Source organism: Physcomitrium patens, chromosome 5, assembly GCF_059467195.1.
Source record: "Physcomitrium patens ecotype Gransden chromosome 5, ASM5946719v1, whole genome shotgun sequence".
Lineage (NCBI taxonomy): Eukaryota > Viridiplantae > Streptophyta > Bryopsida > Funariales > Funariaceae > Physcomitrium > Physcomitrium patens.
This window is the reverse complement of record NC_143414.1, coordinates 15,723,563-15,867,741: the sequence shown is the minus strand read 5'-3', so window position 1 is coordinate 15,867,741 and position 144,179 is coordinate 15,723,563. Positions and strand designations below refer to the sequence as shown.

The following is a 144,179-nucleotide window of genomic DNA, read 5'->3' as shown; positions in this document are numbered from 1 at the left end:
CTTATCACCCACGTTGAATTGTGGTTGCTCCTTACGAAATTGATTTGCGTTTATCTTTTATCGTTCTTGAGCTTCCTTCAATTCCGTCTTCATTATTGCATGTAACTCTGACAACCGATTTGCCATATCTTCTGCTGCAGGATTATCAACTTTTGAAAAATCAAAAGTATCAAGTCATGGATGATAGCCATAATTGGCAAAGAAAGGTGTTTGTTGCATAGAAGAATGTATCGTATTATTATAAGCAAACTCTACCAATGGCAGAAGGGTTGTCCAATCATCTTGTTGATAGTTGATAGTACACCTTAAATATTGCTCCAAGACTTAGTTTACGCACTCTGTTTGTCCATCAGTTTGAGGATGGAAAGCCGAAGATAGTTTTATGTCTACTTTTAAAATCTTGAAAAGGGTCCTCCAAAATCTTGACACAAATTGATTTCCCTTATCCGATATGATATCTTTCGGTAATCCATGATAGCGATAGATATTATCAATGAAAAGCTTAGCAGTTTTTTCACCTGTGATAGATTTTGTACATGGCACAAAATGTGCCATCTTGGTGAAATGATCTACTATCACAAATATAGAATCATAAGATCTTGAGCTTGGAAGATCTGTGATGAAATCCATAGAAACAGAAGACCATGGTTGTTCTGGTATAGGTAATGGCTGAAGAAGTCCGTAAGGTCGATGTCGAGGAAGTTTTGATCTTGAATAAATATCACATGATTGTACAAAGTCTTTGACTGACTTCCACATTTGTGGCCACCAAAAATCTCTTGATATGAGTTCCAAAGTCTTATTATATCCAAAGTGCCCTGTTGCTGGAAAGTCATGACGTGCTTGAAGAACACGTGAACGTGCTTCTCCTTCTGGAACATATAGGCGTCCTTCAAAATATAATAGATTATTTTTGAACTCGAACTTAGAAGGATCATGAGACTTGGAAGAATTATTCTCGATATCATAAACAAGAGGGTCTGAGGACATACTGGACTGGATTTGCTTGAGAAAAGTTGAATCAACAGTCAATGTTGATTTCATTGCTCGGAGATGAAATTGCTCCGGTTTCAAGAGGACCATTCTTTGTTGCTCAAAAGCTGCATCTCCTTCTTTTGGTGCAAAATAAGAACGTCTAGATAGGGCATCAGATAAACCTTGTTGTTTTTCTGGCCGATAAGTGATAATGAACTCGAATCTTGACAAAGACATACTCCAACGAGCTTGACGACCATTCAATACGCGTGCTGACATGAAATACTCGAGGTTCTTGTCATCTATATACACAGTGACTGAACTAGAAGCGCCTTCTAGATAATAACGCCATTCTTGAAAGGAATCCACGATCGCAAGAAGTTCTTTATCGTGGATCTCATAATTGATCTCGGCTGTTGAGAATTTTCTTGAATGAAAAGCTATCGGATGGAGTTCGTCATCTGTTCCCATTTGTGATAAAACTGCACCCAAGGCAAAATCTGATGCATCTGTTTCCATAAAAAATGCCTTGGAAAAGTCAACACGATATAAGACTGGTGCAGAGACAAACGATGTCTTCAAGGCTTCAAATGCTGCTTCCGCTTCTTGATTCCATTGAAATTTATCTTTACTAGTCAAGCGTGTAAGTGGAGCTGCAACTCGTGAGAAATCTTTGATGAAGATTCGATAGTAATTGGCAAATCCTAAGAAACATTGGACATCTCTTACTGTCCTTGGAATCTTCCAATCCATGATTGTTTGGACTTTCTTAGAATCCATCATGAGACCATCATTTGAAATGATGTATCCTAAAAAGTCAACTTGAATAGTGTGAAATACACACTTTTCCATCTTGGCGTACAATCATGCATCTCTAAGTTTTTGTAATACTTGACGAACATGTATTTCATGTTCTTCGACGTTCTTAGAATAGATCAGGATATCGTCTAGATAGCAGACGACAAAATTGTCTAAGAATTCACGAAATACATCATTCATGAGATGTTAAAAAGCAGCTGGTGCATTCGTGAGTCCAAAGGGCATGACATTATATTTGAAATGTCCATACCTGGTTCGAAACGCAGTCTTCCATTCATCTCCTTCTTTGATCCGTACTAGATTATATGCTCCTCTTAGATCTATTTTTGTATAGATCTTAGCTTGATTCAACTGGTCAAGGAGTCCTGATATCAAAGGTAATGGATACATGTTCTTGATTGTGATCTTATTGAGTCCTCGATAATCAACACACATTCGTAAAGATCCATCTTTTTTCTTTACGAATAGAATTGGAGCTCCTGCTGGAGATTTTGAATGGCGTATGAAATTCTTCACTAAATTCTCGTCAATATATGTCTTGAGTTCAGCCATCTCATCTTGCGATAAACTGTAAATTGGTCCAAATGGTGGCTGAGTTTCTTCCTTGAGGTTGATTGAACAATCATATGGACAATGCTTAGGAAAAATATCTGCATTCTTTTTCTCAAAAACGTCTTGATACTCCTGATATTGACTTGGAATGCCACTTGAAGTCTTTACATTTTCAGAAATAGGTGTAGCATAAATAGCAAAAGTTGATCCTTCTTTTGCTGCGTGTATAAATGCTTTTGCACCTATCAGTACGGGTTTTACTATACTAGACTTATAATTTTTTACTTGGTTGGTAGAACTATTAATAACGCTCTGGAAAAAGTCAAGTTTACACGAATTCCAATCTATTCGAGGGTTATATTTTTCTAGCTAGGATAAACCTAAAATAACTAGATTGGATGGAGATTTAATTATGTTAAAAGCTATGTAGCTATTATGACCGTCTATTGTTACTTTTATAGGATGAGTTTCATGAGTGACATCTCCAGAAGACAAGGGACGACCATCTATGACTTCTACATGTACTGGTTTAGGTTTCTGTACAAAGGGTATTTTACGACTTTTAACAAATTGTTCATCTAAAAAACATGCCGAGGCTCCCGAATCTAATAAAGCAGAGGCTTTGTAATTCTTAGGTCCTAAATATAGGTCTATTATAAAACAAGGAGAGGGTTCTGAGGAGAGGATAGGACCTTCATTAGGAATTGTACAAGGTTCCAGCTGCATGGTTCCTATTGTAGCTGGACGAATCTGTTTTCCGACATGTTGTTTTCTTTGACCATCGTACCCCTCATTTTATAGTTGCGTCGTTTCTTTGGACAATGTTGAGCAGTGTGCTTAGGTTCTCTGCAATATAAACATAATCCTTCTTGACGACGACAAATCTTTTCTTGCTCAGTTAGGGGTTTAAAACATACCGCGTCAATTTGCATGTCTTCTATTTCTGAATGTACGTTTGGCAAAGATGTTGATGTTGCCATTGAGTAATAACGTTGAGGTTCCCGTGAATGATTCTCGGATCAAAATTTGAAAATTTGATTATCACATTTTATCGCAAAATCGATTGCTTGACTCAAAGTTTGAGGATCAGGTAAGTTGAGCATCAATTTCTTTACTTCGTATTACAATCCATAAAAAAATTGACTGATGAGTGAAGCATCATCCCACTTGATGTCAATTACAAGTTGTTAAAATTGTGAAGCATACACTGTTACTGAGTAATTTTCTTGTCGCAGAATTCGGATCTTATTTGTTGCAACACGAGTTGCATCGTGTTCACCATATATAGATCGAAACTCCACCAAAAAAGCTTTCAAATTATTCAATATTGGATTTTGTTGTTCAAGAAAAGACGAAAACCACGATAATGCAGAACCAGAAAGTAGAGTGCCAATAAACCTGACTTGTGATCCTGGAGTTGGATAGCTTTGCGGTTGAAGTTCAATTGCCAATTGTACTTGATTGATGAACCCTCGAAACTTTCATCTCGTACCATCAAATTTCTCGGGTAAGGCAATTCTTGGTTCTCTAGTGCTTATAGGGTGTTGTACAATTGGAGAAGGAACGTGATTTGTTGTAGATGTTGAAGCAGCTCCGATCAACTCTATATCTCCACTTTCTGCTATTCTTATTCTTTCCTGTGTTGGTGAATTGAGTTGATGCATCGCAAGCATTAACTCCCTCATTTGCTCTTACATTTGTGCCATTGCACTCTTCATTTCAACAAGCTCTGCCATAATGACACTAAGAAGAAAGAATTTTTTGATACTGCTCAAGACAAATGAAAAGAAAGGCTTGATAACAAAGAAGATACTAAGAACAATATTAGTTTAGAAGTGGGTAATCCGCAAACTTCTAATACGCTTATGTCTTGTCAAGAGAAAGGGATAATCCACTCTTACTCAAGAAAAACAAAGCTCTGATATTGTAAGTGTACTCTTGTCAATATGTCACGGACAAGAACTCGATGAAAAAACAATTCAAACAAGTGAGCATTCACTCAAAGAGAGGTAACAAAGTATATATATTGAAAGAGAAACTAGAATGGCTATTACCAAAAGACAAGAAAACTAGAGACCCTTGAAACTAGACTAGAAGCAAGAAAGGAGTTGACAAGAGTGAAGAAGCCCTTCACTCTTGTCTCTATATATACTATCTAACTAGGGGCTACATGGCGACGTTCTATAGGACCTCCAATATGTGTTGACTTTGTAGGACACATGCCTTGACTTACAAGGCAAGTTTTTCTATGTGTGGGCCACATAGTTAGCTTGATCTTCAAGCTAACAGCATGTGTGGCACATGGCCAACTTGTTGACCACGTTTCTAATCCAAAAAGTCAATTAAAGACACCTATAAAGTCAAAGCAGCGTCTAAGAAGTTTCTAGGAAGCTTCTATATTAAATATTATAGAATTAACTTACTTTTATCTATTTTTACTTACTTCTACCTATTTCTATATGTAATTATTAGCTTACATGATTATGGCCGTGAAAGCGTTAGACTTGGCGACGTTACAATATGCAATTATTGCACTTCACAGCTTGGCTAATGGCTTCGTTGAGCATTTGTGGATCAAAAAGAGATAATAACAAATCCTTCACGTCATCTCTCAAGCCTCAATAAAATTGACTCATCAATGCTTCCTCATCCAAGTTGATGTCGCATGCTAATTATCTAAAATCTGATGCGTAGATTGGCGCGGAGCATGTCCCTTGTCATAGTGACTGGATTTTTGTTGTAGCCCATTGCACCTTGTCATGTTTACCAAATGCTTTCACCAACTCCTCCAAATTTTTTTTGAAGTTGTTCAAAATTGATAATTCTTTCTCAAACAAAGGAGCAAACCATGATAGAGCTTGCCCCATGAGCAAAGTTCCAACCAGTCCAATACGTGACTCCTCCGTCGGATAGCGTTTGGATTGCAAAGTTGTTATGAATCTAATTTGATTGAAAAAACCTCAAAACTTGGAATACGTACCATCGAACTTATTTGGAAGGCTAATTCGGAGTTCCTTTCATTGTAAGACCAACGGTCTTTGTTGAACTAGAGGCAAAGCTATTTCTCTTGGTACTGAAGCTTGAGACTGGTGAATCTTCGATTGTGCCATCTCGATTGCTCCATCATTATGAAGACTTACAATGATTCCTTCAATTTCTACAATTCTCTGTGATAACGTAGTAAGAGCATTCATAATGGCGTCCAACTTGAACTTTGAGCTTTCAGTCATATTAATATCTTGACCTCCGGCCATTCTAAGAAAAAGAAAGAAATGACTCTACAAGTAGGTAATTATAAAATCAACTTCAAAAATCACTATCAAAAGAAAATAAAATTATATAAATTCTAATAATAGTCTTTTAAATTACCTCTTTTTAAGGTAGTAATCTAATCCCATTCTACAACCAACTAAAATTTATTAACATGGCTCTTACCATGTTGCTTAATATATATATATATATATATATATATATATATATATACATTATTTTCATATGGTAGACAAACTACAATACAACAACATGAAAAGACTTTAGAACAAAAGTCAAAGACATGATTTTAGGTAGATATAGACTATGATATTTGAGCTTTTGTGCGCTTTTGTGAGTCATGTCAATGTATCAAAGCATGTAATGCAACATCTCTTAGATTATTGTAGCCAATTCTACTACCTATGGCATATTGAAAGCAAGTAATTATGGACCTCATTATGTTTTTACTGCAAACATCTGTTACAAATATACGCATGTAAGCTAATAGTTACTTGTATAAATAAGTAGAAATAAGTAGAAGTAGGTAAAAATAAGTTAATTCTATTATATCTTCTATAGAAGATTCTTAGAAGCTTTATAGATACTGCTTTGACTTTATAGATGTCTTTAATTGACTTTTTGGATTACAAATATAGTCAACAAATTGGCCATGTGCTATACATATTGTTAGCTTGAAGACTAAGCTAACTATGTAGCCTACACATAGACTTACACATCATCTTTTAGTTCATGTTCTTAACAGATTGACAAGATTACACTTACAATATTAGAGCTTTGTCCTATCTTGATTAAGAGTGGATTGCTCATTTTTCATGATAAGACATAAGCATATTAGAAGTTGCAGATTACCCTCTTCTAAACTAATATTATTCTTAGTATTTTCTTTGTTGTCAAGTCCTTTCTTCTACTTGTCTTGATTAGTATTAGATATTCTTTTGAATGTTATTATGACAAAGCTTGTTGAAATGAAGACTGCAATGGTACAAATACAAGAGCAGTTGAGAGAATTGATGCTTGCGATGCATCAACTTAGCTTACTACCACAAGGATCAACAAAAATAGAAAGAAGTGAGAATATAGAGATGATTAGAGATGCTTTGACATCTGTACCAAATCATGTCTCTCCACCCACAGTGGAACATCCTTTAAGTATTAGAAAATCAAGAATTGCCATGCTCGAGAAGTTTGATGGTATAAGTTTTAAATTTTGAAGATTTATCAATCAAGTATAACTTGGGATTGAACTTCAACCTCAAAGCTATCCAATTCTAAGATCATAAGTTAGATTTATTGGCACACTTTTTTCAGGTTTAGTACTATCGTGGTTTTTTTATCTTTTTTTGAACGAAAAGATCCAATGTTGGATAATCTGGAGGCATTTTTGGCGGAATTCCGATCCATGTATGGAGAACATGATGCAACTCAAGTTGCGACCAACAAGATCTTTATTTTGTAACAAGACAATTGATCTGTAACATTATATGCTTCATAGTTTTAACAACTTGTAATTGATATCAAGTGGGATGATGTTGCACTTATTAGCTAATTTCTCTATGGATTACAATATGAAGTAAAGAAATTGATGCTCAACTTACATAATTGTCAAACCTTGAATCAAACAATTGACTTGGCTATGAAATGTGACAATCAACTTTTTGAATTTTGATCTAAGAGTCATACAAATGGATCTCAATATTACTATAATTTGATGGCAACACCAAAATCTCCTCAACACATATACTCAAAAATAGAGGATATGCAAATTGATGTGGTATGTTTTAAACCTCTTACCAAATAAAAAAAGACTTGTTGTGGTCAAGAAGGATTGTGCTTATATTATGGAGAACCTAAATACACTGCTTAATATTGTGCAAAGAAGTGACAAAATCACAAAATGAGGAGTTTATCTGTCAAAGAAGCCAATATGCCAAAAAATAAATTTGTCCAAATACAATAGGAATCGTGCGGTTGGAATCTCATACAATTCCTAATGAAGGTCCTATCTTCAAAACCCTCTCCTTATTTTATAATAGATGTATATTTAGGACCTAATAATTATAAAGCCTTTGCCTTGATAGATTCAGGTGCCTCAGTTTGTTTCTTAGATATAAAATTTATTAAAAGGCATAAAATAACGTTAGTATAAAAAATCAAATCTGTTCCTATAGAAGTCATACATGGTCGCCTGTTGTCTTCTAGAGATGTTATCTATGAAACACTTCCTATAGATGTATCAATAAATAGTCATAGTAGTTGCGTAATCTTTAATATAATTAAATCTCCCTTTAATCCAGTCATTTTAGGTTTATCATGGTTAAAAAGATATAATCTTTGCATAGAGTAGATTTCTTGTACCCTTGTCTTCTCTAAAAGCATAATTAAGAGTGAAATTAATCTAGTAGAAAGTCGTAAGTCTAGTACAATTCAACCTATGTTGGTAGATGTAAGAGCTTTCTTGCATGCTGCAAAAGAAAGATCACCTTATGTCATTTATCCCATACCTATTTCTAATAATGTGAAGACTTCAAGTGGTATTTCCAACCAATACCAAGAATTTCAAGATATATTTGAGAAGAAAAATGCAGATACTCTTCCAAAACATCGCCTCTATGACTACTCAATTGACCTTTAAGATGGAGCACAACCACCATTTGGACCAATCTATAGCTTATCACAAAATGAATTGACTAAAGTCAAGGAATATATTGAAGAAAATCTGGCCAAAAATTTCATATTCCATTTTAAATTACCAATAGGAGTTCCAATCTTATTTATGAAGAAGAAAGATGGATTATTGCGGATGTGTATTGATTGTCGAGGACTCAACAAGATCACCATCATGAATAGATACCCTCTACCTTTGATATCCGGACTTCTCGATCAATTGAATCAAGCTAAGATCTATACAAAAATAAATCTATGAGGAGCATACAATCTAGTACGTATTAAAAAAAGGAGATGAATGGAAGATTGCATTTCGAACTAGATATGGATATTTTGAATACAATATCATGCCTTTTGGACTTATAAATACATTGACAACTTTCCAACATCTAATGAATAATATTTTTGAGAGTTTTTAGATAATTTTTTTATCTGTTATTTATACGACAACTTGATCTATTCTTAGGACACATATGAACATGAACTTCATATTTTTCATGTGTTACAAAAATTAAGAGATGTGAGACTCTATGCCAAGATGAAAAAGTGTGTATTCTATACTTCTCAAGTGGACTTCTTAGGATACATCATTTCAAATGATAGATTTATGATAGATCCTAAGAAAGTTCAAACAATTATGGATTGGAAGATTTCAAAAATGATAAGAGATGTCTAATGCTTTTTGGGCTTTGTTGACTATTATCAGATCTCCATCAAAGACTTCTCTCAAGTTGCAGCTTCGCTTACACGTTTGAGTTGCAAAGACAAACTTCAGTGGAGTAAAGAAGCTAAAGTATCTTTTGAAACTTTGAAGTCAACCTTTATTTCTGTACCAATCTTGTATCGCATCAACTTTTCTAAGGTATTTTTTTATGAAAATAGATGCATCAAACTTTGTTTTGGGTATTTTATTATCAGAAATGGAAGCAGATGATAAACTTCACTTAGTAGCTTTTCATTCCAAAAATTTTTCAGCAGTCGAGATTAACTATGAAATCCATGACAAAGAGCTTCTTACAATTGTGGATTCATTTTAAGAATGGCATCATCATCTAGAAGGCGCTTGTAATCCAGTCACCATATATATAGATCATAAGAATCTCGAGTATTTCATGTTAGCATATATTTTAAATTTTTGCCAAGCTCGTTGGAGCATGTCCTTATCAAGATTTAATTTTAAGATCACATATCAACCTAAAAAATAACAAGTTTTGTCAATTGCCCTTTCTAGATGTTTTTATCTTGCACCAAAAGAAAGAGATGCATCTTTTGATCAACAAAAAATAATTCTCTTGAAACTAGAGTATTTTCATCTTTGAATAATGAAATCAATGTTGATTCTTGATTTGATCCTTGTGAAACAAATCCAATCAAGTATGTCTTCTGATCTTCTTGTTTGGAATATCAAGAATCCTTCTTCTAAGTTCTAAGATACTTTTAAGTTTGAGTTCAAAAACAATCTATTCTATTTTGAAGGTTGATTATATGTTCCAAAAGGAAAAGCACAATTACGTGTTCTTCAAGCATGTCACGACTTTCCAAGAGTAGGATATTTTGGATACAACAAGACTTTAGAGCTTGTATTCAGAGGTTTTTTGTGGCCACAAATGTGGAAGGATGTGAAAGACTTTGTTCAATCATACGACATTTGTTCAAGATCAAAAACTCCTTGTCATCAATCTTACGGACTTCTTCAACCATTACCTATTCCAAAACAATTATGGTCTTCTGTTTCTATGGATTTCATCATAAATCTTTCAATCTCAGGTCCTTATAACTCTATATTCGTGATAGTAGATTGTTTTACCAAGATGGCACATTTTGTACCATGTACAAAATCTACCACAAGTGAAGAAACAAATAAGCTCTTTCTTGACAACATCTATCACTATCATAGATTATCTAAAGATATTATATTAGATAGGGGAACTCAGTTTGTATTAAGATTTTGGCGGAGTCTTTTCAAGATTCTAAAAGTAGATGTAAAACTATCTTCAACATTTCATCCTCAAACTGATAGACAAACGGAGTGTGTTAATCAAATTTTGGAACAATATTTAAGATGTACCATCAACTACTAATAAGATGATTGGACAACTCTTTTACCATTGGTAGAGTTTGTTTATAATAATACAGTATATTTTTCTACAAAAAAAATACCTTTCTTTGCCAATTATGGTTATCATCCACGACTTGATATTTTTGACTTTTCAAAAGCTAATAATCCTATGACGGAAGATTTGGCAAATCATTTGTCAAAGCTACATGCAACAATAAAGGCACAACTAAAAGAAGCTCAAGAACAATAAAAGATCAATGCAGATGTCTATCGAAAGGAACAACCACTATTTCAAATAAGTGACAAGATATGGTTACTTCGTCACAATATCAAGACCACTCGTCCTTGTGATAAGTTGGACTATCAAAGGCTTAGACCATTTTCTATTTCTGTATAAATGAATCGAGTTGCATATCGTTTACACCTATCGGAGTCAATAAAAATCTATCCAGTATTCCATGTATATCTTCTTAAACTATACAAGACAATAGACATACCAAGAAGAAGAAAAATTCCACCTCCTCCTATAGAAGTAGAAAATAATAAAGAATTCTAAATGGAAGAAATCCTAAATTCAAGGTGACACCAAAATAAATTAGAATATCTTGTTCATTGGCGTAGATATGATATTAATGAACGCATATGGGAGCTAGTAAAGAATCTTGCAAATGCAGCAAAGGTGGTGGAGGCTTTTCATCGACGACATCCATCAAAATCAAGATAAAATCTTTCTTATCAAAGAAACAAGATCTAGGCAAGATAACATTCTACTTTCAATCCTTGTTTGTAGTTTTTTTGTAGTTATGACATTAAGGAGATGGAGAACCAACAATCAGCGGATTTGACTGAAGAGCCTTCATTTGCTAACCTACTAGATGAGACATTGTAATTGTCACAACCTTCAAGATGACGCAATCAAGTTGAAGATTCTCAAGAATGACATATTTTTCCTTGAATAGATGGTAAGATACAATGCATTTGATATCACGACCTTGGAAGAGACTTCCAATGTTTGGTAATTTTATTAGAAGTATGAACAACTTCTGATGGTGTTTCAAGTATTTTATTTGAAAGAAGTTATGAAGGCCTCAATAATCATCAAATAATAGGGTGGTCTTTACGCTCTGGTATGAGATACTATCAATAGTTGAGAGGCCCTATCAACTATCTTCAAAGAGAACAAAGATTTAAGTATGTAACAAATACAATTTGTTGCATTATAGATTTTTTCAACATATGATGACTGCTCTTCGTGAAACTCATTCCTAGAAAGGAGGGTAATGTCATGAATATATGCATGTAAGCTAGTAGTTACTTATATAAATAGGTAGAAGTAAGTAGAAGTAGATAGAAGTAAGTTAATTCTATAATATCTTATATGGAAGCTTCTTAGAAGCTTTATAGATATTGCTTTGACTTTATTAGTATCTTTAATTGACTTTTTGGATTAGAAATATAGTCAAAAAGTTGGCCATAAGCCAAACATGTTGTCAACTTAAAGATCAAGCTAACTATGTCGCCCACACGTAAAAAAACTTGTCTTGTAAGTCAAGGCATGTGTTCTACAAAGTCAAAAAATATAGGAGGTTCTATAGAACATCACCACATAGTCTTTAGTTAGATAGTATATATAGAGACAAGAGTGAAGCCTTCTTCACTCTTATCAATTCCTTTCTTGTTTCTAGTCTAGTTTCAAGAGTCTCAAGTTTTCTTATCTTTTGGCAATAAGCCTTTTTAAGTTTTTTTAATATATATATATATATATATATATATATATATATTTTTATTTTTATTTTTATTTTTTAATTTTTTTAATTTTGTCACTTTTTCTTTGATATGGATTTCATTGGTTTACGCATCATCTTTTAGTTCATGCCCTTGACAATGTTTCATAATCACACCACAATTGCTTTCTTTGTCGATTGACTCTTGAAGCAACTTTATTTGGTTGTCATGTGATCTGATATTCATGCCATAACACTTGTACAGGTCTTCTTTGACACTATCTTTTGTAAATATGGATTGCCTTATATCATTGTTTTAGATCAAGATTCGTGCTTTATAGTGAGTTTTTGTCAAGCCTTATTTAAGCCATTAGATACTCAACTTGCTATATCTATAGTCTTCTATCCTCAAATGGATGGATAAACAGAGCGTACAAATCAGACCTTGGAAGATATGCTATGCGCATTTGTAGCGATTCACTATAATAATTGAAATAAATATTTGATGCTCTTAGAATTTATTTACAATAATAATATTTAAGCAAGTATCGATCATTCACCATTCTTCTTTAACATTGGTCAGCATTCTATTATGCCAACAACTCTTCATTGTATCATCAATACCAACAATCCAATAATGAAAGAGTTTATAAAATGGCTTATAAGTACCTTGTAGGAAGCACAACATTACCTCCTTTTTATATAGCTTCAAAAGAAGTAGTATACAGATAACCACTGGCAACATAAGACCTTTTGAAAAGGTGATCAAGTAATATTCTCTAATGCCAACTTTCTACTTACTACATCAATCTAAGTTCATAAGCTAGTACCCACATTGTTTGAACCTTTTTGCATTTCTGCAATGATTTTTGATGTTGCATACCATCTTGAGCTTCTACCATATATTTGGATCTATCTATTCTTTCATGTTTTGCAGCTTAAGGAGTTTTATACTAAATCAAGGTGCTTCTTGGACTAACACCAATTACCACCACTATCGATTGTGATTTATGACCAATAAGAATATGAAGTAGATTATATTTTAGAATATTACTATCTTTGTCATGGCAATGGATGTCTGTAACTACAATACAAGGTTCTTTAGAAAGGCTATCCCACAATGGAATGTGAGAACTTGTACAAAATCTCATCCATTATCAAGAAATAATTTAGAGGTACCATTGAAAGAAAAATAAGGACATTCCATATTATTAGAAGGAGATTAATTGTAATAAAGCATGGATAAGATAATCATATTATTGACTCATAGACGTAGATAATTAAGGCCATTTTTTTAAGAAGTTTCCAAAAGTTTTTAGAATTGTGGTTGCGTTGGTAGTCCATTTGGAGCCTACCATAGAACATTTTAAAAGAACTAAAGGTAGTTATCTAAATAGAGTCCACTATTAAGAACATACTAGAAAGTTTTAGAATAATTAGAAAAAATATAAATAAGATTGATCAAGGCCATTAAGGACATTTGGTTAGGTATGGCTTGAGGTTCTTTCTCTCAATAAAATTTGAATGGCATTTTCTATTCTATTTTGTTCTATGCTATTTTCTTTTGATTTTTTTTGTCTTTCATATTTTTTTTTTTGTTTAGCTTTATTTAGTTTTTTTCTTATCCATTTTGTCTTACTTTTTGATGGGATTATGTTGCTATAAATTAAAAGAGTTTTAGATCTTTAAGAGAATTCACTCATGTTTCATATTATCTTTATTATTAATGCTAATGTTGATATTTGTGATAAGATATTAGAGAAAAAGTATGAAATAAATGACCTATGAGAGTTTTATTATTATATTGATTTTATATTTATTCAAGATTGTATAGAATGTACTATAACAATGAGTCAAAATAAATATATTAAAGAAGTATTAAAACACTTCAAAAATGAAAGAGTGCAAGACTATTGGTACTTTACTTCAAGCCAAATTATAGTTAATAAATCTATCTAAAGAAGAATTTACATAAGTTGAAGATGAAATGGAAGGTGTTCTATTTAAGAGTGTAATTGGCTCAATTATATACTTAATGTTAACAATAAGAGTAGATCTTGCACATGTAGTAAATACTGTGAGTCAATACCTATTTAAAGCTTTTTCTACACATTGAATGGTTGTAAATAAAATAAAGAAGTATTTAAAAGGTAGATGAGACCTCAAATTATATTTTGGTAGTAAAAAAATATTTTACAAGATTATTATAATGTGTATTAGACTAAAAATACAAATGATAAAAGATGAAGCATTGGATATGTATTTTGTATTGGAATAGAAATTATTTTTTGGAATTATAAAAAGAAACCAATCATTAGAAGATCAACCATGGTAGGAAGTTATTCTACAATGTAAATTTATTTAATAAGATAATTCACAAAAGACATTAAATTTATATAATTGAAGACAACTCAAATAAAGTGTAACAACTAAGAATACCTTCTATTTACAAAGAATCTAAAGCACTATTTTTATACAAAATATATTGATATTTAAGACCACTTTAAAATAGAAAAAATTAAAGAAGAAATAATAAGTATGATGTATTGTACAATAGAAGTCAATGTAACAATTTTTCTTACAAAAATACTTATAAAAAATAAGAATGTAAGATTGATAAATATAATACACTTAAAAGCCTTAGACCACTTACAAAATTGAAGTATTAAAGTAAATAGATAGAAGAAATAAATGTAAAAGAATGAATAGTCTCTATTATAATAAGTTATTAGTTATTAAAGGCTAAATAAATATATTTTAGATAATGTGGTAACTTAAATTGTGTAGTATATAAGAATATTGAATTTTGAGATGTGGATAAAAAATCATCTTGTTATTATGTATAGATTTGAAGTATAAGATAAAGATAAGAAAATATCTTATTTTAATATATAAAGTTTATATATTTTATTATTAATAAGCCAATTAAAAACAACCAATGGTTGGTAAATAGGATCTGGTATGAAATTATTACAAGATAATAGATTTATTAAGTTAAGAACTTGCAATGGCCAATTGTAATGCATCTCAAGTTGAATCTACTACATATAAATAATAAGATATAGAACTGACAAACATCTTACTTTATATATTCTATTATGTATATATTCTTATATTTTTTGTAGAATTTATACTTTTAACTTGTGTATTCTTTAATATTTAGGATTGTAATAGTCTTTTTGATAATATCAAATTTTATTTTTTATATTATTTTATAATATAATAATACATAATATTTAATATATATATATATATATATATATATCTTCGATTGTATGTATAATTATTATTTTAAATGTATTCAAATCAAATTAGAGTATTTTTCATTTTAAACTAGAACCTTATATGTTTTATTATAAAAACATATAATATATTCATTTTATAGAAATTTATAGGATAGTTTTTAATTTAAAAATTACTAATTTAAACATGATCCTTCTAATAAATATTAAATTTTTCTATTAAATATGAAATTTAACAAAGGACATTTTTTTATACATAAAATTGAATAAATATGTTACATTTATAAATTTTGCATCATTAAACTAATAAAACATGTGCGTGCCAATTAATGTGTCCTTTATTTCTATAGTGAAATATATTCATCAATTTTTTTCACCTCATATTATATGCTTATATTCTACAAAACATGTTTTGAGTGGTAAATAATTGTATGGTTTATAATTAGAATAAATTTTATGCTTTTCTTTGATAAATCAAAATTGGTTATGGTATAATTATATTTTGGTAAAAAATATAAATATAAATTTAAATTACATATTTATTTCAATTTATATTTGTATGTATATTAATACACATATAACTCTACCATCATTTTAAAATAGTTGATCCTGCTATGCTGATTTTTTTATTTTTTTATTTTTTTGCAAGTATTTCATTTCTTAAGTATCACTCTGTCTTGTAAAAGACCACACAAAATTGAATGCAATTGCAATAGGTAAGTACCATTTACCTTAGTTTTTTTAAACAAGCAGCAACATGGACAAATAATAAGAATAAGAGGACCAATAACTATAACTCTTTATAATAACTCTCTATGTATGTATGTATGTATGTATATATGTGTGTGTGCGTGTTTCATGTTTATCCTCTAATAACAGGTTCTCACACAGAATGCGATGCTTTAGAACGTGGAGATCCTAGATAAGAAGAATAAAGTCCTCACACTTCGAGCCAGGCCCTTGTGAGCACAATCCATCGAGTCTTGTGACTCGCCAGCCCATGAGAAACGACATCCGAAACGCACATGAATCTCATGTCCCCTACGAGGACAACGAACGAAACAACAAAGTTGACGATACGGCAACGATGAAGGACATAACAACGACATCAGAACGATAAGGAGACGACGACGACGAAGCGTCGACGATGGCGGTAACGAAAGAGGGACGTCCTTCGCGGCCGCCGGGCCATTTGTCTCGCTTCAAGGAGTGATGGTAGCGTCGCTGCTGTTGCGCCTGCCACTTTCCAGTTGCTCGCATCCACGCTACTCCCGCTTCAGCTGCACGATTCCTGTCTCAGGTCCATCGCTTCTCACCCCTGGGAGAGTTGGTGAGCGGATCAGAGCCTTGGTTGTGCAATTTGGCGACATGGGTCTTCACGCCGGCGTTGATGTGCCCAGGCGTGGGCTATTCATTGATGGCGAGTGGGTGGACCCTGTCCTCGGCAAGCGCATCCCGATCGTAAACCCTACCACGGAAGAGACCGTGGGTATGTGTGGATCTCCCCCTCCCCGATGCTAGGTTGAAGCTTGGGTGAAATATCCTCGATCCTGTTTTGAGAGTTGGGTGCTGCGGTTAATGGATGTTTTTTTTTTTTTTTTTTTTTTTTTTTTTTTTGTGTTGGGATGGGCTTGAGTCTCAGCGCATTGTGTGGAGTGGAGTGGAGTGAGCATGCTGTGCAATTTCTGATTGTAGAATTGGGTAGCGGGGAGGCTGGGAGAAACTTTGAAGCATTAGGCGGATCGGAGGGTGTTGGACTGAGGATAGGGTCGGACTTGGTTGATTGTAGCTTGGATCTGGTCCAATTGGGACGGTTATGTTGGATTTAAGGATGGATACAGTATCTTGAGAGTGTTAATGGGTGTCATGTGCTGTGTATTGTATGTTAGGATTTGGCTAATTGGGGTTGTAACGCAGGGGATATTCCGGCTGCGACGTCGGAAGATGTCGATGCAGCAGTTAAGGCGGCGAAGGAAGCTTTTTATCGCAACAAGGGGAAGGATTGGGCTAAAGCTGGTGGGAAACACCGGGCTACATTCCTTCGAGCGATTGCCAAAAGGGTAGGACTTGAGACTTTGTGAGCCTCCGGATGTATGGAGATCGAATCTATTTATCTGACGGTCATTGTTACCTTTAACGTGTAAGTTAGCGACGTGATTCTCATAGAGATTGTTTTTTGTTCTGATAGGTGGCTGAGAGGAAGTCAGAGCTTGCAAAGCTTGAGTCCATCGATTGTGGCAAGCCCATCGATGAAGCTGAATGGGATATGGTATGTTTTCACAGCTCTCAATTTTTCCCCCTTTGACGCCTCTATATTTGAAAGAGGTACGAACAATAATTATTCTCTTTCTTGCTGCGTGATAAATTCAAGTTTGAATACAAGGTTGTTAAGTGAAAGAATTGTTGAGTATGATGATTATAGGGCCGAATTATCTAGTTGGACCGCGTGCTTGACATTGAATTAAAAAAACCTGAATATAAATATCGACCATGCGCTTATACACGCAAGATACCTGTTTCCGGCTCTTGATTCCCTGGATACGTCGATAGGTTTCTCGATAATATGAGAACACTTGTCTAAACGGAAAATCGCAAGAGAAGGGATTTAGTTCTCAAGTACTGATTGGTGCAGCTTTGGTGCTGTTTGAATGATTCCAGGATGATGTTTCAGGTTGTTTTGAATACTATGCAGACCTGGCGGAGAAATTAGACGAGAGACAGTATGCCCCTCTCGAACTCCCCATGGAACAGTTCAAGTGCAACATCTTGCGAGAGGCCATAGGAGTTGTTGGTCTCATCACTCCCTGGTACCGACTTGCATGACATTTGCCATAACCACTCCAAATGTTTGACTTGGAGAGGTTATCTTTACCGGAATAATTTAATTTTCATCGTAATGGTTTTCAGGAATTACCCTATGCTTATGGCTACATGGAAAGTTGCTGCCGCGCTTGCAGCTGGGTGTACTGCAATATTGAAACCATCCGAGCTTGCCTCTGTGTAAGTCAAGTATACCAGCATACTTTGTCTTGTAGGAACTAAATATACCTTGTCAAGCTTGTGTAATACGCTCAATCTTTTCTCTTCAACGGTCCACCTGTATGATGTGAATGAAGACATAGTCTATTAGTCAACTGTTGTAGGGTTAATCGGTGGTTTTAAGTGTGAGCGAGTGTACCATGCCGATCCTTTTGGCCAAGATTTTTTTTTTCACCCAATGGACATGGGGTGGATATTTGGTTTCAAATCCTATGCGCTTTACAGTGTGAATTACTATCCTGAAGTCTCATTTCAAGATGAGAGTGACAGTTATTATATGTGGTGATGAACGTTTATTGCAGCACCTGCTTGGAGTTAGCAGGTATAGCGAAGGATGTTGGACTTCCACGAGGTGTCTTGAATGTGGTCACTGGATATGGACATGAGGCTGGAGCACCCTTGGCCTCACATTCAGGTGTAGATAAGGTGCGTTAGTGATAAACCCTCAGGCCACGTTCTCTTGTGTTCTAGATTAGCAATTCTTTATAAGAACCGTTAGAATTTAACTGCTGTGATGTTTTTGGAGCAAACTCTCACCTACCACCTGGTCTTATGAGCACAGATAGCCTTCACTGGAAGTACGGCCACTGGCAGGTCAGTCATGAGCGCGGCATCACAGCTCATCAAGGTTGTTTTCTCGGCTTGTGCTGCTTGTTTCCACTTGATCAAGTGAAATGCAATTCATGATATCTGGGTTTTATGTTATCGAATTATGAAGGAAGCACTGTACTATAGCGGATCGCTCATTGTAAATATCAAATGACTAGATGCATTTTACAGTGTGGGAGATTGAAGCTTTTAGAATAGTTGTAGAGTTTTAATTGATTTATTGTGCTTATTGAAAATATGCCAACCCTATCATAATGCTTAATCAATTTCAATTTTGATCTTGCTCATTGTGCAGCCGGTTACTTTGGAATTGGGTGGAAAGAGCCCCATCATAGTTTTTGATGATGCTGATGTTGAAAAAGGTGCCGACAAATTCCACCGTTTTTTACTTTTTCTGTTAATGACTACTGTAAGATTTTAAATCGCCTCGAGTGTTGTTTAAGACCTTTCATATTGTACTTATAGCTCATTTCGGTGGAATGCGCAGCTGTTGAATGGGCTATGTTTGGAGCGTTCTGGACAAACGGCCAGATCTGCAGTGCAACGTCACGACTGTTACTGCAGGTGGATTTTATGACATGAAATTACTTTTCGTTATTAGTTGTAGGAGGTGCATCGTTTGCGTGTCTATTTCTAAATATTATTTTATTTCTTCATGTTGAAATTTATTTTTATCTTTATTCGGTTTTATCGCCTTGCTTTGGCGCTGGGTTGTAGACATGTTTTGGCCGTTGTTTTGGCCGTAGCAGTGTTTTACCGAATAGGAATTTAGGTCATATCTGTTTAGAATCTACTTCACACCTCTATTTGAAGTCAAGTTTATTCTTACTGAAGACATTTTCTTCTTATGACAGGAGGGTATTGCAGATGAATTTCTAAAGAAGCTAGGCATTTGGGCTTCAAGCATCAAGGTGTCTGATCCTTTGGAAAAAGACTGCCGATTGGGACCACTTGTTAGTGAGGGTCAGGTATGACATAGAGCACCTTCTGATGCTGGTTCATTCATGTTTCCACGTGTTTCCGGATTACAGAAGAAAACTGCCGATTTAAGCCTGAAATGTGTGGAATTGGCACGAGTGGAGGGGTTTTGACTAATCTGCAACGTTGTGATATTTATGATCAGTATGAAAAGGTGCAGAAATTTGTGAAAGTGGCTCTGGATGAGGGAGCCACTCTTGTCTGTGGTGGCAAGCGACCAGATGTGAGTCTTTTGGCGTCCTGAACACATACACACCCACATTAACGTATAAATAGTCGTAGAATGCTAGGCCGTCTCGCATTAATCGCATTGATCTTCTTCTCAATTTTCATGCATCTCTACACTCTATGCGTATGATTTTTCATTGTGTGCATGACCTATGGGCTATCTGTATGTTGTTTGCAGCATTTGACCACAGGATACTTTCTAGCACCTACCGTTCTTTCAAATGTCAAACCTCACATGCAAATCTGGACGGATGAGGTGTTTGGACCAGTCTTGGCTGTGTCCACTTTTAAAACGGAAGAGGAAGCTCTCGCATTGGCAAATGACACCCAGTAAGCTCTCTGTCTCATTAGCTGTGGTGGACTTGTTGCAATTGTCTATCTGTTATTTAAGTCGTTCTTATAGTGCTTGCTGTGAGTATAAGTTGATTATGATGCTTCGTTTATTTTGCAAGCAACATATTTGATTGCAATGTGAGGGTGTCGTTAGAGACATTATTTGTGAATTTGGCAGTGTGCTGCGTGAGATTTTAGTATCATTGAACTTTAAGAATCTCTATGTACTCATTATGAGTTACTTTCATTGCTAGGTATGGGCTAGCCGGTGCTGTCATTTCTAAGGATGACGACAGATGCAAGCGTGTTTCAGAGGTGCATTTCTTCACATATCGCTAGAATTACGTGTTACGGTTGCTATTGCTTGATGTTTTACCGTTTTTTCTGCACTCTAGTATTTATATGTTATTTTGTCCTAATGAGTTCAATTGATCCCACATTTGTAGCGTTTTGGAAGTTGATTTAGAGTTCACACGACTGTAACCTGCTTTAGTATGTTCTAATTCCAACAAGGGGTATGGTTTGAAGTAAGGATATTTTGTGTGATCTACATTATGTTATTTGTTAACGTTGCAACATTGTCATTATCAGGCCTTGGAAGTAGGTATCGTATGGATAAATTGTTCGCAACCCTGTTTCTGTCAAGCTCCTTGGGGTGGCAACAAGCGTAGTGGTTTTGGCCGTGAGTTGGGAGAATGGTAAGGACTTCTATGTTTATGTTTGATCAGAAAAGTTGATCCAGTTTGGGTTCGACGCTTCACTCGATTTGTGTACACAAGCTTTCAGTCGACCATTTTTGGCATTTCGCTTTATTGATAGCAGTCAGATATTCTTATCCAACAGACTATTTCTATCATTTTGTTTATTTTTAACTATGGTGATATATTAAACCTATGTTTTGTGATATAGGGGTCTGGAGAACTATTTATCCGTGAAGCAATTGACGCGGTATATCTCGACTGATGACTGGGGCTGGTATCCCAAGCCTTCCAAGTTGTAAGAGCAGTATATTTACAGACATACATATGTTAAAAGGTTCCGTGGCTATAAACTCTTTGAAGAATTCAGTGATCATAGTCAGGAATCAGTGTTAAATCACTTGTAGTGAGTATCGTGGGTTTATGTATCCTGTGAAAAGCTAAGCCTTAAGCTTTTTCAGTGTACTCCATACGTTTTGGCTTGAAGCTAAAATCAACTATTGGACTCTCGATTATGTAATGCATTGGCTGGTGTGACTTAAATTTGCACTCAATAATCATCCAAAAATAACTTCGACAGAAACTATCCAAGTGTGGGTTGCATGCCAGTGGATAAGATGGTGTTAATGCTTTCATCTGAGAATGGTGCTACCTAAAGGGACGTTTTTCCAAGGTTAAAAATGGTTTGGAGTGCACAAGATTTTCTTAAACCCCGAAAATGGGAATAGGTGAATTTAAAACTGAAAAATAAAAAAGTTAGAAAAATTGGAAAGTCATGTAGCTTTTAACTCAAAATTAAAGTCATATTCTGTAAATGTAGATTTTTTTAAATACATTTCAATTTCACCACAAGAATACTAAAAATCAATTGTCAAATAATTTAAACAAGGAAAAATATCATAAATATTATTTAAATTTGCTGAAATATCAAGAATACACTTGTATTCTTGTTCATATCAAATCTATCCCTCTTTCGTGATAATTGCAAATCTGCCCTTCAACATGATAAGTTAATAACTTTCTTGTTTTTTTTTTTAGTTGCAATTGGAGCCCAAAGTATGTGTTGCACAAATTTTGGTGCAACATATTGCCTCACATTTTGGGCACCTCATGAAATGGATGTTAGAAAGAAGTCAACTGAAATGCTCTACTTGAAATCGAAAGAAAGAATTCAACTGCTAAAACCTCAATGTCATCAAAAATGATTGTCTACTAAGGTCCATTGACAAATAGAACGACCTTCTTGACAACATTAAAGTATATTACCAAGAACAATATAAAGCGTCATAAATACAAAGCATCTTAAAAATTGCAATGAATTCTTTACTTTCATATGTCAATACTATGTTCTTATATTCATTTTTTTTTTTTTTTTTTTTTTTGGCCAAATGTACTCTTTAAAATATTTCCTTTACATACTTCATGATCTTATAGTGAGCACTTGTTTTTGCTCATCTTTGGTTTCGCTTTTGCAATAAGTGATTAAAGTCTTAGTTTTGATTTTGCATGTAATTCAAAATCTTTGTAACTTCTCTAGCTTTTAATGAGAATTTTCATCTTTGGCATTTCCATCATTGTTTATTCCAAGTTGTGTGTTGAATGTGCACATGTTGTAAAATATTGTGCTTTTGCAGAGACAAAATGCCAATATAGTTTCATCCCTATAATGTGTATATTGGCAGTATAGATCCACTTCTTTGATGTCTTGATTTTCACTTTCTATTCCATTTGCAGCTTCAAATGTATGATGATAGTGACTAAGTAAGTACATTGATTATTTAATCATGTATGCACACAAACATATCGAGAGTGACAAGCAACAATAAATTAGAAACCTTTAATATACTTTCCTATTACAAACAATATAAGCAATCAATTACTAAAAAGAGCGTATTATGGATATACATATTTATTTCAATAATTACATATACAATTAGATAGAAGTAGGTAAAAGTAGATTAATTTCATAATATCTTCTAGTATAGCTTCCTAAAAGCTTCATAGAGGCAACTTTGACCTTATACATGTTTGTAATTGATTGATAGATTAGAAATTTGGTCAATAAATTAGCCACATGTCACACGTGTTGGTAGCTTGTAGAACAAGTTAATTATGTGGCACACATATAAAAAACTTGCCTTCAAAGTTAAGACATGTATCTTGCAAAGTTAACACATGTTAAAGGTCTTATAAAATATTGTCAAATAATTTCTAATTAGATCATATATATAGTAATAAGAATGAAGCCTTCTTCATTCTTTTCAACTATCAAGGATATGAATCTTGAAGAAAGAAAATCTTTAATACACTCTTGTGTTACTAAAAAGAATTAAAAAATCACTCAAAGATGACATAATATTGAACTAGAATGGCTATTGTCAAAAACAAAAAGACTAGAAAGTCTTCAAACAAGACTAAGAACTAAAAAGGCATTAATAAGAGTGAAGTTGGCTTCACTCTTGCCTTCATATATATTCTTAACAAGGAACTATATGGTGATGTCCTATATGACCTCCAAAATATGTTGACTTTACAAGACACGTATCTTAACTTACAAGGCAAGTTTTTTATATGTATGCCATATAGTTAGCTTATTCTCTAAGCTATCAACACGTGGTTAATTTGTTGACCAAGTTTCTAACATACTAATCAACTACAAACACATGTAAAGTCAAAACAACATCTGTGCAGCTTCTAAGAAGCTTTTTAAGAAGATATTATAGAATTAATCTATTTTTATCTATTTTTATCTAATCATATAGATATTTACTAGAATATATATGTATATTTGTGATATTACCTTCCTTTCTTGGAACAAGTTCCACAAGGAGTAGTTATCATGTGTTGATGAATTCCAAGATGCAACAAATTGTATTTGCCACGTACTCTGAACTTTATTCTATTCGAAGATGGTTGATTGGTCTTTTCAACCATTAATAATATTCCATACCAAGGCGGAAGACCACCGTGTTATGTTATCATTATTGAGGCCTTTGTAACTTCTTTCAAATAAAAAATTTGAAATATTGTCAAGTATTGTTCATATTTCTAATAAAATCACCAAATATCATTTTTTTTTTTTAAGGTCGTAATACCAAATATGTTGTATTTTACCATCTATTCGAGGAAGGACATGTCATTCTTGAAGATTTTCATCTTGATAACATTGACTTGAAGGTTGTGACAATCGTAATGTCTTATTTAATAAATCAGTAAGTAAAAGCTCTTAAATTGAATCTATTGGTTGTTGAGTCTCCATCTCCTCAATATCACAAATACAAAAAAGCTATAAAGAAGGATAGAAGATAGAATGTTATCTTCTTTGGATCTTGTTTCTTTTATAATAAAGATTTGCTATTCTTCATCTTAGTTTTCATGGATGTCGTTGATGAGAAGCCTCAATTCTCTTTGTTGTATTTGCAAGATTTTTTTTGGCTTCCATGTGCATTAACTAATATCATATCTATGACAATGAACCAAATATTTCAACCTATTTTAGTGCCGCCTTCAACCTACGACTTATTCCACCTTGAATTCTTAATTATTATCCACTTCTGTAGGAGGAGGTGGCATTTATCTTCTTCTTGAGATATTCACTATCTTATATGGCTCAAAAAGAGACATGTCAAATACGCGGTAGATCTTCATAGATTCCAATAGATATAATTGATAAGGAACAAAATTGAGTTATTCACTAACAAAAAAAGTTTCAAGCCTATCATAGTCCAACTTGTCACAAGGACAAATATTCTTGATAATGTAATAAAGTAATCATATCTTATCACATTTATTAAATTTTAGTTATTCTTTGCAACAGGCATTTGCATTAAACTTTTGTCATTCTTGAGTTCTCTTTAACTATGCCTTTATTGTTGCATGCAGCTCTAATAAATAATTTGCCAAATCTTTCGTTATAAGATTATTAACTTTTTAAAAGTCAAAAGTATCAAGTCATAGATGAAAACCATAATTGATAAAAAAATGTGTTTGTTGAGCAAAAGAATATATCAAATTATTGTATACAAACTCTACTAATGATAAAAGAATTACCCAATCATCTTGATGATAGTTGATGGTACACCTCAAGTATTGCTCTAAAACTTGATTCACTTATTCCATTTCTCCATCAATTTAAAGATGAAAAACCAAAGAGAAATTTATATCCACTTTTAAGATTTTGAAAAGGATTTTTCAAAATCTTAATATAAATTAAGTCCTTCTATTCAATATAACATCTTTAGGTAATCCGTAATAGCAATAAATGTTATTAAAAAAATATTTAGTCATTTTTTTTTACTTGTGATAGGTTTTGTACATGGTACAAAATGTATCATCTTAGTAAAATAATCTACTACCACAAATATAAAATCTTATAAACTTGAGACTAGAAGATCTATGATAAAATCTATGAAAATGGAAGACCATGGTTGTTTTGGAATAAATAATGACTGAAGAAGTTCATAAAATTGATGGCGAGGAATTTTGGTTCTTGAAAAAATATTACATAATAATATAAAATCTTTAATTGCTTTCCATATTTGAAGCCACCAAAAATCTCTCGATATTAGCTCCCAAGTCTTGTTGTGTCCAAAATATTTGACTGGTAAAAAGTCATGACGAATTTAAAAAACATGTAATCATGTCTTACCTTTTGAAATGTATAATTTTTCTTTAAAATAGAGTAAATTGTTCTTAAACTCAAACTTAGAAATATCATGAAACTTAGAAGAATTATTCTTGATATTATGGATAAGAAGATTAGATGACATATTTGTTTGAATTTGCTTGACAAAAGTTGAATCAATAGTAAATGTTGATTCTATTGCTCGAAGGTAAAAGTACTTTGGCTTCAAGAAAATCATTATTTATTAATCAAAAGATGCATTTCTTTCTTTTGATATAAGATAAGAACGTCTATAAAGGATTTTCAACAAACCTTATTATTTTTTGGGTTGATAAGTGATCTTGAAATCAAATCTTATTAAAGACATGCTCCAATGAGCTTAGAAATGATTCAAAATTTTTCTCAATATGAAGTATTTGAGGTTTTTGTGATTTATATACATAATGATTAGATTTGAGGCGCCTTCTAAATAATGACGCTATTCTTGAAATGAATCCATGATTACAAGGAGTTCTTTGTTGTAAGTCTCATAATTAATCTTAATTGCTAAAAAAAATTTGGAATAGAAAGCTATTGGATAGAATTTATTATTTGCATCCATTTTTGATAATATTGCATTTAAGGCAAAATCTAATGCATTTATTTTCATAAAAATATCTTAAAGAAGTCAACACAATATAAGATTGGTACAAAAGTAAATTCTTTTTTTAAAACATAAATGAGGTTTTGGCTTTTTTATTCCGCTCAAGTTTGACTTTATAAGTCAAATGTATAAGTGAAGCTCCAACTTGAAGAAAATTCTTGATGAAGATCTAATAGTATTTAACAAAATTCAAAAAATATTGTATATCTCTTACTATTCTTGAAATCTTTCAAATTCATGATAGTCTGGACTTTCTTCAAATCCATTATTAGCTCTTTGTTAGAAATGATGTATCCTAAGAAGTCAACTTGAGTAATGTAGAATAGATACTTTTCTATCTTGGTATATAATCCTACATCTTTAAGTTTTTGTAACACATGATAAACATGAACTTCATGTTTTTTTGTGTTCTTAGAATAGATTAATATATCATTCAAATAACAAATGACAAAATCATCAAAAAATTCATAAAAGATATTATTCATTAAATGATGAAAAGTAGCTAGTGCATTTGTTAGTCCAAAAGGCATGATATTATATTCAAAATGTCCATACTTGATTCAAAACATAGTTTTCTATTCATCTCCTTTTTTAATATGTACCAAATTATATGCTCTTCATAGATCTATTTGTGTATAAATCTTTACTTGATTGAGTTGATGAAAAAGTCCTGAAATCAAAGATAGAGGATACCTACTCTTAATGGTGATCTTGTTGAGTCCTCCATAGTCCATACACATCCGCAAAGATTCATCTTTTTTCTTCTCAAATAAGATAGGAGCCTTAGCCAAAGATTTAGAATGGCATATAAAATTCTTAGTCAAGTTTTCATCAATATATTCCTTCAATGCAACCAACTTGTTTTGTGATAAGCTATAAATTGGTCGAAATGGTAGTTGAGCTCTTTTCTAAAGATCGATGGAACAATCATAAAGACTATGCTTTGAAAGAATATCTATATTTTTTTTTTCAAAGACATCTTGAAAATCTTGATATTGGTTGAAAATACTATTTGACGTCTTCTCACCATTAGAAATGGATGTGGCATAAATAGCTAAAGATAATTTTTTTTTTTATGACATGCATGAAAGTTCTCACACCCACCAGTAAGGATTTGGATGTATTAGACTTATGTCTTTTTACTTTATTAATAAGATTTTGAATTAAACCATTAAAAAAAATTAAGATTAGAAGAAATCTAATCTATTTGAAGATTATACTTTTTTAGCAAAGATAATTCTAAAATAATTAAATTAAATAGAAATCTTATTACATTAAATATTATTATGTTATTATGATCTTTAATTGCAATATCTAAAGGAACAATCTCATGCGTAACATCTCTAAAAGATAGCAAACAACCATCTATGACTTCTATATATATATATATATATATATATATATATATAAGTTTAATTTTCTTGACTAATAATATCTATTATTTTTTTACAAAATTGTTATCTATAAAAACATGTTTAGGCTCTTGAATCTAATAAAGCTAAGACTTTGTGATTTTTTAGTCCTAAATAAACTTCTATTGTAAAATTAGGTAAGAGATTTGCAAAGAGAATATGACCTTTATTAAAAATTATGCAAGATTCTAGCCGCACGATCTCTATTATAGTTGGAGAAATTTGTTTTTTGACACATCAACTTTTTTGGAAATTATGCTTCTCAATTTTTAGTTACGTTATTTTTTTGGATAATATTAAGTAATGTATTTAGCTTCTCTACAATATAAGTATAAGCCTTCTTAACGTCATCAAATTTTTTCTAATTCCATGAGAGATTTAAAATATACTGTATCAATTTACATTGATTTTGGCATTGATGAATAAGTTTCTAAAAACTTGAAAGTTTCCATCATTATTTGACTTATTCTTCTTCATTCAAGTCTTTGTTCTTGACGTCTTTCAAATAATTAATTCTTAGATGCAATGACTTGAGTAATAAATTGTTCTAAAGGTTTTGCCTTTGGCATTATCAATAAAAAATCTTTGATATTATCCTTCAATCTATATCAAAATTAATTAATAAAGGCTTTGTCATTCTAGTCCTCGTCGCAAGAAAAGATTTGGAATTCAGAAGCATATATGGTAGCTGATTGTAATCCTTGTCATGAAAATAAGAGGTTGGTCTCTACTACTCTTTCTTAATCACTTTCTTCGAATGTGGCAATAAAGACTTCTAGGAATGAATTCAAATCATAATGGAGTTGCAAATTTCTTTCAATTAAAGATGCAAACCAAAAGAAAGCACTTCCTAATAGAAGTGCACCTATGAATTCAACTTGAATAAATCCATCAAGGTATTGGAAGGGATCCAATCTTAGATAGAGCTTGACTTATTGCAAAAATCTTCAAAATTTTAATCCTATCCTATCATACTTCTCAAGCATATTAGTTCTTGTTTCTATTATACTTGTAAAAGCAAAACTTTCTAGATTTGGTTGTGAGGTCAATTTACTTTCTTCCTTCAACTATAGAACTTCTTGCCACACACTTTGAACTTCTTCCATAGGCATAGGAATATTACTTCCATGATTCATGTTAGAAATATATAAAAATTTTATTCTTAAAGTATTGACAAGTTTATGAAAATCTGCAATAGTTGCAAATCTATTTTCACTTCCATTGAGAGTAGCATCCATAATCTTTTCTTCCATAAAAAACTCAAACAAATTCAAAAAATTAAATTAGAAGAAGATAATCTACAACTTCTAATATTGAATGAAAGTTTTTATAAAAAAACAATAATCTACTCTTTTTTAGGAAAATATTAATATTAAAAAATAAGATTGTTTATTTACACGTAGGTAGTTTGCAATCTTCAAAATATAATAATAAAAGTAGAGTAATTCACTCACTTCCAAAATAATATAGAAATAGTAAGTTAGCAATCTTGTCAAATTATTAAAGAGATAAATCTTGAAGAAAGAAAATTCTCAATTCACTATTGTATTATTGAAAAGAATTAGAAAGTCACTCAAAGATGACATAATATAGAACTAATATAGCTATTGCCAAAAACAATAAGACTAGAAATTTTTGATATAAGTCTAAAGACTAAAGAGGCATTGACAAAAATGAAGAAGGCTTTAATCTTACTTTCATATTTACTCTTAATTAAGAATTATATTGCAATGTCCTATATGACTTCCAAAACATGTTAATTTTGCAAGATACATATCGTAACTTGCAAAGCAAGTTTTCTATATGTACCCAACATAATTAACTTAGTCCGAAAGCTACTAATAGAAGGTTAATTAATTACCAAATCTCTAATATATCAATCAATTACAAACTCATATAAAGTCTAAACAACATCCATGTAGCTTCTAAAAAGCTTCTGTAAAAGATATAAAACAATTATTCTATTTTATCTATTTTATTTACTTGTACATAATCATATAAGTGTTTACTAAAATACATATGTATATCCGTGACAACAATATTTTTCTTACCTTTTATCTAATTTGAAGATTCCATAATAAAGATTAAAATTATGTTTAGTTTGTTCATTCAAACCACACTGTATTTGAATAGTCTAAATACAATAAATATTTCACCAAATTTTACCTACTCACGTGAATTGCAATTTTCACAAAATTGTAGCTGCTCTCACACCAATTTAGCATTATACAGGTCCCATTCACTTCTCAGTAATCTCACAGCAATATTGCACAAGAAGAGACAATAGTGGACAGAACTGAGACAACAGTGGAAAGAGTTGTTCTTGACAAAGTTAAGATTTTTGGATGTTGAATTTTTTCTGATGTTTCACGGCAGAATACAACCAAAAGTGATACATCAAAATGTACATAAAACATGCTTTGGACCGTAGTTATAGATTAACATTAAAGAATAAATTTGCAATTACCACATAGTAGAGGTAGACTTGATATTATCAAGAATATATGGCTAGTATTGATATTTTGGAAAATTTTAACGGCATTTGTGATATTTTCTTTAGATATCAAGTCAAAAATAAAAATAAAAACAGAATACCTCAAAACTTCCACATATCGGCAAACGGTAAATGTTTAGATCTGTAACATTGCAACAAGGGAAGAATAGGACAACTTGAAATGAAAAACAAAGCAACGTACAATTGCTTGTTTTGCCTAGCAACCGCTGTGCTTACAAATTATTAGAGAGTTTGGATCCAGAGCAGCTTGATTAGAGTACAATTATTGGTCCATATTTCCACCTAGGATTGAAATGCAGTCACATGCTTTGTCGAGTAATTGCTAAATATGATTCCAGTCTAGAACCAGACGTATTTAGTTGTTTTTGTGTTCGACCCAAATACATAAACAACAAAAAAAAAATTGATATTTGTAAACTACGTCATGTATCAGCCGTGCCATGTTTACATAGAGCACAAGCATCTTGAATTGGTAGAGCCAATCCAAAAAGTAGTGTGAACTGTGAGTCAATCCCAGATCCAGACCCTTTCCGAAGGGTTCACTCGGTCAGAGATAGTGCTTATCCCAACAGCCAGAGGTAAAATGGTAAAATTCTCCCTCGCTGCAAGGGAGAAGTATCAGCTAACATTTCAGCCCCTAGCATCAGAGATAGACCTCCGCTGCTAACTGACTGCACACCATGTCCACTACCTCGACGACGATAACAATTGGAATCACCCTCTACGCTCCGCCAAAGCCCTCAGGGTCTACTATTTGTCAACAGTGCCTTACGGCAATCAGGTCTCAAAGATTATAGACTACATCATCAGGCTCCGTTCCTACAAATACCATTTCACTTCTGTAACAACTGACTCCGCTCTCACGCATCACGGCGACCAGCAAGCCGGCTATTACCAAGCTGCAGCAGGTTCACACATTTGTACGAATTCACGTGCCACACCCAATGCGATTTCCCTCAGGTCTTTACCTTCGATTCGTCAAGCAAAGGACCACAGGAAACAATCACGGACTCATCCACCCTTCCCAAGCCCTCCACTCTTGATGTACCACAAAAACCACTCCCACACAAATCCAAGGATACAGTCCTACCTTACCATCACTACTGCCACATGACCTGCCAACCCTACCTACTGTACACCAAAAGTGTATCAGCGCATTTAGACGCTTGCAGCATGGGAAATAGCATAAGTAACACGAGACAGACCCAGCATCACGTGTCACCGGCTTCGCAACCGGCGCCAGTTTCACAAATGGTCCTCTGGCACATGCTTAAGGCTGCTTCCTCCTCTAACATCAGAGCTGCCCGGGGTGCATTAAGCATCTGTCCTACGTCTATCAAGGATACATAGCTACACCGCTCGAAATACTACGCCGAGACAGCACCGCCCCAGAGAGATTTCCAACAGCTACATCTCAATCCAAATCCAGGTGCTTGTACTCTCTCAAACCAAACTAACTCGTCATCAGAAGATCGTTCTGACTGACCAACCAACTACACACATTCCGCCCTCGCAGACAAGGCCTCATCGAACTTAGTGGTATTGTGTTTAATCAGCTGGCCGAGACCATCAAGAGTAGCAAATACGCTTATAATCATCAGCCAAAGCTTCCCCATCCGACACTCATCACACACAACCTTCAATCCAACAGAAACCACATCCCATACAGAACCATTCCAGCCATCGCTGGAGATGGATTCAAAAACGACAGCACCATGGACGGAAAGATATCTTGGAACTCGTAGCGCTCACTCACTCACTCACTCCACTACAACCAACTACACAGAGCTGGACCTACTTAAGAGGTCAGAATGAAGTCCTGCCGTTTATACAAGCTTCAAATTAGGGCTTAGCGTCAACCAGCGACTTGAAACCTAATTTTACTCTTCCTGTTCGACGCATTAGTGAGTTTCGAAGCTAGGGGTTAGAAGAGGGTGAATTCACCTGGCTCCATATCATGCAGGTGAAGTTTATTTAACTTTGATGCCCTTGTGGAGGAGTTAGGGTGGAAAAGCATATTGTGAATTGATTGTGTTGAGATAGTTAAATGTAGCCGGTGCTCTCCATAATATTTATTGTAGACTACAGTAAATACCATAGCTACAATATTTAGAGTCTAATGGAGAAGTATTGTTTATCCTTTCCCCTTTTCTCTTCTTGTATATGAGACACAACTAGATCAATAGGTTTTTATGTGTGAAGCTCTCTCTCCTTAAAAACCCTCTTGTAAGTATGACTTACTACTACTCTTGTGTGTGTGTATGACTTACTATTATTCTTGTGTCTTTCTAAATATTCTCAACACGTTATCAGCACGACTTTCTTCTATATACTATCACAATTTTTTTTGCTCTAGTCTTGACTCTTCAAACCTGTTGTTATTCTTGCTTAGTGTCTGCCTCATGATCTTGTTGCTCTTCTTGCTGACCCCTCACATATTAGCTGCTTGCTTAGAGCACTTGTTCCACTTTTTGCCCTGCTTGCTTAGAATACTTATTTAGAATACTTGATCCAGCCCAGCTCCACCCCAGCTTGCTCCTTGCTATGCCCCGAACTGCTACCAAACAGCCGCCAAATTGCCGCCAAGTTGTTGCCAAATTGCCGTCAAACCCACCATTGCCGCCATCGCCCTATTGCCACTGTCCCTGCTGCCCGTCGTTGCTGCTGTTGCACGCCACTGCCACCCCACCGCCCTACTACTGCCACCCTATCGCTGCCTGCTCCCACCATCTTATTACTGTTCTGTTGCCTTAATCCACAACCTCCTTAAAATATATATATATTTTTTCAAGTTCAAGTTTATCATTTTATTTGACTTTATATTTTAAGGTACATTTTACTCAACTTTTCTACTTGATCTTATATTTTCTTTATAGATTTACTTATAATGAGTGCTTCAACATCTTCAACTGCTTCTACTATTGTTCCAACTATTACCAGTGCATCTCAACATTTTTAAGCTCATTTATTTCTACCATTGATTGTGGATGGAAATAATTATCTATTATGGGCAAAAATGGCAAAAGCAAATTTATTTGCAGAACAATTCTCGGATGCCATTATATTTGAACAATCTCCTAAAATAAGTATTTCTATACCTCCTGCTATTCATTGGAAAGCACTTCTTCTCCTTCGTCGTTATCTTGTACCTACATTACAACATCAATATTTGGAAATTAAAGATCGTGCAGAACTTTGAAAGAATCTTAAATCCAGGTTTGATCATCAAAAGACCATTTTTCTTCCACGTGCACATCATAATTGGACACATTTATGTGTCTTGGATTTTTCAAATTTATATGCTTTCAATAATAAAATGTATAGTATTGTCTCACAATTATGTTTATGTGGACAAAGCATTTCTGAAGAAGAAATGATTGAGAAAACTCTCTCTACATTTCCTCTTGTATCTGCTGTGCTTGCACAACAATACAGGAATATGAAATTTCAAAGTCATTCTGATCTCATGTCCTATCTACTTCTTGTGGAGAAGCAAAATGAGCTACTCTTGCGCAATGTGGAAGCTCGTCTTATTGGAACTACAATTCCAAAATCTCATGCATATTATATTTCAAAGTCTAAGAAGAAATTATATAAACATGGGAAATGTACTCATAAGTATCAGGGTAGTCATAGTCATGACCATTTCTACTCATATAAAAAGAATAAATATTCTACTATTAATTATAGTAAAAAAAAAGAATCAGAGATGCATTCTTATCATAAGTGTGGAATGATTGGACATTTAGCACATGCGTGCCATACTTCAAAATATTTTATTAAAATGTTCCAAGAAAATAAAAAACTATGAGCTGAGGCTCGTGAAGTTCATACTATGGATGCGTCCATGGATTCAATTGGTATTGATGACTTAGAAGCTTATATGAATGACAAAATTTCTAACGATGAATCAAATGATGCGCTCATTGATTCTACAACAACACAGACTATCTTGTAAGATAGACGATTTTTTATTGAAAAATCTTCAACTAAGCAAACTAAAAATATGATGACCATGGCAGGAGCAAATGCGTTTTATTTCTAAGATGGCACAATGATGGTAAAATTACTTACAGATTCTATCATAAAATATAAACATGCAATGTTTGCACCCTCAGTACTTCGAAGTCTGATCAACTACCAAGATGTGCATATTAATGGTTATCACCTCTCGACAACCACTTTAAATAGAAAAGAGGTTTTGGTTCTTGCGAAGAACCATAAAGTTTTTAAAAAAGCTTTTGCTACAAAAAATGGTTTATACCGAATTAAAATTCGGCCTCCCATTATATTTAATTTTGCATCATCTATCACAAAGAATCATGTTTCTCTCTGGCATGGACGATTGGGACATCCAGGATCCACATTATTTAGAAAGATCATTCTATGTATAACTCGACACAATTTAAAGCCTACGAATGTAGATTCTATGGAATTATGTCGTGCATGCTTATAAGGTAAAATGATTACTCGGCCTTCAATTTGGAAACTTCCATAAGAATTATCACCAATGCTTGAAAGATTACATGGTGATATTTGTAGTTCTATTAATCCAATATGAGGACTATTTCGTTATTTTTTGGTCCTTGTTGATGCATCACATAAACAATCACATGTTTCATTATTATCAATTTGAAACATGGTGTTTGCAAATCTTATATCTATGCTTATTCATTTTTGGACACATTTTCTTGATTACCCTTTAAAAATATTACATATGGATAATGCAAAAGAATTCGCATCAAAGTCTTTTGAAGACTATTGTATTGCAATAAGAATTGAGTTGACATATTGTGTTCCATATGAACATACTCAAAATGGGCTTGCAGAGTCATTTATAAAGTGTATACAACTCATTACTCAACCACTCCTCTTTCATGCAAATTTACCTGCATCTATGTGGGGTCATACAGTTTTACATGCTGCAACATTAATACGCCTCCGTCCTTCTTCTCTTGAAATTATTTCATACGTTCATTTCGAGTCGTATTCCAAACATATCTCATTTACGAGTATTTGATTGCAGTACTTGGATTCTAGTACCAGAACCTCAACGGCATACCATTGGAGCTCATTGACAAGAAGGCATATATGTTGGTTTTGATTCACCGCATTATTCATATTGTTGATCCATTAACTGGCACATTATTATGTGCAGATTTGTAAAATTGCCGTTTTGAAGAAAATATATTTTCATCTCTTCAATGAGGAGTATCCAATCAACAAAGAAATAAAGTACTCATATTTGAAGCACCAAAATTATTTACAAAGAATCCCGATCCTATAACATCTTTGGTTGAAACTGAAGTTGCTAAGATTTTGTATCTAAAACGGATCGCAGATGAAATACTTGGTAGCTTCAATGATGCACCTAGAATTATAAGAGTTCCTATTAATGAGGCTCAGAATGTACCTACTTATTTTGCAGTGCCATTGACTACAATACCTGAAGTTATAACAACAACAACTAAAAAAACTCGTAGACTAGATAAGCAACCACATAAGAAGAAAGCTATAAAATTGACTAATCGTGGTATTATTTCTCAAGAAATCGCCACTCATCTTGCAGGACTACCAATTCATGATGATATATCCATGCATAATGTACCTTTAATTCCCATGAAAAACAATCTTGCAATTGAAAGGAATAAGAACAAGTTGAATAAAGAATTATCTATTCTGTATTATGCTATAGATGATATTTGGGACAGACCATCTATTACGATAGATGAATCATTTTCATATATGATTATAGAAGCCATTTCTTGTAAAGAAGACGTTCTTGAACCTCAAACCATCGAGGATGCAATGTGTTGCTCTGATTGATCAAAATAGAAAACTTCTATTGAGGAGGAGTATGCCTCTTTGCATAAGAAGAAAGTCTTTGGTCCAATTATAGACAATCTTACATCTCGCCCTATGGGATATAAAATGATATTAATATACAAGCGAGATGCTCAAGGCCAAATAACCCACTATAAAGCTCGTCTTGTTGCTCAAGGATTTACTCAACAATTTGATATTGATTGTGAATCTACATATTCTCCAATCATGGATTCAATTACATTTCGACATATTATTGGAATAACAGTTTATTTCACCCTTGAGATATATCTGATAGATGTAGTAATTACATATCTATATGGTTCTCTTGATGCAAATATTTATATGAAAGTTCTACCTAGCTTAGAAACAGGAACTCCAAATCGACTCGCTCCAAGATAATATCGTGGTATTAAATTATGTACGGCCTTGTATGGTTTAAAACAATCCAGACGAATGTGGTATCAATATCTTCAAGATTATTTAATTACAAATAATTTTATAAATGATCCACTAATCCCTTGTTTGTTTATTAAATGAGATAAAATTGATTTTGTAATCATCATTGTATATATTGATGATCTTAACCTATTGGGTACTACATCTGCATGTATTACAGCTATTAACCTACTTATACATGAATTTGAGATAAAAATACTGGGAAAAATAACTTTTTGCATTGATCTTCAGATTATGCATCTAACAGATGGTATCATTTTTTTCTACCGACTAATGTATATTTGACGAAACTTGCAAAGATTTAATATGATTGATGCTTATCGATTGTCCACACCAATGGTTAAACGTGGTCGTGATGGTCATGATCCATACTGTCCATGCGAAGAGGAGGAGGAAATATTGGGAGATTAATATCCATACCTCATAGCGGTTAGAGCACTTTCGTATTTAGCTACATCTACAAGATCAGATATTGCATTTGCAGTTAGTATTCTTGCAAGACATAGTACACATCCAACACTATAACATTGGAATGGCATCAAATAGTTATTACGTTATTTAAAAGGTACTGAAGACTTGGGATTATACTACATACAATCCGTAGATCCAAAATTGGTTGGATATTATGATGGGGGATATAAATCTGACATTGCAATAGCTAAATTTCAAACATGATATGTATTTTTAAGACTAAAGCTGTAATATCATAGAAATCGATGAAACAAACAATAACTGCAACTTCATCCAACCATGCAAAAATTATTGCCTTACATGAAGCATCTCAAGAATGTATTTGGTTGCGATCAATTGATAAATTCATTCAAACAACTTATAGATTTTTATATGATGATTCTCCAACTATCTTGCATGAAGATAACAGTACTTGTATTGCACAAATGCAAGTTGGTTTCATTATAGGCGACATGACAAAGCATATCGATCCAAAGTATTTTAGTTATACCCATGATTTGATTACTGATCAAGCACTTATAATTAAAAAAAAATGAATCTACAAATAACCTTGCTGATCTCTTTACCAAAGCTCTCTCATTGTGCAACCATTGTCGACTTATTTATGGCATTGGTATGTTGCAACTTACTTTTCTTGAATAAAAAAGTTAATGAGCTCTTTAAATAATTAAAGAAAATGATGTTGTATGCTTTTTTCTTCATCTATGGTTTTGTCCTTAAATAAAATAAGGTTTTTTTAGATAAGGTTTTAATGAGGCAATAATTTTTTATCTTGCAAGATCATAGAAAAGTATAGATCATAATTCTATACAAATTTTATATTATGTAAATATTATGATGAGCAAGGAGAAGTGTTGAGATCATTAAATGTAGTTGGCGCTCTCCATAATATTTATTATAGACTATAGTAAATATTATAGCTACAATTTTTAGAGTCTAATAGAAAAGTATTGTTTATCCTCTCTCCTTTTCTCTTCTTGTATACAAGACACAACCAGATCAATAGATTTTTATGTGTGAAGCTCTCTTTCCTTAGAAACCCTCTTATGTGTATGACTTACTACTACTCTTGTGTGTGTATGACTTACTACTACTCTTGTGTGTGTGTATGACTTACTACTACTCTTGTGTGTGTGTATGACTTAATATTACTCTTGTGTCTTTCTAAACATTCTCAACAAATTGCTAGCAAAGCAACAAGCAGCAGTGTAAGTCGGAGTTAGACAATTTGAGGTTGAATTTTACACCGTTACTTCTCTAACGATTTCACGTTGTAATATGTCTTTATAGTGAAAGTTGATAATATGGATATTATTATAGAAGAGCCAAGTTAAAAGAAAAATTAAAAAAATATGGATAAAAGATAGGAAGGTAGTAAAACTTTTAGTAGTAATGCTGCCCTTTTAAAAAAAATAGCTTCTATTTACTTTGTAGGGCTAAAAATAAGATAAAATAAGGTTGTTTAGAAAAATAAATAATATAGACATCTTTAGGAGAAAGTTAAGAATAAATTCTAGTAAAAAGTACTTAGAAAAACTAGATGTTGATACCCGGAGAAGGCTAGTTAAGAACTAGGGTCGAAATTAGACCTTGAGGCACAAAACTAAGTCTTGATACCGACTTTGGGATTCTTTGGTAGATCGAAGAGTGGAATTAGATTGAAGATTGGATAAGATTTCTATAAGCATTAATTTTGGGTGATTTGAATCTGTATTGACTTTGTAAGAGCTTTGTAAAGTCAAGGTTTGTTTTGGATGACTTGGATTTTGTGACATAAAATAGGGTTGACATTTTGGATGATTTCAAGAGTTTTGTAATAGATCTATGGATAAAATTTTGTGGATTAATAGTTATAGTCTATTTCAATATTTTTTGTGAATTTGAACTCGATCCAACAATTGAATTGAGGATTATTGAGGTTTAAGTAAGTCAAGGTCTCAAAAAGTAGAATTTTAGGTCTAGTGAGGGTTTTTAAGATTTCTTGAAATCTACTTGTTGGATTGGAATGAAACTTATGTGAAAAGATATTAGACTTGTTTTTCTATGTGTTTGAGAATTTTGAAATCAATCGAATGGTACAAAGAAGAGATATTAGCTTTGGAAGATTGGCATCAAGGTTGGAGAAAGAGGCCGACCAATACCAGAGCACGTTTTTGAAGTTATCATCTATTTGGTAGTTTTGATCATTTTTAAAATTTTTGTAATTGTTTTCAACTTAGTTTTTTAAGAAGTGTGTAAAATTTGAGTTAAGATCAACAGTTTATTCATTAATTATTGAGGTTTAAATATGTTGTAGGAATTACTAAGGTTTGGTTAGGAAATGGTTTAGGATTTAGAGTTTGGTTAGGATTTGATTTAGAGTTAGGATTTGGTTAGGGTTTGATTTAGGGTTTAGGATTTGGTTTAGGATTTGGTTGGAATTTGATTTAAGATTCAGGATTTGGTTAGGATTTGGTCTAGATTTAGGATTTGATTTATGATTACGATTTGATTTAGGATTTATGATATGGTTTAGAGTTTGATTAAGGTTTCATTTAGGATTTAGGATTTGATTTAGGATTTGGTTAGGATTTAGGATTTAATTTAGGATTTGGTTGGGATTTGGTTTAAGATTTGTTTAGAGTTTGGTTTAGGATTTATGGTTTGATTTAGGGTTTAGGATTTTATTAGGGTTTAAGATTTAATTAATTTTGGCCTAAAGTTTGAATGAATTCTAATAGAATTTTAATTAGAATTAAATTAAAATTGAATTTAGATGTATTTGAAAGATATTTGTGATTATTTTAATATTTTTTTAAGATTTCTTATTGTTTCTTTGAAATTTCTTTGAGGTGTTTTTGAATTTGATTAAAACTTCCTTAGCATTATTATGGTCTAATTAGAGTTTAGTTAGTATTCTGTTATAGTTAGGATTTTTTTGTTATAATTTCCATTCTACCTTCCACAGCCAAGTGCGCAGAGCATTATCAAGCAAGACTTCACGTATTACGACAATAAGGTATTTGGGTGCTATAGTCTCTTAGAGCAATGGAACTCAGTTGAATACAATTGAATAATATAAATTATAAAATCTATGTATTGTTTGATTTTCTAATTTTATTTTCTATAATTTATTTATTTATTATATTTATATATTTAATTTTATAGATTCATTCTATATAATATAAATTTATACTTTATATCTTTTGAAGCATTTTATACTTAAGAAACAAGATGAGAGATCAAAACTTCTAAAAATAATCCAAAGAAAGATTGTATCAAGGACATAGATCATAACAAAATTCTACAGAAGAAATATACTCTTATGACATTCAAAAACAGAAAGTAGTCAAATCAAATATACATATAAGATAAAAACTACAACAATTATTTTCAAATATAAAGAGGCTAGAGATTCTTTAGTTAAGATAAGAATATAAGAAATATGTTGACAAGAATAAGAAAGGCTTTAGTCTCGCCTTTACATATATTATCTAACTAATGAGCTTTGTGGCAATGTTTTAAAGGTTATTCAATATATTATTATATTATAACATAATTATATGGTGAAAGATAAAAATATGGATTCTATTTTAGAAGAATCTAAATAAAAAATATAATAGCAAAAGAAAAATAAAAGATAGGAATATTGTAAATTTTTTTAATATTAATAATGTCTTCTAATCAAAAAAAGACTTCTATCTACTTTATACCACTATAAATAAAGAAAAAAAAAGTATATTTCAAAAATAAGAAATATAGACATCTTTAGGATGGAGTTAAGAATAGTTTGTAGCAAAAATTATCTTAAGAAACCAAGAATTAATACCTAAAGAAGATTGGTTGTGAATCATGGTTGAAATCAGACCTCAAGGTACAAAACCACACACCTACAGTGATTCGGAAGTTCTTTGGTTAATTAGAAAGTAGGATGTATTAGTAAACAAGAAGGAAATTCTTAAGGCATTAGTTTTGAGTGCTTTGAATTTGTAATGACATTGTAAGAGCTTTCAAAAATTAGGCTTGTTTTGAGATGACTTTGATTTTTGAGATATAAAAAAGCATTTATACTTTGGAGCAATTTGTAATATTTGTAGTGGATCTAGGGATGAGAATTTTTATATTTGTGATCATAGATGTGTTACATGTGTCTTGCAAGTTTGAGCTTAATTCAATAATTAATTTAATATTTTTGAAGCGTAATTGGATTAAGGCCTTAGAAATTATAGTTTAAAAGATCAATAACAATTTCTAAGATTTATAGTAATTTTTCAAATGGATTGAGGTAAATTTTTACATATTAATAATAATCTTGATTTTCAACAAGAATAAAAAAATTAGAAGTAATTCAATAATAAAATTAAGAGCTATTAGCACTCAAAGATTGGCATCAAGATTGAAGAAGGAGGCTAGCTAATATCTAAGTAAATTATGATTTTTATTTCTTATTTTCTTTAATTCATCATCTCTAAAAGTTTTGTACTTATTTTAAGCTAAAAAATTGAAAAGTGTGCAAAATTTTAGTCAAAATAAATAATTGAATTATTAGTTACTAAGGTTTTAATTTATTAATGAATTTCATAAGGATTTATTTAAGATTTATTTAGGATTGAATTAGAATTTGATTAAAATTTTATTACGATATATTTAGGATTTAAATAGGATTGAATTAGAATTTGATTAAAATTTTATCAAGATATATTTAGAATTTTAATAGAATTTAATTAGTTTTTATTTGAAATTTTATTAAGATTTTATTATAATATATTTTGAATTTAGTTAGAATTTCTTTATTAAGAATTTATTAGTATTTTATTATTATTTTTCTAAATTTTTAATTTTAATATTTTTTAAAAGTTTATTTATGATTTATTTATTATTTCTTTATAATTATTTTTTATAATTTTTTAATTTATTTTAAAAATTTATTAAAACTTGATTAATATTTTTAAGGTTTAAATAAGGTTTATTTAAAATTCTATTAGAATTTTTAAGACCATATTTTTTGTAATTTTTAATTTATCTTTTATAGAGGAGTGCTGGGTGTATTTTCAAATAAGACAACACATTATATGATAATGTATCAAACTTATAAGACACACGTCTAAATTGAAGGCAAATTTCTAGTATATGTTCTATATGGCCAACTTATATGATAAGTAAATAAGATATGCAATATGTAATTAACTTGTAAAATCAATAGTCAATATATACAATATGTAACCAACTTATAAAACAAGTAATTGACATGCGCAATACATAAAAAACTTCTTGGAAAAGTTTTTAATCCATGAATTATCTACAAACATTTTGAAAGTCAAATCAATGTCTATGAAGCTTCTAAGAAGTTGTTCTACAATATATCACAAAACAACCAAAGAATCAATTTATTCTTGTATCACTAGATAAGAATAAATATATGCTAAAAAAATATTATATTATTAAAACTAAAATGACTTTTGCTAAAGACTAGAAGATTAAAGATTCTTAAAACATTGCTAAGAATAAGAAATATATTTGCAAAATACATGGTTGACTTATAAAACACCTTTTCTACATATGAGCCATATGACCAATATATAGAATACATGGCCAACTTGTTAGCCAAGTTTTTAACCTATTAATTACTTATAGATACATAAAAAGTCAAATTTATATCTATAAATCTTTAAAAAAAAAATTACAAGTTATTTTATTTTTTACATGTTTTTACTCACTCTTACATAATTCTTCTTATTTTAAAAATTAAAAGTCTTAGTTATGTCTATGAAATTACCTTCCCTTTTAAGAACAAATTCTTTAAAGATTAGTAATTATATATAGAAGAAGTCTAAGATGTAATAAATTATATTTGGTACAAATTTTAGATCTTTGTTGTTTTTGAAGTTAGTTGATAGGTCTTTTCAACTATTGATAGTATTCCATACCAAAAAAAAATAATCACCATGTTATTTAATCATTATTAAAACTTTCATAACTTTATTTAAATAATACATTTAAAATATTATTAAGAATGGTTTTGTTGTTCTATAGTATCAGCAAACATTAAGAGTCTCTTTTAGAGTTGTGATATTACATGGATTATATTTTTCTATTTATTTGAGAAAGAATATGTTATTTTTGAAAGTCTTCATCTTTTTTATGTTATCTTGAAGGTTGAGCCAATCTATATTATTTGTCTAGTAACTCAACAAATAATAGCTCTTAAATTGAATCTATTGGTTTTTAATTCTTCATCTCTTAAATACTACAAATATAAAGAAATTACTAATAAAGATAGAAAATATAATATAATCTTTATTGAACCTTATTTTTTTTATTGCAAAGAATTACTTGATTTTTTAACTTTATTTTCATGGATGTCATCAATAAAAAGTATCAACCTTTTTTATTGCATTTGTAAGATTATTTGATGGCTCCCATATATATTCACTAATATTATATCTTTTCCAATGTATAAGATATTCTAGCATATTTTGGTGTTGCCTTGAGTCTAATACTTATTTAACTTCAAACTTTTGATTATTCTTCACTTCTAGTCAAAGAAGTGGCATTTATCTTCTATCAAATGAGTCCACTCTCTTGTGTGGCTCAAGAAAGAACATATATATATATATAAGAAAATCTTCATAGATTCCAATAAATATAATATATGCAATTAGTTTGATTTATTCATAAACAAAAAATAATTTAAGACTATAATAATCTAATTTGTTACAAAAAAATAGTCTTGATATTACAATAAAGTAATTATACCTTGTTACTAACATAAAATTGAGATTTGTTTTTGTAATAGATATTTGTGTTTATATTTTTTTTTAAAGCTTTCTTAAATTGTATCTTTATTATTGCATATAATTTAGATAAAAAATTATGAAATATTTTTCTAAATGATGATAAACTTTTAAAAAGTCAAAAATATTTAATTATAGATAAAAACTATAATTAGAAAAATATTATTATAGAAAAAAATATTATTTTATTAAAAGAAAAATTTGGCAATAGCTAGAAAATTATTCAATTATCGTGATGGTACATTTCAAATATTGCTCTAATAATTTATTCACTTATTATATTTGTCCATTAGTTTGAAGATAAAATTTCAAAGATAGTCTTATATTTACTTTCAATATCTTAAAAAGAAATTTTCAAAACCTAGATATAAACTAATTTTCTTTGGTTAATATAATATTCTTTAATAATTAATAATAATAATAAATATTATTAATTTTTTAAAATTATTTATTTAATTGTGATAGTTTATATATATTATGTTATAAATATATATATTTGATCTAATAATTACTTAGATAATATATATAGATAAAGTAAATTAAAATAGATTAATTTGATAATATCTTGTAGAAAAGCTTCTTAAAAGCTTCATAGAAGTGGCTTTTACTCTATAAGTGTTTAAAATTGAATATTAGGTTAGAAACTTAGTCAATAAATTAGCCATGTATGGTACATATTGATAGCTTGTAGTAAAAGCTAAGTATGTAGCACACACATATGAAACTTGCCTTAGAAGTTAAAACATGTGTCTTGCAAGTTGGACACATGTTAGAAGTCCTATAGAATATTGTAACATAGCTCCTAATTAAATAGTATATATAGAGACAAGAATGAAGCCTTTTTTCTTCTTATCAATGTCTATTAAGTCTTTAGTCTTATTTCAAGACTCTCTAGTCTTCTTGTATTTAATAATAGTCATTTTAATTTCAATATTATATTAATTTTGAATAAATATCTATCCTTTTCAAGTGATATAAGAAAATATTGAATTTATTTATTTATTTAAGTTTCTTTCTTTTATAGTTTGAAAAGAGTGCTAATTTATTGTTTTTGTTTTGTTTTAGAAGTGAGTCAGTTATTCTACTTCTATTGTTGTATTTTGAAGGTTTTGGACTATCTAATTTTAAATTAAAAATTTTAATTTTATAATACTATTTTATTTATTTAAACAAGTAAGCTATCAATTTTTTTAAAAATTTTCATTTGGTATTAGAGGTTGCGGATTACCTTCTTTTGATTTGACTTATCAATTTGTTTGACTTCTCTATGGAAGTAAAAATTATGGATTCTATTTTTGAAAAAAATAAAAATAGATTTTTTATTATTGTATATCTTCATAAGCTTATTAATACTCTTTGGATTGAAATCTCATGTATTTTTAATATTAATTATAGTGATTGTATTCTTATGCCCATAAAAAAAATCAACAATGAAGTTCAAAATCTAGGCCAAGAAGTTGTGCAAAGAAGCAATATCATTAAAAAAAATAAGAAGTATGGTTGTCAATATATAGAAAAATGAGTTTTTTCAACTATAATAAAAAATTTGCAATAAAAATCTTATGCAGCATCTTATAAAGGTCATATTTTCTTGTCAAATTCTTCATTTGTGCAATAAGACTAAATTCTCTTAAAGATTTAAAATCCTTCTAGTCTATAGCAACAAAAATTCTATTACAAAATAAAAAAAAATAGATAAGAATAAATCTAAACAAAGCTAAACAAAATAGAATATAAAAGAAAAAATAGAGCAAAAAAAAAGAATAGAAATGAATAGAAAATATAATTCAAACTTTATTAAGAAAAAGGGACCAAAGCTATACTTAACCAAATGTTCCAAATAGCCTCAATCAGTCCTATTTATACATTGTATTATTATACTAAAACTTTTTAGAATATTCTTAATAGTAGACCTTATTTTAGTAATTTCTATCTTAAAAGGTTCTAAAAATAGGCTCTACTAAAATAACTACCAAATATTCTATGATGGATTCTATATAGACCACCAATTCAAACTCAATTCTAAAAACTTCTAAAAATTTCTAAAAAAAATGGCCCCAATTACTTGTCTCTATGCATCAATAATATAATTATCTTATCCATGCTCCATTTTTGTTAATCTTCTTCTATTAATACAAAATATCCTTATTTTATTCTAAATGGTATTTTTAGATTATTTATTGATAATAGATGAGATTCTATACAAGTTTCAACATTACATTATGGATGGAATAGCCTTTCAAGAAGACCTTGTATTGAAGTTGTACACATCCATTGCCACGACAAAAATAGTGATGCTCTAAAATATTATCTATTTCATACTCTTGTTGGTTATTAATTACAATTGATGGTGGTGGTGGTTGATATTGGTATGAAAAGCACCTTAGTTGAGTATGAAACTCCTTAAACTGCAAAACATAGAAGAGTGGATGGTCACCTTCTCAAAAGATTTTATGTTGCCAATCATTATCCACATACTACTTTTGTCAATTTTGTGCAAAAAAGAGGTAATATCATACTTCATATAAGGCAGTTGTAAGATGTTATATAGACTCTTTTGTTATTAGATTATTAATAACATTGATGTGATAGAAAATTGATAATATAATAGAATGTTGATTAATATTAAAGAAGAATGATAAAATAATACTTGCTTGAATACTATCATTGTAAGCAAACTCCAAAGGCATTAAATATTTATCCATTCATTATCGTGAACTGCCACAAATGTCCATAGTATATTCCTCAAGGTTTGATTTGTATACTCTATTTGTCCATCCATTTGAAGATAGAAGGCCATAGATATGGCAAGTTGTGTGCCTAATAGCTTAAACAAGGTCTGTCAAAAATTCCTTGTAAAGCATGGATCTTGATTTGAAATGATGACATAAGCTAATCCAAGGTGATAAAAGATAGTATCAAAGAAGATCTATGCAAGTGCTAGGGCATCAATATCAAATCATACCACAGCCAAGTGAAGTTACTTCAAGAGTCAATTGACATAGACAACAATTGTAATGTGATTATATAAAAAATCTACATCAAAAACGAAATGAGGTTTATGGTCACTTGCTTCCAACGTGTTGTATGTAGTAGAATTGGCTACAATAGCCTAAGAGATATTGCATTGTATACTTTGTTATATTCACATGACTTACAAGAGTACACAAAAGCTCAAACATCATAGTCCAAATCTATCCAAAACCATGTCTTTGAGATTTATTCTAAAATCTTTTCACTCCTTAAATGTCCAAATATTTGAATGTCATGTCTCACTTAAAGTGCATGCATCTGAAGTATAATATTATGAGGTACATAAATTTACTTCTTAAAAAAGAAGAAGCCATCACTAAGACTGTAATCTTAATATTGTACATTGTCTACCTTTAGTTGATCACTAATTATCTTGAAATAAGTATCTCTATGCATAGCTTCTTTCTATTCTACCTCTTTTGTTAGGTTTGAAATGACACTTCTAATGATGGCAGCTTAAGCATTGTCCTCAAATTTGGCCTTTAAGTCTAATCTCCACAATAAGCTATCAATTAAAGTATATTGTTGCCCTTGCTTTTACTCAAGCTAAATATCAAAAAATTTCAACTATTTTTTATTTTTCCTCTTTTATTAGATTTAAAATGATACATATGATATTATGATTTCATATTTTTTAGATGAAAATTGTGTAGGAAGAATCAATAGTCAAAGCAAATAATCAATGGCTTCCACAATAGATAGTGTTGCCACACCTTTGTCACATGTACAATCGCTAATTGCTCTTGATTACATGTAGAATAATTGCGCTCTGGCTTTTTGAGCTTGCATAATTCATATGCCATAAGTTGAAAGTTCCTACTAATTGTAAAATTTGAAGCACGAATATCAAGTATATAGAGAAGATTGGAATCATACAATTATACTATTAGAGCAGTAATGAGTGCTTCCTTTAATCTATCAAAGGTGCTTTGATACTCCAATTTCCATTCAAATTAGGCAACCTTCTCCAATTGGCTTATTAATGAGACAACAATTTATGCAAATTACCAAATTGAATGATGATAATATCTAGCAAGGCTTAAAAATGAACGCACTTCAGAAGCATCTTGGAGGTTGCCCAATCTTCTATTGCTTTTACCTTATCCTACTCCATGTGCATTTCTTTGGAGGATACTACATGTCCTAAAAAAATGACCTCTGACTTCTAAAGTTCATACTTTGATTGCTTATAATAGAAGTAACTATTTCATAGTCAATATAACACTTTTTATAGATATTACTCATGCTCTTTAGGATTTTTATTATAGATTAGAATATCATTGATGAAGAAAACTACATACTTATCTAAATGGTCCCAAAATAGTCTGTTCATATGATCTATGAAAGAGGCTAGAGTATTAGTGAGGCTAAAAGGTAAAATAAGCTATTCAAAATGTCTATAGTGCATATAAAATGCCATCATTTTTATATCCTCTTTTACTATAGATATGTGTCAATAGCTACTACTAAAGTCTAATTTACTAAAAATAGTTGCATCTTAAAGTTGATTAAGAAGATCATGTATTTTTGATAGTCTACTTATTGAGGCCTCGATAATCAATGTAAAATTGAAGTCCACCATCTTTTTTGAGTGCAAAGAGTATAAAGGTCCCCCATGGTGATATACTTTCTCAAATAAGGCCTTTCTCTAAGAGTTCTTTGAATATTTTTTATAACTCTTCATATTCATTTGGTACTAAGCAATAAATTGGCTGACTTGTTGATTTGGTTTTAAGCAATGATTCTATTTAAAAGGATGTATCTTAATCAAATGGCATAGCATTAGATAAGTTAGTTGGAAAAATATGAAAATTATCACATATGAGTTGTTCTACCTATTTTGTTCATTTGATTTTCTTTCCTATTACTTATGCAAGTTTTGAAACTACCATATATACCAATTGCTTATGTTGTATTTGCTTCTTCATAAAAGTCATTCCTACAAGTAAGCTTTTAGTTACAGATTGTTTTGTTACTTCACTTGATGTAGAGGCTCAAAACATTATCTTTCATCCATTGTCTTTGAAGGAGATCATTCTTATTAATCAATCAACTTACTTATTTTCTACCTCTAGCCATGGCATACCAAGGATAATGTCATATTTGAGCTTTGTTAATTTGAACTCTTTTCTTAAGATAAGAGGTCATTCAACCTTAAATTTTCTTCTTTACATATCTCATTTAATACATTCTCTCAATCATCAACTAGGTATATACTTCTTTCTTTCATCACCTCATTTTTAATTCCAATTCTATCGACAATCTTAGTCAAGATGTATTTTTTCATAGAGCCACAATTTATAAACAATTGACATAGTTGTCTTTTTTGTCAACCTACTAGATATACCAGTTGATCCTTTTGATAGTTTTTTGACCTCATGTTATTTGTTTGTAAGTGACAACAATTATTCCCAATATGGGCCATTGATACTTTTATTAAAAAGCTCCATTTCCATACTCTACTTTTTTATTATCTTAATGAATCTCGAGATTATGAAGCCACCTTAACTTCTTAGTACCTAATTTTGATACTTTGGACAATCTCTAATCTAATAGCCCAACTTTCAGCAATAATAACACTTTTCAAATAGCTAGCTACATATATAATTTATTGAGTGAAGCTTATATTAGATAATTGGAGGTTGAAACAAGACTAGATTAACTCAAAAAAATCCAAGATCCTTCCAATCCAAAATAACATAAGACCTCATTACAAAATAGGACAAAATAAAACAAAACAAAACTGAATAAAATAAATAGGATATAAAAGAAAAAATTGAATAAATAGAAATAAAATAAAATAGATTTGAATAGAAAGATGCAAAACCAAACTTTACTAAGAGAAAGGATCTGAAGCCATACCTGTCACGGCCATAATCATTTAAGCTAATAATTACATATAGAAATAGGTAGAAGTAAGTAAAAGTAGATAAAAGTAAGTTAATTGTATAATATTTAATATAGAAGCTTCCTAGAAACTTCCTAGACGCTGCTTTGACTTCATAGGTGTCTTTAATTGACTTTTTGGATTAGAAACGTGGTCAACAAGTTGGCCATGTGCCACACATGTTGTTAGCTTGAAGATCAAGCTAACTATGTGGCCCACACGTAGAAAAACTTGCCTTGTAAGTCAAGGCATGTGTCCTACAAAGTCAACACATATTGGAGGTCCTATAGAACGTCGCCACGTAGCCCCTAGTTAGATAGTATATATAGAGACAAGAGTGAAGGCTTCTTCACTCTTGTCAACTCCTTTCTTGCTTCTAGTCCAGGTTCAAGAGTCTTTAGTTTCTTGTCTTGTGGCAATAGCCATTCCAGTTTCCTTTTAATATACCTACTTGTTTATATTTTGACTTATTATATCGAGATAGCCTTTTGGTGTATATTTTTCCTCATTGAGTCTTTGTCCTTGACAGATTGACAAGAGTACACTTACAATATCAGAGCTTTGTTTTTTCTTGAGTAAGAGTGGATTACCCCTTTCTCTTGACAAGACATAAGCGTATTAGAAGTTTGCGGATTACCCACTTCTAAACTGATATTGTTCTTAGTATCTTCTTTGTTATCAAGTCTTTCTTTTCTTTTGTCTTGAGCAATATCAAACAAATTTTTCTTCTTAGTGTCATTATGGCAGAGCTTGTTGAAATGAAGAGTGCAATGGCACAAATGCAAGAGCAAATGAGGGAGTTAATGCTTGCGATGCATCAACTCAATTCACCAACACAGGAAAGAACAAGAATAGCAGAAAGTGGAGATATAGAGATGATCGGAGCTGCTACAACATCTACAACAAATCACGTTCCTTCTTCAATTGTACAACACCCTATAAGCACTAGAGAACCAAGAATTACCTTACCTGAGAAATTTGATGGTACGAGATCAAAGTTTCGAGGGTTCATCAATCAAGTACAATTGGCAATTGAACTTCAACCGCAAAGCTATCCAACTCCAGGATCACAAGTCAGGTTTATTGGCACTCTACTTTCTGGTTCTGCATTATCGTGGTTTTCGTCTTTTCTTGAACAACGAAATCCAATATTGGACAATTTGGAAGCTTTTTTGGCGGAGTTTCGATCTATGTATGGTGAACACGATGCAACTCGTGTTGCAACAAATAAGATCCGAATTTTGCGACAAGGAAATCGCTCAGTAACAGTATATGCTTCACAATTTCGACAACTTGCAATTGACATCAAGTGGGATGATGCTGCACTCATCAGTCAATTTCTTTATGGATTGCAATACAAAGTAAAGAAATTGATGCTCAACTTACCTGATCCTCAAACTTTGAGTCAAGCAATCGATTTTGCGGTAAAATGTGATAATCGACTTTTTGAATTTCGATCTGAGAATCATTCACGGGAACCTCAACGTTATTACTCAATGGCAACATCAACATCTTTGCCAAACGTACATTCAGAAGTAGAAGACATGCAAATTGACGCGGTACGTTTTAAACGTCTAACTGAGCAAGAAAAGATTCGTCGTCGTCAAGAAGGGTTATGTTTATATTGCGGAGAACCTAAGCACACTGCTCAACATTGTCCAAAGAAACGACGCAACTATAAAATGAGGGGTACGACGGTCAAAGAAGACAACATGTCGGAAAACGGATTCGTCCAGCTACAATAAGGACCGTGCAGCTGGAACCTTGTACAATTCCTAATAAAGGTCCTATCCTCTCCTCAGAACCCTCTCCTTGTTTTATAATAGACTTATATTTAGGACCTAAGAATTACAAAGCCTCTGCTTTATTAGATTCGGGAGCCTCAGCATGTTTTTTAGATGAACAATTTGTTAAAAGTCGTAAAATACCCTATGTACAGAAACCTAAACCAGTACATGTAGAAGTCATAGATGGTCGTCCCTTGTCTTCTGGAGATGTCACTCATGAAACTCATCCTATAAAAGTAACAATAGACGGTCATGATAGCTACATAGCTTTTAACATAATTAAATCCCCGTCCAATCCAGTTATTTTAGGTTTATCCTGGCTAGAAAAATATAACCCTCGAATAGATTGGAATTCGCGTAAACTTGACTTTTCCAAAAGCATTATTAATAGTTCTACGAACCAAGTAAAAAATTATAAGTCTAGTACAGTAAAACCTGTACTGATAGGTGCAAAAGCATTTATACACGCAGCAAAAGAAGGATCAACTTTTGCTATTTATGCTGCACCTATTTCTGAAAACGTAAAGACTTCAAGTGGCATTCCAAGTCAATATCAGGAGTATCAAGACGTTTTTGAGAAAAAGAATGCAGATATTCTTCCTGAGCATCGTCCATATGATTGTTCAATCGACCTCAAGGAAGGAACTCAGCCACCATTTGGACCAATTTACAGTTTATCGCAAGATGAGATGGCTGAACTCAAGACATATATTGACGAGAATTTAGCGAAGAATTTCATACGCCATTCAAAATCTCCAGCAGGAGCTCCAATTCTATTCGTAAAGAAAAAAGATGGATCTTTACGAATGTGTGTTGATTATCGAGGACTCAACAAGATCACAATCAAGAACAGGTATCCATTACCTTTGATATCAGGACTCCTTGACCAGTTGAATCAAGCTAAGATCTATACAAAAATAGATCTAAGAGGAGCATATAATCTAGTACGGATCAAAGAAGGAGATAAATGGAAGACTGCGTTTCGAACCAGGTATGGACATTTCGAATATAATGTCATGCCCTTTGGACTCACGAATGCACCAGCTGCTTTTCAACATCTCATGAATGATGTATTTCGTGAATTCTTAGACAATTTTGTCGTCTGCTATCTAGACGATATCCTGATCTATTCCAAGAACGTCGAAGAACATGAAATACATATTCGTCAAGTATTACAAAAACTTAGAGATGCAGGATTGTACGCCAAGATGGAAAAGTGTGTATTTCACACTACTCAAGTTGACTTTTTAGGATACATCATTTCAAATGATGGTCTCATGATGGATTCTAAGAAAGTCCAAATAATCATGGATTGGAAGATTCCAAGGACAGTAAGAGATGTTCAATGTTTCTTGGGATTTGCGAATTACTATCGAATCTTCATCAAAGATTTCTCACGAGTTGCAGCTCCACTTACACGCTTGACTAGTAAAGATAAATTTCAATGGAATCAAGAAGCGGAAGCAGCATTTGAAGCCTTGAAGACATCGTTTGTCTCTGCACCAGTCTTATATCGTGTTGACTTTTCCAAGGCATTTTTTATGGAAACAGATGCATCAGATTTTGCCTTGGGTGCAGTTTTATCACAAATGGGAACAGATGACGAACTCCATCCGATAGCTTTTCATTCAAGAAAATTCTCAACAGCCGAGATCAATTATGAGATCCACGATAAAGAACTTCTTGCGATCGTGGATTCCTTTCAAGAATGGCATCATTATCTAGAAGGCGCTTCTAGTCCAGTCACTGTGTATATAGATGACAAGAACCTCGAGTATTTCATGTCAGCACGCGTGTTGAATCGTCGTCAAGCTCGTTGGAGTATGTCTTTGTTAAGATTCGAGTTCATTATCACTTATCGGCCAGGAAAACAACAAGGTTTATCCGATGCCCTATCTAGACGTTCTTATTTTGCACCAAAAGAAGGAGATGCAGCTTTTGAGCAACAAAGAACGGTCCTCTTGAAACCGGAGCAATTTCATCTCCGAGCAATGAAATCAACATTGACTGTTGATTCAACTTTTCTCAAGCAAATCCAGTCCAGTATGTCCTCAGACCCTCTTGTTTATGATATCGAGAATAATTCTTCCAAGTCTCATGATCCTTCTAAGTTTGAGTTCAAGAATAATCTATTATATTTTGAAGGACGCCTATATGTTCCAGAAGGAGAAGCACGTTCACGTGTTCTTCAAGCACGTCATGACTTTCCAGCAACAGGGCACTTTGGATATAATAAGACTTTGGAACTCATATCAAGAGATTTTTGGTGGCCACAAATGTGGAAGTCAGTCAAAGACTTTGTACAATCATGTGATATTTGTTCAAGATCAAAAATTCCTCGTCATCGACCTTACGGACTTCTTCAGCCATTACCTATACCAGAACAACCATGGTCTTCTGTTTCTATGGATTTCATCACAGATCTTCTAAGCTCAAGATCTTATGATTCCATATTTGTGATAGTAGATCGTTTCACCAAGATGGCACATTTTGTGCCATGTACAAAATCTATCACAGGTGAAGAAACAGCTAAGCTTTTCATTGATAATATCTATCGCTATCATGGATTACCTAAAGATATCATATCGGATAGGGGAACTCAATTTGTGTCAAGATTTTGGAGGACCCTTTTCAAGATTTTAAAAGTGGACATAAAACTATCTTCGGCTTTCCATCCTCAAACTGATGGACAAACAGAGCGCGTAAACCAAGTCTTGGAGCAATATTTAAGGTGTACTATCAACTACCAACAAGATGATTGGACAACCCTTCTGCCATTGGCAGAGTTTGCTTATAATAATACGGTACATTCTTCCACGCAACAAACACCTTTCTTTGCCAATTATGGCTATCATCCACGACTTGATACTTTTGATTTTTCAAAAGTTGATAATCCTGCAGCAGAAGATATGGCAAATCGGTTGTCAGAGTTACATGCAATAATGAAGACACAATTGAAGGAAGCTCAAGAACGACAAAAGATAAACGCAGATCTATATCGTAAGGAGCAACCACAGATCAACGTCGGTGATAAGGTATGGCTACTTCGTCGCAATATCAAGACTACTCGACCTTGTGACAAGTTGGACTATCGTAGGCTTGGCCCCTTTTCTGTTTCTGAACAGATCAACCCAATTGCATATCGGTTACATCTACCAGAGTCAATGAAGATCCATCCTGTATTCCACGTATCTCTTCTTGAACCATATAAGACAGTGGATATACAAGGAAGAAGACAAATGCCACCGCCTCCTATAGAAGTAGATAATAATGAAGAATTTGAGGTGGAAGAGATATTAGACTCAAGGCGGCGCCAAAATAAGCTGGAATATCTTGTTCATTGGCGCGGATATGATATTAGTGAACGCACATGGGAGCCATCCAGGAATCTAGCAAATGCATCAACTAAAGTCAAAGTTTTTCATCAACGACATCCATCAAAACCAAGATGAAAATCTTTCTTATAAAAGAGACAAGATTGAGGCAAGATAACATTCAATTTCCTATCCTTGTTTGTAACTTCTTTGCATTTGTGACGCTAATTAGATGGAGAGCCAACAACCAGCAGATTCAACTTAAGAACCTTCGTTTGCTGACCTGCCGGACGAGACATTACGATTGTCACAACCTTCAAGATGACGCAATCGAGATGAAGATCTTCAAGAACGACATGTTCTTCCTCGAACAGATGGTGAGATACAACGCGTTTGGTATCACGATTTGGGAAGGGACTCCCGATGTTTGGTGATTTTGCTAGAGGTAGGAACAACTCCTGATGGTGTTCCGAATATTCTATTCGAAGGAAGTTATGAAGGCCTCAAAAATGATCAAATAACTGGGTGGTCTTCCCGCCCTGGTATGGGACACTACCGATGGTTGAGAGGCCCTATCAATCATCTTCGAAGAGAACAGAGATCAGAGTATGTGGCGAATACAATTCGTCGCATCATAGATTTCCTCAACATATGATGACCGCTCCTCGTGGAACTCGTCTCTAGAAGGGGGGGTAATGTCACGGCCATAATCATGTAAGCTAATAATTACATATAGAAATAGGTAGAAGTAAGTAAAAGTAGATAAAAGTAAGTTAATTCTATAATATTTAATATAGAAGCTTCCTAGAAACTTCCTAGACGCTGCTTTGACTTCATAGGTGTCTTTAATTGACTTTTTGGATTAGAAACGTCGTCAACAAGTTGGCCATGTGCCACACATGTTGTTAGCTTGAAGATCAAGCTAACTATGTGGCCCACACGTAGAAAAACTTGCCTTGTAAGTCAAGGCATGTGTCCTACAAAGTCAACACATATTGGAGGTCCTATAGAACGTCTCCACGTAGCCCCTAGTTAGATAGTATATATAGAGACAAGAGTGAAGGCTTCTTCACTCTTGTCAACTCCTTTCTTGCTTCTAGTTCAGGTTCAAGAGTCTTTAGTTTCTTGTCTTGTGGCAATAGCCATTCCAGTTTCCTTTTAATATACCTACTTGTTTATATTTTGACTTATTATATCGAGATAGCCTTTTGGTGTATATTTTTCCTCATCGAGTCTTTGTCCTTGACAATACCTAATCAAATGCCCTAAAAGGTCCCAGCCTATCTTATTTATATCTTATCCTACCACCTTAGATTTTTTAGAACGTTCTTAGGTGGTAAGCCTTATTTAGATAACTACCTTAAAATCCTTCTTTAGAAGGTTCTATGATGGATTCCATGTAAATAACTGTCCTAAGTTTTTTTCTAGAAGGTTCTATAGTAGATCCTACCTAAATAACTGTCCTAAATCCTTTCTAGAATGTTCTATGATGAGTCCTACTTGGTCTATTAACCTAATTTCAATTCTAGAAACTTCTATGGTTCTAATTATCTATATAATTATCTTATCTATATTCTATTATAGTTAATCTCCTTTTACTAATGCAGAACGTCCTCGTTTTACTCCAGATGGTATTTTTAAATTGTTACTTGGCAATAGATGAGGTTTTATGCAAGTTTTCACATTGCATCATGAATAGAATAACCTTTCGAAAAAACTTTGTATTTAAGTTGCGGATGTCTTCTGCCACGACAAAGTTAGTGATATTCCAAAACATTATCCATTTCATATTCTTATTAATCATCAATTACAATTGGTGGTTGTAATAGTTGATGTTGATCCAAAAAGTACTTTGGTTTAGTATGAAATTCCTTTAATTGTAAAACATGGAAGACTAGATGGATCCAAATATGTGGGAGAAGCTTGAGGCTGTATGTGACATTATACACGACTATAGAAATGTGCAAAGGTCCAAGCCACTGAGGTACTAGTTTATGAATTTGGATTGATGTAGCAAGTTGCAAGTTGGCATTGGAGAGTAATACCTAATCACCTTTTTGAAAGATCTTATATTGTAGATGGTTATTTGCATATTGCTTTTGTCGATTCTATGCAGTAAGAAGGCAATGCCATGCTTCTTATAAGGTTATTATAAGCATTTGTATAAATTCTTCTATTCTAAGATTGTTGGTATTAATGAGGCAATAGAGACTTATTAATATAATCGGATGCTGATCAATATTAAAAAAAAATGATAAATGATTGGTACTTACTTGAATACTATCATTATGAGGAAACTCCAAGGATGTCAAGTATTCATCTCAATTATTATGATGAATTGCTACAAATATCCATAGCATATCTTTTAAGGTCTGATTTGCATACTTTGTTTATCCATCTCTTTGAAGATGGTAGACTATAGACATGGCAAGTCATGTAGCTAATAGCTTAAACAAAGCTTGCTAAAAACTTCTCGTGAAACATGGATTCTGATTTGAAATGATGACATGAGATAATCCATGGTGACAAAAGATGGTATCAAAGAAGACTCATGTAATATTGGGGCATCAATATTTAAGCATATTATAGCTAAGTGAAATTGCTTCAAGAGTTGATTCACAAAGATAACAATCGCGATATGATTATGAGGTGTCTATGGCAAATACATAATAAGATCCATAGTTACTTCCTCTCAACATGCTGTAGATAGCAAAATTGGCTGCAATAATTCAAGAGATGTTGTATTGCATGCTTTACTATATTGACATGACTTGTAGGAGGATATAAAGGCTTGAACATCACAATCCAAACCTGTCCAAAATCATGTCCTTGAGATTCGTTCTAAGGTCTTTTTGCATCTTAGATGTCCAGATATTAGAATATCATATCCATCCTAAAGTATGCACGTCTAGAGTTTAACATTATTAGGTATATAAATTTATTTCTTGAAATAGAACAAGCCATTACTAAGAGTGTAATCTTAATATTCTATATCACCCACCTTCAATTAATCACTAACCATCTTAAAATAAGCATCTCATTGTGTAGTTTCCTTCCATTCTACCTCTTTGGTTAGATTTGAAATAATACTACTAATAGTAGTAACTTCTATCTTGTCTTCCAATTTGTCCTTTAAATTTGGTCTCCATAATAAACTATCAAGCATAATATATTATTACCCTTGTTTGTATTCAAGTTGGATATCAAAAGATTGCAACTATTCTTTTCAATAATAATGCCTTAATTTCATATTTTCTAGATGCAAATCATTTAGCAAGGATTGATGGTCAGTCCGAACAACCATTGCCACACCTTTGTGGTATGTAGAATCACTAATTGCTCTTGATTACTTATAGAGTAATTGCGCTTTGTCCTTCTAAGCTTGCGAGATTCATACACCACAAGTTGAAGGCACCTATCAAAGTCTTGTTGAAAGATTGTTCCAATAGCAAAGTCAAAAGTATCAATGTCAAGCCTACAAGGGAGATTAGGATCATACAGGTGCAATATTAGAGCAATAATGAGTGCCTCCTTCAACTTACCAAAGGTATTTTGCTTCTTAAGTTTCCATTCAAATAGGACATATTTCTCAATGACGCAGCAATGTGAGCAAATCGCCAAATAAAATAGCAATAATATCCAACAAGGCCTAAAAATGAGCAAAATTCAAAAGCATCTTTGGGAGTTGGCCAATCTTCCATTGCTTTTATCTTATCTTGCTCCATACACACACCTTTGGAGGATACTACATCCTCCAAAAAAGTGATTTTTGACTTCCAAAGTTTATATTTTGATTGTTTGCAATAAACGTGACTATCTTATAGTGGAGACAATACCTCTCATAGATATTGCTCATGTTCTTCAAAGATTTTATTATATATGAGGATATCATTAATGAAAATAATTACATACTTGTTTGAAAGATTTCCAAACAATTTATTCATGTGACCTATAAAAGAAGTTGGAGCATTGGTGAGGCCAAGAGATAAAATGAGCCATTCAAAATGTTCATAGCGCATACAAAATGCCATCTTTTTTACATCTTTTCTTACAATAGGTGTTTGCCAATATCCACTTTGAAGATCTAATTTATTAAAGATGGTCACACCTCAAAATTAGTCAAAAAGATCATCCATGCATTGAAGTGGATATGTATTTTTAACAATTTATTTATTGAGATATTAATAGTCGATGCAAAAATAAAGTCCACCATCTTTCTTAGGTGCAAAGAGTATAGATGTTCTCCATAGTGATGTGCTTTCTTGAATAAGGCCTTTTTCCAAGATTTTGTAGAATGTCTTCCATAGTTCTTCAAGTTCTTTGGTACTAGGTAATAAATTGGTTGACTTGCTGGTTTGGCTCTAGACAATAGTTCTATTTTAAAGAGGGCACCTTGATTAGGAGGTACGCCATTAGGTAGGTCAGTTGGAAAGACATCATAATATTTCCACATGAATTATTTTGCCCATTCTATCCCTTTAGCTATCTTTTCTACCACTACTGCAAGCTTTGAAACCACCATATATACTAATTGCTTATGCTATAGTTACTTCTTTATAAAGGTCGTCCTTACAAGTAAGTCTTTAGTTATAAATTGTCTTTCCTCTTCACTTGATGTGAAAGTAAAAAAAATTATCTTGCATCTTCTATCTTAAAAAGAGATTTTCCTTGCTATCCAATCAACTTGCTTATTTTCCATCTCCAGCTATAGCATACCAAGGATAACATCATACCTTCGCTTTGTTACATTGAATTTTTCTCTTAAAACATGGATGTTTCTCAATTTCAAGATTTTTTCTTCACACATTTCATTCAATATGTTCTCTCGATCATCTACAAGGTATAAACTTCTTCTTTTGATTTCTTTGGTTTTAATTCCAAGCCAATTGGTAATTTTAATTGTGATGCAATTATTTATAGAACCACAATCTACAAGCACTCAACATGGTTGCCCTCTTAGTAGTCCCATTAGAAGCACTAGTCGACTCTTTTTATAATTATCCAAGGCTATACCATTTTTCTTTGAGAGACAATAGCTATCTTAAGTACTAGCCTTTAGAGCCTATATTCGAGAGCCATGTTTTCTTACTTTGACTCATTATCAACTTGATGAATTTTGAGATTGTAAACTCGCCTTATCTTGTTGATACTTGCATTTTGACATTTTGGACAACCTCCAATTTGATGGCCTGGCTCTCAACAATAGAAATACAATCCTTTTTGCACCAATATTTGTTATCTCTGTAGTATCAATGATCCTTGTAAGGCATCAATCTTCATTGGCATTGGTTGTTGTGCCATAATATTAGATAGCAGCATAAGATTTTGTGCTATAGGTCGTATTCTATGATTTCTAAAATCTATAGCATCAATCTTCTTTGTAATCCAAAATGCCTCTTTGAATGTTTATAGATCCTTTAGCTCAACTTCTTGCTAGACTCTAGGTTTCAAATCTTATAGGAATCAATCCATCATCTTCACCTTCAAAATATTGTTAATTTGGAGATATAAGGACTTGAATTAAGAGACATAATTTTGTAGTGACCTACGTTGTATAAGATTTTCCAAGTAATTGTATGCTATCTTTTTTGCATTGATGGGCCGAAATTGATTCCTAAACTCAGTCTCAAATTCCTCCGAGTCACAAAATCCACTTTAAGCTCTATAACTTTGAACTCAATATTGCTACCAAATGGTTGTCGCATCTCTCAAATAGTTGGCTGTATATATAATTCTTTCAGTAGTATTTGTCCCAAATAATTGGAGGTATTGTTGCATATTGAAGAACTATTGACATATATCTTCTTGACTTAAAGTTCCAAAATATGTATTAGGCTTATTCAATTTTAATCTACGAAATGTTGACTTTCTTGTCCTCAAGGCTTCTATTTATCCTTACAAAGTAGCTATCTGGCCTAAGAGGTGTTATATTTGAGCCTTTGTCTGGGATTGCTCTGTTATATCTTCTATACTATAATTTCTCTACTGAATTCCATTATTATAATGTGTTCTCATCTCTCAATTGTCTTTTTAAGAATAGCTTGTAATAGCTTCAATACAGTATTTAGTGAGACTACAACAACTGACCTTAGACTAAATGATGATTATTGACATGCTATCAAAAGTAAACAGTCTAACACTCCCTCTGATATCAATGAAATAAGATTAGACTAATTCAAAAAAAAATCCAAGATTCTTCCAATCTAGAATAATTTAAGGCTTCTTTAAAAAATAAGATAAAATAAATTAGATCAAAATTGAACAAAATTAAAAAAAAAATAGAACATGAAAGACAAAACTGAGCAAACAAAAATAGAATAAAACAGATCTGAATAGAAAGATGTAGAATCAAACTTTACTAAGAGAAAGGATTTGAAGCCATACCTAACTAGATGGCATAAAAAGCCTTGGCCGGTCCTATTTATACCTTATCCTACTACCTTAGACTTTCTAAAATATTCTTAGGTGGTGGATTCCACCTAGATAACCACCTTAAGTTTTTTCTAGAAGGTTCTATAGTGGACTCTACCTAAATAATTATCCTAAATATTTTTTAGAATATTCTATGATGAATCCTACTTAGTTTACTAACTTAATTTTAATTCTAGAAACTTCTATTGTTCAAATTACCTATATAATTAACTTATCTATATCATATTATAAAGGTATTGTTACATACTAAAGAGCCATTGGCATATATCTTTTTGCCTTGAAGTTCTAGAATATGCTTTGAACTTGCTTAATTTCAACCTAGCAGATGTCAACCTCCTTATCCTAGAAGCTTCTATTTGTCCTTATAGAGTAGCTATTTAATCTAAGAGGTATTGCACTTGAATCTCTACTTAAGATGGCTTTGCCATATCACCCATGCTGATATTTCTTTGTTAAACTTTGCTACCGTAATACCTAACTTCTCATTTGATTTCTTAAAAGTATCTCATGGTAGTCTCAAAACAATAATCGGTGTGACCACAACAATCGACTTCAAAGTAAATGATGGCTATTAATATATTACCAAAGAACAAATTAACTCTTGCTTTGATATTAATGAAATAAGATTGAATTCTCTTAAAGAATTAAAATCCTTCCAATCTATAATAATATAAATTCTATTATAAAGTAAGATAAAACTAAATAGAGCTAAATAAAATAGAGCATTAAAAAATAGAATAGAATAGAATAAAAAATACAAATCAAACTTTACTGAGAGAAAGGAACCAAAGCTATACTTGACCAAATGCCTCAAATAGCTTTGGTCATTCCTATTTATATATTGTACAACTATCTTAGAACTTTCTAAAATGATCCTAATGACAAATCCTGCTAAGATAACCGTTCTTTGAGAAGATTCTAAAGATAAGTCCCATCTAGATAAATATTAGATGTTCCATTTGTGGATCCCATATGGACCACCAACTTGAACGTAATTCTAAAAACTTTCTAAAAACGGCTCTAATTACCTATCTCTATACATCAATAATATAATTATCTTATCCATGTATCATCATACCTTAATTTATAATAGAATTTTGTTTAAGATTAAAAAATCATAAAATCTTAGCCTTGTTAAATTCAAGAGCATTAGTTTGTTTTTATAGATAAAGACTTTATCAAAAAATATGAAATATCTTTAGTTAATAAAAATAAATATGTGTATGTAGAAATCATAAATAATCATTTATTATCTTTTGGACATGTTATCCATGAAATTATTTCTTTAAATATAGTAACTAAATTTCATATTAGCTTAATAATATTTAATAAGATTAGATCTTCTTTCAATCTAGTTATTTTAAGATTATTATTGCTAAAATAATATAATCCTTAAATAGATTAAAATTTTCATAACTTTGATGTTTTTTGTAATTTAACTTAGAATTTTTTTAGTCAAGTAGGAATTTATAAATTTAATACAACTTAATCTTTATTGATAGATGCAAGAGCTTTTATGCATTCTACAAAAAAAAGATCATTTTTTGTATTATATTCCATACATATTTCTAATGGTAGAAAGACTTCAAGTTATATTCCAAGCATGTAACAAGATTATTGAGACATTCTTCAAAAAAACAAAATGTGATATTCTTCCAAAACATTGTTCCTATAATTATTCTATTGATCTTCAAGAAAAAGCTCAACCATCATTTGGACCAATCTATAAGTTATTACTAAATAAGTTGATTGTATTGAAGAAATTCATTGACAAGAACTTTGCTAAAAAATTCATATACCATTTTAAATGCCTAATAAGATTTTTTTATCTTATTTATGAAAAAAAAAAAAAAAAAAATCTTTGCAAAGATCTATACCAAATAAATCTATGAGAAGCATATAACCTAATATGTATTAAAAAAGAAGATGAATGAAAATTTTTATTTCAAACTAGCTCTCTTCTTATACCAAAAAAAAAAAAAAATGAAACTCTTTATTAACAAGAAACAACCCTCTTGAAGCTATAGCAATTTCATCTTTGAACGAAGAAATTAATATTGACTATTGATTTTATATTTTTAAAGCAAGTTCAATTAAGTATGTCCTTTGATCCTTTTGTTCATTATATTAAGAATAATTCTTCTAAGTCTCATGATACTTTTAAGTTCAAATTTAGGAATAATTTAATTTAATTTGGAGATTGATTATAATTAGCTGTTGATTCAATTTTTTTAAAGTAAATTCAATCAAATATATCTTCTAATCCTATTATTTATGATATTAAATTTTTTTTTAGTTTTATAATATTTCTAAATTTAATTTTAAAAATAATCTACTCTATTTTAAAAGTTACTTATATATTTTAGAAGAAAAAACATAATTATGTATTTTTCAAGCTTATCTTTATTTCATAAAAACTAGACATTTTGGATATAAAGACTTTGGAGCTAATATTTAGAGATTTTTTGGTGGCTTTAAATATAGGAGATAATGAAAGACTTTGTGCAATCATGTGATATTTATTCATGATAAAAAAATTCTTTGTCATTGATCTTATGGACTTTTTCATCCATTACCTATTTCAAAACAACTATGGTCTTTTGTTTCTATGAGTTTTACCATAGATCTTCTAATCTTAGATTTTTGTGACTATGTATTTATGGTAATAGATTATTTTATCAAAATAATATATTTTGTATCTTGTACAAAATCTATCATAAATAAAGAAATATCTAAGTTATTTCTTGATAATATTTATAACAATTACGAATTATCAAGGAATATTATATTTAATAGAAAAATTCAATTTGTATCATGATTTTAGAAAATTCTTTTTAAGATTTTAAACATGGACATAAAACTATATTCAGGTTCTATCCTCAATTTGATGAATAAATGAAGGAAATAAATTAAGTTTTAGAGTAGAATTTAAGATGTCCCATCAATTATCAATAAAGTGATTGGAAAATTATTTTGTCATTGAAAAAATTTGCTTATAATAATATGATACATTCTTCTACTCAACAAATATCTTTTTTTTATTAATTATGATTATTATCTACAAATTTATGTTTTGATTTTTTTTAAATTGATAATTTTGTAACAAAAGATTTGGCAAATTTATTTATCCAAGCTACATACAACAATAAAGACACAACTAAAAAAAATTAAGAATAATAATAGATCAACATGGATGCTTATCATAAGAAACAACCTCAATTCTACATTGGCGATAAGGTGTGGTTATTTTGTTATAATATCAAGGCTATTTGTCCTTATAACAAGTTAGATTATTATAGACTTTGAAAAAAATTTATATGTGAATAAGTCAATCGTGTTGCTTATTGATTACATCTATTTGAATCAATGAAGATCCATCTTTTATTTTATGTATCTCTTTTTGAGCCATGTAAGATAATAGATATACCAAAAAAATAATAAATATCATATCTTTCTATAGAATTAGATAATAATCAAGAGTATAAAGTCAAAGAAATCTTAGACTAAAGGCAACACCAAAATAGGTTAGAATAAATTGTTCATTAGCATAGATATAATATTAATAAATATTCATGAAAGCTAAATCCTAAATCCTAAACTTTAGCAAAGAATCTTACAAATACAGAAAAGATTAATATTTTTCATTGACAACATCTATCAAAAATAAGATGAAGAATAGCAAAACTTTGCTATAAAAGAAACAAGGTCCAAAAAAAATTGCATTATACTTTCTATCTTTATTCATAGTTTCTAAATATTTGTGGCACTAAAAAGATGGAAAATCAACAAGCAATAGATTTAACCTAAGATTTATTATTTGTTGACTTATAAAATATGATATTGTAATTATTACAACTTTCAATACAATGTAATAGAGATGAAGAACCTAAAAAATGATATATTCTTCTTTTGATAGATAACAAAATACAATGCATTTAATATCATGATCTTAGAAGAGACTTTCAATATTTGGTAATTTTATTAGAGATAGAAACAACTCCTGATGATATTACAAATATTAGATTTAAAGAGAGTTATGAAAGCTTCAACAATAATTAAATATTAGAGTGGTCTTCTTATCTTAGAATGAAACATTATTGATAGTTGAAAGGACCTATTAATTACTTTCAAAAGAAACAAAGATCAAAATATGTAACAAATATAATTTGTTATATCATAGACTTCATCGATATGTGATCACTACTCTTTGTGCTACAAACTATGTATGTAGTGTATATATATAAAATTTGCCTTGGAAATTAAGACATGTATTGAAAGCCCTGTAGAACATTGCCACATAGCTCCTAGTTACATAGTATGTACGGAGATAAGATAGAAGCTCTTTTTATTTTTGTCAATACCTTTTTAGTCCTCAGTCTTGTTTGAAGACTCTTTAGTCTTCTTATCTTTGGTAATAGCCATTTTAATTTCAATATTATATTATTTTTGAATGAATATCTATTATTTTCAAGTAATACAAGAGTATATTGAATTTTTTTATTATTTAAATTTTATGTCTTTAATATATTATATTTAATATATTATTTTAATAAAATAATTTATTATTATAAATACCAAATTATATGAACTTGAAATTAGAAATTTAGTGATAAGATCCATAGAAATATATGACCATAGTTGTTTTACTATAGATAATGATTGAAAATGTCTATAAGACCAATGACAAGGAGTTTTTAATCTTGAACAATCATTTTACAAATATACAAATTCTTCAATTCTCTTCTATATTTGAAGCCACGAAAAATCTCTTACAATTAATTCCAATGTTTTATTTTATTCAAAATATCTAATAGCTAAAAAATTGTGAAAAACTTGATGAGTACATAATTATATTTTATCTTTTGGAACAAAAAAATATTGTTTGAAATACAAAAGATTGTTCTTAGATTCAAATTTAGAAGTATCATAAAATTTAAAAGAATTTTCCCTAGTATAATATACAAGAAGATATAATGACATATTAAATAGATATGATAAAAAATATTAAATCAATAATAATTTTTTTTTCTTGCTTCAAGATGAAATTACTCTAGCTTTAAAAATATTATTTCTTATTAATCAATTGTTACATCTTCTTTTTTTTTTGATGTAGGTTAAGAATATTTTAAAATAAAAATTGAAAAACTTGGATTTTTTTTGACTAATAAATAATATTGAATTAAAATCTTAACAAAGACATATTTCACAACAATTGGCAATAATTCAAAATATGCTTTGATATAAAATACTTGATGTTCTTGTGATTTATATTAAAAAAATTATTAGATCAGAAGCAACTTTCAAATAATGATATCATTTCTAATTATAAAGACAATTTTTTAAAAGAATATTAATATTATATTTTACAAAAATATCTTAATAATCTTTACATATGCTTGGGATATTTTTTATAGTCTTTTTATTATTAGAATTAAATATAGTAAAAATAAGAAAATATGATCCTTCTTTTATAGCATATATAAAAGTTCTTACATTTATAAATAAGGATTTAGTTGTATTAGACTTATGAATTTTTACTTGATTAAGAAAAGTTTTGATTATACTATGGAATAAATTAAAATTACAAGAAGTCTAATTTCTATAAGGATTAATTTTTTTTAGCAACTAAATTTGAGGAAGATCTAATCATATTAATTATTATTATTATTATTATTATTTATTGATATATCTATAAGAATAGTTTTTTGAATAATATCTCCTAGACACAAGAAATGACCATCTATGACTTTTGTATGCATAAGCTTAGTTTTAATATCAAAGATATATTATATCTTCTAATAAAAAAATTATGTAAAAAATTAGTTAAGGCTCTTAAATCCAACAATGTAGAAGCTTTGTGATTTTTAGGTTATAATAAAACATCTATTGTAAAATAAGATAAGGATTTTAATGAAAGAATAAGACCTTCACTTGATGTTATATAAGATTTCAATCATATTGTTTTTATTGTAGCTAGACAAATTTTTTTTTCTAACACATTATCTTTATTGATAGTTATGTTGCTCATTTTATTATTGGAAAGTTGTTTTGAAAAATATTTTATAATATATCTAGATTTTTTTTAGTATAAGCACAGTCCTTTTTGACAACATCAAGTCTTTTCTTGCTTAATGAGAAGTTTAAAACATATTGCATTAATTTTCATAGGTTTTAGTTTTCATAAATAAGTTTATCAAAACTTAAGAACTGTTATTACAATTTGATTCATTCTTCTTCAATAAAATCTTTGCTCTTAGCATCTTTAAAAAAATAAAATAAATTTAAATAATTTTAAAGAAAATAAAATGAATTAAAAGTATCATATTAAAAGAATCATATTAAAAGAATTAAATTATTTTAAATTATTTTATAATTTAAAATAAAATAATTTAAAATAATTTTAATTATTTTATAAAAAATCATATTATTTTAAATTATTTTATTTTAAATATAAAAAACTTAAATAAAATAAAAATAAAATAAAAATAAAAATATTACTTATATGCAATAATATTTGATCTAAAAAAATAACAATTACAAATAAATCTATATGGAGTTGCTAAAGCAATACTTCCATATTGTTAATGCAACATCTTTCGGGGTTTTCATGATTAATTTAGTATATTTTTTTATCTTCTTTTCACATTCTTAGCCCTTATTTCCTATTCCAGATTCCCTTGCCCTCTCAATACCTTTTTTTGGTTCTTAATTTTCCATTCCCACCCTTTATCTCCGTTTTTAGCACCTAACTTCTATTTCCATTTCTTATCATTGTGAATGGCAATAATAATCTTAAACAAAGTTGTTTTTTATTTTAAAAAATTTTACTAAGACAATTTTGATATTGCATTTTAATTAAAAGATAGTATACCTCATTATAATTTAATCATGTTGGATTATTTAAGTATGTTATGTGTATTTTGAAATCTAAATAATTTCAACTAAAATTTCAAATATACAAGTCTTTTGAAATAGACATCATGTATAAAATCTATGGCTAAAGGCTTCAACGATTCAAGGTTGGTTTCTTGAATAAAAAAACATGAATTGCTATAAAAATTGCATGTTATTTTCTATAAAATAGGAACAAAAATAGGGGATGGATGTTAAGAATGAGGATGGACAATGGATGGAGGGAAGGAGAGAGGAGTTGAGACTAGGGACATAGAACATGAATGGGAGGGTTAATGATTGGACATAGGGAACAATAGATAGACTGAATTAATCATGAGAATCCAAAGAGGTGTCACATTAACAACACAGCAGTGTTGCTTTAGAAATTTTCATACATATATATATATATATATATACATACATACATATACATATTTATAATCGATTATGATGTATGTATTGTTGTAAAGTTCTAAAACCACAAGAAAAAGTATGATGGAATATTTCTTTAATCTAAAAGGGTAAATAAAAAGAAGGATGAAAAACCGAGCCATGTAGAATAGAGCGCACATGTCAACGAGGCTATTAAGCCGAATCCGGCGGGGAGGGTACCTACCCTCCAAAGCCAATTTGCGACTGCTGACGAGAGCTACAGGTGTCGCAATGAATAAAGGGCGAAGTCGAGGGTAGCTTGCCAGAGCGAGCACGGTGAAAGGGGACGTGGCCTCCCCACCTCCGCCCGATGTCCGTTGCCGCGAAGGCTGGCACTCTACGCTTGTGAGGATGTGGGAGTCGGGAACTCCGCAATCGAGATCACCGTCAAGCAACCACGTGAGCTCAACTGTACCAGTTCGCTCGGTGGTGCTGCTGTCGAGTCTTCGTGTCGCCAAGTTCCCAGAGGGCGTTTCAGGTCTCGTGCCGTGTTCTTCGCTGGTATGGGATTTATCGATTTTAGGTTCTTTGTTTCGTGAATTGGGTTTTGCGGTTTTGAAAGCAGGTGGGCAAATTGGGGAGCTGGTTTGTGTGCGGATTGGATGGTTGAAACGAGGGTTTACGTTGCTGCGTGTGATTTGGGTTGCTGCGAGTTGGGTTGTGATTCGTATGGCGGGGGGGTTTTTTTTGTGTTTTTTTTGTTTGTCAAATTTGTGTGACATGGGTTGTTTTTTTTTATTTTGTATTTTTATTTTTTATATCGCAATCTGGATTTTTTTCTAACGATTCTCAACATTTTTATTTTTATTTTTATTATTGTTGTTATCATTGATTTTCCCACAAATCATCACTTTGCTACGAGTGGAAATGTATTGTTTGGTATTGGAGTGTGGGTCTGGGATTTTTTTTCATTTATTTTGACTTTTACTTGTGGTTTCCTTGTTTTATTTGTGTTGGATTTAGGCTCTGGGATGGGTGGAGGGTGTTTGTTTATTGAATTGCAGTTCATTATTGCGCATGTGCATACTAGTCTGCTGATTTGATGCCTGCTGTCTCTCCCTTGCATGATTTTCTCTTAAACTGTTTCCTCGTGGAAAATTGAATTACTTGATCTTTACCCTGCGTGGCCTCGTGAGCATTCTTGTCACTCTATCACTTAGGTGTATTCAATCCTCGTTAGCTTAGAGATGTTGTATCCCGTGTGGTGGGCAGCGAGTTATCTTCATCGGTGATTAGATGGCTTGTTACAAGCGCTTTATTTTTCTTGTCTTTTTGCATTGGAATTATAATTATTTCATGTTTGTGTCCACCTTGTGCTCAGCGTATTATTTTACCCAGTCATTATCGACACACTTTCTCTCTTCATAATTCTCCGTGTTCATCAAGCTCATTAAGTCGGTTATTGTATGGAATCCGTCATGACTGTCGAAAGTTGTTAGGTTGCGTGTTTGAGAATATAGTGTTGTCAGATTTTTGGGAATGGAAAAGATATTGAGTTTTTCTCGTTCTTCCCATATTTAAGTATCTTGAGGTTATGTAATCTGATTACAATTTATCTCATCAAAATGCAGTGGGGTTTTAAGAGGCAACATCATGGGTAATACACTTGGGTTATACCAAGTGGATCAGGCGACTGTTGCCGTAAAAGAGCGTTTCGGGAAGTTTGAAGGTATCCTGACTCCCGGTTGCCACTGTACGCCCTGGTGTATTGGAGTGAACGTTGCTGGAACGCTGTCTCTTCGGGTGCAGCAGCTTGATGTTCGTTGCGAAACTAAGACGAAGGTGGGTATTCTCTATGTGAAGAAGAATGAGTAGCTGTGACATTGTTTCCGCGTTTTTATCACTTCCGAGTCCTCTTATGTTCCTCGTGGAACTTTTTATGATTAAGTTCCGATACAGACATAGGAAATTCATATGGTATGTGTATGTGCCCGTCACTGTGCAGGACAATGTCTTTGTGACGGTGGTTGCTTCTGTTCAGTATCGATGTCACATTGAGACCGCAGAGGATGCGTTTTATAAACTGACAAATCCTCGGGAACAAATTAAGTCGTACGTGTTTGACGGTGAGGACTTTTCCAATTTTTGAGAACATTAAGATTATTGCGCTCGTGATTTCTTTGAGGGGTGTGAATGGATTTTGTAGTTGGAAAGCAAGTAGTAAGACACGCAGTCTTACTCACCCAGGGTGGTGTTATGACCTTGTGATGGCAGTTGTGAGAGCCAGTGTGCCTAAAATGCTTTTAGACGACGTTTTCGAGCAGAAGAATGAGATTGCCAACAATGTTAAGGAGGAGCTTGAGAAGGTACAGGGATCAACAGATGCATTTCAGTGAAGTATCTCCGCTTCTATACACACGCACATATATATATATATATATATATATATATATATAATTGTTTTGAAGCTATATGGCATGTTATGATGTAACTAACTAGCTACCTGTGGAGGAGTTGCAGGCCATGCGGACGTACGGTTATGAGATTGTTCAGACACTCATCGTTGATATTGAACCAGATGAAACTGTAAAGCGTGCCATGAATGAAATCAATGCAGGTAAGTGGCTGCATGTTCTGATCATAAACTTTGAGCTGCTTGTGTTGACTTAAACATATTGAGTTGTAAAAGGTTGGCTTTTGTATTACAAATTTGGTACTAAATACTGTATTTTTTTCCTTCTTCTTTCTGTTTTGCATTTGAATGAAATTCAGCTGCTAGAATGAGGGTGGCAGCTGTCGAGAAGGCCGAAGCAGAGAAGATTTTGCAGGTGAAACGTGCAGAGGCTGAAGCTGAATCCAAGTATCTGTCCGGAATGGGTATTGCTCGTCAAAGACAAGCTATTGTGAACGGTTTAAGGGAGAGCGTAATGGCCTTCTCTGATAATGTCCCAGGGACATCGCCAGCAGAGGTCATGGATATGGTGCTAGTGACTCAATACTTCGACACACTGAGGGATATCGGTGCTAGTTCCAAGAACTCAACTGTCTTTATCCCTCATGGGGTTGGTGGAGCACGTGATGTGGCTGACCAGATCAGGAATGGTTTGTTGCAGGGTGATGCCGGGAAAGCTCATGCGATTTAAGAGACTCTATTGTGCACATCTAAAAGTTTTGTAGTTTTGTTCATTATATTTATTCTTTTTCTTCCGGCGGATTTAAAAACAAAAATTGGAATAGGAAATGTGAAGAAAAGCGTTCCTGGCTTGACTATGTATCCGAGAGAATTCTGAAGTTAGTGGTTTTGGATTGTTCCTAGAATAGCCAATAGGGTTAAGAAGATTTTTGGTGAAAGTTTTTTTTGGTTTTTTGGCCTTTTCTCCAGCAGTTTTCAGTTAGAATATTGCTTATGAAATATAGTACCATCGAGTTTCCTTGATTTTCGTGTACAAAATAGTCATCCATATGCAAAGGGAAGGCTTTACAGCAAGTTCAGACTTTTTTACACCGTTGAAGACAGACGGGCGTCTTAGATGTGGTTGGAGCAACTTTACATGTTTATCCAAAACTGTTACAAGTTCGATAGTGCTCATGTTTCAAGAATATTGATATAAGACTATAGAAAGGCTTTTTCCAAATCCAAAAAAAGCTACTTTACTTGCTAAATAAGACCATAAATTTTATTTAAATAATATTGAAAGTTCCAGATTTGAATAATTGCATTTATTTAATTCTATACAGATATACATATATATATATATATATATATATATATCTTATTGTTATAAACTTACAATGAACATTAATTTAGTCAAATTTCTAACTGAATTGTCATGTTTCATCTTCATATACATACTGTGTCTATGATTTGAACATTCCTACCAGCAATGATATATAACTATGTATTTTTTTGATTTGTAACATTTCTTGTTTCTTTCAAATTCAAATGAATGTGATATATATATTCAAATTTATTAAATACATTTCAATTTGACAAATGGTTGTAGAATATATTGTATTGTATCATATTTTTTATTTATTTCTTTAAATTATTCTAATTTAAAACAATATCAAAATGTGAGTTTATTTCAGAAAATCTAATATAAATATAATATCGAAGCTTATATTAGGCTTGTTACTTAATTTGTATAAATTATATCTTTTAATATTTTTTTTAAATAATCAATTTCTATAATTAAAAAAAATTATCAAAAATTGTATGGATCATACCAAATACATATGTGGATATATATATACTTTGATACCAATTCTAACATTGTCAAAACAAACAATTCTAAATATAAATAATTCTAAAACATGTAGATTTATAAATCTAACTTACTTGATAATTGTCAAAGACATGAATTTTGAAGAACCAAAAACTCAATACATTCTTCTGTAACTCAAAAAGAATAGATATTCACTCAAAACTAATATAATATTGAAACTAGAATGGATATTGCTAAAGCCGAGAAGACTAGAAAGTCTTGAAATAAGACTAAGGACTAAAAAAACATTGACAAGAGTGAAGAAGGCTTCACTCTTGTTTATATATATATATATATATATATATATATATATATAACTAAAAGCTATGTGACAACGTTCTATAGGACCTCTTACATGTGTCCAACTTGCAAGACACATGTTTAATTTATAAGACAAGTTTTCTATATGTGCGCCACATAATTAGCTTGTTCTACAAGCTACTATACTATCACATAATACTACGTATTTAGGTAAACATATATGTCTATGACATTATTCCATCTTCTAGGGAAAATTTCCACAAGGAACAACAATCATATATTGAGAAAGTGTAAGATACAGCAAATTGTGTTTGCTACATGCTTTGATCTTTGTTCTCTTTGAAGGTGGTTGATTGATCCTCTGAGCCGTCGATAGTGTCTCATATTGGAGCAATAAGACCACCTTATTATTTGATCATTGTTAAGGACTTCACAACTTTTTTCAAATAAAACATTTAAAACACTATCGCAGGTGGTTCTTACCTCCAATAATATCACCAAGCATTAAGAGTCGCTTCCAAGGTCATGATACCAAATACATTATATTTCACCATGTATTTGAGGAAGCACATGTTATTCTTGAAGGTCTTAATTTCAATTGTATTGTCTTAAAGGTTGTGATAGTCATAACATCTTGTATGATAACTTAGCAAATGACAGATCTTAAGTTGAATTTATTAGTTGTTGATTCTCTTTCTTTTTAGTGCTACAAATATACAAAAAATAAAATATCTTAATATATCTTAAGAAGAGACATATGAAATAAATGATGGATCTTCATAAACTTTAGTATCTATAGTTAATAAGCAACTAGATTGATTTGTTCTTATATAGAAAATAGTCAAAGTCTATAATATTGCAACTTATTACAAAGACAAATAGTCTTAATATTATGATGAAGTATCCATATTTTATTGCCAACATAGAATTGAGGTTGTTCTTTGTAATGTTATAAATATATATATATATATATATATATATATAATTATTATTTAGATAATATGGATAAGTAGAAGTAGATAAAAGTAGATTAATTGCATAATACCTTTTAGAAAAGCTTCCTAGAAGCTTTTTTAGACTCTGTTTTGATTTTACATATGTTTGTAATTAATTGATAGGTTAGAAACTTGGTCAACAAGCTAACCATGTACTAGAGTTGACAAGAGTGAAGAAGCTATATTCTAGTTTCTTTTTTAATATACATACTTTTTTATTTCTATTTTGTCATATTTCTTTGAGAGAGTCTTACATGTTTATTTGCTTTCATGAAGTTCTTGTCCTTGACATGCAATAGACATCTATGTTGATTTTTTTTCGTCCTTGAGTTTCTTATAGATGTATCTTTATTGTTGTATATAACTTAGATAAATAATTTGTCAAATCTTTTGTTGCAAGATTATTAACTTTTAAAAAGTCAAAAGCCTCAATTCATAGATAATAACTATAATTATTAAAAAAAGATGATTGTTGAGTAGAAGAATGTATTGTGTTATTATAAGCAAACTTTGCCAATGGCAAAAAAATTGTTTAATCACCTCGCTGATAGTTGATGGTATATCTCAAATATCGCTCGAAAACTTGATTCACTTGCTCCATTTGACCATCAATTTAAAGATGAAAAATTAAAGATACTTTTATGTCCACCTTTAAAATCTTAAAAAGAATTTTTCAAAATCATGATACAAATTGCATCTTGTATTTGATATAATATTCTTTGATAATCCATAATAGCAATAGATATTGTCAAGGAAAAAATTAGTTGTTTTTTCTCTTGTAATAGATATTTTATATCATACAAAATATACCATCTTTGTGAAACAATATACTATCTGAATATAGAGTCAAAAGAATATGAAATTGAAAGATCTATGATAAAGTCCACAGAAACAAAATATCATAATTCTTTTGAAATAGATAATAGTTAAAAAAAGTCTATAAGATTGATGATGAGGAATTTTTTATCTTGAACAAATATTATATAATTATACAAAGTCTTTAACTCCCTTCCACATTTTAGGCCACTAAAAATCTCTAGATATTACTTCTAAAGTTTTGCTATATCCAAAATATCTAATTATTGTGACAAGCTTGAAGAATGCATAATCATGCTTTGTATTCTAGAATGTATAATTGTCCCTTGAAATAGAATAGATTGTTTTTGAATTCAAACTTTGAAGTATCTTAAGAATTAGAAGAATTATTTTTAATATCATGAATAAGAAGATTAGAAGACATACTTGATTGAACTTGCTTGAGAAAAATTGAATCAACAATTAATATTGATTTCCTTGCTTGAAGATGAAAATGCTTTGGCTTCAAAAAAACTATTTTTTGTTGATTTAAAGTTGCATCTCCTTCTTTTGATATAAGATAAGAACATCTAGAAAGAGCATCCATGAAACCTTATTTTTTTCAATTTGATAAATAATCTTGAAATCAAATATTTGATAAAGACATGATCTAACACCCTTGGCAATGATTCAAAATATGTACTGACATGAATAATTGAGGTTCTTCTTATCTATATATATAATAATTAGACTAGAAGCACCTTTTAGATAATGACGCCATTCTTGAAATAAATCAACAATTATAAGAAACTCTTTATTGTGAATCTTGTATTTAATTTCAGTTGATGAAAAAAATTTGGAATAGAAAGCTACTGGATGGAACTTGTCATCTACTTCCATTTGTGACAAAATTGCACCCATAGCAAAGTTTGATAGGTTTGTTTCTATAAAAAATGCCTTAGAAAAGTCAATGTGATACAAGATTGATACAAGAATAAATGTTGTCTTTAAGGCTTCAAAAGATGTTTCAACTTCTTTGCTCCACTCAAGTTTGTCTTTATATATTAGATGTGTAAGAGAAGTTATAACTTGAGAAAAGTTTTTGATGAAGATCTAGTAATAATTGATAAATTTAAAAAAATATTATGCATCTCTTATTATTTTTCGAATCTTATAATCTATGATAATTTAAACCTTTTTAGGATCTACCATAAAGCCATCATTTAAAATGTTGTATCTTAAGAAGTCAACTTAAGTAGTTTAAAATATACACTTATCCATCTTAGTATATAATCCTACATCTTTTAGTTTTTGAAATATACAAAAAATATAAAATTTATGCTCTTTTATATTTTTATAATAGATTAAGATATTATCCAAATAATAAATAATAAATTTATTTAAAAATTCAAAAAAGACATCATTCATTAAATGTTGAAAAGTAGTTGGTTCAATCATGAATTCAAAAGACATGATATTATATTCAAAATATCTATACTTAGCTTGAAACGTAGTTTTTTATGTATCTCTTTTTTTAATGCATATTAATTTATATGTACATTGTAGATTTATTTTAATATAGATCATTCTTTGATTGAGTTGATCAAACATTCTTAAATTCAAAGGTAGAGGATATTTATTCTCAATGGTGATCTTATTGAGTCCTTGATAGTCTATATACATCCATAGAAATCTATTTTTTTCTTCATAAATAAAATAAGAGCCTTTGCTAGAGATTTAAAATGGAAAATAAAATTCTTAGCCAAGTTTTTATTAATGCACTCCTTGAATGCAACCAATTTGTTTTGTGATAGGTTATAAATTAGTTCAAATAGTAGTTGAGGTCTTTCTTAGAAATCAATGGAATAGTTATAGAAATGATGCTTTGAAAGAATATCTATATTCTTTTTTTCAAAAATATCTTGATAATCTTGATATTGACTTGGAATGCTATTTGAATTTTTTTAATTAAAAATAGATGTTTCATATATAGAAAAAAATAATTATTCTTTTGAAAGCTCTTCTATCTACTAATAAGGATTTGGAAATATTAGACTTATGGATTTCTATTTGAATAGCAAAATCATGGATTAAACTACAAAAAAAATAAAAATTATAAGAAATTTAATGAATATAGAAATTATATATTTTTAGCCATGATAATTCTCATATAATTGAGTTAGAAAGAGATCTAATCATATTAAATATTAATAAGCTATTATAAATATTAGTTGCTACATCTAAATAAAGAGTTTTATGGTTGAAATCTCCAAAAGTCAATAAAAGACCATCAATTACTTTTACATGTATAGATTTGGTTTTTTAATTAAAAATATTTTTTATTTTTTGACAAGTCGTTGTCTATAAACAAGCCGAGGCTTTCAAATCTAACAAAGCTAAGACTTTGTGATCTTTTGGTTCTAAACAAAGTTCTATTGTAAAACAAGGTGAAGGATCTAAGGAGAAGATAAGACCTTTACTATGTGTTGCATAATATTTTAGCCACATGATTCCTATTGTAGCTAAAAAAATTGGTTTTTTGACACATCATCTTCTTTGACAAATATGCTCCTTATTTTGTAGTTTTATTGCTTCTTTGGATAATGTTGAGTAGTGTATTTAGGTTCTCCATTATACAAGCATAATTCTTTTTGATAGTATCAAGTCTTTTCTTGCTTAGTAAGAAATATAAAATGTATTGTGTTAATTTGTATAGGTTCTAGTCTTGATAAATAAGCTTCTATGAATTTAGAAGCTATCACTATGATTTGACTTGTACCTCTCTAATAAAATCTTTATCCTTGAAATCTTTCAAAGAGTTGATTGTTGCATATAATGGCTTAAGCAATAAATTGCTGTAATGAATCTACTCTTAGCATTATCAATAGTAAATCTTTGATGTTATCTTTTAACCTATACTAAAATTGATTGATAAAGGCATTATCATTCCAATCTATGTCACAAGCAAGGTTTTGAAATTCAACAACATATATGATAGTTGAATATGATCTTTATTATAAAAATATAAGTTTAGTCTCTACTATTTTTTCTTAATCACTTATTTCAAATGTGAATTTAAAAACTTCTAAAAATAAATTCAAATCATAGAGTAGTCGTTAATCCTTTTCTATCAAAGGTATAAACCAAGAGAGAGTACTTCCAAAAAAAAGTGCACTGATAAATCCAACCTGAATAAATCTATTAAAATATTAAAAAAGATGTAAAAATATTGTAAAAATCTTCAAAATTTTGATTTTTTTCCATCAAACTTCTCCAATATATTTATTCTTACCTCCCTCATACTTATAGTAGTCAAACTTATTGGATTTAATTGTGAACTTGATCTACTTGCTTCTCTCAATTGTACAACTCTTTGGCATAGATTTTAAACTTTATTGTTGACATCTTCCATAGGTTTTGAAACACTACATCTATGGTTGACATTAAAAATATTTGATATTTACACCCTAATAATGTCGACAAGTTTATAAAGATCTCTAATGGTTGCAAATCTATTATCACTTTTTTTGAGAGTAGAATCCATAATTTTTCCATTCATAGACATCTCAAAACAAATCTATAAGTTAAATTAAAAGAGGGTAATCTACAACCTCTAATATAAAATGAAAATTTTCATAAAGAGGTGTGGTCCACTTTTTTTAAGGAAAAAATCATTTTTATGGAACTAAAATGTTAGATTGAAGATATGTAGTCCACGACCTTCAAAATACAAGAATGGAAGTGGAGTAGTTGCATCACTTTTAAAAAAAAGATAAGAACAATGAGTTAGCACCTTTATAAAATTGTCAAAGACATAAATTTCAAAGAACCAAAAACTCAATATACTCTTGTGTTACTCAAAAAGAATAAATATTCACTCAAAACTAATACAATATTGAAACTAGAATGGCTATTGCTAAAGACAAGAAAACTAGAAAGTTTTGAAACAAGACTAAAGACTAAAAAGATATTGAAAAGAATGAAGAAAGCTTTATTCTTACCTCCATATATACTATCTAATTAAAAGCTACATGGCGACATTCTATAAAACCTCTAATATGTGTCCAACTTACAAGACACTTGTCTAACTTATAAGACAAGTTTTCTATATGTGTTCTAGATAACTAGCTTGTTCCACAAGCTATTGGTACGTGTAAAATGTAGCTAATTTATTGGCTAAGCTTTTAACCTACCAATCAACTACAAACATGTCTTAAATCAAATACATGTCTATAAAGCTTCTAAGATAATATAAAATCTATCTACATTTATCTTCTATCTAACACTTCTTATCTAAGCAAATATATATCCATGATAATAATAAATTATAAATATATATATATACATGATTTAGAATTATTTATATATATTACAAAATACAACAAAAAAAAAATTATAAAATAAAGATTTTATTATATCACCAATATATTCTTATAAAATTATCTTTTAGCATTACATAATATTCTTAATATTATTTTTTATTAACCAATTAAAAAAATCAATTAAATTTTACTAACAATATTATATGGTACAATGTCTTTATAAAAAGCATGAATAAAACATCTTGTTGGATATTTAAAGTTATTAGTTATTATTAGAAATCTATAAAATATATTTTTTATATATATGTCTATATATATGTACATTTTATATTTATATATATTGAATCATGGTTTGTAAGCATGTGAGCAGCGAACTCATCGATGTTTCAGTAAGACTTGCCAGTGGATTTCACTGTAGTAGTTCAATCTTAACTGAAAGCTATCGGTTGCTGAAATGCTAACCTAAGGATCCAATAAATGAGATCGGGTATATCTCAGATGACAGGCTATCGTGTTAGAAATTTGGCAGGTAAACAGTGAAGAGTTTCTGCAACTCTGCTACATGACAAGTATTTCCTTTTGAATGAATAGCATGGTTGAGAAAAATTAATGACTTCAAACTTTCACATCTTACCTGTCTCCATTATGTGGGGATGTTTTCCACCGCTCTGTCAAATTCAGCATTAACGCGGAGTAAGGTAGGCAATATACTGGAGGCCACGTTGTTAGGGTCATCTTCATTCCAATCTTCTGAAGTTCTCACCAGTGAATTTTTGGAGATGGAAACTATTGTCCATATTCAAACACTTTTTTCCATTGTTGATATTCTTTAAATAATATTATGAAATTGAGTAGTGCTTCAAGTTAGAGGAACTACTTACCCTGCAAAAGTAACATGCGGCGCAGCACCATGAGAAAAATAATTCGATTCAATCATTGCTTTTGTGAGGGTGACCATAAATTGAACCAAGAAATACTCAACAGTAGATGGTAGTTTCCTGTCATCAAATACCTTGCGCATTACATCATTCCGGTATGCAATAAAAGCCATCTAAAGACATCACACTGGAGAAGGAACAGAGCCACAAACTTTCTGGAACAACAACCAATGAACTGACGAAAATGAAATGAAGGCCAATGCAGAAAGAGACGTTTACTGCGATCCCTCCGCCAAAAATAAGTAAAACAAAAAATTATATACAACGGAGACAACGAAAAAGAAACTATCGAGTGATTCTATTAACCTCGTTCCCACTACTTTCCAATTGCAAAAATACATCGTTCAAACGAGATCAATCCTGGATATCAAATTTGGAGAAGTATTTAAATCTTAGAAATATCCTTATCCGGTGTCCTGAAGACAATGCTACTTCTTAAGCACCTTGATAAGAGCCTTGGTTATTTCCACCGATAAGAGAGCATTTTTCGAGGCAAAATCTTCATATCCTTTCGAGAATACGACTTCCTCATAGCTATCTAGGATCACATTTATGGCGGTCTCCTTCAATGAAGTAGCATGAGTGAGAGTAGCCAACTCCAGAACATCCAAAACATTAGATGGAGACACTGTAGCACAAATGAAGGCTTCACACACCTTGCTCAATACAGGTATGTCGTACTTATCGGCAGCCATCAAGAGAGCATGACCATGCTCCGCCATTGCATCAGCTGGAATTTCAGCACAGTACATGAACTCAAGAAGATACCGCAGTTCATAATGGCTTAACTCCGGTATGTGAACAACTCCCGTGTGCGGCTCCTTTAATGCGTCCGACTCAAAAATTGCTCTAAATACAGATGACTTGGTTGCCTTCAGTCAGCGATGAGCATCCAACAAACTACACGAGTGATTATAAGATAAGAGTTGCACTTCGAGCTTTACAAGAATGCCATATGGTGCAATCACACAGCTCTTTAACAATACTTTCACAAAAAATAATATCACTAATTGTATCATATCCGTGAATCAAGGTGAAGTAAAGAATGCACAGAAGCCTCATGAAAATCTAATAGCACATCTTAAAAACAAGAGCATTGAGAGCCTAGCATTGACAATGATTTCATTCAGACAAGGGAATGAATAAGAGACAAGAAACTAACCATGACAATGCGGTGAGCATGTATAGAGAGGCCGTCGTTCGTGACCAATTCGACATCAGTGTGCATCCCCGTTTGGAAAGCTTCTATAAGTGACCCAAGAAACTCAAGCTTCTCACTCACATTTTCTTCCATCTGATCTAGCTGCTTAATCTGATTAAATGCATACTGCAGCCCATACGGAGCTGCTTGCCTTCCTCTCTCTACATCTTCATCATCGCGCCACTGTTGCTCCAGCTTCCGGCAGAGGTCAATGATAGACTTTGCACCTTCGTAGCAATTCTTACACAACGTGTTGCGCGGAGGTCGATACGAGTTCGCCACGGAGGAACACAAGCAGCAATCCATTGCATACCTTTAATAGCGGCGACTGCTACCTTTAAGCTCTGTTACAGCCGCAGTTCCAATCCCGAACTCTTGACCTCTTTCAGAAACATGGAAGCCTAGTTTCATGAAATCAGTTATCAAAAAAATAAAATCCATAAGTTCGCATGAAGATAATTAGAACTCATCTTGAATCGAGTGCATCACCAAACCTGAGAAACCGAACAAACTAAACCTCCGACAATTACAGTCCAGTCATACAGAGGCATTCAATCAGTTCAATTAGTCTATACTTGATGCTCGCATCAGGAGCGGACGAAAAAGAATCAAGCAGATGATATCTCCAACGCATCTGCGACGCGCTTAATCCGCTCAGTGACACATTCGACACGAACACACCAGCAATCATGCACTACACCTCCAGCCGAAGCAAATCATCCTAATTTCTCAATTAAGTCTAATACACAATCCAGCTGTCAAGCACAACGTTCACACATCTTACCATGAAACGCTCGTCGCCATCATCTTAACCTGTAGCAAACCGCCGCTTCCTCCACCAAAGATCCCCGTAACAACAGATGCAGTTTCTTCTCCACGAATCCTCCCTCACTCACTCACTCTCCCCCGTCTTTCCACTATTTTGACACTCCACTTCCGTGACAAGACACAGCACACCTCACACAAATCTGAAATCAACGCCAGTTAATTAATACCAGCTGCCAAATGACACGATCCATCAATGCATGGCCACTATCGCAGCCCCGGCGCCACACGTGCCTCCACTCTTCCACTACTAAGCTCCTCGACAACCTCGGTAATGCATCATATTAGGTCGCTTGAACCTCCACAAGGAGCCTCTTACTCAGACCATGCGGCTCAACACCTCAATTTGGCACTGATGGAGTCGAGCGAGCGAGCGCTGAAAGCAGGGTCATTCTATGGGGGCAAGCTTCAGCTCAAGCTGCATTTTCTCGCCATAGCCACTGCCAGGGTTAACAAACTCAGCATCATTCATCCACTATTGGGAGCCGCGACGCCACTCTCATTCATCCACCTCTGGGAGCCACAATGCTGGCTCTTCGACTCCAGTCATAATCTCGAATTCCTTCATTTCGACTTTAAGCATTTTGCAGCTACACTAATTGTTTATTTGAAGAAATTTGTGTTTTAATTGATATAATAAAATAAAATAAATACGATTTTTTAATATTTTAGTTCCTTTCTACATAAGTGTAAGACTTTTTTTTCATTTTTCCTTCTTGATTTTTAATTTTTTTAATTCATTCCTAATCTTCATCCAATTTTTTGAATAGTTTATTTTATTGTAGAAAGTATGTCAAAATTATTTTCCAATTTTAATTTAAAGCTTTTAAAGAATTGGCTTTTTAAAATCCTTTATAATCATGGTTTAGATTTTTTTTTCTTTTTTTTTTATCTCTTTAATAATATCATCAATGCTTTATTGCCCATTGATTTATTACAATGCTTCTTATTTAGATTTTTTCTCAGCATATTTTACTTGGATTTGTGTATTTAAATTAATGAGTTTTAAAAATTGTGGTACCTAACATAACAAAAATATATGAAATAATTGATTAAATTAATAATAATACAAAAAAAAATCATTATTTATTTTTACATTTATGAGAATGTTGCACATATAAAGATGAATAAAGATGAAGATGAATTCTTATGATGTGATTTTTTAGCTAGTATAATAAAGTTAGTATTAATATTTATTTTCTTAATTGTAAGTTTATTTATTAAGAAAACTTCACAAATGATTACTTTGTAGGTTTAAAAAATATGTTCTTGATAAATAAACTTCTTTTAATAAAAATAGATAATAATCTTATAAAAATATAAGAAAATTTAATTTTAATATATATATATATATATATATATATATATATATATTACTATGATTTCATTCCTTATAAAAAAGACTTTATCATTCTTAAATTTTATTTATTTATTTTGATTAGTTTAACACATACCATGTGTGTTTATTATATTTTTTTGAAATATATGTACATATTTAAAACAAATATAATAAAACATATAATGAAAAAAAGCAACAAGTTTTTTTTTATTGTAATTTTTAATATTTTATGTTACATGTATTTATTGTAATGTTAAAAAAGAAGAAGATACATTTAGAACAAAATAGCTGTTTTTCTAATAGATATGTTGTAAAATATTTTTTTTAACGTATCATTTTTTTTTAAAAGATCTATTATTTTAGAAATACATTTTTAAAATATTTGACAAATTGTAATAGACTTCACTGGTGCAACTCAGACTACTTTTGGATTCTTACACTCTACCACATCCCGGCATAGACAAAAACATGTCATGAATGATTGCCGAAGCGTGTAAGCGTGTAATTCACTCGAACATGTAATTGTGCACAAGTATAGAAAATCAATGTCCCGCAGGCTGCCACCAAGAGCTTGATACCACATTAGAGGAATGAATGGTGTTGTAAGCTAAACAACTCCAGGAAAATAAAGGTATAAGATCTTTCGAGTACTATTTCAGAGGCAACAGCAAATAAGAAATTAAGTCCAAGATTTTCATCCTTACGTAATTGGAATGAAAAGTGCATTTCAATAAGTGTACTGTTCTTTCACACACATGAGGTACGTTTCTAATGTTCAAGCCCCCACTTGTGATGGAATTGTGAGTAACATTAACAATCTCATACCGAATTCATCGTACCAATTGAATGCCAAGCATCATCTTGTGAGGATGTTTTGAGCTATGTTGGTTTCAAACCCATGTTTTATCAACTGGCACAAAACCTCGAAATCGGCACTTCTTGGCATATCTGTTCGATGGTAACGGCCAACTATATGTGACTTGGAAACCAACTAAACTTGCTGATCAAAAGTGGCACAAGAAGTATCTTGCAGAAAGTTTTACCAAATCGTGGAAATACTAATCCCACATTGGCACAAAATATATGAAGCATCACCCAAAATCTAAAAGAGTGAGGCATGAAAGGACTCTGCATTTGAACCCATTCAACATGATGATTACTTTGATGCCTTGAACATAGGGAGGATTCGCTGCAAAACACTAATGAGCTAACTTGAAACCTCACCTTGAGAACCAGGCAACTTTCAAAACAGGGTAGGAATCCCTCGTTAGCTACATAATGATGTTGCATGACATTCGCCTGCCAATGAACACCTATTCTTCCTGAAAAAAGAAAAGAATGAAAGCAGTGTCTAAAGATCTGGGTTGGTCCTGGGATAGGGCAAATACTCGCGTCCGGTGGGGGTCCTCACAGTTTGGCCTCCTGCATCAACGATCACAGCGCAGGCTGCCAGTGCCGCAGCTGCACCTATACCCACAGGCAACTTCCCAGCTGCAGATTCAATCCCGTTGGTCAGTAGAGTACAAGTGCAAACGTACGACTGATTGACTTAGCGTTTCACAGAGAGCACAGTATCAGTACACAAGAAATATTGCTAACTGAGTCTGGCATCTTTCACTTAACAACCATTTAGAGGATAATTGCCACTTGAAGGAATGAACAACCGGCTTCTAGACATTCTACTGTTCAATCAGAACTTGGAAAATTTAGACCCGCGTACTTTGTTCCAAGGGTATCTAGTTCAGACTTGATGGCATCCAAATCTTAGCGACTTCATTTTTTTGCAGTTTGTGACTGATTGGGGACCATACAGGCAGTGACTGCACTATTACTACTTGCGATGACTTCAATGAATTAGGGTTTTGACACGTCATCAAAGTAGAATTTTAGTCGATTGATTTGCCAGGCAAGAATATGCTCGAAGGGTTTGCAATCAATTCAATAGATTGAGAAGTAAACTAGACACATACAATTTGATTCATTTCTCTAATTTCAAATCGGTGGCCTCAATTCGAAAAAATTGAGGCTCACAGATGGTTAAAGTCGTGTCCACTGCAGATACTGCTATTCCCAACAACCATCGGAAATAACATAACCAGCATGTGATCGGACTGAATTGTGTGGGAGAAAATGGCGCCAGGGCTGTGGAGAAGTGAAGCTCAGAGAAAGAGGGATTGTAGGAACGTACCCAGAAAGAAAGCGAACAAAAATACGATGTGTTTACCTAGCCCTCTCAACGACTGTTCAAAAAAAAAGGGGGGGGGGGTGATTCACAAAAGAAAGAATATCCAACCAAGGGATTTTGGAGCTTATTGGGAGTGAGATCGATAGCTAACCTCGAAGACCGAGAACACTCCCAGCGGCAGCACCGCCCAATGCAGAGTTCCAGACATCCTTCTTTCCGCGAATAGAGGAAGCTAGTGCATCCGTAAATGCAAAAAGACCACCAATTGCTGCAAACGTCAGGCCATAGTTACCCATGATCCTCCCCGTTTTTCTCAAAGCTGGCATTGCGACGTTCCTCTCGACGGCCGGAACATCCTGCCATGTCGCTGTAATGGCCCCCAGAATCATGCCCGCCAAACCACTCGACCCGGCCGCACTAGCGGTCCTGAACGCAATAGTGTCGTATTCCCCCAAGTTCCGAAGCTCGTCTGGATCCATGTGAGCGTACTTGTCGCTCTCCATCGCTCCCAGAAACTTCAATCACCACTCGCACCCTACTCCTGCTTAGAGTGGGCTCTAAAACCCAACATCGCCAACAACCCAGCTTTAAGATCAATAGCAATCTAAGAAATTTCCAACCCAAAGAACAAACGGAAAAAACGAGAGGCATTTAGGGCAGGGTGCCGAAGCTGGATGAAATATGACAATATTTGGATGGAAGAGGAATAGCGCTTCAAGCATGAAGGCTGATTGCTTCGATGCTTGGATGAGGGTCCTCAATCTCATGTCTGAGGTTTAGAAGGGGTAAACATTTATGTGCTCGCATTTTGTGCTATGGGTTTGTAGAATACTGCTGTGTGATATGAGTTGTGGGTGCCGATGAATGCATTTACGGGCAAGAGTAGGGCTTGAACTTCCCGAGGATGCGTTACTCGAAATTAGGTTTGGAGGTATTCTTAATTTTTGCGCCTCACCTGTTTTCCCATTCTCGTTGTATATTGTCCTTAAGAGTTTTTGCAGAAATGTTTCGAGCAACAGAGCTACATACTCCGTGATGGATCGCCAATCTCGTGTGCGACTTCTTGAATGTTATGCCATGTCTTGCCTAGGAACCAATGCTTCTCAGTGAGCTACAGACTTTGGCATAATATTCCATAGCAATAGAAATAAAGCTTTGACAAATTTCACATTGAAGTTTTTAAGGTCATTAGGACGAGGGTTGCTCTTCTTTGTTGGTGAGGGATGATTCTGAAAATCAAATGCCCTTTCTAGAGTCTTAAAGTTTCGTATCCCGAGTTCACAACCACATTTTAGATCTGAGTTCAGTGTGGTCACCATCGGAATTCCAGAGTCTGCGTCCCTTTGATCAATGGTCACAATTGGCTGTTCTGCAGTAACAGTTCCCAAGTTCGACTCGCATGGCTGATGGGCACGAGCTTGCCTCCATGAGTAACGTAGGGCCACAGCAAGACGGCAGTACGCTCACACCAATCCTGTGGGCATGTGGTGCTGTGAGCCAGGTATGAAATAGTTTGGAACTTAACATGCTTACCGCCCTCGAATAATTCTCTGTCTGTTTTCTCTAATCATTGCAACACCGTCCACATTACCTATCTTATTGTTTTTTTGTAAGGTTTCCTTTTCCAGTGTTCTCGATGGCTAGTTGCTTGCATTCTCAGAGCAACTTTGTGGCTGTAGGCGATTGCAGCTCGTGTACTTGCTAAGAAGGGGGATGGGGGTCCATCGATGCCTATTCGGGCGTTCTCTATTGCATCTTTGCTACTAGGTACCGGCTTTTGTGCTGTGGGCGGTACACTATGGGCAAGCGGAATTCGAGAGGTGAGATTGCCCAATTTTCTGTACAAACATGCGCAGTTCAAGGAGCTGCTTTTTTTTAAAGAAAAGAAAAGGAGTCAATAGAACTTCGATGTTTCAAGAAAATTCTCATTTTGTAGAGAAATAATACATTTTTTAATGTACATGTACCCTGGCACTCATGCAGGTGGAGGATCTGAGAGGCATGGGTCGCACAGTTCGCAGTGCTTTTGGAAAACCGCCTCGTATGGACACCTAATCTTTGCATATCATGGTCTAAGATTTTACCAAGAACTGAGCCTGCCTTTCTATGCCTCCTCGTCTTTGAGATTTTGGACTTAATCAAATCATGGAAGAGCCTCTCAAGTGTTGTTAAACAGCCTACTGGTTGCCTCGTGTACGACTTTTATTTTTGGTATCACGGGAGCTAGCTGCGATCGAATGCCTGATATGAAGCTTATTGTTGGAGAGTACTCTCCTGACCTTGTCAGCTACATAAGCAGGCTTTCCCAGCTGAAGGCACATCAGAGAGCAGCATTGTTTGTATCCTTGGACGAGGTTAGTGTCTCCATTTGCTTTGTGAGAAGGTAGTTCAGCAACTCTCTTTGTTGCTTGTTATTTGCAGCTATGATCAGGCTGAATATACAGGGTCCCAGTAAAATTTTGCAAATGCTCCGGAGGTAATTGTTGACCCAACTGCCTTTTCCAGAAGGGGCTGCAATTAAACCTGTTATTTTGGCATTCTGTTGTTTTGAGTTGCACCTTACAATATTACCTTGCCTTAGCTCGTTGAGAAAAATGATTGCTGCAGAAGAATCCCTTAGTAGTAGAAACTGCTTGTAGAATTGCTGACTTGTTTGAAGTAACTTAGTTAACATATGTTGACCCATTGAGCAAAATCAGGCATGTGATGGGGCTGCCTCAGCAAGAGCTTTGTTAATGATAGTGTCAGATCATTTTAGGAGTTTTGTGTTCACTTATGCAAGAAATTTAATTTAATTTAAAATTAAAAAAACAATACAAAAACATAATAGAATCCATTCCATTAATCTTTAATGAACCAGATTAGAAGCCATAACCTATTCGTTTCTCTAACTTATAAACCAAGTTTTTCTATCACACAAACCAAGTGTTCATGAGTGTTTTTGTATTTTACCATTATTGTTATTAATTCTGGCCTTTCTTGTTACCAAAAGTCCTTGAATACTTTTAAGATATTCATTTTTTCAAATCTTGGAAACCAAGATAGAGGTTGTGCTCAACTCACATAGAAAACCTTACAATTCACACCAGCATTGTAAGCAATATACAATTTTAACATCTTATTCTTTACACCTTCACTTTCAAAAATTACTACTCCAAATTCTATGTGTACTAAGATGTTTGGCAATTAGATTTTAATAGCTGTGTCTACCTAATAGTGTAGTTTTATATATTAAAATAATTGCTTGAGAACACTCTTAGTAGATTGTTGTATATATTTTCACGTTTTATCTTTAAAAGAATTGTAATAGTTAGTTTTTATACACAAAATGTAATCAAAACCTGTATATATATATATATATATATATATATGCACACAAATGTGTATGTGTTTATTAAAAAATACAGTAAGCATGTGTAAGGTGATTATATTTGTAATTAGATTCCTAATTAGATTGGATCAAACAAAATATTGTTTTATGATTAACTTTTAAATGATAATTTTAAATTCTTGCATTGTATGAATTTAAGCCTAATAACTCTTGGGACAGTAAAAGGTTAAATTCAAAGCTTTTGTAGCTTGTTAATCCAAACCTATACCAAGTAAAATGCCATTTTTGTAACTTCATTAAGTTTTTGTTGTGATTTTTGTGTTTGACACTTCTAAATCTGTAAGCAAGTAAGGTACTACTCGTCTATTTATAGGGTCTAGTGGCTATGAAAGTTCAAAAACCAATTTAGTTTATATATATATATATATATATATATTAAGTATTAGGTTATTTCAAAGCTTTGGCTATTTGGTTTGAGATCAACAAGAAACTTTTATATTTCTTCAAAGTTGTAAAATAGTATTTCTTTAATACATACCTAAACATCTTTTACAAATAAATTGATTATAATTTTTATCCAAGAAAATAATATCGGGGAATAGAACATCTTTTAAGATTTTCTATTTTTATATTTTTTTATCAATTTTTTTTCAAAATATAACTTACATTGTTACAAAAAAAATTCTAAAATTCTATTTTTTTTTTTTTAATTCTCATATGAAAGCTTTTTCAATATATACATCCAAAAAAATTATTAGAACTTGTTTTGATAAAAAAAATGATTTTAAATAGATATTTATCACAATCATATGTAGATCTTTACCAAACCTTGCAACCAATGAGACCATTAAAACCATCTTTGTTATATTAAGAATGTAGAAGATTATAAATTAATCCCAAAATTGTTGATTACAATTAAACATAATTAAATAGGGCAATTGAATTCAATTAGTATTTTATATAAGTATTTTAGATAGTTTGACATTGAAGATAATAGTCTCATTTAACATAAACAGACTTAAAATTAACAAATAATTAGTAGATGAAAAAAAAAGAAATTTTTATGCAATAAAGCCAATAGACAAAAACATCTAGGTGCAAGTAGCAAATTTCATTCTTTGAATATTATAATTAACTGCAATAAATTTTATATCAATTCACTAAATTATTTGAGGAATTTCACAAGTTTTAAGAACATCAATAAGAAAATTGAGTCAAGATGTTATTAAAAAAATGTAACTTTCACAATAAATTCTTATCAATACTTTATACTTTATACCTCATATAAATATGAATAGAGTTGTGGATTTCAATAACAACTATTTAAAAAATTAAGTAACAAGCTTATATTAAAAATAGATCTTTATTATAAGTCACATATTTTTATCTTGTGCAATATTTTTTATTTTTTAGTATATAAAATAATACATTATATATAAAAATATATATATAAATTTTCATTATTAATGATAAATATTTACATATTTTCTACAAATCTAATGTTGTCTTTTACATTGAAAACATTTTAATTTTCTTTTCTAATATTTACTTCCCTTTTTTTCTTTTTTTCTTGATTTTTTACTCCTATATATATATATATATATATATATATGTATTTATATCCTAAATTTTATTTTCATTTTATATCAGATAACTTTTTATTCTTTCTTTTTTACTACTTCTAACTTATTTTTTAACATGTTTTTTGAATAGCTGCTCCAACTTCTTTACATGCATTTAAAATTTTTATTTTAAAAATTTTATGACTTACTCTCTCTCTTTTCAAATTAACAATAAATCCATGAAATTTTTATTTTTATTCTGGATTACTGAGACTTCTTAATTATTTTAATTCTTTTTAAAAATTGTTCTAAATTTTTCACATAATTAAAAAAGTAGAAGAAGTCATAGATTTTCATCTACTAGTCTCTTATTTTTAATACATGTGTGGGTATATATATATATATATATATATATGTATACATATGTTTAAATCTCTTGTTAAAAAACATAATTGAAAATTACATATCTATATATCTTAAGAATTTACAAAATTTAAAGGACTGAAATAGGTTAATCTATTTTTATTAAAATTTTGATGCTCAAAGGTAAAATATATATATATATATATATATATATATATATAATTTTATTTAAAATATATGTTTTGCAATATATTAAGAAACACAATTAAACTTTACTGGGATACACATAAACATGAAAAGTTACCACACCCTAAGTCCTGTTTTTCTAATGATGCTCCACATTGTTCAGAATTATTGCATTAATATTCTGTTTAGGTTTTAAATAACAATATTTACACTCTTCTTCAACAGTTTTAAATGAGAAGATATTGATAATATCTGCTGTGTTGGTTATTTATGTCATCATTTGCAATGTTAATAATAATTAATTCCCTGCCCAAAGTGACTTACTAGGACGGAAGCTAGAGCTGTGGGATTAGGGCACAGCGTCATCAGCAGTGCCCAGCTAAGCAATCTACGTGGAACTAATTAATACAGCTGGCGATGGTTGAATAATTTCCAGACATATGTCGTCTAGTGTCACAGCCTACGTGGCCTCTCAGTACATGGCTGACGGGGCACTGTGTTCCTCGTGCTCCAGCCCTTGTTCCTCCATATGAAGCGCGAATCTCTTGCCATGTCATCACTTACCTGAAAAATTGTGTGGAGTTGGACTTCTCTGTACAAAGCGAAACTTGCAATATCGGTGGTAAATGTTCCGTACCATGCAACTGAAGACATCTCGTGAAAAAGACGACGATTCGCGCCGAGCATCAGAATACAGCTCTCTCCATCTGTTGCCATAACCTCAGCCCAAATCTTGTGTCTCGACGTCTGGATACTTAACACACTCTATCTGCCCACGGAGACTGTACCAGAGAGAGCTTCGTAACTAATTCCAGCCAAGTGTCGTTTGGGCGACGTGGTGACACTCATTTCCTGATCAGCACGAGACAGGCTCTGGGTCCAAGTCGACACAATTCGTGGTTTGTATCCTGGTTCTGCATGAGGCACTGCATGTGACGGTGGGTAAAACTGAGAAGAAGAAGTTTGTGGTGCGTGTAGGGTCGTAGCTGCTGCAGAAGGACCGTAGGTGGTAAAAGTGAAGTTGTGGGGTGGGAATCGGGTGGAGAGTGAGTTGGTCAGGAGAGTTGTGCGTGTGACGAATTTCGGGTGGTGAGAGTGATCGCTGGAACAGACCGTCGATGTTTCGATGGGTGGGTGATGTCTATAGATTTCGAATTCAGTTGAGATACAAGTTGGATTGTTTTCAGCCTCAGAGGTGCAAGCTGCTGCGTGTTGACACTTAACTGAATCACCGGCGTGACAAGTGGACTCGATTTGTTTCATGGTTTGAATCTGGTTCGATCTTAAAGGTCGTGTCTGTATATTCTTGTGTGCGGCGAAAATAGCTTCGGTTATACGTTCTTGAAGTAGCTAAGACTCACGGCCCCATTAGATGTGACAATTCTAAAAACGCTCCAGATGCTTCGATGCTAGAAACGTCATGGTTGACGAGAGTTCCACGAACGTTTCAGCTCTTATTGTAACCATGGGAGGAACCACAGGAATTGAGAAGAATCGCATTTGCGCTGAAGAGATTATGACCACTTTCACATTAAAGTGCTCACCGGAACTTAGACAAGTTCGGCATTACGCCTCGTAGTAGTTAAGCAAATTTGCACAAGAAATGTTCATTCCTTCTCGTAATCAATCAATGCCGAAATAGAGTTGAGAAAGATTGGACCATATACTATACTCACGAATTCGTCATCCATTAGTCACAGTGGAAAGAAGAGTAGGTAAATTGGTGACGACTGGATTCTGCCAAGACATCCCTCTCACAGCTTGATGCAGCGCGCCGCATAACGATCACGCAAGGACGGCGGCAAAAGTGCCCAAGTAATGTCCCGGCGAGCATGCAGTAGTAGCAGAGACGTTTGCTTGGTGGGTTATCCTGGACGAAAGCATCATGGGAAAGACAGATGCAGGATCGGGAAGTAGTAGATCATGTACGAAGAAAAATATGCGCCAAGCACCCGCTAAGGGCTCCAAGAGGGGATGCATGAAGGGGAAGGGCGGGCCTGAGAATGCTTTGTGCACATATAGAGGAGTGAGACAACAGACGTGGGGCATGTGGGTGGCTGAAATTCGGAAGCCAAATCGGGGCCTTAGGTTATGGTTGGGGACGTATTCGACAGCCGAAATCGCTGCGCTCGCTTATAATTCCGCGGCGAGAATTCTCTACGGTCCTAATGCGCTTCTTAACCAACCAAATCGCACACCTAATGGTTCTAACCCTGATGAGCACATGGATCGTACAACCGCGACGTATTCATCAGCTTCCTCAGCTGAGATTGGAAATTTAGGTGTCTGTACACTCTCACACCGTCCCTGCTTGAGCGACTGTGCTTTTGTCAGCATTTGCGTGTTTGTTCAAGCCTTGCCCGCCTGTTTGAAGCAGCGTTGCGTCAGCCTCAATCTGTAATTAATCTTCGATTTGTTCCTCCATGCAACGCTTCTTGTTTGTCAAAGCTTCTAACGGGTGCCCTGCAATGAGCTAGATAGCGGCCCGCTTAAGTAATACATGTCATAACTTACTTATACTCTTCAGTAATGCATCTCTCGACAGGTGGTAAAAGCTTTCAGAAAATCGAGAGAGTGCCATGCAAACTTCGCAGTGGAGGAGCTGAGCCGCATTCACAAGCAGGCAAGGAGGGCAGGAGCGCCGCGTCCTTCACCACTCCTGAGTCACTCGCAGATCACGACATAGATACAGCCACTTCGCTACAAGCCCTCCAGATGTTGGCTGCCGACGTAGTGCTTCCGGATTCCGAGCCTCCAAAACCCTGGCCATGCGACCCGAAGCCCGAGTTCATCGACAAGGCGTGGTTACAAGAATCCAACCAACCCAGTTTCCTTCCTCCCAAACAACTCATCAAGGATGTTCTCGAAAACGACCACGACATCTTCAATTTCAAACTGGACAACGGCAGCGACTTGGCCCCACCCCTGCAACTGGAAACGACCAGCGGCCTCAACGAGATCACAACCACCATCGGCGCATTTTCCGAAGCCCGTTGGACGAAGAACGAGTGCGGTTCGGACATGCCCGAGGCAATGCCGGAGTCGGATCAATCGAACGGCAGCACCTTCACCTCCACAACCCACACAATGGATACAACGGTAGACGTAGCCTCATTGGGCGATCTCAACGACGAGGATCTGCAGATCCTGATGCAACTCTGGTCGCCGGAGCTCGCGTCGTACGCTTGGAATGCGGCGTCGGTAGAGTTGTCGGTATCGCGATGAAACTGTGCATGGGCCGCGATCTGCACTTAGGGTTGAGTCGATGGCCAACTATTGTATAATGCAAATCAACCTCTTTTGTTTCATGATTCTAGTGGGTCAAATCTTGTCAACCTGGATTGAGTCTTTTGTGAAGGTTGTGTGGTTTGTGTAAATTGTGTTGTATGGGGAACCATGTGTTGCTATGTAAAATAGTCACATGTACTTGTCTATACAATGTGCAGTTTGTTTATATTGCAAATCAAATTATTGAAATGTCATTGTGAATTTTAGGATGCATTAAAGTAGGAGAGTGGGTCAGTGAAAGCTTAACAAAGAATAGAAAAGTCAAAGGAAGACAACATAAAAACTATTACAAAACATTAATCGAGAGCATGAAAAATTAATATAAAAGTTGCTAAGTTGCATTCTAAATTTTTTTCCTAGTTTTAGTGAATTTTTTTTAATAGAAAAACTAAACAAGATGAACATATATTGTTTTATGGAACTAACTTCATTTTAATAGAATCTTATTAAGTAATTTATTTTTAATCTTGTTTGTTGTGTTTGTTCAATGTTTTGTATTCTTGAAATCTAATTTCAAGTTTCTTAGTTGATCCTTTGCTATTTTATTTGGTGTGTAATAATTCTTTTAGTGCTTTTCTAGCTCTTATTTTTGAGATTTGGAGTTAATCCATTTGAATTGATATTTGAGTTGAACTTAGATTTTAGTTTATAATCACCTTTTTGGTGTTACACATTATCTGCTTCTTATAAAGTTAAGAGTGATTAAATGTTTTTGGTGTGATTATTACTTGTGCATGAAAAAGGTTCTATATTGTAAAAGAAATTTTAGGTGGAACACTTGTGTTTATAGTATTTTATATGACAAATATTTGATAGAATTTGGAATACATTCTTAGAAGTCATATATTGGTGAGAAGTCTAGCTCTTTTGAGACACTCATCTTTAATAATGCATAATTTTTTTTGTTGTTGCCAGTCAACACCAATGTAAATGCTTTTGTATAGAAAAATATATTTTAAATTTTAAGTGCCATGGTTTAATTTGTTGCTATGGTTTGGTATCAACTTTGAAGATTCAATGACATGTTAGATCAAAAGCTTTTTGAGTATGTTGTAGGATATTTTTAAAACATTCAAAATTAAAAATCAACAGCTGCAACCAAAATGGTTACCATCCTAAAAGATTTTGGACAAAATAGTCCAAGAATTCTTTTCCTTAAAATTACCAGATTTGATTTGATTTGATTTTTTGTTTTGATTTTTTTCTTCTTATAATCAAAATGGCCTTTTTTTTTTTTTTTTTTTTTTTTTTTTGTTTTATTGTAGAACTTCTTTCTTTTGGATACATGGTTCTCAAAGCAAACACTAGGCAATTACTACAAGCCTTTTGTCCATGCTTCTTTATCTAAAAAAATATATGGTTTACCAATCCCACTTAATGCGTTTATTTCTTCAGAAGATCCTTTAAGTATATAGTTATGCTTCATATGCTTTGTTTTGTAAAATAAAGTTTTAGAAAATATTACATCTTATGTGTGATTTAAAATTGTAATATGTATTTGGAATGTGAATGTAAATAAGAGAAATGTGTAAATTTTTAGTATGTATATATATATATATATATGTGTATTTGAAATATAATTAAACAAACATTGGTCTAAGTAATCTAGCTATTGTGAGTAATTGATACAGATTGACAAAAATATTGTAAAAGGGATGTAAAGGAGAATTAAATATAGCAAATGTAGATCAAAGCAAAAAATAAATAAACAAAGTATAAGTGACTAACCAAAATAACGAAAAGCATCAATGATTATTATTAAGAAGTGTTTTTGTAATTGGCAATGAAAACAAGTGTTAATTAGCATAAAATAAATAAATAAATAAAAATAATAATCCATAAAATATAATGATAGTAAGAAAATTTTATAAATGTATTTAGACAAGAAAGAAAAGATAGGTATTTAATTTGGTTAATCTAAGCTCTATTCAAATATGGTTCAAATATAATTTAGCAATAAAAAAAAACATGGAAAATTATATATTGTGATAAGTTTTATAATAAGTGGTTAAGTAATTTTATAAGATAGTAAATTCTCACATTTATTTAAAGTTATTAAGAATAGAATTTGATCTAAATTCTTTATAAAGTAATTTATAGGTTTTTTAAATTATCAATAGTTTTTTAACATAAGGTAAGAAGACCACAAAGTTGGACACATATCACACATTTAGCCACTTATATTACAAGTTGGCAATGTAGTAAAAATGATCAAAACTTATTCTGCAAATTAGATATGTGTCTTGCAATTTAGACACATGTCATATGGCCTAAAGGATATTGCTACATAGTTCTTTAGTAGATAATACATATGGAGGCAAGAATAAGATCTTCTTCACTATTATATTCTATTTTGGTTCAAGACTTTCTAGTTCTTTTATATTTAGCAATAGGCATTCTATTTTCAATTTTATATCCATCTTTTAGTTGTCTAATTTCTTTCTTTTGGTGATAGGGGGGTGTATTGTCATTTTTGGAATTTTGTTGCAATTTGTATCATTAATAATTTGATAAGAATCTTAATATTATATATATATATATATATATAAAGATGAGTAGATAATTCCACTTATTATTGTTGTGTTTTAAATATTGGATACTACTTACTTTTGAATTGAAATTTTTATTTTTTGAGGTTGATTCTTTTTATTAAAAAAATAGAGTAATTATTTATTAAAATTTAATTTAATATTAAATATTATAGATTATTTTATTTCTAATTTTATTTTTATATTTTTTGAAGTTTTTTTATAATAAAAAAAGAAAAAATTTATAAGTAATTTTCTTGACTAAAATAAGAATAGATTGCAATTACTACTATAAATAAAGATCCATCATTATTCTATGTATTTCTTATTGAACCTTATACAACAATCAATATATTGAGATGTAATCAATTACTACCATTTCTTCTTGAAATATGTAATAAGCAAGAATTTAAAGTAGAAAGAATCTTAGACTCTAGGCAGTACCAAAATAAATTGGAATATCTCATATATTAATGTTGATTAGTAAATGGACTTAGTAGCCATGCAATAATCTAACAAATGCATGAAAAGTTGTCTTTGCTTTTCATCAATGATATCTATTAAAATCAAGAACTAATTTTGGACAACAAGATGTTATAAATCAAAATAAACTGTGTTTAAGAATCAACTTATAGAAATATTTTTTAAAATATAAAAAATCAATGGTCAATAAATTCATTTAAAAAATTTTTATTTGAAAAATTACTAAATAAATTAATTAAATAGTCTTAATTTAAAAAAATTACAATTGAAATAAAGATCTTAAATGGAGACATGTCTTTTATGTAAATAATAAGATATTACATGCTTTATACTACAATCTTAGAAAAAAAAACTTATTGCTTATTGATATTATTGAAGATGGATATTACACTTGATAAAATAAAAAAAAAATAATGTTTCAAGGTAGCTATAAATGCCTCAATAATAAGTAAATAAATAAATGATAATTTTGTCTTGATATAAAAAATGATTGATGGTTAAACAAATCTATCAATGACATTTGTAGAAAACAAAATTAAAGTTTATAATTGATATCATTTAATGGATTTTCAACTTCATCAACTTATAAAGCCATAATACAATTCTTTATAAAACTTATTGTCTAGAAAGAAAGATGATATAATAAATAGCTAAATTTATTAGTATATTTAATTATATATAGAATTAAATATAAATAAATAAAAATAGGTTAAATTATTGAAATCTTATTAAAAAGCTTTGTTGCCTTTATACATATTTATAAGTAATTAATAGATTGATAAATTAGTTAAGAAGTTGATTATATGGCAAACATGAAAAAAACTTGCTTTACAAATTAGATATATGTCTCATAAGTTGGACATGTATCGTATGGCCTAAAAAACATTGTTACATAGTTCTTTAGTAGATGGTACATATAGATACAAAAGTAAAGTCTTTCTCACTCTTATCAATGTCTTTTCATATTCTATATTAGTTTAAGAGTTCTTAGTTATTTTTTATTTAATAATAGTTATTTTAGTTTTAATTCTATTTCTATCATTTAAATATCTATTTTCTATATTTTAATAATATAAGATTATATTGTTATTTTTAAATTTTTATTATTGTTTATGTCCTTGATATTTATAAATCATTGCTTTTAAAATTATAAAGATGATATTTTTTATTAAATATATTTTTATCTATTTTTATTTACTTCTTAATTTAAATAAATGGAAGTAAATAAAAGTTTTATTGAAGTTGGATTTATAAGAGTACTTCTATCTGGAAGTGCTCTTTCTTGGTTTGTACCTTTGATGGGAAATGATGGATAATTTGATTATGATTTGAATTCATTCCCGTAAATATTTATGGCTACATTTGGAGAAAGTGATTGAAAAAAAGTAGCAGAGATCAAGCTCTTATCTTTATGACAAGGATTACAATTAGCCATTATATATGTTGTTAAATTTCAAAACCTTGCTTGTGACATGGATTGGAATGATAAAGCTCTAACAACATCATAGATCTGTTATTGATAATATCAAAAATAGAATATTTGAAATAATTTATTATTCAAGGCATTACATGTCATAACTAATTATTTGAAAGGCATTAAAAATAAATATTTAATTGAAGAAAAATAAGTCAAGTAATGATGTCAATTCATAAGTTTACTAAAACTTATTCATCAAAGCCAAAACTAATACAAATTGATATAATATATTTTAAATCTTTTATTGAGCAAAAAAAGACTTGACGCCGCTAAGAAGATTTGTACCTATATTGTAGAGAACCCAAGCATACTATTCAACATTTTTCAAAGAAACAATGCAATCACAAAATGAAGAGTATGGTTGCAAAATAAGACAATATATCAAAAATTGATTTTTTCCAACTACAATAGTGATTTTGCAGTTGAAATCTTACTCAATTCCTAATAAAGGTCTTATTCTCTCCTCAAATCTTTCACCTTGTTTTACAATAAAAGTTTGATTAAGATAAAAAAAACCACAAAATATTAGTCTTTTTAGATTCAAGAATCTCAATTTGTTTTATAGATAAAGACTTTTTCAAAAATAAGATATATTTTTAATTAAAAAAATCAAACATATGCATGAAGAAGTAATAGATAGTCGTTTACTGTCTTCTAAGAGATGTTACACATAAAACTATTCTTGTAGAAGTAGCAACTAGTAGTCATAATAGTTTAGTAATACTTGATGTGATTAGATTTCTTTTTAATGCAATTATTTTAAGATTATCGTGGTTAAAAAGATATAATCGTTAGATAGACCGATTTTCTTGAAATCTTGATTTTTTTTGTAGTTTAGCCTAATAATTTGCTAGACAAGTGGAAATCCATAAGATCAATATATCCAAACCATTATTGGTAGGTGTAAGAACCTTCATGCATGCTGTAAAAAAAGAGTCAACTTTTGTTGTATATGCTATACTTATTATTGATAGAAAAAAAGATATGAAGTGGCATTTCAAGCCAATACCAAGATTATCAAAACATCTTTGAAAAAAAAATATAAATATTCTTTTAAAGCATTGTCCTTATGATTGTTCCATCAACCTTCAAGAAGGAGCTCAACCACCATTTGGACCAATCCATAGCCTATCATAGAACAAATTAGCTGCACTCAAAGAATATATTGATGAAAATTTTGCTAAGAACTTCATATGCCATTCTAAATCTCCAATTGGAGCTCTTATCTTATTTGTAAAGCAAAAAGATAGATCTCTATGGATGTGTGTGGACTATCAAAGACTCAATAAAATCACCATCAAGAATAAGTATCTCTAATCTTTGATTTCAAGACTTCTTAATCAACTAAATTAAACAAAGATCTATACAAAAATAGATCTATGAGGAGCATATAACTTGGTGTGCATCAAAGAAGGAGATGAATGGATGACTACTTTTTGAACTAAGTATGGATATTTTAAATATAATGTCATACCTTTTGGACTTACAAAGACATGAGCTTCATTCCAATATATCATTCATAACATTTTTTACAATTTTTTTTGATGATTTTTTCGTTTGTTATTTAGATGACATTCTAATCTACTCTAAGAACACATAAGAACATTAATTCCATGTTTCTTGTGTGTTATAAAAATTTAGAGATATAAGATTGTATTCCAAGATAAAAAAGTATTTATTCCATACTATTCAAGTTGACTTCTTAGAATACATCATTTTCAACAAAAGGCTCATGATGGATCCAAAAAAAATCCAAACTATCATAGATTGGAAGATTCCAAAAACAGTCAAAGATGTGGAATGTTTTTTGAGATTTGTCAATAATTATAAGATCTTCATCAAATATTATTTTCAAATTGTAGTTCTTTTTATATACATCATATGTAAAGTTAAACTTGAATAGAGTAAAGAAGCTAAAGTATCTTTTGAAGCCTTGAAGATAATATTTATTTCTACACCAATTTTATATTACATCAATTTTTCTAAGGCATTTTTTATGAAAAAAAAAATGCATCAAACTTTGCTATAGGTGCTGTTTTGTGATAATTGGAAGTACATGGGAAGCTCCATCTGATAGCTTTTGATTCCAAGAAATTTTCAATAGCCAAAATTAACTATGAGATCTATAACAAAGAACTTTTTGCAAACATGGATTTATTTCAAGAATGATATTATTATCTAAAAGATGCTTTTAGTCTAGCCATTGTGTATGTAGATTACAAGAATTTCAAGTATTTCATATCAATTCATATTTTGAATCATTGCCAAGCTCATTGGATTATGTATTTATCAAGATTTTATTTGAAGATTACTTATTGATCCAAGAAACAACAAGGTTTGTTAGACACATTTTTTAGACATCCTTATCTTATACCAAAAGAAAAAGATAGAACTTTTGATCAATAAAAAATGATTCTTTTGAAGCTAAAGCATTTCTATCTTCAAATAATAAAATTAACATTAATTATTGATTCAATCTTTATCAAGCAAATTCAATTAAGTATGTCTTTTGATCTTCTTGTTCATGATATCAAAAATAATTCTTTTAAGTCTTATAATACTTCTAAGTTTGAATTAAAAAATAATCTATTTTATTATAAGAAATAATTATATATTATAAAAGGCAAAATACGATTACATATTCTTCAAGCTTGTCATGACTTTTTGGCAACTTGATATTTTGGATACAACAAGACTTTGAAGCTAATATTTAGAGATTTTTAGTGGCTTCAAATGTGAAAGGCAATTAAAGACTTTGTACAATCATGTAATATTTTTTCAAGGTCAAAAACTCCTCGCCATCAACCTTATAGACTTCTTCAGCCATTACTTATTCTAAAATAATCATAATCTTTTTTTTCTATTGATTTTATTACAAATCTTCTAGTTTTAAGTTTGTATGATTTTATATTCATAATAGTAGCTTGTTTCATTAAGATGGCATATTTTATATCATATATAAAATGTATCAAAGATGAAGAAATGGTTAAGTTTTTTCTTGATAACATCTATTGCTGTCACAAATATATATTTATTATAATTATAATTTAAATAATATAAATAGTTAGAAATAAGTAAAAATAAATTAATTTTATAATATCTTCTATAGAAGCTTCTTAAAAGCTTTATAGATATTATTTTAATTTTACATGTATTTGTAATTGATTAGTAGATTAAAAACTTGATTAATAAATTAATTATATATTATATATATTGGTAGCTTGCAGAACAAGCTAATTATATGGCATCTATATTGAAAACTTACTTTACAAGTTAAAATACATGTTGTGTAAAATCAACATATTTTAAAGGTCCTACAGGATGTTACTATGTAGCTTTTAAGTAAATAATATATATAGAGGCAAGAATGAAGCCTTCTTTACTCTTATCATTTTTTTTTTTTTTTTTTTTTTTTTTTTTTTTTTTTTTTTTTTTAATAGTCTAGTTTCAAGAGTTTCTAGTTTTTTTTTTTTTTTTTTTTTTTTTTTTTTTTTATCTTTTATCTTTTACTAATAGCCATTCCAATTTTCTTTTCATAAATATACTTCTTTGTTTTTATTTTTTCATACTTCTTTGAAAAAGTCTCACTTTTTTATTTACTTTCATCTAGTACTTATCTTTGATAGATTGACAAGAATATACTTATAATATTAGAGCTTTGTCTTTTTTTTGATAAAGAGTTGATTATCCCTTCTTCCTAATGAGACATAAGCATATTAGAAGTAGAAAATTAACTTCTTGTAAAATTGATATTTTTTTTTATTATTTTTTTTGTTCTCAATTTCTTTCTTTTATTTGTCTTAAGCAATATTAGATATTTTGTTTCTTCTTAAACTTATTATAATAGATCTTGTCAAAATGAAGAGTGTAATGGCATAAATGCAAGAATGATTGAGAGAATTAATACTTACAATACATCAATTCAATTTACTACCACAAAAAAAATAAGAATGATAAAAAATAAAGATATATAGATGATTGGAGCTGTTGTAACATGTGCACCAATCATATTCCTTCTTCCATGGTTGAATACCATTTAAGAACTAGAAAACCAAGAATTATCTTATTTGAGAAGTTTGATGGTATAAGATCAAAGTTTTGAAGATTCATCATTTAAATACAATTGACAATTGTAATGTGATTCCACAGCTAGCTCTAAGATCACAAACAAGGAATATTATTTTTTGATTCTATGTTATTATGGTTTTTATATTTTTTTTCAATAACATGATTCAATATTGGATAATTTAAAAAAACATTTAGCAAATTTTTGATCTATGTATAGAGAATATAATGTAGTTTACATTGGAACAAACAAGATCCATATTTTATGACAAAAAAATCAATTTGTAACATTGTATATTTTATAATTTTGACAACTTGCAATTGATATCAAATATGTTGAGATCATTAAATGTAGCCGGCGCTCTCCATAATATTTACTGTAGACTACAAGAAATACCATAGCTATAGTATTTAGAGTCTAATGAAGAAGTACTGTTTATCTTCTCCTCTTTTCTCTTCTTGTATAAAAGACACAACCAGATCAATAGATTTTTGGGTGTGAAGCTCTCTCTCTTTAAAAACCCTCTTATGTATATGACTTACTACTACTCTTGTGTGTGTGTATGACTTACTACTACTCTTGTGTGTGTGTATGACTTACTATTACTCTTGTATCTTTCTAAAAATTTTCAACAAAATAAGATAATATTGCACTCATTAGCCAATTTTTTTATGGATTACAATATGAGGTAAAGAAGTTGATACTCAGTTTATTTGATCGTCAAAAATTGAGTCAAGTAATTGATTTTCTTGTGAAGTGTAAGAATTGACTTTTAGAATTTTGGTCTAAAAATTGCATGTATAGGCCACAATGTTATTACAATTCAATATAATAATATTCATTTTAATATATATAAAGGATTGTTAAAGCCATATCTTTTAAACCATGTAATGATTAATTTTGGAATTAAGAAATAAAAGATGGAAATAAAAAATAAGATAAGAAAATTGATAACATGGAATAATACACAAAGATGGATAGAATTGATTATGAGATGATTACATGGGATGTGGTTTCAACAACATTGGAATCTAGCTATAACAACTCTTTACTTTTATATATATATATTTTTCTATATATATATACACACATACAATATATTACATATATCTATATTTATTTTCATGTATATACATATATATATATATATATATATATATATATATATAATATCTACTACAATTATTAACCTATTAGAAAAAAAATACATAGATCCTAGACTATAAATTCATAATTATTTAAAGTTATTAAGGTATTTATTGAATTGTGTGTATACTTTGATAGATAGATATATTGGCATGTATATAAATCTATCTTTATTGATGATGATCAAGCCCCAAAAAAATGTCAAAATTTTTATATCTGATTTTTTGAATTTTTGAATTTTTAGTGTACTCAGTATCAAAGAAAAAAAAGAAAAAAGAAAAATACCAAGAATAATAATAACTATAAGAAAGATAATAATTGAAAACAAAATCATACAAATAGATCTTAGGCAATTTAAAACTATCAAGTATATATTGTTTTACAAATTTACGACATGTATGCACTTTCATGATAAGGTATTGTAACAAACATTAACAAAACATTTTTTACACTTCGACTCAATATTTTGCCAAATATATAATGGCATTTAGTAGTCAACTTGTTGATCCTTGTTTCATTGGGTTTGCTGCCTGTACAAAGAGAACATCAGAGTCAGAGAAACGAGGCACTAAGTCTTTAATAAACATAAATAAATGACCTTAAAATCCTTCTAATGAGCAAATCAGCGGTCGAAGGTGCAAGATATGACAGGGTTAGTTCCTTCAAATATATAACTGTCCGTTCATAAGTTCAAGAGAATTTCACCAGTTCTTTTCTTGTTACATCAGTGAGATGATAAAGGTTGCCCCGCCTTTGGAATTCAAGTGGCATGTTTTGTCTGCAAAATAGGGAGAATAAGAATCAGTCAGAAAAAGCTGTGATTCAAAACATAAACAAAAGAAGTGCTGAACTAATGCAACGCTGACGACAGTGGACAACTGTGTCCGGAGTGGGTGCCAAGGTGCGAGACCTGAGCAGTTAGATAAGGCCCCATGCAAATTATTATGTTCCGAAGAATGCCATGATTTAATGTCAGAATAATTTTCCATTCTAAGGTGGTGTATCATAGTTTAAATCACTTATAAGATGCTTGTAGTTGGACGAAGAACAGATCCCACCTTCTTGTGTCAAGTTCAGAATAATCAATGTCTGCAAAGATGGTGGCTTCCTCATGCTCGGTTGTAGCTAAAATTTCGCCAAACTGTTTAGTACATAGCCAACCAAAATATACATCAGCAACCTTCTGGTGCCCACAGATTGCTACAAAAACTTAGTGCGTGATTCTTCGAATACAAAATGCAAGAACTCCGATTACTATATAGGCTGATCCTACATAGAATGTAGTTTAAAACAGCAAAAAGACTTGATGAACCGGCATGTATGACTTTCAATTTGACAAAAGTCAAAGCAAAAAATAAAAAATCTGCTAAATTATGTCAAGGGAGGAGAAAAGACTCACAGGACCGACAACAGTGGAATGACCCCACGCAGTATAATCAGCGCTTGGAATTCGGGCTTGTGAACAAGTCACAACAAATATCTGTAGCAGCCATTGCCAATACTAACCATGTGATCAAACCAAAAACTAAAAGCCAAAGCTTTCTCAGAATTAATAAATACTTCTGTTGCTCTCAAAATCTGAATGCATTAAGTATCCCGAACCTATTTGGGAATGTATCTCTTGATCTCTTGACCTTTTACTCTTAAATTTGATGATTAATGGAAAGGAATAAGCATAAATAGAGCACAGAAATGTACCTGGTTGTCTACAGCTCTGAACACGGAAAATTCATCGTCCCGACGCACCAGCAAATATAATACACGTTAAATTTCAGCTACTACAAATTCAGACGAGAGTGGTATCTACATATGGAGACGAATAAGGTGTTTAAAAAAGGCAGTTGGAAGTTGACAGACAACCTGGCTTTCTGCAGCAGTTCCCAATGGAGAGGACCAGTGACCATATTGAAGGCCCCTGGATAGCATATAATATGTGCCCCTATACATCCAGCAACGCAATGAAGGAACCTGAGATTGTAATAAATTGCCAAGGGATTCTGTGTGTGCGCATGGTTATAAAGTTATGACTGCTGAAAGAACAGGAAAGTAAGAATGGGCTACCACGACTAGCATACAACATAGCCATCTCAGGGAAGCGAATATCATAGCAAATTCCAACTGCGACTCGCCCAACATCTGCACGCATTAACACGTGAGTAGAGTGAAATACTCCCCAACATATTAAAGTATTAATATCTCCTAACACACAGCAATTCCTCAAAAACAAGAAGAATAAAAAAGATTTTCTCTGCAGACATCAGCTGGTACAGATACTCACCCAAGTCAACAACACAGAGTCCTTCTCCAGGAGTTAGTGTATCAGACTCTCTGAATGTGATCTTTCTTGGTATATCAATGTCAAATAGATGTACCTGACCAGAGCAAATAGTATTAATCAACTTGTTTCATCTGCCCCAGCTTCAGGCATCGCAGGTACAAGAATGACTGAGCAGGGTTATCCGAGCTCATTGAAGACCAATATTATTGTCCTGATTTCTCTGTATAAATGTCTTGCGCTCATTTGAGTGCACAGAGTGAGGTAAGCATGGGTGTCCAGTACCTTGCGGAACTTGGCTTTCAGATCACCATTTCTGTCAAAGACGCAACAAGTATTATATAAGTTACCACCACTTCGCTCAGGTATAGATCCACCCACGATGGTGACCTTCTTCTTCCTTGCAACATCAGCCAGCATGGCCAAAGATGGAGATACTTCAAGTCCAGCATCAATTTCTTCTGCATATATTGGGAAGCTTTCATGCGAGATTGGACAGTTCCACATTTCCTAAAAAACAACAGGCACAGAAATTAACCAGGTTAGGTGCTGGCATTACAAGGAGACAGAATTATCTGTGCTGGTACTTGCAGCGCACTTGCCAGCCACGCGATCCAGACTTACAGAAGCGAAAGCAAACTGCTATCACATAAAATAACATCTTTCTCTTTGCCGCACCCACACTCTTTTTTGATTTTATTGAGTCACATTTTAACCAAATACAGTTAACAAACGCGTTACATCAGCGGAATCTATGTTAACGAATGTGTTGAAAAGACCTATCTCTACACACAAGTATTAGATGTTTCCAATTTTCTATGCATAGAGCTGAAAACGCCCACTTTCTACATTCCGAAGTACATCCTGACAATTGGGACAGTAAAGGTCACATAGTTGAATTCCAGATCTACAGCGCTCTGATTCAACATTTCAAATCATACAGAATCCTCATATTGAGTTATCCAAGGGTGAAGGGCTCACAGGAAGAACAATGAGCTGAGCCCCCTTATCAGCAGCAGCCTCGATCCTGTCACGTGCATTGGCTATGTTTGTCTCCTTGTCAGACGTAACACAAAGTTGGCATACTGCAATTTTGTACTGCGAACATTACCATAGCTTAGCTTATATGACTTTTTATGCATGGCCAGCACGTAAATGTACACATGCATGCATTGCCTGAAGGGTCTAGGTTGCACATTGTCTACTTAAGCTTAAAGACTGCAGAATAAGGTGCTAATTTGCAGGAAATATGAGTCACTGATAGACATTAGATGAAAATCAGAAGTGCATTTTAATAGCCACCTTTCCAGATGAGCAGCACAAACCTTTCCACCATTTGGAGCTTTGGGGGGAGGCTCCGAATGAGGTCGTCGTGCCCACTGAGATTGGAAATCAGACGCCATGGCTGCAGTAATGACTTTGTAAGATCTACTTGAAAGTAAAGACCGAGACAAGGGACCGGTTGGATGACAAAGGAATCCAAAACGGGAATAGGCCAAAGCTTGTTTCGAATATACAAGTGGATCTGGATTGCAAACAAAAGATCTAGCAGCACCCGGTTGAACTTGGTGAAAAGAACAGGGTCGTAGACAGCATGTGAGGCGTCGTAAGTTGCCAATCCGTCGTACACTCATTTTATTGTCTGCATCACAATCCGCACCGCGTCCCCTGAACAACCACCGCCCAAATCTACACTCTATCAAAGAAGCGTGAGGAATGTTCCAGGTAGCACATGACCTCCATTACTGAGGATTCTAAGTGACTCTGCATGCTACCTGATATATTTTCAACAATATTCACCTCTCTAATCCCCCCTCTGAAGAAATTTCCTCTCTAGCCGATCAAAGAGCTTACTACCTCTTTCCCCAAAGAGACCTTTCCAATTTCGTCAAATACCCACATCCACGCACACAACCCCGTGGTATCTTGCACCGCAGTGGCTAAAACCCACGGAACTGCATTACGTTTCTCAGGCCAAACACGAAACGAGTTGCAATTCGCAGCTGGCCCCTCGTCTTAAGGTGCAAAACGAGCCGCATACTCCATAACCACAACCAAGTTGACTGTACAAGACAAACCTACAGAATTTCATAGAACAAGGAAAAACACCACCTCCATTGCACTGGAACACATATCACGACTTTGCACGAAGTTCTAAACACAACCCACAATTGAAAATCCCCCTAACCAACAACAAACATGCATCACGATCAAATTGAAACACCCCACATAAGAGCCAGGTGGATGGAAAAACAAAAGAACGAAAGAACTGAACAAAAGATAACGGAGAAGCGTGTACCCATAGAAGCACAGCACTCAGAGCTCGGAATTGGCATCCGTTTGCAGCAAGCACAGGGATTACAGATGCTGCGGTGCTGGTCATGCTCCTCATGATTGTGTGTGTGTGTGTGTATGTGTGGGTGCCGAGCTTGGTTGGAGCTGACGTTCAAAGATTCATCTACATTCCATACATTGGATGTTGGTGTCGGTGCAATCCATGCCACACAGTTTCGGTGCTCTCTTTGCATCCTCTTTCAATCCAAGTTTTGATGCTCATTTCTGCACCTATTCTGCACTCTTCATTGAACACCGTGTTGAAGGAACTTTGTCGACTTTTCTTGCATATTTCATTTGAAGGTTCTTTTTCAACAAATCATAAGATTAAATGATGCTTGTAAAACTTAGTATTCACTCATTCTATGTTTTTATTTGCTCGTGTTTGTTTTCTTTACGCTTCACAGTGCCACATTTATGTTTAAATTCAGCTGTTTTACATAACAGTTTACAATGGGTAGTAATAAATGCTGGTATGTAATAATAATAAAAAATATCAATGATAATTTGAATGATATTCGGTGCTTTCACCCTGTACGAATTGAAGATCTAGTGTGTATTTCCAAAGCACTATTCATCCAATACCGAAGAATGCATTTGTCCACAACCTATGAATGTATTGAATCTATATCCACCACGAAAATTCATTCATCTGGAGCTGCTTTGCATTCTACGGCTCGAGGTAGAAGCCAGCACACGGGGACTCCAGTTGCCCACATCAGGCTGCGGAATTTGCAAAATTGGAGCTGAATTTGGGCCACACTTGTGCAGATTCGTGCATAGCTCGAGGTCTGCGAGCATCGTTGGCGATGGCAATGGTGCTCGTACGAAGCGCGGGGCAGTTACTAAGCGTTCACCCCGGTATTACAAGAGCTGGACCGCACCGCGCCAGGATCGCACCTGTTTGCGTGGGTCGCTTCTCCACTTCGCAGGCGTCACCCCAGCGGACGATTTCGACGTCTTTCTCTGCTGCTTTGATCCCTTCCACATTTCAAAGCTTGCAACGCTTGCCACTGAGGGAGGGTGACATGGAGAGATTCTTTTGTAGGGCTCAGAAACAGGGGAGCGAGTTGCAAGAAGCTGCGACTCCTATCTCTGAGGATTCCCCAGGTGAGGAGTGTACACCCCAATTCCCAATTCCCTCTGCGAAGCTTTCTCAAAGTGTGTTTTAGTTGTGGACGACAGATGACTTTTCATGTTGGGAGATTTTGAGATGGGGGAGGATTCGATGGTACTGACGTGGTAATAAGGGGTGAGGCATTCTGCAAGATTGGCCGAAATTGGCTTTATATTTGTTTGCTCTGGGTTTCTTGCTCGGCCCGCCACTGGATGGCATCCACTCGCGCGTGCAGCTGCAAATTTATGATGTTGGAGCAATCGACATTGTTGGTCTTCATACCAATATTTGGGTCAGTGGATTCTACTTCTCTATTGCCGGCAGAGAGATGCTTACTGAATGGAGAAGGGGGACGATGGGTTTGGCAGCTCGTGAAAAGCAAAGCTTCTCGATGTTTGAGAACTGCAATATGCACTTCGGAGTGAAAGAAATCGTGTACTATTACGCTGTTGAGGAAGAGTCCTTTGATACGCTTCTGATATGCTTTTCATGTGGACTAATTTGGTGTCAGGTGTTCCCGATGCTCGGCGTCTTCTACAGCGTTGTGGGAGTTTTGCAGCTTGTTCTTGACAAATATTTCGCACGGAAAGGAAATTTGCCAACTGCAGACCTGCAGAAAGTGGTGTTCTCCTTTATGTATGTCGTGGCAGTCAGGATTTTTTGGTTACTTGCATTACGACCATTGCTTTAGCTTCTGTCATATTTGAAATCCGTCCATTGCTGCATAATTCTCGATTTGATAACTCATAAACGGACACGTTAACATATCCAAGATTCTTGTAATTTCTATGCAGAACATTGGCGACCTTGTTGGAGGTTAGCGCGGAGCTCTACAAAGGGGGCGTACCTTTTAACGTTGAGGCCTACACACTCTTTGCATTGGCAGAGGCCAATTGGCTCCTCTTTGACAACACGTGGTGGGGTTTCGGGCTTGCCACGCTGGTTGGCATTGCATGCCCCCTTGCAGAAATCCCCATTAACAAGTAAGCATTTCATTTCTCAACCAAATATTGTAGGCCTAGATAATATTTCTTTGAAGTAGGATCAAATTTTAAATACACTGATTTTGTGAATGTGAGTATTGTACAGGCTATTCGGTCTTTGGCATTACCCCAAAGGCAACATCGAGATTTTTGGTGAGGTAAAGTAACTTTTCACAATACCGCAGTTGCACAATTTGTTCTGCATTTTGGACCTCTTTGTTCTTTTCCCTGGTGATACTTCTGACTACTGGCTGCTGATGATTAAATGGCTTTGGCGTTCGTGCAGAGCACGGTGACATGGGTTCTTGCATGCTACTTCTTTTACACACCGTTCATCTCCAATCTTGCCCGGTACCTTTCCACAGTTGTGCGCACTCCGTCGTCGCAAAATCGTCTCGACTAGAGGATGTAGCACTTGATGTAGACTAGCAACAGTGTCAAACATATTTCGCTGCTGTGCATGTGTTTATCAGACTATAATGTATGCAATACACAATCCTCACATTCCTCATGAAAGTGACATGATTGTGTACGCGACTTAGCCTCGTTCTGATAGACAAGGGCAAAATCTTAGAAGCACAGCAGATATGATTCGGTGCAACCCAATTATCGGATAACATGAAAAATTAGTGGATTACTGAGAAATCTTAGGCCAGTAACATGGTTTAGAAAATGCCGAGTAACCAACAAGTATCTGAGATGAAGACCTACAGTCAACAAAATGCGACAATAGCCTTGATTACACGAAAGATTCCTTCAAAAATCCATCATCTGGACACGAAATTTCCTGTTTGTTATCCCGGTACATGTCTTCAGCCTTTATCACACCCTGAAAAACGCAGGATATGGATCAAAGTCAGGTGTACCCATGAAATACAAGCTTACAGAGGAGCGATATCACCAAGAAAAAACTACCATTCATCTACACTTCTTATATTTTCTAAATTTGGTATGCTACAACGATTAACTGCTGCACATGAGTTTAATTAAACTAAGCTGATAGCGATTGGTAAATCTCACGCGATTCAAATTTAATGTAATGATTATGGGACATACACGTGCTTCAAATATGGCAACGACTAAAAAAGTGAATCAAATGCTTAACATTCCATGCTGAGGATTATCCAGATTACATTTACATCCACAATATAAATCATACTGGTAAAATATTTTTGAAATGACAAAGTCACCATTTTTTCCTAGTTTCAAAATTGCATCTTCAATAAGCAGAAAGGGAACGAATATTACCTGCAGGATTACTATGGCAGCACGCTTATTTACAACTTCGTTGTATTCACTGCATGAATATACTTGGATACAGGCCGGACATCCAGTACTTGTGGTACACTCGCAAGCAATTAGGAGCTCCAGAGCTGCTTGCAGTAGCTCAGCAAACATGGGACGTACCTATGCAGCAAGTCAGGATAGATGGAACAGTCAGGATAGTTCCATTGTCACCTCAAGACAGCAAAAGAGATGACGGGACAGAAAACTTTCAAAATTCTAGAGCCACAGGTATTCACTTGAGCGGCAATGCCAATGCCTCCAGGGTGCTTGTCAAACAGAAGAAGCCTTTCAGGGTAATAGCGTGTATCGTTAGGATTAGCACAATCACAGCCCAAGTCTTGTGGATTGCACATGATGTACCTGACACACAACAGGGAGTGCTCATGAATCCGTCATCAACTTTAAAGTAGATTTGGAAGGCTTGGAAGCAATGCATAATAACGGTCATACACAATGCGAGCTAAAGCCCTCACGCATTACATACTAAAAGTCGAATCGGATGAATAATGCTATCAAAAACATTAAACACGACTAAGAGGTTTGAAAGCTCTTGAGTAAAAGTTGAAGTAAGTAATATAAATACAAGGGTATAATGTTGAGAAGTGCGTGAGACGCAGCATGTATGCCCTCACGCAAAGAAAGTCCTTCCGCCTCCAGATCTCCCCTAACTAGATGTGGCACTCGAATCCAAGCAGCCTGTGTCATAAGGAAGTTTTTCAGCAGGTCACGTTGGCAGAGAGTAGCTTTCATTGGTCATGACATTGTAATCTTTTTACCAGAGTATTGAACAAATGATTCATTTACTTCAGATCCTATAAAATCATAACAGGAGCTTATTTTATATTATCTCATCTGGAAGCCGAACCTGTGACTCATATGACACTTCTGGTAAAAAGAGGTCAACTGTATCAAAAGTCACGTTGGTTCTTTGCCAAATTCGGCGAAACCCAAACCATTTTGTCGTGATTTTGCAGGGACTAGCCTGGGCTGTGGTTATCGGGTATTTCCCTTTAACCACTTTAGCCGGATATGCCTGCACAAAGCGACATATACAGGGACACTTCAGCATTAGTATGCTTGCACATCACAAAATATTGTCATGAGGATATGCGACTTTACCAAAGGAAAGACCAGAAATTGTTTAAGTGCACTAGTGGAATGATGAAATCACGCACCAGCTCACCACCTAACACGTGTACGTCTGTGAAGTCCCTGGTCTTTGTATAGTATTTAAGATCTGCTTCGGTGCACAAAGCGACTTTCGCAGCAGTATCTAGCTTTGTGCACAAGAATGTTTTGCCCTGATGCATGTAGACGGCACCTTCATACACCTGCAAGATTAAGGAAGAGAGTCAAGACTGTACCGTTGCATAGGGCCGGGAGTTCAGCTCCGCCTGCAACTGAACTCAAAACATAATATATTTTTGCGAGAAGCAAAAATTGCATTTACATTGGACTGACAATCACCTCAAAGAACGCCTTGTTTTCTTCCACCTCTTCAATCACTTCGTTTGTGGTTTGATTGATGACCGTGTACTTTTCAGTACATATAGCCCTGATGCTTACACCCTGAGATGGCGATTTCTGTCGGTTCACGCTGCTATCATTAGCTTTTGGTTCAACTTTTCAACAGAAAATTATTGTCCCACAAGTGTAACTTTAGGGCTATAACTCAAATTGCAAGAATTGTACATGAGGTTTCTACCTCGTGTCCAATGTAGTGCCATGAACTGTCTTGTGGACCGTTAGTTGGGTGGCGTCCCAATAAGCCTTCATTCACCAGCTTCATTATACCAGATTGCGTACCAGAGCCTAAGAATATTTTATCATGTTCGATGTGAATTGGGTACTCCACAGCAGCACACATCAAGTGCTGCTCCAGTACCTGCAAATTTAACATTCGTTACAAAAAAAAATCCCGTAGGTGGTATAACACAATCAAACTTGCCAAAGAATTAGAATTTGAGAAAATAATAACCTGTCGATTACTGGCATCCACTTGCGCATTCTCAATAGGTTCATTGAACAGTTTTTGAGGTGCTTTCATAAAGTGTTGATCAAGTGGTCCGCTGAATGCAACATACACAGAAAGTGAAGCTTTCTCTCTCCTACCAGCACGCCCTGATTGCTGCCACAAGCTATTGCAATGACCAATTAATCTTGAGATTCACTTAGTGCATTAGGAACGCAAAACCAAATGAAAGACAGTCGATGTCAGGCAGTATAATATCGCTGAATAGTTCAATCAGCAGACTCAGCGAAAGAGAAAAATAAAACATTTGATTAAAAATTAAAGAGCAGCTCAGAACTGAGACAACCGCCTCGTGGACTGAACACCAATTAATTGTCTCAAATGGAACTAGCAGTCATGGCCTAGTGATGACAGCAGAAATTTGATTACCTTGCCACAGATCCAGGGAAACCCAAATGTAGTGTAGCATCCAAGCTACCAATGTCAATCCCCAACTCCAATGAGTTAGTAGCAGCTACTCCGCGCAGCCGACCACCAAACAGGTCTTTCTCAATTTCTCGTCGGGACTGTACCAATACACCAGTTACTTGATAACATGGAACTGTTCCTATCGCTCTATCGACAACAAAGAGCAGTAAAAGTTTATACAGATGCCTAATCAAGCAGGGTACAAGATTACAGTTTCAACTTTGCAAAATTAACCTCCGCAGTGTAGCCTGCTCTGTATGCTCGAATAGTATCTACCAATGTTGGAGCTGTTTCTTTTAAAATCTCTCGTCTGTAGTGAACAATCAATATTTAGACGAGTCAGACGAGCCCTAAAACAAAGTTTGAGGGCAACACAAGAGAACTATGGAGGGATAAAACTCATAGACATGCTCAAACCAAGAATACTATCAAGGTAAGTGCAGGATGCACGATATGCAGTCTTATGGTTTACATGGTGTTAAACCAGGTGGAAATTTTCTAATTTCGAGGTTCATGTTGAGAAAGAGGAGCTTACGTATGATTGTGGACCAACTCGACCGACTTGCGAGTGTTGCAAAAAGCAATGCAGCGAAGCCCATGCTGGACCATTTCTGCTAGTAGTGATGACACCTCCACTAAGGGGCTGCATACTCATTGACCAAGACAGAAGGTGCACATGAGGAATGAGGTCATAGCCGATACAACACCATCGTTGTGGGATTCACTTCGAAGGCTACAGATCACGCTAAGGAACCTGAGGATGATAATCTATCTCACTCCGCTAAGAATGTAATCAGCACTAAGACAACAGACCTGGCACGCCTGGTTTGAGCATGTGGAATAACACCTCGATCCAACTTAGCTGAAGGCTTGTGTCTTTTGTTCTTACGATCTGCGTAAGGCTACAATACAACAAATGAATTGAACCCTTTCCCAGAAAGTAACGACACACTTCAGAACCAATCAGAAAATGGTAGAATAACAAGCTCAAACCAATTTCATAATATCATCAACGTGCGCAACCTCGAAATTACTTCTCTACGTAGAACAAGATGGACTCCTGCATTTGAATATGAACAGAAAAACAAAAGGAACGCCTTGATGACTCAAAGCAGAGGCGCCCAACAGGAGACTCCATTCTTTAAATAGTTATTTAATCCACAGCACATTGATGGGTTGAGTATCTGTTTAGTCGATCTTCAAAAATCTCTCGTGAACAAGGAGAGAGATTTGAAATTTGAACTGGGTTACTTGTCCATAGGAAGCCTATTGATACTGCTTAATCTACTGAAGATCGAAGTGATATTAATGTTTCATTTTTTTATTGTTAACATGTTCGAAGAACTAAACTTAAAAGCAGGAGCAAAAGAGAAGAACCGAATTTTCCACAGTCGCAAATAATAATCGTTCTTGACGGGGGATTCAAAATGCTTACTGGCATGAAAACAATCGGCGGATTCCAGAAAACAAATGTCTTTTCTCCATGAGGGCTACCATCACCTTGGATGACATCCACCTCGCGGAGCCCCACCAGTTCCTGTCGCCACACAAACAGGTTGTCTTCTTCAAAGAACCGTTGCATGGAAAATACTTGATTGGTTCCTTCAAGCATTGGCCAGGCACAAATTTTAACTGTCATTGTGCAAGAAGGTTTTCTCTTGGGAACTACACGCATTTAGCCGAAGAAAAGAAGGTGAGCAATGAAAATACCATAGCATGCTCACGCGGATTAGCGACAGTAGCACTGCAGACTATGAAGTTGGGCTCGGCTCCATACACTGCAAACAATGAACCATTATCAACCTTCAGCTTATCTGCGCTTGCATGATGAGAATGCATTTTGGAACTGATCGATGAAAACAAGAACGTACAATGATGTAACAGGCGACGTAGGCGTCTCAATATGAGAGCAGTGTGGCAGCCAAATACTCCACGGTATGCATGCGCCTCATCCACCACCACAAACCTGAAAATGAGTACAATTTTGTAACACCGCACTTGACACGATAATCAAAGATATCGACAAGTCTTGATGTATAAAGACTACATTCTTCTCTTACAAAGCCAGTAGTGAGTCCGACGTAATAACAAACAAAGGATAACATGAAAGATTATTTACATTGTCATTTATGTATTATTCTTCTACAATAACAAGGAAGGAGTAAAACAAATTTAAAAACACACAAACAAGTTAGCCATAGCAGTATCCATGTCACAGCGTTAACGACTTGTTGCTGAGAAAGGTGTGAAGGAATAAGCATACTTTAGATTAGAGAGAAACCGCTCGAATTGGCGATGACATGGCATGATGGAAACGTGTAACATATCTGGATTTGTAATGAGCTGCACAAAGCAAGACCAAGGAATTTAGTGAGCAGTTTTGATGTAGTCAAAATGTACCTGTTCAGCTCATACTGATTCAGGGTTTCCAAGCATCTGAGGTCATAGGTCACTCTAATACATGCACAGACTACAAGAGTACCATACCAAACGAGCCGAATCTCGCAACCTCAGACGGAGATCATGATTGGTATCTCCATCGTATACTCCTAACCCAATTGAGCTGCCTTTTTCCCCGAATAACTCACGTAGTGCTCGCAGTTGATCTTGAGCTAAAGCCTGAGAACTCAAGTATAACACCCCGCATGTCTCTTATCAACCATTTTGGAGCTCAAATTCATAATCACAAACTCAAAACGATGCAGTATAAACTTATCACTCAGGGCCATAATAAATTGAAAAATGTTGCACATTACCGCCAACGCAAAATTTATAAGAATGTAAACCCCGCGTTGGAAGTGCTATACCTTAGTAGGAAACAAGTAAAGAGCACAAGCATTTGGATTGTTCGTAAGCTCCTCTAAGACTGGTACATTGTAGCACAGTGACTTGCCACTTGCAGTTGACGTGGCCACAACAATATTCCTCCCATTCCTCACAGCATTTACTCCATGAGCCTGCATAACGTTGATCGCTGAACATTCAGCAAAGTGGACGCAAGGAACATGCACACGAAGCATTTCTTGTAGAAACTCTTACAGCAGCCTCCTCACCTGATGCGTATACAGTTCGGTAATACCCATTCGCCCAAGTGCTTCCTCGGTGAACTGAGACAGCTCTATTTCAAGCTCCCCATAAGATGCTGCACGTGCTTTTAATTTTTCGCAGTGGACAATCTGAAAATCCAAGTCCAATAGAACAAATTCACTCAAGCATTTCCAGTTTCCAAAAGCTGAGGTTTTCCATAGGACTAAATGTGCATTCAATGTTTAGCATAGCATAATATATATACAAACAGGAAGATCAACAGTTTCACATCAAACACCTTGAAGAATTTACAAACAGCGAAAGGAACAGGCTGAGCCTCTGAGATCAAATACGTTCACAATTATTAAAGGTCACATTATAATAAGCTTTATGTCAAAGATGAGTGCACCTGCCCAAGAGAACCAAGCTTATCTTTCAGATGACGTAGCATCTCTTCCGCATTCATATCAGAGATATCCTGTGGTTGTTAACAGCCAAGGATAAAAACGCTCAGTACCCCAGAAACACACGTTGCAAGTTCACAAAGATCACACAATAATCGCCAAGAATCTGATAGGGATACGCTTAATAATTAAGACTATCATGTAGACATAACTTAAACAAATAAAATCACTTCGTCTTCAGCTGACGCAATGGAATGTGAACGTACTGAGCAGCGCGTAAGTTTCTTGTGATGGCGTGGGAGTCGTGGCAAGGCAGAGGATAGCCCAGGCTTTGACAAATCTCTGATATCCTGGGACGTTATAGCCTTGGCAGTTTGTAAAAACTCTTCTACAGTCATCTTTTTCAGGTCCAGATTCTGAAACTCAGAACTTGCCTGTTGCAAGCACTGAAAAAACACATCAGTAACATCACTAGAATTATTAAGGACGAAAAAAACATTTGAAAGCGTGAAATTTCTACGCAACCCAAACAGACAAACAACAAACAAACAAAGATAAATTAAACGATTGAATGGTACATTTCATGAAGTCATGCCAAACCTGAATTTGTTTCAACACGGTTAAAAGCAGCCCATCAAAAGCCTTCAGGCGCCTGTCAATAGCATTACGCATTTGCTTATCAGTCATGCGCTTCCCGTCTGTCCATACAACCCCCTTCCAAGCTTAGGAACTTGCCCAATTATACTCTAAATGCTTGCAGGTCTCTCTCCACTCTTACTACAAATCACAGTAAGAGGACCACACAACAAATGTGAAGAACCATAGTCACACAAAGTGTACCTCCACCAGGTAAGTAATCTCCAGGCCCAATCTCTTGCAACTGATGAACAGGAAGATTGGGCTGTTGGTTTGGAACTAAATTATCTAACTTAGAGTTGTCGAACATATCAATGCTGAATGACGATTCGTCACCCTCCTCCGACATGTTACTTAGCACCATCAACTATACTCAACAAAACCAGTAAATTATAAACCACCCGCATTGAGCACACCTTTGAAGAAACAACAAATCACTGAAGCCTACGCATAATCCGAGTATCTAAAAACAGCATAATGATGTGCGCATTGCGGATCAAAGTCGAACTTCAGATAGGATGTATTCACATAGGCTTGCACGAATGAATAGCTGAATAAAAACACAGCTAGCAACCGTTCTCATTAGATACTTCGACTGCCAAGCAATGGTCTATCATATACTGCACTATCGAGAATGGCAAACATACAAGCTAGAGATGTGGCTGACTTGCCTTGGGGCAGAGGATGGCTACACTTTTGACAGCTTGGAGACACATTTTCTCGTCACCTGCTTGAAAGCAGAGCTGCTGCACTGATTGCTTCACATTTGCCCACGTCGCTTGCATCCGTTGTCTCTGAAGGAATCCATACACAGTATTCAGTGCCGTGAACACCCGCTTTAACTCCTCTGCAGCCGGTGGCAAAGGTCCTCCAAGGTCTTCATTTTTCCTCTTCGTCTTCCCTCTTCCAGTAGACTGCTTTGTTTCACCTCCTTCCAAAACCTCCTGTTCTCGCTGGTTGTCGATGTCGGTTCCATCTGCATTTCCACTTAAGATTCGTTTACAAAGGCTCACAAAAACGGCCACTGTAGAGTAAATTTAGTCAAGTCACGACAAAGATTGTGAAGCAGGCAAGATTAATACCGTCTCTCGCATGAGTTGGATCCTTAGGAGGAGAGGTATGGAAGGACGCCAAATCTGCGGCAACTGCTAACCAGGTTTCATCTGAGGCACGAGAATGGATATTCCGAGGTTCGGCTGCTGCGTTAGACAGAGCGTGACCATTCAGCCAATCTCCATGTGAAATCCCAGGTAATGCAGAAGACTCGTCCGACAAACTACGGATTTCACCGTTCTGCAACCCTCCGCAGCATGGAGCTTGGACGCCCGAGCTCAATTGGGTGTTTGAAGATTGAAGACCAGCCTGCGTCTTCTGATTCTTCTTCGTAAAAGTGATGAGCACTATAAATTCTCCGCCGAGGGACAGCGAAGCAACTGTAGCATCCACATTGAGTTTTACACCCTGCCAAGATCGCCAAGAGATTTGTCAATTATGCGAATCAGACGATGAGCTTGCGAGAGTACTTCTTACGACACGACCGCCTACTCAGTCTATCTACCACAATGTTAAGTTCCAACCCAGAGAAACACCATGTAAACCATCCATGGTGAGAATAGGCGATCCCAATCCTTAAACCCTGAACCAAGCACTAAATTTCTGCGGTACTCATCCGAAACATGTGACGAATCGCTGCTTCAGATCAAACGAGCAAGAAGAGAAAGCATACACGATGAAAAAGATGGAATTGAGTGACCCCAGGTGCGGGCCAGCGGAGCTCCTGCAAGCGCAACTTGAGCTCCGCGACGCGGAAGTGCGGGGGCACTATCAGCTGCAATTGCTGGCCATCCAGGGACCGCACTCGCACTTCCAATTGGGGCTGTCTCGCGTCCTCTACCATACCCTCCAGCTTCCACTTCCGTTACTCCACAAATACACACGGCGTCTGCCAACACGCAGCACTCACAGCTGGAAGGGGAGATGCCTCCTCCACAGCTTCAAACCCCCTGAAAGACTCCGAAAAACTCCAAATCCGCTGCGGAGAGTCCGCATTCTCCCGTTCCAACTCCGATTACAGCAGCAGTGGGCACATTACTTCGCATCTGCACCGGAATCCGTGATCGAAAAGAAGTTGGACTGTGTGGAAACGATGAAGTGGGAATCCAGTCTGGCTGCTGAATCCGCAATTCTAGGTTAAATCTTCCGCCGAAGAGTGCGACGTCGACTACACAGGTAGGCATTCCATCATCCTCGCTCGCAGGATCCCACAAATCCAAATCCAGTTTTATGCAATGCAATGCTCTGCAATGTGATGACCTGCGCTCCTTCGGCGTCGTCGGCGTGCGGTGAGCGAGCTCCGCGGAGGCTGCATTGCATCTGAGAAGCTTCTTCTTTATTGTTTCATTCAGAATAATTCAAATACATACATCATAGGTGCATGTTTTTAAGTTCGAAATTTTTATTTTTTATTTTTTATTTTTATATTTTTCACGCTATGTTTTGCTGGATAATTATTCCTAAAAATCAAATAAAATTTTGGTAAGCAATTATGTTTTTCTGGTATGAAATTGATAATCTTTTATTTCTAGTAATTGATTGATTTCTATTCATTTTTTAATTAAAAAAATAACTAATAGGAACCACATATTTAAATGAATTTCTAATATTTAGTATTATTTCTAATAAATTTACTATTTATAATAAATTTAATATAATTTTTTATTTTATTTGAAGGTAATTGGTTTAGTATAAAAGGACAAATCCTTGCAAAAGCTTAAACAATTGTATTAGAAATTTTAAGATTATAAATATTTATTAAGCTTTATTTGCCTCTAGAATTATTATAGCAAAAAGTTATTATATATATGAATATTTTTAAATTTAAGCAATATCTTAAATTTCAAATTTGGTTGGGATTTATTTAGGATTTGCAATATCTTAAATAAATCCTAAATCCTAATTCAAATTCTAATGAAATTCTAAATCCTAAACCAAATTCTATAGCAAATTCAAACCTCAACAACTAAGACATTTATTATAGATTTTGACTCAATTTTTTTTATTCCTCTCAATTATTTTGTTGAAAATAAGCACAAAAAATTTGAAAAAGCTTGACCTTACCAAATAGGATATAAATCTTAGAATTTGCTCAAGTATTGGCCAAATTTCTTCTTCAATCTTGAAGTCATTCACTTAGCACCAAAATCTCTAGACTATAATATTCAATTATTCTCAAATTTTTCACAATTTTTAGAAACCAAGTCTACTATTAATGTCCAAATGTTTATTTCAATTCAATTTGTAAATTGCAACAAATCTTAGAAACCCTCATTGGTCTTTTAAACTCCAATTATCAAGACTCCATTATTTTTGAATTTCAATAAACTTTAAATGAACCATTCAATTAAGTTCAAACTTAAAACACATATTCAATACACATGTAATTATACAATCATAAAATTGCACTTGTAGATCATCTATCAATCTCATTGAATTCTTCAAAGTGTGAACTCTTCATATTTCAAAAAAATCCAAAGTCACCCTAAAACAATCTTATTTTTGCAAAGCCTTTACAAATTCATTATACATTCAAATAAATCAAAATCAATGCCCAAAGACTCTTGCTCTATCTTTCTCTCAAATTCCATTCTTTGACTTGCCAAAAAACCCTAGAAATGCCATAGGAGCATGGTTTTGTGCCTCTAGGTCTAATTTCACCTCTAATTTATAACTAGTCCTATTCAACTATCAATTTCTGGTTTTGTAAGGTAATAGCTACTAAAAAATATTCTTAACTCTCTTCTAAAGATGGGTATATCATTTATTTTTCTAATATATTTTGTTTTGCCTTATTTATGGCTATAGAAAGTAAATAAAAACCTTTTTTTTACAAAAAGATAATATTAACATTAAATGGTTATATTACCTTCCTAATTTTTATCTATATTTTTTTACTATATTTTTTAATTAGGTTCTTTCATTATATAGTTGTGTTATAATATAATATCGTCTTCCTTCTCTAGCTTCAATGTAAACCTTTGAGCAATGATATCTTCTTCTTGAATTATTTACTTGTTTTTAATTATTTTTTTAATGCACAAGAATAATTCAACTATTTGGACATATTTTTTTAAAAAAAATATTTTATTTTAATCTAATTGATACATTGTTCAAAATCATAAAACCTTCACAACCCTTCTAAATACAAATTTTAAGATCCTAACTCATTTGAATCTCAATTACCTTTGATTTGACCATCAAATTAAGATGAATTCTATAACATATATTTAATACAATTATTTTTACAAATTTATAAAATTTGATCTATAGAAATATTACAAAATTCACAATATTTATTGAAATAAAATCTTATTTTTATCCAGCATTAAACATAGTTATATAAAACAACCCGTACTTTATAAAAATTTTACAAAGGCATTATGTACTCAAATCCCTCAAAACAATTCAAAAAAATTCTTTTAAGTGTTCTTTTAAATCTTGTTTATAATTTAGCTAAAAAACCTAAGGTTTGTTGTAGGAAAAGAGTTTTATTCCTAAAGATTATATGACACTAAGTAGAAGCATATAAATACATTCCATGATGTCATTGGTACAAAGGACTACCAAAAGAGATCACTAGCAAAGATGAAGCTATGATCTACTGAGTATAAGGAAATCATAAATGTTAATCTAAACACCAAGATCATATTTGCTAAGATCGATAATAAGATGATGGCTATTAGATACTTGTATGATGATAAAATGATAGTTCTATCAAAGAAAGATATCAAGATTTGTGACCTTAACAGATGAGAGTATAGATTAAATTTAGAATAAAAAAGTATAAAATAAAAATTAAAAAATTAAGTACTTTTTATTACCAAAAGAAATGTTAGTTTTTGTATTTGACCTTGTGTTATAAAATCTCCTTTATTCTTATTGTATAACTTTTATATTTGACTTTCTAAAAAGACGTTCTTGAGTGTAGAATCAAGTATTATTTGTTTTCCATTCTTCTCTAAATTGCTAGATATGTACATTTTAAGTAGCCTTCATACAAATGATAATGACGATTGATTGTCTTTAATTTTGATAGTTGTAATATTTGCACCTTGTCATTTGAGTATGCTCAAAAGCTTGATAAAAGAACTTGTAACATCTCTAGGAGTATCAAATGGATTTACTCTTTCTTATTGTTTCTTCACTACTCTTCCATCAAGAAACTTATCAAGAGGTTTAGTAATAAGATCTTCATAGTTTGCATTGTTGATGTTACTAATGTTATTGCTACTCTTTAGTTACTTGAGAAGACCAATTGCTACAAGCATGTTTTTGTTAACTGTTTGAGATACAATATACTTGATTTTTTCTTTAGAAAGAATCTTCTCTAGAGTGTAAGCAAATACTTTTGATATAACATGGTATAGATAAGATATTTGAATTATTGACACATAGAAATAGATAGTTAGAATCACGTTTGAGGAGTTATTGAAGTTTCTAGAATTGAGATTAGGTTAGTGAACCAAGAAGGATTTATCATGGAACATTCTAGAAAGAGTTTAGAATGGTTATCTAGGTAGGATCCACCATAGAACCTTCTAGAAATGGAATTAGGATAGTTATTTATGTAAGGCCTACCATGAAACCTTCTAGGAGAAATTTATGACAGTTATCTAAATAAGATCTATTATCTAAGAACATTCTAGAAAGTCCAAGATGGTAGAGTAAAGTATAAATAAGACTAACTAAGGCCTTTTGGAGCATCTGGTTAACTATGGCTTTGGATCTTTTCTCTTAATACAATTAGGTCTATATCTTTATGTTTTGTTTTATTTTGTTCTTATTCTGCTTGCTGAGTTTTATTTTCCATATCTCATTTTTTTTTAATTCTATTTAATTTTATTCTAGTCTAATTTCTCCTATCTTGTGATGAAGTTTTATGTTGCTATGGATTAGAAGAGTCTTAGATACTTGAGATAGACTTGTCATGTTTCATTGATATTAGAACAAATGTTAGACTATTCTTTGGTAGTGTATCAGTAATCATCATCTAATCCAAGATTAGTTGTTGTAGTCACTCTTCATACTATATTGAGGCTACTACGAGTTACTTTTAAAAAGTGAATTGGCAAATGAGAAGGCATTACAATAGTAGAGACTAGGGGAGAAATTATAATGTAAAAAATATAGTCAAACAATCCTAGATGGAGCCTCAAATATAATACTTCTTATAAAAAATAGCTACTTTGTAAGGGCAAATAGAAGCCTCTAAGACACAAAGTCGACATCAACTAGGTTGAAATTGAATAAGCTTAATACATATGTGAGAGTAAAAATTCACTCCTCAATTCAATTAAAAGATAGCTTCAATTAAGAATTACTTGTAATGAGTGGTGTGAGGAGGAAGTTAACATAACCAAAATGAAAATGATATTAAAAATGTTACAAATCTAGATAATATGTCATAAAGTACTCTCATATTATTAACCAAGGCAAAAAGGTACTCATCAACCTTTATAACAACCAATAAAATTCTATTATTATCTAAAATATTATTAATCTTATATCTAAGAGGTTATTTTACTTTAAAAAGTGTTATTGTGAACACATAAGCTAATGCCAAATTATTCTAAATCTAACATAGATAATGAGCATAAGAATCTAAAGCTGTATCTTTAAAGATTAAAAGATCAAGGAATTGATGAATATATTAATCAAACTCCAATATTTATATTTGAGTGTTACTTAATAGAGGTACATTTTTAAAAATATACCTAGATAGTGGAGTTTGATGCATAAACTACAATTGTGAACACTTCATCAAATCCATAAATAAATTGGATCAAGATTCATGCAACTTTCAATTTATTCAAGTACATGAGTGACCTTGATAAGGCCATTCAACAATCAATAAATTAATATTTCCTAATTTCTTCAAATAATCATCACTAATAATTATAACATCTTAAAAGAATTCATTAAAATAATTAAGAATAGAAAATAGTTATAATTACTTATCATACAAAGCCAATAATCTTTGGAGATGATGTTGAGTTGCTTTCTTAATTGTAATCCAAATATCTAAATAAATTTACTATCTAACAGTACCTCTAGTTTCTATTACTATTGCAAAATATATACCAATGCCTCCAAAGAGCTTTACATAGATAATACTTATATCTTATTGATGCCGATGAATAGATCAAACAAAGATAGATAACAAAGAATAATTTTTCATCTTTAATACATATAATAAAGATACAATCTATTAGCATTGGCAAAAAAATGTTGCATGTATTTTTGTCATGAACATACTCATATAAGCTAGTAATTACATATATAAATAAGTAGAAGTAAGTAAAAGTAGATAAGAGTAAGTTAATTCTATAGTATTTAGTATGGAAGGTTCCTAGAAGCTTCATAGATGCTACTTTGACTTCATAGGTGTCTTTAATTGACTTTTTGAATTAAAAACGTGGTCAACAAATTGGCCATGTGTCACACATATTGTTAGCTTGAAGACCAAGCTAACTATGTGGCCCACACGTAGAAAAACTTGCCTTGTAAGTTAAAGCAAGTGTTCTACAAAGTCAACACATATTGGAGGTCTTAAAGAACGTCGCCACGTAGCCCTTAGTTAGATAGTTTATATAGAGACAAGAGTGAAGCCTTCTTCACTCTTGTCAACTCCTTTCTTGCTTCTAGTCCAGGTTCAAGAATCTTTAGTTTCTTGTCTTGTGGCAATAGCCATTCCAGTTTCCTTTTAATATACCTACTTGTTTATATTTTGACTTATTATATCGAGATAGCCTTTTTGTATATTTTCCCTCATCGAGTCTTTGTCCTTGACAGATTGACAAGAGTACACTTACAATATCAGAGCTTTGTTTTTCTTGAGTGAGAGTGGATTACCCCTTTCTCTTGACAAGACATAAGCGTATTAGAAGTTTGCAGATTACCCACTTCTAAACTGATATTGTTCTTAGTATCTTCTTTGTTATCAAGTCTTTCTTTTCTTTTGTCTTGAGCAGTATCAAACAAATTTTTCTTCTTAGTGTCATTATGGCAGAGCTTGTTGAAATGAAGAGTGCAATGGCACAAATGCAAGAGCAAATGAGGGAGTTAATGCTTGCGATGCATGAACTCAATTCACCAACACAGGAAAGAACAAGAATAGCAGAAAGTGGAGATATAGAGATGATCGGAGCTGCTTCAACATCTACAACAAATCACGTTCCTTCTCCAATTGTACAACACCCTATAAGCACTAGAGAACCAAGAATTGCCTTACCTGAGAAATTTGATGGTACGAGATCAAAGTTTCGAGGGTTCATCAATCAAGTACAATTGGCAATTGAACTTCAACCGCAAAGCTATCCAACTCCAGGATCACAAGTCAGGTTTATTGGCACTCTACTTTCTGGTTCTGCATTATCGTGGTTTTCGTCTTTTCTTGAACAATGAAATCCAATATTGGATAATTTGGAAGCTTTTTTGGCGGAGTTTTGATCTATGTATGGTGAACACGATGCAACTCGTGTTGCAACAAATAAGATCCGAATTCTGCGATAAGAAAATCGCTCAGTAACAGTGTACAATTCACAATTTCGACAACTTGCTATTGACATCAAGTGGGATGATGCTGCACTCATCAGTCAATTTCTTTATGGATTGCAATACGAAGTAAAGAAATTGATACTCAACTTACCTGATCCTCAAACTTTGAGTCAAGCAATCGATTTTGCGGTAAAATGTGATAATCGACTTTTTGAATTTCGATCTGAGAATCATTCACGGGAACCTCAACGTTATTACTCAATGGCAACATCAACATCTTTGCCAAACGTACATTCAGAATTAGAAGACATGCAAATTGACGCGGTACGTTTTAAACCCCTAACTGAGCAAGAAAAGTTTTGTCGTCGTCAAGAAGGATTATGTTTATATTGCGGAGAACCTAAGCACACTGCTCAATATTGTCCAAAGAAACGACGCAACTATGAAATGAGGGGTACGACGGTCAAAGAAGACAACATGTCGAAAAACGGATTCGTCCAGCTACAATAGGGACCGTGCAGCTGGAACCTTGTACAATTCCTAATGAAGGTCCTATCCTCTCCTCAGAACCCTCTCCTTGTTTTATAATAGACCTATATTTAGGACCTAAGAATTACAAAGCCTCTGCTTTATTAGATTCGGGAGCCTCAGCATGTTTTTTAGATGAACAATTTGTTAAAAGTCGTAAAATACCCTTTGTACAGAAACCTAAACCAGTACATGTAGAAGTCATAGATGGTCGTCCCTTGTCTTCTGGAGATGTCACTCATGAAACTCATCCTATAAAAGTAACAATAGACGGTCATGATAGCTACATAGCTTTTAACATAATTAAATCCCCGTCCAATCCAGTTATTTTAGGTTTATCCTGGCTAGAAAAATATAACCCTCGAATAGATTGGAATTCGCGTAAACTTGACTTTTTCCAAAGGGTTATTAATAGTTCTACCAACCAAGTAAAAAATTATAAGTCTAGTATAGTAAAACCCGTACTGATAGGTGCAAAAGCATTTATACACGCAGCAAAAGAAGGATCAACTTTTGCTATTTATGCTGCACCTATTTCTGAAAACGTAAAAACTTCAAGTGGCATTTCAAGTCAATATCAGGAGTATCAAGACGTTTTTGAGAAAAAGAATGCAGATATTCTTCCTGAGCATCGCCCATATGATTGTTCAATCGACCTCAAGGAAGGAACTCAGCCACCATTTGGACCAATTTACAGTTTATCGCAAGATGAGATGGCTGAACTCAAGACATATATTGACGAGAATTTAGCGAAGAATTTCATACGCCATTCAAAATCTCCAGCAGGAGCTCCAATTCTATTCGTAAAGAAAAAAGATGGATCTTTACGAATGTGTGTTGATTATCGAGGACTCAACAAGATCACAATCAAGAATAGGTATCCATTACCTTTAATATCAGGACTCCTTGACCAGTTGAATCAAGCTAAGATCTATACAAAAATAGATCTAAGAGGAGCATATAATCTAGTACGGATCAAAGAAGGAGATGAATGGAAGACTGCGTTTCGAACCAGGTATGGACATTTCGAATATAATGTCATGCCCTTTGGACTCACGAATGCACCAGCTGCTTTTCAACATCTCATGAATGATGTATTTTGTGAATTCTTAGACAATTTTGTCGTCTGCTATCTAGACGATATCTTGATCTATTCTAAGAATGTCGAAGAACATGAAATACATGTTCGTCAAGTATTACAAAAATTTAGAGATGCAGGATTGTACGCCAAGATGGAAAAGTGTGTATTTCACACTACTCAAGTTGACTTTTTAGGATACATCATTTCAAATGATGGTCTCATGATGGATTCTAAGAAAGTCCAAACAATCATGGATTGGAAGATTCCAAAGACTGTAAGAGATGTCCAATGTTTCTTGGGATTTGCCAATTACTATCGGATCTTCATCAAAGATTTCTCACGAGTTGCAGCTCCACTTACACGCTTGACTAGTAAAGATAAATTTCAATGGAATCAAGAAGCGGAAGCAGCATTTGAAGCCTTGAAGACATCGTTTGTCTCTGCACCAGTCTTATATCGTGTTGACTTTTCCAAGGCATTTTTTATGGAAACAGATGCATCAGATTTTCCCTTGGGTGCAGTTTTATCACAAATGGGAACAGATGACAAACTTCATCCGATAGCTTTTCATTCAAGAAAATTCTCAGCAGTCGAGATCAATTATGAGATCCACGATAAAGAACTTCTTGCGATCGTGGATTCCTTTCAAGAATGGCATCATTATCTAGAAGGCGCTTCTAGTCCAGTCACTGTGTATATAGATGACAAGAACCTCGAGTATTTCATGTCAGCACACGTGTTGAATCGTCGTCAAGCTCGTTGGAGTATGTCTTTGTCAAGATTCGAGTTCATTATCACTTATCGGCCAGGAAAACAACAAGGTTTGTCTGATGCCCTATCTAGACGTTCTTATTTTGCACCAAAAGAAGGAGATGCAGCTTTTGAGCAACAAAGAACGGTCCTCTTGAAACCGGAGCAATTTCATCTCCGAGCAATGAAATCAACATTGACTGTTGATTCAACTTTTCTCAAGCAAATCCAGTCCAGTATGTCCTCAGACCCTCTTGTTTATGATATCGAGAATAATTCTTCCAAGTCTCATGATCCTTCTAAGTTCGAGTTCAAGAATAATCTATTATATTTTGAAGGACGCCTATATGTTCCAGAAGGACAAGCACGTTCACGTGTTCTTCAAGCACGTCATGACTTTCCAGCAGCAGGGCACTTTGGATATAATAAGACTTTGGAACTCATATCAAGAGATTTTTGGTGGCCACAAATGTGGAAGTCAGTCAAAGACTTTGTACAATCATGTGATATTTGTTCAAGATCAAAAATTCCTCGTCATCGACCTTACGGACTTCTTCAGCCATTACCTATACCAGAACAACCATGGTCTTCTGTTTCTATGGATTTCATCACAGATCTTCTAAGCTCAAGATCTTATGATTCTATATTTGTGATAGTAGATCGTTTCACCAAGATGGCACATTTTGTGCCATGTACAAAATCTATCACAGGTGAAGAAACAGCTAAGCTTTTCATTGATAATATCTATCGCTATCATGGATTACCTAAAGATATCATATCGGATAGGGGAACTCAATTTGTGTCAAGATTTTAAAGGACCCTTTTCAAGATTTTAAAAGTGGACATAAAGCTATCTTCGGCTTTCCATCCTCAAACTGATGGACAAACAGAGCGCGTAAACCAAGTCTTGGAGCAATATTTAAGGTGTACTATCAACTACCAACAAGATGATTGGACAACCCTTCTGCCATTGGCAGAGTTTGCTTATAATAATACGGTACATTCTTCCACGCAACAAACACCTTTCTTTGCCAATTATGGCTATCATCCACGACTTGATACTTCTGATTTTTCAAAAGTTGATAATCCTGCAGCAGAAGATATGGCAAATCGGTTGTCATAGTTACATGCAATAATGAAGACGCAATTGAAGGAAGCTCAAGAACGACAAAAGATAAACGGAGATCTATATCGTAAGGAGCAACCACAACTCAATGTGGGTGATAAGGTATGGCTACTTCGTAGCAATATCAAGACTACTCGACCTTGTGACAAGTTGGACTATCGTAGGCTTGGCCCCTTTTCTGTTTCTGAACAGATCAACCCAGTTGCATATCGGTTACATCTACCGGAGTCAATGAAGATCCATCCTGTATTCCACGTGTCTCTTCTTGAACCATATAAGACAGTGGATATACAAGGAAGAAGACAAATGCCACCGCCTCCTATAGAAGTAGATAATAATGAAGAATTTGAGGTGGAAGAGATATTAGACTCAAGGCGGCGCCGAAATAAGCTGGAATATCTTGTTCATTGGCGCGGATATGATATTAGTGAACGCACATGGGAGCCATCCAGGAATCTGGCAAATGCATCAGCTAAAGTCAAAGTTTTTCATCAACGACATCCATCGAAACCAAGATGAAAATCTCTCTTATAAAAGAGACAAGATTGAGGCAAGATAACATTCAATTTCCTATCCTTGTTTGTAACTTCTTTGCATTTGTGACGCTAATTAGATGGAGAGCCAACAACCAGCGGATTCAACTCAAGAACCTTCATTTGCTGACCTGCCGGACGAGACATTACGATTGTCACAACCTTCAAGACGACGCAATCGAGATGAAGATCTTCAAGAACGACATGTTCTTCCTCGAACAGATGGTGAGATACAAGGCGTTTGGTATCACGATTTGGGAAGGGACTCTCGATGTTTGGTGATTTTGCTAGAAGTAGGAACAACTCCTGATGGTGTTCTGAATATTCTATTCGAAGGAAGTTACGAAGGCCTCAACAATGATCAAATAACTGGGTGGTCTTCCTCCCCTGGTATGGGACACTATCGATGGTTGAGAGGCCCTATCAATCATCTTCGAAGAGAACAGAGATCAGAGTATGTGGCGAATATAATTCGTCGCATCATAGATTTTTTCAACATATGATGACCGCTCCTCGTGGAACTCGTCTCTAGAAGGGGGGGTAATGTCACGGCCATAATCATGTAAGCTAATAATTACATATAGAAATAGGTAGAAGTAAGTAAAAGTAGATAAAAGTAAGTTAATTCTATAATATTTAATATAGAAGCTTCCTAGAAACTTCCTAGACGCTGCTTTGACTTCATAGGTGTCTTTAATTGACTTTTTGGATTAAAAACGTGGTCAGTAAGTTGGCCATGTGCCACACATGTTGTTAGCTTGAAGATCAAGCTAACTATGTGGCCCACACGTAGAAAAACTTGCCTTGTAAGTCAAGGCATGTGTCCTACAAAGTCAACACATATTGGAGGTCCTATAGAACGTCGCCACGTAGCCCCTAGTTAGATAGTATATATAGAGACAAGAGTGAAGGCTTCTTCACTCTTGTCAACTCCTTTCTTGCTTCTAGTCCAGGTTCAAGAGTCTTTAGTTTCTTGTCTTGTGGCAATAGCCATTCCAGTTTCCTTTTAATATACCTACTTGTTTATATTTTGACTTATTATATCGAGATAGCCTTTTTGTATATTTTCCCTCATCGAGTCTTTGTCCTTGACAATGCTTTATGTTGACTCCTTACAATATAAGTATGGACTGATAATCTATCTATTAGATCATCCCATTCAATAATTTGCTAAATAGTATTGCCAATATTTTTTAAATTATCTCTAATAAATTTTTTCTTTTCAACATAATTCATTGCACCCAACGACAAAAAAGTAGATTCTCCTTGATACTCAAGATTTATACTTAAATATTTTTTTGGATTTTCTTCTCATCTAAAATGTTGATGCTTCATTGCTTGAAATTGTATGCACTTTAAAAGCATCTCCCATAAATACTTTCATTTCTCCTTTACCAAAAATTTATTTCTAATTTTTTTCACTCTCTTTTAAGTATATCATACCATCTTTGAAAAAAACAACTCCTTAATGTAGAGCCTCTGTAAAATCCTCACATTTCCTTCACGAGTATTCAGTGCTATCACATTACATGCACATATATACAATACCTTCCATTGGTTCCAATTTTTGTCTTGTTGACATTCTTAATATTTGACCCTTTTCCTTAAGTTTTACAAATTTAATTTATTAATCTCTCATCTCACATATAATTTCATCTATGCTTATTTCTTCTTTCCTTGATATAAATATTAAAGATTGAATTGTAGATGTAAGATGAGTAGAAGATATTTTTGCCTTAGATGCTTGTAATAGTTTTTGAATACCCACCTTGTCCTTTGACTTTTTTCTTTTTGTAAGTAACCGTATTGCATCTACCACTTTTTTCCAATTTGTAGTCAATTCTTTTTTTTTTTTATCTTCAAGAAAAATTTCCAACTTCTCTTGTAACTCTCCATCAGTTGCTTGAAGAAATAATTCTACTTTTTTTGGATCTAATAATTATCTTTTCTTTTTTGATAAGCAAAAATATTACTTTTCAAACTCCTTCAATAATTCTATTCTTTAAAGATCCTGCTTAGGTCTTTCAACCCACTTAAAAAATAGCTTCTTTATAATCCTATCACTATCTTCTAAAAAATACTCATCTTTTAATGCTTGACTTAAATTTTTCCATGAACCTCAAGATTATTCTATAATAGACTTCACATGACTTCTTATTTTTGGTATAGTAGCCAATTCAAATAATTGAAGCATTTTTCTTTTTGAAACATGCTTCAATTTTATTTCCTTCATATAACACCTTAGATACTTTATAATATCCTTCCCTTCAAATTGATCAATCTTATCCATAACCACTTGTAATGCTTTGTTTGCTATGTCATCTTTGCGATCTTTAACATGTTGTTGTTGTATGAATAAGGTAAAAGCCTCAAACATGCTTACAAAGTTGGAATCAAAATATATACCTTGTCCTCCACTAGTTTTTCCACTTATAGCTCCAATTGATGTACTACCTATAGTTCATCCTTCAACTCCCTTACCTTCGTTTTTTATAGTTTAAATAATTCAAGTTAACCAAATACATTCCATCTCAAGTCTTATGTTGGATTCATCAAAATATGTCATATTACGTGGTGTTTGGCTTGAGAATGTACTACGTACCTAATTATGGAAGATAAAAAGAAAATTACAACAATTAGTCTTAACAATTCTAATAGATTCTTAAATAAATTTTAATTAAAGATTAGCAAATATAAGAAAATATTAATGAAATTCAATTAAAATTTCAAAAAAAATTTACAAAAAATACAAAGAATTCCTAAAGATCCTTTAAAGAAATCATAAAAAAAATAAGATGGAAATTCAAAAAATATATATTAAAACGAAAATCTTAATAAAATATTGAAATAAAAACCTTAATTAAATATTAATCAAAATCTAGTCAAACCTTAATAAAATCTTAGTCAAATCTTCATCAAATATTTAACAAAATCCTAGTCAACCCTTAAATAAGCCTAATCAAATCCTATACAAATCCTGGTAAAATTCCAATAAAATTCCAATCAAATCTTAATAAAATCTTAAATAAATTCTAATAAAATCCTACTCAAATCTTAGACAAATCCTAAATAAGCCCTAACCAAATCCTATACAAATCTTAGTCAAATTCTAATCAAATCTTAATTAAATCCTAAACAAATTCTAATCAAATCTTAAATAAATTCAAGCAAAATCCTAAATAAATCCTATATAATTTCTAATCAAATCCTATTCAAATCCTAATCAATTCCTAATCAAATCCTAGTCAAATCCTAGTCAAATCCTTGACAAATCCTAAATAAGCTCTAATCTAATTTTAGTAAAATCTTAATCAAATTCTAATCAAATTCTTATCAAATATTAATCAAATTATAAACAAATCCTAACCAAATCATAAATAAATCCTAATCAAATCTAAGAAAAATCATAAATAAGCCCTAATCAAACCATAAACAAATCCTAGTTAAATCCTACATAAATCCTAATCAAACTCTAAACATAATCAAATTTTAAATCAAAACCAAAATCCTAATCCTAATCCAAATATAACCCTGATCCTAACCAAACCTTAAATCAACCCAAAATCCTAACCCTAAATCTAAATCAAACCTTAATCAATGTCAAGTAATTCTTGTAGCAGATTTAAAGCTCAATAGCTTATGAATGAATTATTGATTTTAACTACAATTTTCTACACTCCTTAATAATTAGGTTGAAAAAAATTACAAAAAAAATTGAAATGGATCAAAATTACCAAATAGACGATAACCTCAAAAATGTGCTTAGGTTTTGGCTGGCCTCTTTCTCTAATCTTGATGCCAAACTCCTAGAGCCAATTACTCTTGATTGAATTATTAATTTTCTTCCAAACTATACATACTTATTAGAAATCAAGTTGAATATCCTAATAAAAAAAATAACTTCAATCTAATTAGGGGATTGACAAATATCTAAAAAAACCTGACTAGTCTTCAAAATCTTCAATTTTGAGACCATAACCTTCATGTAATTCAATCTAACAATTTGATCCAATCCAAATTCATAGCACACATTGAGCACAACTACATCTACAAACCCAAAAATATTTACTTGTGTATCTACTTTCAAACTTATAAAATTTTCTAAGAAGTATCATCCATTTTATTTTACAAATCCAAAGTCATCCAAAACAAAATCCAACTTTACAAAGCTCTTACAAATTTAATACAAATTCAAATCACTCCAAATTATTTTTCAATGAAACCCTATCATATAAACTTCTATATTTTATACTCTAATCTCTAAATGAATCCCAAAATCAAGGTCGAGGATTGGTTTTGTGCCTTAGGGTCTGATTTCGATCTTGATTGGTAATAAGTCCTCTCTATGTATCACTACTAAAGTTTCTAAGATAAATTTTACTACAAACTACTCTGAAGTTTTTTTCAAAGGTGCTAATATTGTATATTTTTCTAATCTACTTTATTTTGCTCTTTAAGTAGTCCTACAAAGTGAATAAAAGCCTATTTTGTAAAAAAAAAGGTAGCATTAGAACCTTCAAATATTCTATCCCTTGACTGTTATCTATGCTTTGAAAATAATTTGTTGCAATATATTTGAAATAAGATCTTCAAAAATGTAATATATTCTTCAACTCTTTTCCTACTAACTATTTCATATTACGACAATGCGATAATGATATTCTTGACCAACTTCAAGGTACAATCACCTTTAGTAAATTAGAACTTTAGAGTGGCTATTAATAGATTCTTATTTCCAAAAAAGATATAAAAAAAGATGACACCTTATATGCACTATGGACATTTTGAATGGCTTCTATTACCTTTTGGTCCCATCAACGCTCTAGCCTCTTTTATGGATCACATGAATAGATTATTTTAAGACCTTCCTAGATAAGTATGTAGTCATCTTCATTGATGATATCCTAGTCTATAGTAAAATCTCTAAAGAGTATGAGTAACATCTATGGAAAGTACTATGTTGGCTATGTGACAATTGCCTCTACTATAAGTAATTAAAGTGTAAACTTTGGAAGTTGGAGGTTACTTGTTGGAGGCATGTAGTGTCCTTCAAAGACATACATATGGAACATGATAAGATGAAAGTAGTGGAAGATTGACCAACTTCCAAAAATGCTTCTAAAGTCCATTCACTCTTAGGCCTTCCTCAATATTATTGCTATTTAATTTGGTGATTTTGATACATTGCTACTTCATTAATAAGCTTATTGGATAAAAGTACCCTATTTGAATAGAAATCGGAACAAAAAAGAGCATTTAAGGAGTTGAAGGAGGTACTGATTACTACTCTAATATTGCAATCATATGATCCCAACTTTTCATGTATACTTGACATTGATGCTTCTAACTTTGCTATTGGCATAGTTTTTTAACAAGACTTTAATAGGAGCCTTCAATTTGTGGCATATGAATCACACAAACTCAAAAAAATAAAGCACAATTGTTTTGTATGTGATTGAAAGCAAGTAGGAATTGTATATGCCACAAAGATGTCGCGAGACTATTTATTGAAGAAGCCAGTGTCTGTTTGAATTGACCACAGATCTCTAATATACAATTTAAATCTCAAAAATATGAAATCATGACATCATCATTAAGAAGAACTATTGCAACTCTTTGACATTCATTTTAAATACAAAAAAGAGCAACAATACACTATATTAGATACTTTATTATGTAGACTCAACTTAAAACTTGAATGAGATGACAAGACAAAAGTTGCTACAATTAGTAGCATCGTTTCAAATTTAACAAGAGAAAAAAAATAGAAAAAAACTATGTATTGCAATATTTATTTCAAGATGGTTACAAATCGATTAAATATAGATGATGAGTAATATTGAGATTGATGTATCAATAGTAGCTTGTTCTATTTCAAGAAGTAGCTTTACGTACTTAACAATGCTATACTTTAGACATGCATATTTCAAAAAAGACACGACATCCTAATATCTAAACACCTAAGAAGAAAGAAGATTCTAGAACAAATCTCAATGACATGATTTTAAAGAAGTTTAGATCTTGATATTTGAGCTTTTGTGCATTCTTGTGAATCATACTAGCATAATAAAGCATGCAACGCAGCATCTTTTAGGCTATTGCAGCCAATTCCACTACCTATGGCATGTTGGAAGCAAGTCACTATATATCTTATGACATATTTGCCATAGATATTTCACAATTATACTTTGGTTGCTATCTTTGTGGACTAATTCTTGAAACAACTTTACTTGGCTATAATATACTCTGATATTGATGACCTAGAACTTACATAAGTCTTCTTTGATACTTTCTTTTGTCACTATGGATTACCTTATGTCATCATTTTAGATTAAAATTCACGCTTCACACGGAGTTTCTAGCAAGCCTTGTTTAAGCTACTAGATATATAACTTATCATGTCTATGGCCTTCCATCTTCAAATAAATAGACAAACAAAGCATATAAATTGGATCGTAGAGGATATGCTATGGACATTTGTGGCGGTTTATCGTAATGACTAAGATAAATATTTGATGCAATTAGAGTTTTCCTATAATAATAGTATTCAAATAAGTACCAATCATTCACCACTCTTTCTTAATACTTGTTAACATCTTATTATGTTAATACCATCCATTGTCCCATCAATACCAATAATCCAACAATGAAGGAGTTTATATAACAATTCACAATGATCTTGCAAGATGCATGATACCATCTTTTTATTGCATAGAATTGACAAACGTAGTATATAAATAACCATCAATAATACAAGACCTTCTATGAAGGAGACCAAGTACTATTCTCCAATGTCAAGCTTCCACTTGCTACATGTCACGGACATACTCATGTAAGCTAATAATTACATATACAAATAGGTGGAAGTAAGTAAAAGTAACTAAAAGTAAGTTAATTCTATAATATTTAATATTATATATAAAGATACTGCTTTGACTTCATAGGTGTCTTTAATTGACTTTTTGGATTAAAAACGTGGTCAACAAATTGGCCATGTGCCACACATGTTGTTAACTTGAAGATCAAGCTAACTATGTGGCCCACATGTAGAAAAACTTGCTTTGAAAGTCAAGGCATGTGTCCTACAAAGTCAACACATATTAGAGGTCCTAGAGAACATCGCCACGTAGCCCCTAGTTAGATAGTATATATAGAGACAAGAGTGAAGCCCTCTTCACTCTTGTCAACTCCTTTCTTGTTTCTAGTCTAGTTTCAAGGGTCTCTAGTTTTCTTGTCTTTTGGCAATAGTCATTCTAGTTTTTCTTTCAATATACATACTTATATTTTGTTACCTTTCTTTGAGTGAAGGCTCACTTGTTTGAATTTCTTTTTTATCGAGTTCTTATCCTTGACCGATTGATAAGAGTACACCTACAACATCAGAGCTTTGTCTAATCTTGATTAAGAGTGAGTTACCCCTTTATCTTGATAAGATATAAGCATATTAGAAGTTGCGGATTACCCTCTTCTAAACTGATATTGTACTTAGTATTTTTTTTGTTCTCAAGTCCTCGCTTCTATTTGTCTTGAGCGATATTAGACATCTTCTCTTTTTTAAGTGTTATCATGGCAGAACTTGTTGAAATGAAGAGTGCAATGGCACAAATGCAAGAACAATTGAGAGAATTAATGCTTGTGATGTATCAACTCAATTTACCACCACAAAGAATAATAAGATTGGCAGGAAGTGAAGATATAGAAATGGTTGGAGTTGCTTCAACATCTGCTTCAAATCATGTCCTTTCTCCTATGGTGGAACGTCCTTCCAGTATTAGAGAACCAAGAATTGCCCTACCCGAGAAGTTTGATGGTACCAGATCCAAGTTTCGAGGATTTATCAATTAAGTGCAACTTGTGATTGAACTTCAATCCCAAAGCTACCCAACTCCAAGATCGCAAGTTAGATTCATTGGTATGCTTTTTTCAAGTTCAGTACTATCGTGGTTTTCATCTTTTTTTTGAACGACGAGATCCAATATTAGATAATCTAGAGGCTTTTTTGGTAGAGTTTCGATCCATGTATGGAGAACATGATGCAATTCGTGTTGCCACTAATAAGATCTGTATTTTACGGCAAGGCAATTGATCAGTAACATTGTACGCTTCACAATTTTGACAACTTACAACTGATATCAAGTGATGATGCATTTATCAGCCAATTTCTCTACGGATTATAATATGAGGTAAAAAAATTAATGCTCAACTTACTCGATCCTCAAACATTGAGTCATGCAATTGATTTTGCTGTGAAGTGCGACAATCACCTTTTTAAATTCCAATCTGAGAACCAACCGCAACGTTACTATAATTCAATGGTAACACCAACACCTCATCAACACATACATTCGAAAGTAGAGGATATGCAAATTGATGCAATATGTTTCAAACCTCTTACTGAGCAAGAAAAGACTCGTCGTCGTTAAGAAGGATTATGTTTATATTGTAGAAAACCAAAGCACACTGCTCAACATTGTCCAAAGAAATGACGTAATCATAAAATAAGGAGTATGGTTGTGAAAGAAGAAAATATGTCAAAAAACGAGTTTGTCCAGCTACAATAGAGACCGTGCGATTGGAACCTTGCACAACATCTAGTAAAGGTCCTATTCTCTCCTTAGAGCCCTCTCCTTGTTTTACATTAAATGTTATTTTAGAACCTAAATATTACAAAGCCTCTGCCTTGTTAGAGTCAGGAGCCTCGGCGTGTTTCTTAGATGAAGGATTTACTGAAAGACATAGCATATCTTTAGTAAAGAAAACTAAACCTGTTCATGTAGAAGTCATAAATGGTCGTCCATTGTCTTCTGGGGATATTACTCATGAAACCCTTCCTATAGAAGTAATAATCAATAGTCACAATAGCTTTATAGTATTTAATATCATTAGATCTCCCTCTAATCCACTCATTTTAGGTTTATCGTGGTTAAAAAAGTACAACCCTCAAATAGATTGAATTTCCTGAACTCTTACTTTCTCTGAAAGTATAACTAATAGTGTAGTTAATCAAGAAGAGAGTCATAAGTTCAGTTCAATTAAACCCGTGTTTATAGGTACTAAAGCTTTCTTGCATGTTGTTATGAAAGAATTACCATATATTATTTATGCCACACCTATTTCTACAGGCAGAAAGACATCAAGTGGCATTCCAAGCCAATATCAAGAATTTCAAGATGTATTCAAAAAAAGAATGCGGATACACCCTAGGAACATCCTCCCTATGATTGTTCAATTGACCTTCAAAAAGGAGCACAACCGCCATTCAAGCCAATCTACAGTTTATCACAAAATGAATTGACTGAACTCAAGGAGTATATTAAAGAAAATCTAGTCAAGAATTTCATACGCCATTCTAAATATCCGGCAGGAGCTCCAATTCTATTTGTGAAGAAAAAAGATGGATCATTGTGGATGTGTATTGATTATCGAGGACTCAACAAGATTACTATCAAGAACAAGTATCGACTACCTTTAATACCTGAACTTCTTGATCAGATGAATCAAGCTAAGATCTATATAAAAATAGATCTCCGAGGAACATACAATCTAGTATGCATCAAAGAAGGAGATGAATGGAAGACTGCATTTTGATTTAGGTATGGACATTTTGAGTACAATGTCATGCCTTTTGGACTTACAAATGCACCAACAACTTTTCAACATCTAATGAATGATGTTTTCTGAGAGTTTTTGGATGATTTTGTGGTCTATTATCTAGACAACATCTTGATCTATTCTAAGAATCCAGAAGAACACGAACTTCATATTCGTCATGTATTATAAAAATTAAGAGATGCACGACTCTATGCCAAGATAGAAAAGTGTGTATTCCACACTACTTAAGTCGATTTCTTAGGTTACATCATTTCAAATGATGGACTTATGATGGATCCTAAGAAAGTTCAAACTATTATAGATTGGAAGATCTCAAAAACAGTAAGAGATGTCGAATGTTTTTTGGGATTTGCCAAGTACTATTGAATCTTCATCAAGGACTTCTCTCGAGTTGCAACTCCACTTACACGTTTGACTTGTAAAGACAAACTCTAATAGAATCAAGAAGCGGAAGTCGCTTTTGAATCTTTGAAGACAACGTTTATTTCTACACCAATCTTGCATCGTGTTGATTTTTCCAAAGCATTCTTTATGGAAATAGATGCATCAGACATTGCTCTGGGTGTAGTTTTATCACAAATGGGAACAAATGACAAACTTCATCCAGTAGCCTTTCATCCAACAAAATTCTCAACAGAAATAATCAATTATGAGATCCACGACAATGAACTTCTTACAATCGTGGATTCTTTTCAAGAATGGCATCATTATTTAGAAGGTGCTTTGAATCCAGTCACTGTGTATATGGATCACAAGAACCTCAAGTATTTTATGTCAGCACGCGTATTAAATCATCGTCAAGCTCGTTGGAGCATGTCTTTATCAAGATTCGAGTTCATCATCACTTATCGGCCAGAAAAACAACAAGGTTTGTCCGATGCCTTATGTAGACGTTCTTATCTTGCACCAAAAGAAGGTGATGTAACTTTTGAGCAACAAAGAACGGTTCTCTTGAATGCAGAGAAATTTCATCTTCGAGCAATAAAATCAACATTAACTGTTCATTTAACTTTTTTCAAGCAAGTCAAGTTAAGTATGTCTTCAGACCCTCTTGTTCATGATATCAAGAATAATTCTTCTAAATCTCATGATCCCTCTAAATTTGAATTCAAGAACAACCTACTCTATTTCGAAGAATACCTATATGTTCTAAAAGGAGAAGCACGTTTACGTGTTCTTCAAGTTCATCAGGACTTTCCAGCAGTACGATATTTTGGATATAATAAGACTTTGGAGCTAATATCTAGGGATTTTTAGTGGCCTCAAATGTGGAAGGCATTCAAAGATTTTGTACAATCATGTGATGTTTGCTCAAGATCAAAAACTCCTTGTCATCGGCCTTTTGGACTTCTTCAGCCATTATCCATTCCAGAACAACCATGGTCTTCTGTTTCTATGGACTTCATCACGGATCTTCCAATCTCAGGTTCTTATGACTCTATACTCGTGATAGTAGATCGTTTTACCAATATGGCACATTTTGTACCATGTACAAAATCTATCACAGGTGAAGAAACAGCTAAGCTCTTTCTTCACAATGTCTATCGCTATCATGGATTACCTAAGGATATTATATCAAATAGGGGAGCTCAATTTGTATCAAGATTTTGGCGGACTCTTTTCAAGATTCTAAAAGTGGATATAAAACTATCTTCGATATTACATCCTCAAACTGATGGACAAACAGTGCATATTAATCAAGTTTTGGAGCAATATTTAAGATGTACCATTAATTACCAACAAGATGATTGGACAACTCTTTTGCCATTGGCAGAGTTTCCTTACATTAACACGGTACATTCTTCTAGAAAACAAATACCTTTCTTTACTAATTATAATTATCATCCACGACTTGATACTTTTGACTTTTCAAAAGTTGATAATCTTGCTGCGAAAGATTTGGCGATTCATTTATCAGAGCTACATGCAACAATGAAGGTGCAGTTAAAAGAGGCTCAAGAACAACAAAAGATCAATGCGGATGTCTATCAAAATGAACAACCACCATTCCTCTTGGGTGATAAGGTATGGCTACTTCGTCGCAATATCAAGACCACTTGTCCTTGTGACAAGTTGGACTATCGAAGACATGGACTATTTTCTTTTTCTGCACAAATCAATCCAGTTGCATATCGTTTACATCTATTGGAGTCAATGAAAATCCATCAAATATTCCACGTGTCTCTTCTTGAATCATACAAGACAGTGGACATACCAAAAAGACGACAAGCTCCACCTCCTCCTATAGAAGTGGACAATACTAAAGAATTTGAAATAGAAGAAGTTTTAGATTCAAGGGGGCGTCGAAATAAATTGGAATATCTTGTCCATTGACAAGGATATGATATTAGTGAATGTACATGGGAGCCAATAAAGAATCTTGCAAATGCAGCAAAGGTGGTGGAGGCTTTTCATCGACGACATCCATCAAAATCAAGATGAAAACCTTCTTTATAAAAGAAACAACATCTAGACAAGATAACATTTTACTTTCAATCCTTGTTTGTAGCTTCTTTGTAATTGTGATGCTAAGGAGATGGAGAATCAAAAACTAGTGGATTCGACTCAATTGCCTTCATTTGTTGACCTGTTAGATGAGACATTACGATTGTCACAACCTTCAAGATGACACAATCGAGATGAAGATCTTCAAGAACGACATGTTCTTCCTCGAATAGATGGCGAGATACAACGCGTTTGGTATCACAACCTTGGAAGGGACTCCAAATATTTGGTGATTTTACTAGACGTAGGAACAATTCTTGATGGTGTTTCAAATATTTTATTCGAAGGAAGTTATGAAGGCCTCAACAATGATCAAATAACTGGGTGGTCTTTTCGTCGAGATATAGGACACTATCGATGGTAGAGAGGCCCTATCAATCATTTTTGAAGAGAACAAAGATCAGAGTATGTGGCGAATACAATTCGTCGCATCATAGATTTTTTCAATATATGATGACTGCTCCTCGTGGAACACGTCCTTAGAAGAGTGAGTAATGTCACAGACATACTCATATAAGCTAGTAATTACATATATAAATAGGTGGAAGTAAATAAAAGTAACTAAAAGTAAGTTAATTCTATAATATTTAATGTGGAAGCTTCCTAAAAGCTTCATAGACACTGCTTTGACTTCATAGGTGTCTTTAATTGACTTTTTGGATTAGAAACGTGGTCAACAAGTTGGCCATGAGCCACACATATTGTTAGCTTGAAGTTCAAGCTAACTATATGGCCCACACGTAGAAAAACTTGCCTTGTAAGTCAAGGCATGTGTCCTACAAAGTCAACACATATTGGAG

The 144,179-nt window shown here is 32.8% G+C and overlaps 9 protein-coding genes across 17 annotated transcripts; 5 read left to right on the top strand and 4 right to left on the bottom strand.

Annotated features, from left to right (window-relative positions):
- The first annotated feature begins 16,560 nt into the window (after positions 1 to 16,560).
- LOC112282775 (aminoaldehyde dehydrogenase 2, peroxisomal) lies at positions 16,561 to 21,776 on the top strand. Its single transcript, XM_024520844.3, has 15 exons — positions 16,561 to 16,797; positions 17,226 to 17,368; positions 17,497 to 17,577; positions 17,967 to 18,115; positions 18,216 to 18,308; positions 18,650 to 18,773; positions 18,910 to 18,975; positions 19,252 to 19,318; positions 19,444 to 19,520; positions 19,811 to 19,924; positions 20,080 to 20,157; positions 20,341 to 20,492; positions 20,750 to 20,810; positions 21,087 to 21,193; positions 21,405 to 21,776. The coding sequence occupies exons 1-15, from the start codon at positions 16,677 to 16,679 to the stop codon at positions 21,493 to 21,495; spliced, it is 1,524 nt and encodes a 507-aa protein (XP_024376612.2). The 5' UTR covers positions 16,561 to 16,676; the 3' UTR covers positions 21,496 to 21,776.
- A 47,344-nt stretch (positions 21,777 to 69,120) lies between these two features.
- Positions 69,121 to 72,148, top strand: LOC112282597 (hypersensitive-induced response protein 1). 3 transcript variants are annotated; one of them, XM_024520391.3, is made up of 6 exons: positions 69,121 to 69,170; positions 70,264 to 70,474; positions 70,638 to 70,758; positions 70,907 to 70,998; positions 71,153 to 71,249; positions 71,405 to 72,148. In XM_024520391.3, exons 2-6 carry the CDS (start codon positions 70,286 to 70,288, stop codon positions 71,773 to 71,775), a joined length of 870 nt encoding a protein of 289 aa, XP_024376159.1. In that variant the 5' UTR covers positions 69,121 to 69,170; positions 70,264 to 70,285; the 3' UTR covers positions 71,776 to 72,148. The 3 variants fall into 3 exon arrangements, with proteins under 3 accessions (XP_024376159.1, XP_024376157.1, XP_024376158.1); XM_024520389.3 differs by having other exon boundaries at positions 69,121 to 69,193; XM_024520390.3 differs by having other exon boundaries at positions 69,121 to 69,257.
- A 6,915-nt stretch (positions 72,149 to 79,063) lies between these two features.
- LOC112282598 (BTB/POZ domain-containing protein At3g56230) lies at positions 79,064 to 82,658 on the bottom strand. 2 transcript variants are annotated; one of them, XM_090250663.1, is made up of 5 exons: positions 82,194 to 82,658; positions 81,371 to 81,810; positions 80,865 to 81,080; positions 80,152 to 80,268; positions 79,064 to 79,938 (listed from the first exon to the last, which is right to left on the bottom strand). In XM_090250663.1, the coding sequence occupies exons 2-4, from the start codon at positions 81,713 to 81,715 to the stop codon at positions 80,248 to 80,250; spliced, it is 582 nt and encodes a 193-aa protein (XP_090106789.1). In that variant the 5' UTR covers positions 81,716 to 81,810; positions 82,194 to 82,658; the 3' UTR covers positions 79,064 to 79,938; positions 80,152 to 80,247. The 2 variants fall into 2 exon arrangements, with proteins under 2 accessions (XP_090106789.1, XP_024376160.1); XM_024520392.2 differs by lacking the exons at positions 79,064 to 79,938; positions 80,152 to 80,268 and having other exon boundaries at positions 80,399 to 81,080.
- Positions 82,659 to 84,574: 1,916 nt separating this feature from the next.
- LOC112282751 (outer envelope pore protein 16-3, chloroplastic/mitochondrial) lies at positions 84,575 to 86,369 on the bottom strand. The gene is made up of 2 exons (XM_024520806.3): positions 85,910 to 86,369; positions 84,575 to 85,064 (listed from the first exon to the last, which is right to left on the bottom strand). Exons 1-2 carry the CDS (start codon positions 86,259 to 86,261, stop codon positions 84,925 to 84,927), a joined length of 492 nt encoding a protein of 163 aa, XP_024376574.1. The 5' UTR covers positions 86,262 to 86,369; the 3' UTR covers positions 84,575 to 84,924.
- A 196-nt stretch (positions 86,370 to 86,565) lies between these two features.
- LOC112282752 (uncharacterized) lies at positions 86,566 to 88,295 on the top strand. 2 transcript variants are annotated; one of them, XM_024520807.3, is made up of 4 exons: positions 86,566 to 86,689; positions 87,140 to 87,259; positions 87,438 to 87,578; positions 87,742 to 88,295. In XM_024520807.3, the coding sequence occupies exons 1-4, from the start codon at positions 86,663 to 86,665 to the stop codon at positions 87,811 to 87,813; spliced, it is 360 nt and encodes a 119-aa protein (XP_024376575.1). In that variant the 5' UTR covers positions 86,566 to 86,662; the 3' UTR covers positions 87,814 to 88,295. The 2 variants fall into 2 exon arrangements, with proteins under 2 accessions (XP_024376575.1, XP_024376577.1); XM_024520809.3 differs by having other exon boundaries at positions 87,134 to 87,259.
- A 3,543-nt stretch (positions 88,296 to 91,838) lies between these two features.
- On the top strand, positions 91,839 to 94,511 carry LOC112282286 (uncharacterized). The gene is made up of 2 exons (XM_024519717.3): positions 91,839 to 93,482; positions 93,746 to 94,511. The coding sequence occupies exons 1-2, from the start codon at positions 93,086 to 93,088 to the stop codon at positions 94,423 to 94,425; spliced, it is 1,077 nt and encodes a 358-aa protein (XP_024375485.1). The 5' UTR covers positions 91,839 to 93,085; the 3' UTR covers positions 94,426 to 94,511.
- Positions 94,512 to 104,479: 9,968 nt separating this feature from the next.
- Positions 104,480 to 108,861, bottom strand: LOC112282249 (omega-amidase, chloroplastic). 4 transcript variants are annotated; one of them, XM_024519662.3, is made up of 13 exons: positions 108,763 to 108,861; positions 108,019 to 108,131; positions 107,789 to 107,868; positions 107,445 to 107,561; positions 106,749 to 106,973; positions 106,467 to 106,560; positions 106,250 to 106,324; positions 106,049 to 106,127; positions 105,887 to 105,902; positions 105,588 to 105,668; positions 105,247 to 105,329; positions 104,894 to 104,966; positions 104,480 to 104,718 (listed from the first exon to the last, which is right to left on the bottom strand). In XM_024519662.3, exons 2-13 carry the CDS (start codon positions 108,095 to 108,097, stop codon positions 104,683 to 104,685), a joined length of 1,038 nt encoding a protein of 345 aa, XP_024375430.1. In that variant the 5' UTR covers positions 108,098 to 108,131; positions 108,763 to 108,861; the 3' UTR covers positions 104,480 to 104,682. The 4 variants fall into 4 exon arrangements, with proteins under 4 accessions (XP_024375430.1, XP_024375431.1, XP_024375424.1 ...); XM_024519663.3 differs by lacking the exon at positions 108,763 to 108,861 and adding an exon at positions 108,321 to 108,541; XM_024519656.3 differs by having other exon boundaries at positions 107,789 to 108,131.
- Positions 108,862 to 109,524: 663 nt separating this feature from the next.
- LOC112282250 (uncharacterized) lies at positions 109,525 to 111,694 on the top strand. Its single transcript, XM_024519665.3, has 6 exons — positions 109,525 to 109,907; positions 110,067 to 110,206; positions 110,426 to 110,550; positions 110,709 to 110,897; positions 111,004 to 111,055; positions 111,184 to 111,694. Exons 1-6 carry the CDS (start codon positions 109,607 to 109,609, stop codon positions 111,298 to 111,300), a joined length of 924 nt encoding a protein of 307 aa, XP_024375433.1. The 5' UTR covers positions 109,525 to 109,606; the 3' UTR covers positions 111,301 to 111,694.
- Positions 111,504 to 120,588, bottom strand: LOC112282248 (uncharacterized). Of its 2 annotated transcripts, none has more exons than XM_024519653.2 (27): positions 120,418 to 120,588; positions 119,774 to 120,152; positions 119,363 to 119,667; positions 118,896 to 119,058; positions 118,656 to 118,753; positions 118,322 to 118,501; positions 118,061 to 118,129; positions 117,678 to 117,800; positions 117,432 to 117,581; positions 117,112 to 117,243; positions 116,888 to 116,967; positions 116,496 to 116,590; positions 116,335 to 116,402; positions 116,060 to 116,161; positions 115,438 to 115,526; positions 115,160 to 115,267; positions 114,859 to 114,934; positions 114,586 to 114,722; positions 114,163 to 114,322; positions 113,890 to 114,069; positions 113,652 to 113,768; positions 113,360 to 113,515; positions 113,050 to 113,217; positions 112,768 to 112,880; positions 112,421 to 112,544; positions 112,146 to 112,304; positions 111,504 to 111,726 (listed from the first exon to the last, which is right to left on the bottom strand). In XM_024519653.2, exons 1-27 carry the CDS (start codon positions 120,586 to 120,588, stop codon positions 111,637 to 111,639), a joined length of 3,792 nt encoding a protein of 1,263 aa, XP_024375421.1. In that variant the 3' UTR covers positions 111,504 to 111,636. The 2 variants fall into 2 exon arrangements, with proteins under 2 accessions (XP_024375421.1, XP_024375422.1); XM_024519654.2 differs by having other exon boundaries at positions 118,322 to 118,489.
- Between the last annotated feature and the right edge of the window lie 23,591 nt (positions 120,589 to 144,179).

Coding starts and splice junctions, on each gene's coding strand:
- LOC112282775 (XM_024520844.3), top strand. CDS start 16,677: ATGGGTCTTCACGCCGGCGTTGATGTGCCCAGGCGTGGGCTATTCATT. Junction 18,116..18,215: donor GTTGGTCTCATCACTCCCTG/GTACCGACTTGC, acceptor AATGGTTTTCAG/GAATTACCCTATGCTTATGG. Junction 20,811..21,086: donor GATGCAAGCGTGTTTCAGAG/GTGCATTTCTTC, acceptor TGTCATTATCAG/GCCTTGGAAGTAGGTATCGT.
- LOC112282597 (XM_024520391.3), top strand. CDS start 70,286: ATGGGTAATACACTTGGGTTATACCAAGTGGATCAGGCGACTGTTGCC. Junction 70,475..70,637: donor GTTGCGAAACTAAGACGAAG/GTGGGTATTCTC, acceptor GTCACTGTGCAG/GACAATGTCTTTGTGACGGT. Junction 70,999..71,152: donor TTAAGGAGGAGCTTGAGAAG/GTACAGGGATCA, acceptor GAGGAGTTGCAG/GCCATGCGGACGTACGGTTA.
- LOC112282598 (XM_024520392.2), bottom strand. CDS start 81,715: ATGGATTGCTGCTTGTGTTCCTCCGTGGCGAACTCGTATCGACCTCCG. Junction 81,081..81,370: donor ATGCTCACCGCATTGTCATG/GTTAGTTTCTTG, acceptor CGCTGACTGAAG/GCAACCAAGTCATCTGTATT.
- LOC112282751 (XM_024520806.3), bottom strand. CDS start 86,261: ATGGAGAGCGACAAGTACGCTCACATGGATCCAGACGAGCTTCGGAAC. Junction 85,065..85,909: donor GAGTGTTCTCGGTCTTCGAG/GTTAGCTATCGA, acceptor TTGAATCTGCAG/CTGGGAAGTTGCCTGTGGGT.
- LOC112282752 (XM_024520807.3), top strand. CDS start 86,663: ATGCGTTACTCGAAATTAGGTTTGGAG. Junction 86,690..87,139: donor ACTCGAAATTAGGTTTGGAG/GTATTCTTAATT, acceptor CTGCAGTAACAG/TTCCCAAGTTCGACTCGCAT. Junction 87,260..87,437: donor CATGTGGTGCTGTGAGCCAG/GTATGAAATAGT, acceptor TTGTGGCTGTAG/GCGATTGCAGCTCGTGTACT.
- LOC112282286 (XM_024519717.3), top strand. CDS start 93,086: ATGGGAAAGACAGATGCAGGATCGGGAAGTAGTAGATCATGTACGAAG. Junction 93,483..93,745: donor AGCTGAGATTGGAAATTTAG/GTGTCTGTACAC, acceptor ATCTCTCGACAG/GTGGTAAAAGCTTTCAGAAA.
- LOC112282249 (XM_024519656.3), bottom strand. CDS start 108,097: ATGAGTGTACGACGGATTGGCAACTTACGACGCCTCACATGCTGTCTA. Junction 107,562..107,788: donor AAGCTCCAAATGGTGGAAAG/GTTTGTGCTGCT, acceptor TAATGTTCGCAG/TACAAAATTGCAGTATGCCA. Junction 104,719..104,893: donor ATGTAACAAGAAAAGAACTG/GTGAAATTCTCT, acceptor CTCTTTGTACAG/GCAGCAAACCCAATGAAACA.
- LOC112282250 (XM_024519665.3), top strand. CDS start 109,607: ATGGCAATGGTGCTCGTACGAAGCGCGGGGCAGTTACTAAGCGTTCAC. Junction 110,207..110,425: donor GTCTTCATACCAATATTTGG/GTCAGTGGATTC, acceptor ATTTGGTGTCAG/GTGTTCCCGATGCTCGGCGT. Junction 110,898..111,003: donor GCAGAAATCCCCATTAACAA/GTAAGCATTTCA, acceptor AGTATTGTACAG/GCTATTCGGTCTTTGGCATT.
- LOC112282248 (XM_024519653.2), bottom strand. CDS start 120,588: ATGGTAGAGGACGCGAGACAGCCCCAATTGGAAGTGCGAGTGCGGTCC. Junction 117,582..117,677: donor CCGAACTGTATACGCATCAG/GTGAGGAGGCTG, acceptor AACGTTATGCAG/GCTCATGGAGTAAATGCTGT. Junction 113,769..113,889: donor GGCACTACATTGGACACGAG/GTAGAAACCTCA, acceptor GTGAACCGACAG/AAATCGCCATCTCAGGGTGT.